The 140,304-nt window shown below is 41.8% G+C and overlaps 2 protein-coding genes across 5 annotated transcripts; one reads left to right on the plus strand and one right to left on the minus strand.

Moving 5' to 3' along the window:
• Positions 1–7,236: 7,236 nt before the first annotated feature.
• CNTRL (centriolin) lies at positions 7,237–64,739 on the plus strand. 4 transcript variants are annotated; one of them, XM_033138366.1, is made up of 43 exons: positions 7,237–7,528; positions 11,954–12,087; positions 13,686–13,816; positions 15,951–16,092; positions 17,515–17,701; positions 18,982–19,175; positions 21,682–21,801; positions 22,020–22,242; positions 23,384–23,493; positions 24,151–24,345; positions 31,226–31,379; positions 32,653–32,873; positions 34,405–34,581; positions 36,454–36,588; positions 36,972–37,114; positions 37,715–37,922; positions 38,715–38,894; positions 39,096–39,275; positions 39,775–39,891; positions 40,313–40,457; positions 41,190–41,329; positions 43,001–43,178; positions 43,766–44,052; positions 45,581–45,786; positions 46,526–46,718; positions 46,875–47,005; positions 47,874–48,014; positions 48,711–48,837; positions 50,348–50,512; positions 51,332–51,491; positions 52,343–52,458; positions 52,819–53,036; positions 54,185–54,342; positions 54,491–54,564; positions 55,026–55,214; positions 56,113–56,338; positions 56,705–56,910; positions 57,541–57,681; positions 59,603–59,878; positions 60,376–60,438; positions 60,607–60,816; positions 62,580–62,663; positions 64,423–64,739. In XM_033138366.1, exons 1-42 carry the CDS (start codon positions 7,351–7,353, stop codon positions 62,652–62,654), a joined length of 6,954 nt encoding a protein of 2,317 aa, XP_032994257.1. In that variant the 5' UTR covers positions 7,237–7,350; the 3' UTR covers positions 62,655–62,663; positions 64,423–64,739. The 4 variants fall into 4 exon arrangements, with proteins under 4 accessions (XP_032994257.1, XP_032994260.1, XP_032994259.1 ...); XM_033138369.1 differs by lacking the exon at positions 39,096–39,275; XM_033138368.1 differs by lacking the exon at positions 36,454–36,588.
• Positions 64,740–71,357: 6,618 nt separating this feature from the next.
• Positions 71,358–102,914, minus strand: RAB14 (RAB14, member RAS oncogene family). Its single transcript, XM_033138304.1, has 8 exons — positions 102,684–102,914; positions 81,964–82,022; positions 78,793–78,846; positions 77,800–77,977; positions 76,070–76,136; positions 74,057–74,144; positions 73,790–73,820; positions 71,358–72,308 (listed from the first exon to the last, which is right to left on the minus strand). Exons 2-8 carry the CDS (start codon positions 82,013–82,015, stop codon positions 72,131–72,133), a joined length of 648 nt encoding a protein of 215 aa, XP_032994195.1. The 5' UTR covers positions 82,016–82,022; positions 102,684–102,914; the 3' UTR covers positions 71,358–72,130.
• Between the last annotated feature and the right edge of the window lie 37,390 nt (positions 102,915–140,304).

Consider the following 140,304-nt stretch of genomic DNA (forward strand, 5'->3'; position numbering starts at 1 on the left):
TCTCCAAAGGTCAGATTCATGTGCCTTTCTATATATCAGTCAGAAAGGTTGCATAGGCAGTAAAACTTAGATTAGTCCCAAAAAGTGGTAAAAGTTCCTAAATAATTGGTATAATAACTCGAGAGTGGTTTGGGAGTCATGCAGTCTGAGCTTGGAGCAACCAACTCAGACTTCCTCACATGTTGACCTTCTCAGGTAGTGTGGGAGACAACAATAGGCCTGATTACCTCGTCCCCCCCAAGGTGAGGGGAAGTGGACATAGCTAAACCTGGCAGAACAGAATCGAAAATTCTTTCTAGTAGCACCTTAGAGACCAACTGAGTTTGTTCCTGGTATGAGCTTTCGTGTGCTCATACCAGGAACAAACTCAGTTGGTCTCTAAGGTGCTACTAGAAAGAATTTTCGATTTTGTTTTGACTATGGCAGACCAACACGGCTACCCACCTGTAACTGGCAGAACAGCTTACTCTATGGTATTAACCCCTTCATGCATTAATTAGACTTTTGCATGTTGGTTATACAAGGCTGGTTATCCCACAATATGAACCTGCCATGGTTTTGAGATCTTCAAAGAGGCCCTTCTCCCAGCCCCAGCACCCTCACAGGCATGCTTGGGAGGGCGAGCGCCTCCTTGGTGGCTGCTCCCAGACTTTGGAACACCTTTACTTGAAAAGTTGGATGGGCTCCCCGCTTGTTGTCATTCTGCTGGCAAGTGAATACTTTCCTGTTCCAACAGGCTTTTGGGAACTGACTGCTTTTGATGAAAGGACTGGGGGCAATGCTTTTTTATTGTCATTATTTTTATTGTTTTAATAGCTGTTATTCATGAATATAGTTTAATTCTATCAGTTTATTATTATTATTTTACAATTGTTTAGAAATACCTGCCCAACTTGACAGGCAATGTGTTCATTTGTCAAAACTACTAATTTTATGAAACAATGCATTTTGGGAAATGAAAAATTTTCTATTATGGAAAACCTTCATCCTACATCACTGATTATTTAAGTTACTTTGAACTCTTTGAAAAAGCAGCCTAAGACATCTGATAGCAGTCCTGTATTGGGAAATTTTAAATGTCTGGGTTTTTCCAAATTTTTTATATGTGCTGTAAGCAGACCAGAGTGGCTAGGGAAATCCAGCCAGATGGGCAGGGTATAAATAATAAAATTATTATTTTTATTTTCTATATTTTTAGTGGTTCTTATTTTAATGTGTACTCTGCCTTGAGTCTCCGTCAGGTAAAATAGATGTGGTGTTTTTGTGTTATATATACCGGTAATCAAATATATAGAGAGAGAGAGAGAGAGAGAGAGAACATGTTCTATACAACACGTTTCCCAAACAGAAAACTGCAAGCTGCCTTCAGAGGCTTCGCCCTGAAAACAACAGTGCCAGCCTATATACAAGCCTCCTCTGAGGTAACACCCATTGAGTTAAACGGGGCTTACTCCAAAGTAAGTGGATCCAACCTTGCAGCCTGAGTCTCATTTAACTGGGAATAAGCCCCATTTAACTCAACGGGACTCGCCTCTAGAGGGGGCTAGTTAGTTATAAGAGCCATAGTAAGAGGCGCGGAAACAGTAGGCGTGAACATTGACGATAAAAGGCGGGAAAACGCCCAACGACCTAACCCTGCTTGGACGAAGAACCTTAAAAAGAGACAGCGAGGGGGGCGGGGGCGTGGTCATTGCGGGCAGCCCCGCCCCCGTGCTCCAACTCCCCCCTCTCCTTTTCAAGCCATCAAAGATGGCGTCGCCGGGCTGTTAAAAGGATCCGCTTGTCAGCGTGAGGCAAATCCTCACCGGCGAGCGCTGAGCCGCTGCCTTCCTGTTTAATTTTCATCAAGTCTCAAAACTAGAGGGAAGAAGGAAAGGGGAAGACGGTCGAGAAGGCATATATTTAAAAGCGAGCCCGGGAGCGGCTTCCCCGCAAACCCTAGATGTCAGCCGTGACGGTGAGGCCCGGTCCGCGCCCTGAGGGGTTGCCATGGCGACGGGAGTAATCAAAGCGGCGGCCTCAGGGAACGCAGCGGGGAATTGGCCGTTGGGTGACTGCCGTTGAGTGGCTTCGTCCCTTCAGCACATCCAAGGGGGAAGGAGGAGTCAGGACGCCCATACTCTCTTTGGGGAGGTGTGTGGGGTGTCGGACCTCAGTGCCCCCACACAGGTTAAGGGGAAGGAGGAAGGATTAGTTTATTCTCTCTGCTCTCTCTCTTTCCAGAGATTTGATTATTTGACTATCTGTTGACTTTTAAGAAGTAAGTGGATGGGATGGTTTTTTTTTATGTGTTTCTCTTTCCTCGTGGTTTGAATGTATCTTAAGTGGGCTTTATTGTCTGTCTGGTTGTAAGTGGTTTAGGGTTGCCATGGGCAAGATCATTATAAATCGCCCTGTGCTCCTTAGTTAGTTAGTTAATCAATCAATAATAAACAACGGGCAACTTTGATAAATAATGAATAAATAATAATAATTTCTATCATGCAGACTTTCAGCATTAATTTATGTTTTAACAGGGTGAATGGTAGAGCAGTTTCACGGGGGGTGGGGCTGGAGGAAGAAAAGGAACAAAATAAGCTCTGGCCTTTACTCTTTAAGCAGAAAGAAGCTCCGGTTGTGTGCACTTGTCGCATATACAATGACAAGTATTACCACGAGTGTTAATTTGTTAAGGTTTTGTTTTAAATGTACCTGGTTTTAATTGTTTTATCTGTAAATTACCTTGAGGTGGTGATTTATAAGGTGATTAATAAATCAATAATAATTATAATAGTTACTACTGAGAAAATAGACCTGCTGAAAATAATGAGTATAACTTACTTAGATCTAGTTACAGGTAGGTAGCCCTGTTGGTCTGCTTTTACTTAGATCTGTCATTTTCAGTGGGTGTCCTCAGTGTAGAACTTAGCTGAATACAACCAAATCTTTTAAAATAAAACACACTACATGTTGCACATAAGTTCATGCTCCCAGGGTTGCAAACAGAATACAGTCGTACCTTGGAAGTCGAATAGAATTTCAAAACATTTGGAAACCAAAGCACAGCTTCCAATTGGCTGCAGGAAGCTTCTGCAGCCAATCTGAAGCTGCAGAAGCCCCATCGGATGTTTGGGTTCCAAAGAATGTTTGCAAACTGGAACACTCATGGGTCTGCAGCATTCGGGGGCCTAAATGTCCAAGTACCAAGGTGTTTGGGAGCCAAGGTATGACTGTAGTAAGAAAGAGAGAAGTACAATTTAAAAATAATGTTCATAATAAAAAAATAATCACATTACATGTTAGTGTTCTTATTTAAAAATAATTATAATTTCATTGCATATCAGTGCAATTTAAATACGATTATCCTATACCACTCTTTCTAGGTCCTGCTAAATAAATAAATAAATGATTATGATGATAAATAATAAATTATTATTATTATTATTATTATGACCTTCCTTTTTCAACAATCCTTTAAAGTAGAGATTTTTATTCCAGTCTGTCTGTCTTGGATTTGAAATTGTTTTTACTGTTGATTTATTATTGGTGTTTTTATTGTTACTTTCTTCAGGGTGTTTCACAGGAAGCTATTCATAAATGAAATGCAAATGTTGCAAATTAAAACAACAATTTCAAACAACAGCAGCCCTATTTTCTACCCATCCTTCTTGGTAATCCAGAAAAGATGAGGAGCCCCACCCACAGGGGAAAATGAACTAAAGCTCCCACTGAACTGAGTCAGGTTTACCTGAGTATAGTATAGCACAGTTAAGCATCTACAATGCAATCTACAGTGCATGTCTATTCAGGAGTAAGAACCATGGAGTGCAAGGAATTTATTGCTGATATGTGAGTATAGGATTGCAAGCCTTTCATGACAGACGTTTCATTGGTGAACAGACAGCATGCTAAGAGCTTGAGGCTGGTGTCTAGTTCCCAATTTCTTATGTAAAAAATTTAAATAGAGCAGCATGATTGAAAGAAGCAGTTCTTTTTAAGGATAGTAAATAAGCTGCCTCAATAAGGTACTTGTTCTGCACACCAATATAATCACAGGGCTACCCTATTTCATACATCACCATGACCAGAAGCAACAGCATTTTCTCTGTTAAAAGTGTTTTGCACAAGGGACTTTAATATTTGCGGTAATATTTCATTCATGCCACCCGTGAATGAAAAACTGGGGATTTCCTACCCCAAAATAAGTGAAAACATTCACTACAAGAGGGAAACTGCCCTGTATGAAGCACAATAGCATCATGTCCAGTCCAACACTTTTTTGATAAAAGATGCTGTCAAACATAGCACCCCTATGCTAATAATACACATATAAATGAATAAAGAACTGGAGATGTGCAGCCCCAAATAAGCTTTGGGCCACTCCAAATCCTACACACACAGTCCAAAAAAGCTTCCTCTAGGAAATGCCTTTGTATCACATCTAGCCCAATGCTTCTTGAAGAATGATTGGGATAAAGATGTAATAAAAAATCTGCCCTTCTTTCAAGTGCCATATTGTTGGGGGAGGCTGTTAATGCTTCCCAGCTTCTTCAACCTCTCTGCTTTGAGCGTTTCATGTCTTCAATATTTTGGAGACAATCTACTTCTAGGAGTGTGGGGGGGATTGTGATGTACAATATGGTGATTGTTGTTCAATGTCATATGGATATGAAAACAAAGTTCTGTCTGAAGTTACATTGGCTTGTTTTATAAAGCACCATCAAAAAGACAGCTCTTAGAAAAATAAGCTACTCTGTGTGATGTGTCTTTTAATGATGCTTTCAGTAAACAAGGATAAAGAGCAGTATCAAACTGGAGTAATTAACCACCAACTGCCATGTTAAATAGGTAGGAAAGAAAAAGTGAAGATGAAAGAAAGATAATATGTGGGCTGATTAAACAAATCAATGAAGCTGTTTGCAGGATATGTAGGATTATGAGTATTTAAATCTAGGTGAAATAAATTAGAACATGTATGACAAAAGGGGTTTTGTCAACCGAGCTCTACTCAGCAGGACTTTATTTTCAGCTGGAAGTTGCCAGAACACAGTTCTTACACCTCCCAGGTGAGCACCTTTGCCATTCTAAGAGAATAAGGGAGGTGTTCATTGTAAGTTCCAGCACCTCTTTTTCTAGAACAATAGCACTGTTGCTCAGAGTAAACCCATTGAAATTAATGCATCTAAGTTAATGGTGTCCATTTTTGTTAGTTATACAAGTGTTTAAGAAGCTAGTTAAAATAATAAATGTGCTATTCTTACCTTATAAAGAACCCATTGTTTCCAGTGTTGCAGAGAGATTAAAAGATAATTCAGTCCCTGCCTGCAGACTCGCAATCTAATAGACATGTATGAAAAGGAATGGGTAGGGGAAAGGAAAAGAAAGAAGCAAATTTAGGCACCAGTTCTTGATGTTCTTGTTCTCTCAGCATTAATACTATATTTCAGGCATGTCCCAACAGGTCAATCGGGATATACTGGTTGATCCCGGGGTTTTCCTGGTCCATCTATGGAGTTGGACGTCCCTGCTGTATCTGATCTGCAAAACTAAGCCTCCCTGCCTTTACATTCATGCAAATGGGAACCCTTTGGCAGAGACCAATTGGCTGTGCATACCCAGGGCAACTGGCTGTTGGAGCTGAGTGTTATTTCTGCCAGAGAGGACAGAAGAAAGCTCTGTGCCACTTCTCCTTCTGCAGCCAATGAATTGGGCCACGTTCATTTCCCTTTTGCCATGATGTACTTCCTAGGAGAGGGAACATGGGTGGCGCTGTGGTCTAAACCACTGAGCATCTTGGGCTTGCTGATCAGAAGGTTGGCAGTTCAAATCTGCACAACTGAGTGAACTCCTATTGCTCTATCCCAGCTTCTGCCAACCTAGCAGTTCGAAAAGCATACCAATGCAAGTACTGTAGATAAATAGGTACCTCTGCAGTGGGAAGGTAAACAGCATTTTTGTGCACTCTGGCTTCCGTCATGGTGTTCTGTTGCGCCAGAAGCGGTTTAGTCATGGTGGCCACATAACCCAGAAAGCAGACTGTGGACAAACGCTGGCTCCCTTGGTCTGAAGTGAGATGAGCGCCCACACCCCATAGTTGCATTTGACTAGACATAACCATCCAGAGGTCATTTACCTTTTGCCTTACCTGTTTCCTAGGAAACAAGAGGTACAGTCTTCCCTGGCCATTGGATCCCTGACTGGTGGCAGAGGTTAAAGTGTACTTTCCTTTCCTTCTGCAGACTCATAGCAGCAGAGAATGCTAGGGAGAAGTACCTGAGAATAGCAGTTTAATCAACAATGGCCTTAGTTTTAAGTTAGCTTAAAACTTAATATGACTGGTTGCTTTGTGTACAACAAGAGAAGAGCCTACAGCATGAGTCGTCAAAAGGTGCATGCTTTATATATCAAGTGAACTAAAATTAACATTGTGATCTGCTTTTTGCTACTGTCCAAATGAGATGGCAGATAGTTGTGCTTTACCAACAGTAGATGTTTGAACCACCTTTAGGTATTCTTGGGAAGACAATGTGTTATGGAACACAGGGTATTACATATAATACACACAGAGGGACACACATACTGGGCACAAACACTCTTAGGTGTAGACTTTTTAACTACTTCCACCCTACAATCCCAGTTTTAGTTGTTTGGTCTCTGGTGTGTGTGTGTGTGTTTAACATTTGTCATCTGTTTGCCTCCTATTTTGCTGAAACAGTTAAGGAGAAACAGGCCTGTTGTTTGCCATTCATGTTTATAATTGTAATAGGCAGGCAACTTACAATACTCTTCCTCAAGAAAGTAGTTGTAGGAATTTCTAAGGTGGTTTGCTTCTTCGGCTGGTTTTCTTATCCTACAACTCTAACAGAAACTGTTCATATCAACTAAAGTGTTTCTGCACTAGTGGGGTGGGGGTGGGGTGGGAAACCACAGCTTCCTGAAAGCAAACTGAGGACGTGGTAAGTAAGCAAAGATGGAAGGTATGAAATTCGAGTTAGCTCTGGCTGTCTAGGCAATTTGTACTGGGGGACGTGTGCACCGGTGGCTTTTCTTCTCATTATTTTTTGGTTGTTTATCCTTGTTTTTAAAGTTCATTTTTGTAAGTCACTTTGAGTTTCGCTTTCTTGAAAGAACAGTTAAAAAAAGGATGAAGAATGAGAGATGTAAAAGTTTCTTTAATGTTCATTTAACATAACCAATAATTAAGGTCTGTAGATTTACATTTGATCAGCTACATGAATATTTTTATGCCCTTGGAAAGGATTTGAAGAGGATCTTGTGTTTGTCTGCTTCTAGCTTTTCACCTAATACTATGCAGCATTCTGTGCAATAAGGAAAGGCCGGCCACAAAGAGCACCACTTAGAAAGAGACTGATGTCTTCATCTCGAACTTGGAGTCCAATGTCTACTGTGAGTTCAAGCAGCAGGTCACCATCTCCATTGAGCAGACGAGGGATTCCAGCTACTTATCTGACAAAGGGGAAAAGGCGTCAAGGAAATGCACCTGAAGAAAGTGATACAGGAATTCCCTCTGAATCTTCAGTTGGACAAGGTATAGTAGTTAATAATTAGCATTTTAAACTACACATTTTTGACATTTAGATCTAGACATATGCCTGGATTTTAATTTTTTTGGTGGGGGAATAATAGAATATGGCTTTTGAACTAGCTTTTATTTGCTTGTTTGTTGGATAGCTATATATAGAGCATGGTATTTCCAGGGCACCTCAACAAATTATAAAAAATAAAAATAGTAATACCAAGATACAATTTCATATAATAACAACACAGGAAAAAAGAGTTAAAGACAAGAAATAACACAATGCCTTGTTTCACCTGGCATGAAAATGACATCAACAGGAGGTACCAGGTGATGCTCCCTGAGAAGAGCATTCCAGAAACTAATATCTGTTTAGAGCATTTTGTAGATAATAAGAGCACAACATGTTCTCATGCAGGTGCAGCTGAGTGTGTTTAGAGGTGTCAGAGGGCCCACTGGAGAGTTCTTTTGTTCAGAACCGGAGGCCCTTCTCCATATGCCCCATCTGAAAGAAGGCCAGAGGTTGGTGACACAGGAGAGGAGCTTTTCAGTTGACCCAGCACACCTTGCCCAAGACTATGTTATGTTTTAATGTGGCAGCAAAAAGTTGTTGAAGTCAGCACCAGACAGGGCACACTAAGAAGAACATGGTTGGTGCAAGGACCCTGAGTAAGAGGCAGGGAAGGGAAGACTTCCTAGGGTGAGAGACAGGGAGAAGAAAGGAAAGAGGTGGGAGGGTCCACCACTTTCTGTGTGAGACAAGAGTTAAGAGCTACCTTTGAGAGAGGACTTTCTCTATTTTTGTTTTTGTTAGATTAGTTTCTTTTATCTTATTGTATTATTTGGAGCTCTGTCCCTACTCTCCACATTAATGGATGGTGGAGGAGTTAGCATAGTGTGTAGATTCCTCCCAATCAGCCTCTGCTTGTAGAGAGGAGCAATGCTGGGTGGTTGGACTTGCCGTGGTGGTGAACTTAGCTGCGCCCATGTGGGTGGTAAGCTGCAGGCAGCAGTTTTCCCACCAGCAATTATTCACAGAAAGCTTGAAAGGGGCCATTCTAGGCCAAAGACAAAGACTGGCAGCTTTGGAACATAGGATCTGGGTATGTTCATGTTGGGATAAGTGTTATGTCAGGGTATGTCTGCTTGGTTTTAGTTGGGAGTGAAATCTAAGCATTAGGCCAAAAGGTTTCATGGAAAAGTAAATTTTAAGAAGGCCTTTAAAGGAAGAGATGTTCAGGAAGAGAGTTCAGGAGAAGAAGTGAGGGAAAATGGAAGGAACCATAAAAAATAGAAAAAGAATTATTGAAAGATAATACCCTTCTTTGAAAAGACAATTGCTGAACTTTTAAAACAGGGATGGGGAACCTGTGGGCCTCCAGATGTTTTATCCTGCAGCTACTATCACCACTGACTTTTGACCATACTAGCTGGGGCTAATAGGAATTGGAGTCTAAAAAATCATAATATTAGGAGATATGAATGGCGTAATTTCATTAGAAATGGACAGAAGTAGGAAGAGAATGGAAGCAAAAGATGGGAAACTACCTAAGAATTTCTTCTCAATGATGAAGAACTGTAACTTGGTGGATGCTTGGAGAATAAGACACCCATTAGAAAAAGAATTTACCCATTTCTCAGAATCAAAACAATCAAATGCAAGAATTGACTATGTAATAACTTCAAATGAGATGATACCAAGAATAAAAAAAATTGAAATATTGCCAAAGACGCTATCGGACCATAATCCAATATATTGCGAAATAAAAGGAATTGAAGAAAAATCTTTTAGATGGAGACTGAATGAAAATCTGCTAGATGATCAAAAAATAGAAGAAGAAGCAAAGGAGAAATTAAAAGAATTTTTCGAATTAAATAGGAATAAGGGAACAAAAGAACATATCGTATGGGATACCAGCAAAGCAGTTATGAGGGGATTCTTCATACAGAAGAACAGTATATTAAGAAGCATCAAAGCAATCTATAAGGAACAAAAAGCTAAATTAATAGTAAACAATGTGGTATCGGACAGTATAGAAATATCTAAAGGGACAAGACAAGGATGCCCACTTTCACCATTGCTATTTATATCAGTCCTGGAAATTTTATTAAAAAGAGTAAGAGAATCAGACAAAATCAGAGGAATAACAATTGGAAAAAAGCAACACAAAGTAAAAGCATTCGCAGATGACCTAGTATTGACATTGGAAGACCCAGTAGAAAGTGCAAAAGCGGCATTACAAGAAATTGAAGAATTTGGCCAATTCGCAGGATTCAAATTAAATAAGAAAAAAACGAAAATATTGGTTAAAAATATGGACAATGACGAAATTAAAAAATTAGAAGAAATAACAGAAATAGAAGTAGCCAAAAAAGTCAAATATCTAGGAATATGGCTGACAAATAAGAACATTAATCTATTCCAAAATAATTATGATTCGGTATGGAACAAAATAAAGGAAGATCTGGAAATATGGGATAGACTAAAATTATCACTCTTAGGAAGAATCGCGACAATCAAAATGAGCGTGCTGCCGAGAATGACGTTTTTGTTTCAGACAATCCCCATACTCAAAGGCACAGCAATATTTAAAGATTGGCAAAGAAAAATCTCTAGATTTATTTGGCAAGGGAAAAAACCCAGAATTCGATTTAAATTATTGACGGACATTAAAGACAGAGGAGGGTTTGCATTACCAGATTTGAAATTGTATTATGAGGCAGCATGCCTCTGCTGGATAAAAGAGTGGATGATACTAAAAAATACGAACCTTTTAGACTTGGAGGGCCACGACAACAGATTCGGTTGGCACGCTTACTTATGGCAAGGTAAAACTAAAGTCCATAAAGGATTCGGAAACCATATATTCAGGAAAGCCCTTTATGAAGTGTGGGAAAGGTATAGGAATTTACTAGAAAGGAAAACTCCGTGGTGGTTTTCACCATTAGAAGCTATGTCTCTTAAAAAAACAAACATGAATGAGAAATGGCCAACATATGAAGTATTGCTTAAAAAAGATGGAGAAAAATGGAAAATTAGACCATATGAAGAAGTAAAAGAATATGCAAACGATTGGCTACACTATCATCAAATAAATGAAATGTTCAGAAATGATTTAAAGAAGAATGGTTTTGACGATGCTAAATCTAAATTTGAAAGGGAAATATTAAATAATAATTATAAAACACTATCAAAAATGTATAAGATATTGTTGGAGTGGGAATTAAAGGATGAGGAGGTAAAGTCGGTTATGGTAAGCTGGGCAAAAGATTTTGGCTACAATATTATGATGACGGATTGGGAAAAGCTGTGGCGAGAAGGGATGAAATTCACGGCATGTAATGCGTTAAAAGAAAACATATATAAAATGATATACAGATGGTATATAACCCCAGCAAAATTGGCAAAAATGCATAAAGGAGACAACAAATGCTGGAAATGTAAAGAAAGTGTGGGAACTTTCTATCATGCGTGGTGGGAGTATAAAAAAGTTAAAAATTATTGGAATGAAATATATAATGAAATGAAAAAAATATTAGGATATAATTTTGTCAAAAAGCCAGAATCTTTATTATTAGGCATCATTAATATAGGAATTAAAAAAGAAGATATAAAACTTTTTCAATATATGGCTACAGCAGCCAGAACATTAATGGCTCAAAAATGGAAACAGGACATATTACCAACGAAAGAGGAATGGATTTTGAAAATGGCAGATTATGCGGAGTTAGACAAAATGACAGGGAGAGTCAGAGAACAGCGAGATCAGAAATTTATTGAGGATTGGAAAAAATTTGCTAATTATCTGAGAAAAAATACACAAGTGAATACGTTAGTAGGATTACAGGAAGCTTTGTAGCAAAAAATGAATATTGTTGTATGATGAAATAACAGAGACAATATTAATTATGAAAATTAAAGCAATAATATTTGGAATAAATATAAAAACAAAGAAACGATATTGTGAAAACCAGAACGAAGGGTTGAGGGAAGTCCAGACCTTGAGAGGTCAAAATATAGAAATGTTTAATAGAAAAGAATTGTAAATATAATGTATGTTTGTAAATCCTGAATAAAAAGATTATGAATGGAATTGGAGTCTAATGATATCTGGAGGGCTACATGTTAGGCACTCCTATTGTAAAGAGACATGATAATGGAAAGCAAAGGGGACAAATGACAGCAAGTTTGATTGTAAATAAACATAGACCATTATGAGGTTCATGATGGAAGTGTCAGTACCCAAAGTTATTAGCTCAGTGATAGAAACAAGTCACTAATAGGTTTGCTTTGTCATACTACATATTTTAGAATATGCTAAAAGCACTTTCTAATGCAATCAGATATTTTGTCCTTTATGACAAAACTTTCAGTTGAATGTTTTTCTTTCTATTATTTTATTGTCACACACAGTAATACCTTATTGTTCATTTCAGATGACAACTGTATCAGTCCAGGTATCAGGTATATAACTGAGACTCTTATCAAGAAGCTGTCCAAACAGGAAAATTTGGCACGCGTAACTACTCTAAATCTTTCCCTTGCCAAAGATGGGGGAAAGAAGTTTAAGGTATAATTTTTATTATTATTTTTCCTCGCACCTTTTACCCTGATGGGACTTAGGGGAATGTCATACGTGTGTCTTTTCACCTAGAACAAAAAAATTGCTGCATATAGAGCTACCACTGCACATTCCAATTTGCCTACAAAAACTACCCATAGAGTCCTTGACTTTATATCATGCCTTTTAAAAGTATGCAGTCAAATTTTTTATACTATATATTGCTGGTACTCCCTGTTCCAATGACCTGCTTCTGGGGCTATTTACCAAGGCAAATTATCCAGACCAGAAGAAGTAAATTCCCTAGCTTAGAGGCTTTATCTAAAAGCAATAACCTTTCTATAGCCCAAGACCAGGCTCTCCAGAATTTATATTGAGTAGTCAGTGCAGAGCATTCATACAAATTGCAAATCACAGAGGCTGATGTTCTGCACATTTATTTCCTTCTGTGCCTGAAGAGAGTAGTGTAAACAAAAAGACTCCTAGTTAGTTCACTTGGCTGGATCCCATTCTGAGAGGGCAGGAGGCTCCCCAAATACATCCTGACACCATTTTAATAAACTAAATACAATAGCATATTTCACGTGTCATTGTAGACCAGGAGTTGCTAGTGTGCCATATATATGTGGGACTAAAACTCCCATCAGCCCCAGCCAGCATGGCCAGTGGTAAGGGATAATGGGAACTGGAGCCCAAGAACATCTGGAGGAGGTACCATGTTGGCTATCTCTGCAGTAAACCATAGTTAATACCTTGAATATTGTTTCCCACTAGCACATGGAGGAAACAAACCCGTGGCTTAGCATTATGTCCCTGATTAAAGGACCCCAGTCAGTAAATCAAGAACAAACCATGGCTCCAGTTCCTGATTTTGGGGGTAGTGAAACAAAGCATCGTCCCTGGTTTAGATGTAAAGCTACACCACCAATTTGTTTCCTTCCAGCATGTGTTGGAAAGAGCAAAATTGGCCAAGATCAGCACATTCACAGCAAACCATTGACTATAGTTTACCAGGAAGTGTGAATAAGACCATTGGAGGAAAAAACAAAACTTATTGTCCTGTCGAAGAGAATTAGGCACAGCTTAAAATAAGTTTAATTCAGTTGAGTTCATTTGCTTAAAATGATGGGTAACCAAATGGGTGTAGCCAAGGGGTTGTAGGGAAGGGAAGGTGCCCCCTCCCTAAATCAAATAAATAAAAATACTTAACTAACTAACCAATTGTATCACAGATAACTCAGTTCTGGCCCCCAACATAAAGTCTGCCCCCCCAAATAAAAACTGGCTACCCCCAAGGGTAAGCAGAAAACCTAGTAATGATGTATTTCTTTGCAATTTATTTTCTTTCTCAGTATCGGACAGAGATAATGCTGGGGTTTTTTTTTACAAACGTTTTACATCTCTGAATGCCTCTTGGGTGAAACTTTAAAAAACTGATTATTTTTGCCTGTTTCAGAATCAGTTGGCACAATTACACTCTATTATTAATCTCAGTTGATAGCATGATTTATTGTTTCTGTCAGCATGGTTCTGAAAAATAGAAGGTTACTGTTTTATATTACTGTCAACACTATTCTAGTAGTTTTATATCTTGTGTATATTTTCAGTACCTAGAAAATCTCGAGAAATGTTGTAAACTAGAGGTCCTCAATCTCAGTAACAATCTGATTGAGAAGATTGAAAAACTAGACAAACTTTTAAAGCTACGTGACCTCAATCTATCATTCAACAAAATATGGTAAGCAAGATTATAGCAAAATATTGTTTTAGTATGGCGCATTAGAAGATTCATTGTTGCAAAATGTTGCTACATTGGGATTGCGAACCATGAAACAAGAACAGCTTCCACCAAAGAGAGAACTAAAAATAGCACAGGCTGTAAGGAGTCTGTAGCTGTAGTGCTTTTGTTTTGGTGCTGGTACTTTTTTAGCATGCAAAGCAGCTTTCATAATTTGATGCAGAAGTTGTGTCAAGCTACTAAAATCTTTCATGATTGTAGAGGTAGAACATAGGAAACTGTCTTATGCTGAATGAATCCATTGGTTCATCCAGCTCAGAATTGTCTACGTTGTCTGGCAGCACTCTCCAGGATTTCAGGCAGGATTCCCCTAGCCCTGCCTAAAGATGTTAGGGATTGAATCTAGGACTTTCTGCAGCTTTATGACTGAGCTGTGGTCTTTCTTTCTATACCACATTTGTCGTGTTCCTGCTCACTCTGGCTATGCAAATCTGGCTTCATTCTTAGCCAGTAGTACAGTCATACCTTGGAAGTCGAACGGAATCCGTTCCAGAAGTCCATTCGACTTCCAAAACGTTAAAAAACCAAAGCGTAGCTTCCAATGTGTTATTGTGGGGTCCAAAGCCCCCATGGCCCCTAGGAATTGGCTCCTTTGGCGGACAGTGGACTAGGGGGACTAGGCTAGTCTCCTAAATGTTCCCCTGGTGCCTCCTTCCCAAAGTCCAGGAAACTTCTGCCCAGTTTAGGGAGGCACAATGCTCCGATGGGTCCAGGATCCCTTCTGTCACCTTCCCAAAGCCTGGGAATCTTCTGCTTGGCTTAGGAAGGGAGGTGCGCTGCTCACATACATGATGTTCTCCCCACAATTACTCTCTCAAGCTGGCACCTCTGGCCCTAATTGTTGCCCTACAGAAAATTTTGCTGCATGCCACTGCTATTGAAATATCAATTTGTAGATCAGAGAACAGAACATATATTTGCAGACCAGGTATTACCAAGTGTCTGTATTTAAAATGACATGCTGCAGTCCTAACCCCATTTACCTAGGTGTAAGCATATGAATATGATAGGACTTTGGATGACACAGATTTTTCACTGTCAGGCTGCAACACTTCAGAATAGATATGTCTAGGATTGCAGAGTTAGCTCTATGAAGTTAAGTTGCCTGAAACCTGAATACTATCATTTAACTATCTTTTTGGATCAGGCTGCCCATCAATTTCTACACACTACATTTGATGTAACTTCCTCACTTGGTGAAACAGCTTTTCTATGATGAAATATGGATTAGAGCAATCTGAGTTTTGTGGGGTTTTATTTTTTTTTAAAAAAACAAACCAAAAAACCCCCAAGGCATAATAACGCAGGCATGATAAACCTTTTCAAACAAAAGCAGAGAAGGGGGCACAAGCAATTTCCCTCCTACCATATGCTGATTAGAATTGTATAGTTTTTGAGTGTAAAATAGAACATTTCCAAACAGTCAATAATATTTACAATAATATTTTAATGAAGATTTGCTTAACATTCCTGAAAATACCCAGCAATATTGCAACAGTTTTCTGATTTCAGAAGTTGAATTTACTGGCATAGTATCTTGATAGATATCTTTTGTCCTCCCTAAATATATGTTTTATTCTATATTTATTTTAAAATGGCAAAATGAAAACAGTTATACAAACACCGAACCAGGTATCAAGCTGAAAAACTGCATGCAGTTTTGGAGGAACGCAATTTACAATGAAATAATCATTTATCAAACATTTATTGTAGTTGTATCTTATTCTTTCTTGTGCTTGCTGTAAATTTAATTCCTCAAAGCTTTTTGGCTTAGAGTCTCATTTTCTGCTTGTAGACTAAATGGAACATACGTTACAGATGCAGAGCACTAGGATCCCATGACTCCAAACCCAAAGGTTTAGGAAGAAATGGGAGAATATTCAACAGGTCCCCAGTGTTTATGGCTAAGCCTTTTAAAAAACTATGAAGCCAGATGTGAGCACATATGAGAGTTGTTCCTGGTTTTAGAAATCATGGTTTGAAAATGTTCCTTGTGTCCTAGGAGAAACTTAAAGGTATACAGATGTTGTTCATCTTACGATATATAACTTCAATATTTCTCTCTGTTCACCAGTAAAATAGAAGGTATTGAACATCTACAGAATTTACAGAAGCTAAACCTTGCTGGGAATGAGATTGAGCACATCCCAGCATGGGTAGGGAAGAAACTCAGGTCCTTGCGCATCCTGAATTTGAGAAAAAACAAAGTATCATCAGTAAGTGATTTCAACTTACAGCGATGCTTGCAGAACACACCTTGTTTTTGGATTTTAGTTGTTGTCTGCTTCTTTGTTTAAGCCTTTTCCTTAAGATAACACTTTTAGACATTTGAAAATAGCTGTCTCTGTAGAAGATTGATAATAACCATGTGTACCAGTTAGCTACATTTAATTATTATTTCTTTATTTTTAAAGAATGAGCCTTCCAAGCACCTGTGAATGCTTTCATCTGGTGACAAATCACAGAAATACATGATTTTAAAGGAGGATAAGATGAAGTAGGGTACATTTCTTATGTGATGAAATGTAAAGAGGACTAGAAAATGAGAGACAATCATATAGTTCCAGCAATTTTTCCATAAAGCCAGGAGCAAGTGTCAGTGTGAAGATTTCCCTCCAGAGATTCCCACTGTATGATGATTAGAATCATATGTTGACATATGCTAAGGCAGTAGCTAGCAAAACTATTTTCCAGGAGGCCTTTGGAGCTTTTCAGGAGTTCTTCAGTGAGAAGATTAGTAATGCTGGTGAGTGCCCCTGATAGGCACATTGCTCTCCAGTGGTACTCTCTCCAGCAATGTGCAGCTGGAGGAGAGTGTTCTCCATCCAAGTGGAGCAACAGTAAGGTTGTATAGGTCAGTTCCCTGTATGAGCTTAGTTACTGTCCTAGAATTTACCATAGAGTGCTTTGTGGAGCACTGAGATTCCATGACAGTCACATTAGAATGCCCCAGCAGACACAATATGCTAAAGGATCCCTGAAGATTTATTTTTAACCTATTGAACTGACGCCTTTTGTCTTCATTTAGCTCCGTGTATCACAGATGTTGGGATCCTTTGACCATCAGCCCCAGCAAGCATGGCCAGTGGCTAGGAATGATGGGAGTTGCAGTTCAGCAAAATCTCAAGGGTCAAAGGTTCCCCACACCTGATAGATTTTCTCCATTTTAACTAGGGCTGATTTTTGGATGTGCTTCATTGAATTGTTTAAGCTTAAGACCTTCACAAAAAAATTGCACCATTAGAAACAGCCCTTGGAGGCATTTTGTACAACACTCTGAACAATACTTGTGTTTAGGACTTGGATGAAAACTAGAGAAACAGTTTTGATTGGGGGGTGGCATATCTCTGCAAGGAAAGATTCACCCTAGTTGGGAACACATGTTTCAACATTCAAATGAAATCTCCTAACATTTTGACTCAGGAGTTCTGGTGTTTTTTTGTTTTTTGTTTTGCCTTTGTGTAATACTGTTAATGCCTTGTTACCACTGACACAGTATGATTTCACTGGTCTGGGTTCAGTTTTAACATAAATGACTTAATTTTTTATGTTAGATTATGTGTCTATAAGCAGAAAATGGAATATGTTTCATGCTTCAAAGAATATCTAATTCTTGTACCTCCCCTCCTTTCTTTCAGCTCCATGAGGTAGCTAAACTGAAGTCTCTTAAAGACTTGACTTCTCTGTTTCTGGCAGACAATCCTGTTGTAAACCTTCCTCATTATCGTCTGTATACCATATTCCATTTGAGGTCGCTGGAAGATCTTGAGGGGCAGCCAGTGACAAACCATGACAGAGAAGAAGCTCTTGAGAGGTTTAATTTAGGTAAATATGATAACCATAGGATCATAAAACAACATGTCTACTCAGAAGTAATTCCTGTTGAGATCTTACATGATGAAGGGCTGGAAAAATAAAGGAAAGCTCCCAGCTGAAAGCTGGGAGGGTCTTCCACTTTCTGTGTGAGACACGAATTAAGAGCTACCTGTGAGAGAGGACTCTGCATTTCTTTTTCTTTAGTTTATTTTTTTAACTGTGTTGTATTATGAGTACAGTAAAAATGTTTTAAATCTTGCCCAAAAAAGGAAAGCGAGAAAGCCATAATAAACATGAGTAACAATAATTACTTGGGAAGCCATGATTGGATGTGACTCTTTTTATTGTCTTCTTTGCACCACACATGGGTAATTTGTAAAGTGACCTAAGTTTCAAAATATATAGGCAGTAGATATAAAGAATAATTTTACTCTTGGAGTATCACATCTACGAAAAGCACAAGGCATGTTCAGGCATTCACCTGAGCATGTGAATCTGAATCTTTAAATGGAGGGGTGGATCTGAACACAAATCCTGCCTCCAACGTCCCTACCACGTGTGGCCCTGCCTCATGAGTCCCCAATGTTCTCTATGTTGAGCAGAGTCGGTTGTTATTCCACATTTACACACCATTCAGAAATAGGTTGGCTCTTCCACTTATTTCTATAGGCCAGGCTTCCTCAAACTCGGCCCTCCAGATGTTTTGAGACTACAATTCCCATCATCCCTGACCACTGGTCCTGCTAGCTAGGGATCATGGGAGTCGTAGGCCAAAAATATCTGGAAGGCCGAGTTTGAGGAAGCCTGCAATAGGCAGAACTTATGCAAATAAGCTTTGGAATCTTTGTCCTTGGCAGTTGGAAGGACAACTGCTCTTTTCTTACCTGTCTACTGTGTGGTGTTATGGCTTCAGAGGAGTTCCAGCTTCCCTGACTTTTTTAAAACAACAAGTGGTAGGTATCTTCTCACCTGAACCTAGATTAGATTGGATGTGAAGAGAACCTGCCAATGTGGCCAGAATTCCATTATTGCAGAAAGCATGTTGTCTCTTGATGGGTTAAAAAAAAAAAAAGAGACAGCCAAATATCACATGGAGCATAGCACACTTCTTTCTGTCTGTTATACTGTGAGACTTGGTGTTGATTTTATGCCCATCAAGTAATTTGCACCCTTTAACCACATGCATCTTTTGGAAAAGCCACTAGTATCTTTGCTTTCCTTTTCTGTCAGTGATCAGTAAATGTAGCAAATGGAGTGTATATGATTTGTTGATTTGCCTTCTTCTGCAGAAGAGATTGAAAATCTAGAAAAGGACTTGGAGAAAACTATGAAAGAGTTGGAGGACCTTAAAACGAAACACTCTGACCTGGGCGAACAACTTCAGCAACAAGATGACCTTAACAAATCATTAAAACAAAAAAATCTGGAACAGAAACAAAGCTGTCATGACCTGGAGAGTGAACTAGAGACAAAAAATGAGCTGGTAAAGCAACCTTGGTTCTTAAAATCCCAGTAGACTATTGAATTTCTGTTGAATATTTCTAGAAACTCTAATGGCATTGATTGATACTGTTTTGAGGAGGACACTAGGTTAACATTTACAGTGTGGTAGTAAAATTGACTCCAGTAGGACTACAGCAGTATATCAAGTCATGGGAATAATCTCATTATTTGGCTTTCTGGTTGGTTTATCTGACAATAGCCATCATTATATTATCATTATATTTGTGTGTGTTATGTTTAAAATTATCAGAAAGCTAAATGTTTTCTAGCCTTCTTAGTACACATTTTTTGTCCTCAGATAGATGGATTTAAATGTTTTCTGGTTGGCATTAAGCCATGTGTTCTGTTGTTGCTATAAATCCCATTGTATCTATGGTTTATTTCTAACATTCAATGTGTTTATGAACAGAGCCCCAACTTTTTTATTTCTGGATGTAAAATCCACAGGTGGTTTGGTGGATTTTGTATGCAGAAATGAAAAATTAGGATTGTATTTAAAAACCTTAATCGGCTAATTAAGCTTCGAGTTTCTTTATTAAATTATTATTTGCCATGTCTGCAATAATTGCTGGGAGTTAGGTCTTCCCTTTTAATTAAGATTCTTCAGAGCTGGGCTTAATGAAAACTGGCTTTGTAAGGTGTGTGTCTTTATGACCACTGGGGAGTTATAAATAGTTATCCCACTGAAATGAATGGGAGCTAGAATTTTTCAATGGATTGTATTCAGTGGATAACACACACATCCAATTGAATAAACGGAACAAACAGTTTAATCTTATTAGTATCTTGATCTGGTAACCTGTATTTTTCAGCACTGTCTTCTCTTGTCTTAGTTCTGGGTGATTTAGTTTGCCCCTCTTTTCCTTTAGCCTGTATCTTGGTTTGTTTGACCCATTTCCTTTATTGCTGACTGAGCCTTTATTCATCACTAAAGGTAGCCTCTGTGTGCATAAGCTTGACTACACTTTTTTTGGCTGCAACCCATAGTGCTTCTTTGCATGGTCCTGTTTCGAATTATTCAATAATGTGAAAGCTGTACTTGTTTTATAATTATTTGTTCACCAAAAAAACTTCCCTGTGTCAAATATTTTTCTAAATTAGAAGTTGTGCATGGTGTTGGATACTTTGATTTAGAAATCTAATTCTTTTCCTTCTTCCAATCTTTCCTGTTTCTACCCTTTTCTCTCCCCGTCCCTTCAGTTCTTCCTACTGCTACCTATTGGAACCTTGCTGCATGCTCTCCTTCAGGTATCCAACAATAAAACAGTCAAAAAAGAGAGAGCACCCACTTCTCTTCCAGATAAACAAAAATAATAGGGTAGTTTCAAATTGGGACTGCTTATGCTTCCATCAGTCTGTTTGGTTCTTCAAATATATTTGTGATTATAGGTAAAGGTACATACAGATTTAGGTGGATCCAATGCATTTATGATTCTTAAGCATTGTCTGTTTTCCATAGTTCAGGATTAGGCACAAATCAGTATATGAAACCAAGGTTTGCGTGAACTGTGATTAAGTGTTATAGTTGCACTTGAACAAGTCAAAGTTAAGGCAGTTTCTCCATCACTTAAGTTACAAAATACTAAGCAGGTCTCCCCGGCGGCTCTGGAGTATGCATGAACTCTGGGGCAGGATGAGCCATGGTTTGAATTTGTGCATTTTATTGTTAACCAGGCTTAGGCTACAAACCATGGTTTGTGCTTAGCATCAAGTATTCTATCTACAGTTGTATCCCAATACAAATGATATGCAAAAATTCACTGGAAAAATATGACCAAGATAGCATTTTTATTTTTGTTGCATTCTGCTAGCAATATATATATATATATATATATATATATATATATATATATATATATACACGCGCTAACAGAGTAAGGGCCTCATTCTATTCAGTTCAGAAAAATATGGAAATAATAAGGCTAGAGCAGTTGATGCCCTATTTTTATTTTAGTATCAGATTTGTCAATACAGTATTTGAAAACTACACTAAAGCAAATGACTGGTTAATTCTTTTTTTTATTTTGAGTGTACATGTATTTATTAGCATTGTGCATGACATACCATTTGCAGATACCTTAACGTGATTTTCATTAGATAGTAAATTGTTGTGATCCAGCAAATCTTGCATACAACCATTACCAGCCGCTCCATAGCAGACAAGCCACTCCATAGTGGATAATTTGAAAAGACTCAAGTGCATGCTGGGACTGGCTTGCTTTGTCATGGCCGGTGTGTTTGTGTGTGTGTGTGTGTGTGTGTGTGTGTGTGTTTTGTTTAATTATCTGTATAAATGCAACATCTAAAGCAAAATTCATTCTGTTATGCAAGTCTGACTAGTGTACCCTGTATTTTTACTATATAAAGATGTTTGTGTCGTGTCATTCATGCACGGATTATATAGTGACCCATGACACTGGCATTCCATTTAAATATCTTTGTTTATAAGACACAATTTGTTAACCTTTTGTTTGTTAATTTGTTAGCTAAAGCAGAAGACGGTGGAATTAACCCGAACCTGTCAGAAACAATATGAGCTGGAGCAAGAACTGGCTTTTTATAAGATTGATGCCAAGTTTGAACCATTGGGTTATTATCCAGTAGAGGTAATTATTTAAAAATAGTATTTTCAGTTTTAGAGAGCCTACTTGAAACCAAACTTGTGCTGCACATCTGAATCAAAGTACAAAATCAGAACTGACACTCTGTTCCCCTCCTCAACTCCAAACTGATGCTGAGGATGGTAGAGGAGCATATCTCCAGTTGCACTAAACTGCCAAGGCACTCCAGTCTGGCTGAATTTGTACTCTATGTCCTATTTCAGGATGTTGAACTTGATGATGTACCGGGTGAAAGTCCTTACATTGGGAAATCTAGATACAAAAGGAACATGTACGCTGTAGAAGGCTATATCCCTAGCAAGGCTCAGAAGATGCAGATGGGAAATCTGGAAGAAGCAGAAGAACAAAAGATTCAGAAGCTGAAACGGAATATTCTTCAGTCACTAGATGCACAACTAGAGGAAAAAGAGAGAAAGGTTAAAGGAGGTACCTCCAACCTCTCCTTTCCTTGCAAAGTTAAATGTAGAAAACCTATCACTGTGTGTGTATTGTCTTCCATCTGATGCTCTTGATTTAAATTTCTGACTCAACAGCATCTGAGTAGCAGTCTAGTGAGGCCAGGGCTGAGATGAAATTTGAAAACAGGACTTCCCAGTTCACACTCCTAGCCATTACAGTAGGTTGCAGTAGGCCAGAGGATTGGGTTTTACCAAAGCAGCTTCAGATCTCCTTCGAAGTGGAGCAGTTCAGCAGTTTTAGGCCCTGAACTTAATGGTCTAAAGAGGGGACCCACCTTTAGGTGGCCATATGTGTTACATCAGTGTTATGTTAAAGCAAAATCCAAACAAGTTTGCCAACCCTGATGAAAAGGAAATGTTCTGTGCATGTTCCACATTTTAAAGCCAAATCATATCACCATCATGACTACAGGAATAAAATGTGGCTTGCTTCTGCCATCCCAATTGTAAACACTTCTACTTGGGAATAAGAATCATTTGGTTGTGGAAAAGGATAACATGTTTGTCTAGTAACAATAAATAACTATGTGCAACCATGTACAAGTTTAGTCAGTTATCTCTTGATTATAAAACATTTTACAATATAATAAGAAAATGTGCTGCAGCAACCAGAAGCAGGCCAGGAACAGTACTGGGCCTGTTTGCCACTGTCATCATCATCTGCTATTCTCTGGGTGGTTATTTGGGGCCCCATATTTAGTCCCAAAACTCAGCTCTAGCCTGCACTATTATTCAGTCACTTGAATGCAACTCTATTCAAACTGGCTCACGATTAACCTTTTCCTAATACCTTCCTAATTTTTGACCTGCTAGTCCTCGTTCAGTAAATCTGTAAGCTTATGTACATAAAAGGATATGTATAATGCAATCCAAGCCTGCTCAGAAGCAAGCTCCATTGCCTTGAATCAAATTTATTTCCAAATCAGTATATATAGCACTATAGCCTAAAAGACTTGAAGCATCCACAAACTTTCCTGTGCACTTCCCTGGATTGTGACTGCTGCTTTCTACCCTTCTGGAGACATTCATCATAACTGTAACATATGTCCATGTTGGCACTGGATAGCTGCAATTGACATGTCTTTATCATTTGTTTTTCATTTTCCCAGCCCAAGAAAAATTAGCAGAATTGCTAGGTGAAGTAGCCAATGCAGAGCACCGTGTTTTAAAAGCAACAGAGGAGCTTAAACTAGTCCAAGATGTTGTGGCTCAGAAAAAGGTATGTATATAAGCCTATTCTCCCCTGCGAGGTTCTCCCCTGGAGCCTTCTGTACATATTTATAGGCACCAGGTGAAAACATTTCTCTGAAACTATGGCCTTTTAAATGTGTTTGTGGGAGAGGGGCTATTGATTCATTTTTGTTTTATTCTGTATGTTGTGTTCTCAGTTTGTATTTTTATGTTATATACACATTTATGCAATATACATATTTAATAGCCAACAACAATGTGGCAGTAAACTGAAACATTTGAAAAGACCTGTTTATTTTTCTGCGCATAATTGTCAAATTTCAAGCATTCCAATCTAATGCTTATGGGAAGGTGTTTGGGGGCAACACAATAAAGCTGCCTACCTTATTCCAACACTTGGCCATTATGTAGCACTAAGGAAAAGGCGGGTTTTCATAGATGATAACTACTTTTCCCTGTGAAATGCAGTGATAAATTAATAGACCTGTGGATGTTTACTTGAGATGCATTGGCTGCATTGGGACTAACTTCTACGTAAGCATGCATAGAATTGTGCCCACACTGCAGAATTCAAGTTCACAAGGAAAATCACTGAATCATATTTTTAAACCATACAGCTTTTGTAGTCTCTGAATCCCTTTTATCTCAAGCTTAGCAGGTGTGTTTTCTGTTTGTTCAAATCTAGATGTCAGAAGTGGAAAAGGATTGTCTTAGGCAAGAGCTAAGCAACAAGATACTTCTCCTAAATCAACTCCGAGAAGAAGCTCTAGAACTAGAGAAACAGATGGAAAGGCAGCGGGAAGACATGGCCAAAAAAGAGAAGGAGTTAGGAGACCTGCAGTGTTTTATAGATTCTCTAGATCCTGAAGACCCAAGACATGTAAGTTTTACACACACACATATACATGAATTCAGTATATGTAGTATTAATAGGAAATGCCAATTAAATTATTGAATAAATATCCAGTTAGCAGGAATCAAATTAGAATCTACCGTATTTTTCGCTCCATAGGACGCACCGGACCATAGGGCGCACCTCATTTTTAGAGGAGGAAACAAGAAAAAAAATATTTTTCTGGTTTTCCTCCTCTAAAAGCCCTGGTTTTGTTGTTGTTGTTGTTTTGAGGATCAGCTAAAAGTTTTGCAGCTGTTTTTGCAAAGGCAAAAGGCCTTTTTAAAAGGATCAGCTAAAGCTTTTGCAGCTTTTTTGCAAAGGGGAAAGCCCTGTGGGGTTTTTTTGGTTTTTTTTTAGGATCAGCTAAAGGTTTTGCAGCTTTTTTTGCAAAGGGAAAAGCCCTGGTTTGTTTTTTTAGGATCAGCTAAAAGTTTTGCAGCTGTTTTTGCAAAGGCAAAAGGCCTTTTTTTAGGATCAGCTAAAGGTTTTGCAGCTTTTTTTGCAAAGGGAAAAGCCCTGGGTGTTTTTTTTTAGGATCAGCTAAAGGTTTTGCAGCTTTTTTTGCAAAGGGGGGAAAGCAAAGCTCCTTTTGCAAAGGGGGAAAAGCAAAGAGGAAAAGCCCCATTTTTATGGGGTTTAACTCACATTTCTGAAAAAATCTTAAGGAAAGGGAGCCATTTCTACTGTTTGCAGACAGATAATCTAATCAGCCAGTCACATGTCCTGGGGAAACAAACAACCTCCCTCTGCAGCACATTTAACAAAGGAGGGCGGGGCTGAAAGGGAGCCGGGACTCTTATCTCTCTCCCGATCTCTTGCTGATCAGCTGCTGAGCGGGGTCCTTTCAACACTCCCTTTTCTCTTTGTAAAATAAAAAGCACAATCTGCTTTTGGCCCCATGGCAATTCAGCTCCAGGGACCACCATTCGCTCCATAAGACGCACAGGTATTTCCCCATACTTTTTAGGAGGAAAAAAGTGCGTCTTATGGAGCGAAAAATACGGTAGTTTTATTTGAGTCATAGAGTACACTGTGCCTATAGGATTGTAGGAAAGAGTTCTGCTAAATTTCAGTGGAGTATCTTTGCCCATTAAAATATATTTTTTCTAAAGAATTGTTTCAAAAAATATCTTAATAAATGTATATGGTGTTTAACATTTAACTAGCACATTGCTGAAACATGAGAAAAGTTCAGAGGTTCAGATGCAGTTTCCTAGGTTCTTTCCTTCATATAATGAAACAAGCTTCATTTATGAAAAGAAAATATATGCATTCATAGAGTGGTAAATATGTATTAGGACTGCATCTTAGGGTGATATTACTATTAATTTGATCGTGTTATGTTTTTATTTATTTTATATGGTACAGAAGATACATTTTGAGAAAACCATTGCTACCACAGTAAACAAGCAACTTGTCCCAATAAAATTACTGACTTTGGTCGTGCTATGTAATAAAGTTTAATTTGATTACTCTAAGAGATCATGCCATATTTTCCCATGAGTGTTGGGTGGATTCCTGCCATAGTCTGAACAATTTATGTATTAAATAAACATTTGCCCTATGTTATAAAAGGAATAAGAATTGTGTTTGACCTTTGCTGCTCTGTCCTAGCATGTTAATTTCTTAGCCAATGTTATTGTCCATACTCTGGTGTACCAAGAAACAATGTTAAGCCCAATGCCAGTTTTCCAACAGCCAGGGCAATTAATAACTTGATACTGGAACTCTGGGGTCCTAGTCACAATATTTCCAAGTAATAAATGGATTGGGAACAAGTTACTTCAAGGTCTGCTTCTTTCTGTATCTGGTATGGAGAGCCTCTGGCCCACTGGGCCTCTTTCATCCACACCCAAACAGTCTACCTGAGACATGCTTGCTTCTCCCATACTATTCTGCAGAAATCTAGCCATGCAGGAATACATCTCTTCCTACATGGTCAGTTTGTTTTATTTTTTTTGTGTGAGAGGGGTTTCCCTTTCTCTGTGCACAGCAAGCAAATGTAGAAAGAGATTTCCTGCCTAGTCAGCTTGCTATGTTTCATCTCTAGGCCAGTGTTTTTCAGCCACTGTTCTGCGGCACACTAGTGTGCCGCGAGATGTTGCCTGGTGTGCCGTGGGGAAAATTGAAAAATTCAAGAGAATTACTTTATATATAGTCAATATAGGCACAGAGTTAATTTTTTTAACATTTTCTAATGGTGGTGTGCCTCGTGATTTTTTCCATGAAACAAGTGTGCCTTTGCCCAAAAAAGGTTGAAAAACACTGCTCTAGGCATTGAGAAAGGAGATACTTTTTTCCCAGGCCTGCCTGCCTTCTCCAGAAGGAATGTTTGGGTGGCCCCAGGGACCCATTCTACATTGTTATTTTAAAAGCATGGCTGCAGTCTTTCAGATCATGTGACAGATAAAAAATACCATGTGAGAACATTCCAGATAATGGACTATGCATGCTCAAGATGGTCAAACAGCCATCCTCAGTCTGCATGGCAAACTACTCTTGAAACTGAGTATGGAGATTTGCTATTCCAAAAAAAGTCAAAATGTTCCACAAGGTTCACCTAATAGCTATTTGTATTCTAGCCATTATCCTTTTTAAATCATTGTGGTAAGCTGCATTATACTGAGGAAGTCCATTGTGCCATATAGCTCAATACTGTCTACATTGACTGGCAGCAGTTCTCCAGGGTTTCAGGCAGGGGCCATTCCCACCCCTACCTGAACATGCTGGTGATCCACCCTGGAAGCTTCTGCATTCAAAGCAGATGCTCAACCACTGAGCTATAGTCCTCCTCCTATTCAAGTGCTTATATTGCCCTCACATGACATTTCAATCCATATTCACAGACAAATATGATTCATTTGTGCCCTTGCCTTAAGAAGCAACCATGTGGCATGACCCTAAGCATGTTTACGTGAAGTAAGCCCACCAAGTTCAGTATTATCTTACTAAACACATTTTTGAGCTATTGCAGATGAGTTTGGGTTTTTTTGAAATAGTGTGCACAAAGTCTTGTTTCTCAGGAAAAGTTGATGCAGTCTGCTGCACATCCTAGGCTAAGTTCTAACCTCACATTGGTTAGAAATATTTTAGCAGGACAGAGAAACAAGGTGAAGTAACATGTATGTCCTTCTCTCTGCAAGGCAGCATGCAATGCAGACAAACCCTAAGAGAGAAAAAATTGTCATTCCTTCTAAAACAATGTGGATTGACTGGTTTCTTAATCTCAAGATGACTCATATTTTAAAGTTGCCTTTAACTATTTTGGGTGTGGACAGAATAAGGAATGCAAACTGAACCTACATTTATTGGTGTAACTATATAAGCTTCTTGGTATCACAAAACTCTTAATTAGTCAGACCAGACCATTCCATTGTCCCAAGAGAGCAGTTCTGTACAATTAAGGCTGCAATTCAGTGCACACTTTGGACTAGTTGCACCAAGCTTAGTTAGGCTTGCTCCTAGCTAAACATGCAAACAACTGGGCTACAAGAATCTGATACAAAGTTACCCCCATAAATATTACTTTCATTAAAAAATATATTCCTCTTATTAAACCAAACAATTTTATGTTGGCAATTTTTGCATATAGCAAACTATAAATGTTAAGAGATCTATATTTTGCAAAGAGAAAAAAAGTTTTGCAAAACAAAAAGTTAGAATAGCCTTTCATGCTTTCCAGTTATGTGGATATACTTGAAGTCTCATTCAAATCTGGCTTATTTTTGAAGCTCAAAGGCTTATTATAAAAAGAAATTGTGAAGTCAACAGTCCAAGACCTCAGCCTCTCCACTAATAACATTCTGTGTGTTTCAGGGAGGCTTTCTAAATGAAAGGAAACTGCTTTATTTAAGCTCAGCCTCTTGGAGAGCGGAGCTGCCTGTTACAAGCTGTAGAGTCGATTGGCTGCCTGCACTGCTTCCTGTGTTGTGATTTGAAGCAAACAGGACACAGCCCAGCTAGCTGAAACAAGTAGGGATTGGAGCGCGTGTTACCACTGTGCAGGCCTGACAAAGAACTCTCACAGCTCCTGGGGCTTAGTTCCCCCCCTTCAAACCACTTCCTAACCAAAGTGCAACTGTCAAACAGAAAAGTTTGATGTACGAGACTAGATAGAGATTAAGAGAAACTGTGTTTGAGTTGAGCTACTTTTTTTAGTACTGCTCGTCTTTCACAATGAATTCCAAATTATAAGTGGGGCTTTCAACACAGGATTTGAAAAGAAGAAAAGACAAAGCAAACGCTGTAAGTGCCTCCCTCTCCCCCTCCCTCAAAAGACCATTGAGGAATCTCAACAGCAGCATACAATTTTAGAAGATAACATTGCTAAGTTATAAATACTTTTAAAACAGGACAAACTTGGCTTGGCTTATTATGGATATTTGGACATTTGCCTCTTTTGTTATCTGCCCAGAAAATTAAATAAAGATTTGGTATGGGGATAGTCTTGATAAAGTGAAACTTTTGCTTCAGCCATTTTGCATTACCTCAGTATGTAGGAAAGCATGTTTTTTCCTGGGATTTTAACAAATAAGGTTTTTGTTTTAAATGTAATTGGTGGAGTTGTGCATTTATTTTAAAAGTCAGTACCATAGGATAGTTGGGATTGCATTTTTGTATTAACTGGTTTTTGTGTGGGCTAGTTCTGTACTCTTTATGCCAATTAGCACTCTGCTATTTTTGGTACATAAAAATATGTACTGTACCATGTTGGATGCATGTTGGATGCCTAAAACCATGAATGGAAGGAATCTGCCCTGTAAGATTTGACACTGTGTTTCTAAGCCAGGCAAACACTATCAAGCTTGCCATTGTAACAGTTTCATTCAACTGTGGTTAAGTATGGTACTTATGATAAATGGTACACATAGCTGTGTTCAGTTGACACTGGTTATAGCAGCTTGAATAAATGTGCTATTGACAAAATAAAATCTGGGTTGTAGATTATGGGGATAGAAGTATACAAATAATATTTTGGCATGAAACTGAAATTATTGGCTCATATTTTAATGCAGAAGATCTAGTATCCAATTTCTTTAGCACTCACTGGAGAGAGGCATATGAGGTTAGTCTGACTGGGTTGAGAAGGGTTTACAAAATGGTCTGTGTAGCTTAAGAGGAGAATGGCAGTTTATAAGCACTGGGCTGCAGCTACAGCACCCGTGGGTTGAGTTGTATCATTCTGTAAGGCAGAATACAAGTTACATTATACCCTGATGTCACCACACTGTACACTTCCCTATTTGGAGGTACAGAGACACATACCACAGTGACATTGGGAGTGGATGTTAGAATTACCCTATTTGCAGGAAAAAAACAGAGAATGCAGCATAGGATGTCACTTTCTGCCCCTTTTTTCTCTTTTATTCTTGGACATTCTTCTAGGGATCAGGAATCATATTAGCAGACAAGGTGATGGTAGTGGGGGGTAAGTTTTCTTCTTCAATTTTACAAGATGCTATGTGCACCATCTCCTAATAAGTACCATGCTTAATCTGAGGGCATGGTTGAATGAAGCTGTCACAATTGTATGTTTTGTTATTAGTGCTCAACTTTACAAGGAATGCATGAGTCTCATATTGTATTGGTTAGGCATTCAGTATATATCAGGCGTACTGAGTTGCCCTCAACATTGTAGGGGCTTGCCATGTGTGTAAAACATCATGCATGTGCCACACACCCCCAACCCATCCAGGCCGACTCAGCGTGCCACACACCCCTTCACCACATCCCTAGCAGAGGACGAGCCAGCACAAAGATGCTGCTCGCTGGCAATCTCCCACTCTGGCAATCTCCACCAGAGCACTTTCCTGGAAGGTGCCCTGGTGATCATCAAAGGGACGGGCCAGCACTTCCTGCTGGTGCATCCCTTTGAGGATCACAGTGGAATTTATTTATTTATTTATTGAGGGGGTGCTGCTTGAAAATTTTAGGGAGCCCTGCCCCCATGGCCCCTCTACAGATAGCACCAGTGGTATGTATAGAGGCAAGAGAGAGCAAGAGCACAGATTAATCAATTTTATGTAAGCTGCTAGCCACTTGAAGGATTTTGTTTTTTAAAACAGGCTGCAAAACTTAAAAATAAAAGTTCTTCCATGTAGAAATTCCAGGTGTGCAAAGCCAACTCAACTAATGCAGAAGGAAATAGTTTGGAGAAAGGTGTGAGAAATGATGGGGCCTACCAGCTTCACAAAAGTAGATCCCTGTGGGCTTCTCCCAGAAGGATATACTGCTTATAAATGATTTTTCAGCCATTCAACAAAATAAAATAAAAAATATAGATTTAATAAAATAAAATAAAAGATTTTTCAATCATTTTCAAACTTCCTGCAAAATGTTTGCTCCTAAGAATTTATATATGCTGTGGTCAGAATTGTAAGGAACTTGAATCCCATCTAGCTGAAAGCCCTGTGACTGAAGTAACATTGTCCATTTACATAATTAGGTTAATCATATAGGCAAAACACCATAGTTCAACGGTAGAGCACATGCTTTGCATGCAGGTCCCAGGTTTCATTCTTGGGCTGAAAAGACCCCATCAGGAACCCTGGAGAGCCCCAGCCAATCCTAAATTAACCAGTTGCCTGACTTGGCATTAAGACAGCTTCCATTGTTCTGTACTGTGAAATAGAGATGGGGAAACTTTGGCCTTCCAGATGTTGTTGAACTACCAACTCCCATCAGCCCCAATCAATATAGCTAGTGCTCAGAGATGATAGGAGTTGTAGTCCAGCATCATCAGGAAGTTCCCCATCCCTGCTGTAGAACATTTGTGGCAAGGGTGCAGGAGGATCAGGATTGTTTGGGGTGCTTTGTTTGTTTTTAAACTACTGCCCTGAGATGTCCATTTAACTTCCACTCACAGGCTCATATGAAGGCTCAGAAAGCAAGCAAAGAACAACAACTTGACATGATGAACAAGCATTACAAGCATCTTGAAAGTCGCCTGGATGACATGCTGTCTCGGATTGCAAAGGAAACTGAGGAAATTAGGGACCTGGAGCAACAGCTCACAGATGGTAAAAATAGAATTCAAAAACAGTCTTTAGCTCAGAGGCTTTGGGCTTTACCATAGTTTACATAGCATATACAGATTTTACATTCTACAGGCAACAGTTCTTAGATGTACATGTATAAGTGTTTGAGGACATATGCATGCTTTTAAGTACAGTGGTACCTCAGGTTAAGTATGCTTCAGGTTAAGTACGCTTCAGGTTAAGAACTCCGCTTAAGAACAGAAATCGTGCTTTGGCGGCGTAGCGGCAGCAGAAGGTCCCATTAGCTAAAGTGGTGCTTCAGGTTAAGTACAGACCTCCGGAACGAATTAAGTACTTAACCTGAGGTACCACTGTATTTGCTGTAGGAAGTGCTCATTTAATAAATGCAGCAACCATGTTTGTTCTTTGAAATGTGGAGCTATCCTTAATACGTGGCATGAGATTAAACTCCATCACTTTCGCTCTCCCTTCTGAGCATACCAGTACCAGCCAAATTCTGAAAGCCTCAAAGCAGCATTCTGCCTCTCCTAGCAGGAAACTCATAAATGGCCTAATTGATGGGCATCCAGGTATCTTTCCAACTCACTGAATAGGTTTGTGGGATTACTTTATTTGATGGATTCAAGTGAGGTCACCTGCTAGTGTAAGATACTACTCCTGTTGTTTAGTCAAGTAGAATTTGTTATCCTGAAGTTATTTCCCATTTGTAGTAGGAGAACTCTTGGTGGAAGTCTCTGGAGATTAGTTTCCTGAAGAACTCTTGTTGATTTTCTCTCATAGAGCAGTTAGGAAAGTGAGGAAAAGTGGCACTACCTATAGAAATGATGAGATCCTGGTCAAGAGAAATGGAACTTTATACCTAACTTAAAATTTGTGAACTTTTACTAGCTAAGTTTAAAGAAAAAATGTATGGTTTCGGGGGGGAAACATTGTCATTGCAATTCCTGGTTATCCAGTGCTGTATTTCTCCCTCCCTCCCCCACTTTATTTTAATGTTACTGTGCTGATCTAACAGAGTTAGAAGCACAGTAAAAATGTGCCTGGCTGCCAGTCTTATTGGACCAGATTTCTTCTTTAAAACATAAATGTTGGGTAAATGCAAATATGCTGTCACTTCAGATACTGAAATCAAAGGCTGTGTCTCCTATGGAAGTCTTATTTTGAGACGTGCTCAGTGTTGTCACCTTACCTTCAGATAATCAGGGATAGCTCTCATTACTTTTTGGTGTTCCCTTGCAAGCTGAAATACTTCTTTCTTCGTATTTCTTAACTCTTTCTCCTCTACCATTCACAGGTCAAATAGCAGCAAATGATGCACTGAAGAAAGACCTGGAAGGAATTATTATCGGGTTACAGGAATATCTAGAGAGTGTTAAGAGTCAGGCCAAACAAACCAGCGATGAATGCAAGGAGTTGCAGAGGGATAAAGAGGTGTTATTGCAAAGGCTGGAAGAACTCGAGGAGGAGAGAAACCAGCTGGAGATAGTTGCTATGGATGCAGAAAACATGAGAAAAGTAAGATGCAAGAACTGTTATACAGTATTCCAAAAATTCCCGATGCTTTTCCACACTGGCAAACATAATTTAGAAACCAGGGCAAAACAATGGGTGTTAAGATTGGGAGTAGCTTCTTTTTATTTATTTCAACAATTTATATACAGTGGTACCTCGGTTTACGAACTTAATCCATTCCGAAAGTCCGTTCTTAAATCAAAGCTGTTCTTAAACCGAGGCACAGTTTCCCTACTGAGGCCTCCCACCACCAGTACCCTTCCACCATTTGGCTTCCTTTCGTAGACCGAGGTAAAGTTCGCTAACCAGAACACCTACTTCCGGTTTGCCGAGTTCGTAAACTGAATAGTTCGTTAACAGGGCTGTTCTTAGACCGAGGTACCACTGTACTGCTTAACACCATAGTCTCTAAGAGGTGTATAGTGAAGTTACAAAACTGGTATAATGGAGATAAAATCAGTTAAAATTAACCGTAACCTCAGAAAAAAATGCCTACTGAATTAAAAAGGTCTTCACTAACCTCTGGAAGTTCAAGAGAAAGGGAGCCTGTTGGATCTCAGCCAGGTGGGAGTTCCACTGGGTTGGACCCACAATACTAAATTCCTCAAAGACCTCAGTGATTGGACAGGGATATATGTAATTCATCAGTCTTTAATGACCCAAGTTGTTATGGGTCTTCTAAATTAATACAGGAATGTTGAACTTGGCCTGGTAGCATATGGGCAGCCAATGCAAGCTTTTAAATACCAGAGTTTTGTGCTAGAGTAATGTTTTGCCACACTCATAAGGTTGGTGGGTGAGGGGTTGTGTCCCAGCAGAGGACATTCTCTTTGCTGGCTTTAGATTTGTGGAATCTCCTGACTGAAGTGCATCCAGCATCTTCACTTTACAGCTTTTGTCATGTGCTGAAGATCCACTTCTTTACCCTTGCCTTTGATGGCTGAAAAGTATTTATGACTACTCAAAAATGTGATTAAATGTGGTCATTTTTTTTTCTTTTAAAGTAAATTGGCTTTGTTTGTTTTAAACTGTATTAGTAGCTGGTGGGCAGCTCACAACCACCTGCCACCAATCATGGTATTGCAGTTTCCTGAAAAAGTGTGAAGCAAACTGCTGATGCTCTGTAGACCTTGGCATATTTGACCATCCTACTTGTCATCCTGGCAACACCAGGATGTTTTCTATCACTAGGGGGGAAGGAGCTGGTAGGGAAAGCTTGATCATCCTTCCCATCCCACTTTTCCTCTGCAAACATCCATTTTTCTGTCACATCACACACTGGGTTAATATGCAGAATTGGGAAACCCACATTTGCCAACAATTATGTACATCTTGCCCTATGGACTTTAAAATAGTATGTTGGGGAGGTGTTCCTTCAGTCCAGCAGCAGGGGGGCTTAGTTTCCTTTCCCCCACCCCTTGCCCCCATGGTAGATGTGTAGGGACACAGTCTCTGTTTAGCAGGGATACATGCTACAACCATGTTAATGGAGAACTGAGGAACTCAAAATCATAAAACACACTTTCGATTCCAGGAAATCGCAGACCTTGAGCAGGCACTTGAAGAGCAACGAGAGCTCAATGAAGCCCTGCATGAGACTCAAAGGGAACATATCACATATGAGGCTGAGCTGGAGGCTGAACTGAAAGCCCGAGACATTGAAGCTAATCAGCATGAGGAAGAACTGTGGAAGCTAAAACAACATGGTCAAGTAAGTGGGCATTCAGAGAGAAATAAGTCTCCTTTCCTTACACCTTTCATGTTTCTCCCAATCTATGTAGGTTCCAAACGTGACTTCTTTTTCTAAAACTTATCTGTAAAGAATCCAGGTTGGTAGTAGTCATAGTGAAATGGAAAGAGAGCTCAGGTAGGTGGGTGGCTGAGGGACATTTTGTCTGGTTTTCCTTGCTGCCGCAGTCCTGCCTGCTCTTCCAGTGGCTTAAACTGATTGGACTCTGGCTTTTTAACACAGTAGGGAAAGAAGACATAGCTCAGTTGGTTAAAGCACTGTGCTGATAATGCCAAGGTTGCAGGTTCAATCCCTGTATGGGACAGCTGCATATTTCTACATTGCAGGGGTTTGGACTAGGTGATCCTCAGGGTCCCCTCCAACTCTACAATTCTATGATTCTAAGACAGGGAGTTGAATTGCTGAAGCATTGTGATTGAGGAAGCTGGTGGACTTTGTCTTACTCAATGAACAGTTTCCTGCTGTGAGAACTCCTGTTAGGTCTGTGTTACCTTGTCACCCACCAATCAAAAAGCAGCTATTAGTATAGTCGGAAAGATGATGATGTTCTCAATCTTTCTCCCAATGAACCTTTTTAGTTCAGTGAGAGAGTTTTGAAGTTTTGACCCTCTTAAATGTGATTCAACTTGGTAGCAGAGGCTAATCTAGGCATGTCAAATGCATTGGCCCAAGGGAAGTGTACTAGGGTCATGGGCCTGGCCCAAGCAAAAATAGTAAAGGATCCACCCAACCCAACCCATATAACATCCTAAATTATTGATTAAGGTTCAGAACAGATTTATAGTACAGTGGTACCTCAGGTTAAGAACTTAATTCATTCTGGAGGTCCGTTCTTAACCTGAAACTGAAAGCACCACTTTAGCTAATGGGGCCTCCCGCTGCCGCCGCACCGCCACCACCCAATTTCTGTTCTCATCCTAAAGCAAAGTTCTTAACCCGAGGTACTATTTCTGGATTAGCAGAGTCTGTAACCTGAAGCATCTGTAACCTGAAGCATCTGTAACCCGAGGTACCACTGTACTGGGACAATCAAAACATGGTCATGGTTTGTACATTGCCCATGAATACATTTTGAAGTGTGAAAAACTCTTGTGGGCACAGCCCATCCCATACTGCAACTACACATGCACATGCATGCACACACTCGCCCCAGCAATTAGGCTTGAAAAAGTGTTTTTATACCCACTCCCCACCAAGATAGGTGGGGCATGATCTCCCTGGGGAGTGCAACTGGAGAGGGAAGGTTTACCCTCCTTTTCTAGGTACTATCTCAGAGAAGATCTCTCACACACTCCTGCATTTATGTTTGAAAGATTCTAGCTAGTAACAATTTTTTCAACTCTTATGGCGGGTGACAACTCCCCTGCCAACTGTGACCCCCTGCCTCTGAAATTGTTCCTTTGTTGTAATTAGATTTGAAAGAAGCCTTCTATTGGCTATAATGTGGCTTTTTCAAGCCTAATTACAGTGGGAAAAGGGATGGCAGTGATGGTCCTCAGGCACCCATGAAAACTTTGGTGGACCAAAGAATGCCCACAAGTGCTAGGTTGGCAACTCATACAATGTCCCATGGTTAATGGCATATTAGGATTGAGCAGCATGTTCATACTAGCATGCTACTCAAGCCTGATACCATTATGCATAAAGGAGGCCATTCATGACAATATGGCAAATGGAAATTGAGAAGTTTGCTTGTTTTATGGACTGTCGATATCTTCTTTAGAAGAACAAGCTGTTCTTGCAAAATACATATTCTATTCAAATGTTACCTAATTCATTTTTTTGTAGAGGAAAGTGAGAATTTTTTTCTTTTTTCTTTTTGGGATGGAGTAGCTGGAGCACTCTGCTCTCCAGGCTGAGCTTGGCAAAGAAAGGCAAGCTTTAGAAAATGCCTTGACAAAAGTGCAATTATCAGAAGAGAGAGAACAGGAAAATAATAAACTGCTTTCTCATCTCAAACAGCTACAGGTACAGTATTTTGTTCATATTTTTTGTTTTTCAGAGAGCATGTCTGGCAGTCTGATATATAACTTTCTTCAAAAGGCTCCAGCTGTTGAAAGTCAGTCATGCAGCCACCTTGTATATTCTTTTTTGTGTGTCTGTTAAAAATTAACAAGAGCTGTATCTTGGAAATCATCCAGAGTTAATAGGGGAAATTATCATGCTTTATGTATTGATTGTTTTCTGTAGGAACTAGTCATTTAGCTCCACAGGTCAGCTATGCTAGTGAAGAAATGCAGTGAAATAAGTATTATGTTTAGTCTTCTTACATTCTTATACAATCAATGCAAGAAGAAAACATTGAAAGCGTATAATGGTAAAAGTGACCTCTGAAATCTGTTTTGTTACAGAAAGATAATAACCTTTTGAAGCAGCAGCTTAAAGATACTCAAAATCAACTGAATCATGCAGTTGACAGCTTAATTCATCCTGAAGAATTCTTGGCTTGTGTGAGAGAACTCAAAGAAAATCTACAGACTGGGGCAGAATTCAGGTGAGCTAAATTCAGAGGTTTCATATCTTTATCAGAAGGGGAGATCTAGCTGCAAACACCTGGCTAGTTAATGCCTAGGCAGTTCCCAGCTGTGTATCTGTCAGTGTTTGAAGATAAGCATCACTCTTTCAGATGGAGGACACTGCAGAACACCTCTTTTTTGTATTTGTATGAAATGGCCTTCAGTCTCAAAGTAATATGTTGCTATCAAAATGGATGGCAAAGACTTGAAACTGGGAATCTCAGTCTTCACAAAACACCCAAAAACTGACAGACCCTTTTCTCACCTATTCTTCGCAACCCTTATCTCCCTCCCCCCCACTTTTTCCCCATCTTGAGTTTGCAGATGTGTGTTTGCTGTAGCTGGAAAATAACAGTCTGGGCATGGGAGTGTGAATGGAGTAAGAAGTATCTCTTACCTACCGACTTGCTACTTCTCTTCAAATTCTGCTCTGCCACTGCTTTTTAGAAGTTTTGGCAAAGACGTCCAACATTTAGTTTAGCCATAAGACACAGGTCTTCAGATGAGCATTGATGGTAAGCCTAGGTAGCAATTCTCCATAACGTATTTTCCTTTTTTTGTATAATTGATTATTTCAGGTGCCATAATGCAAAAGATATTTTAGGGAAAAGCCTTGCAGATCTACAGAAACAGTTTGGTAAGGTCCTTGCTCAATCTCAGCAAGAAAATGAGGCCATCCAGGCCAGAGAGAGAGAGCTTCAGAAGGCGATGACATCCCAGCAAGCTAAGTTGGAAGAGGCACAAGAAAAATACAGGCTGGCCTGTAACAAAGCTGCAGAAACCAAAGTAAGAGAACCACCTATTACCGAAAGGAGAGTGAAAGGAACTTCCAAGGAGATAGCCATGCTGGTCTGTTGCAACAAAGAGTCTTGTTGTATTTCAAAGACAGAGAGGTTTACTGTGGTATCAACTTTCATAAACTAGAATCTACTTCATCAGGTGTCCAAAAAAGCTTTCACTGTAAAATTCTTAAGGAAAGAATTGCCACAATTATTTTGACAGAAACCTTGTTTAATGGTCAAATACATGTCAATCCTTCATGAATAGACAGATTTGCATCTGTCTTCCTTCAATCCCTCCTCAAAATCAAACATTTCCCATAAAGCTTAATCCAGTACTTACCTTGAGTAGTAACTAAGACTGCAATTATTTGCCCTATTTCCTGGGAGTGAACCCCACTGAACTCAGTGAATTTTCTTTTGAGACATCTCCTATAGGATTGTGCATCCACCCCACTACCTTGTTTTTCTCTTCTTTGCCTTGCTGCTGAATTTAGATTATATTTCCTTGAGGGCATTTTTTTTGTTATGGAATCATGAGTGATCATGTGCATTGGTGACCCTGAATTATTATATTGGAAAACTTCAAATTGGTGATGATTTTATGTTGCCTTTTTCATGGTGTGTCTACTATTTGCAGTTTTGGAAAAGGGCCAAATGTACTTGTTTGTAAAGGAGGTAAAAGAGCAGAGGCTTTTGCAAAAGATTCCACATGCTGCTAACTTTATGCCCTAGGAAAGATTACAACTATCCTCAAGCTCTCATCATCTTCCCTTTGTTTCCTGCATTTCAACTTCAGATTAAATCTGAGAAGATACAGAATGAAGCCAGAGTACATCAACTAGAGAATGAAATCCAGCATCTAAGTGAAAAGCTGAAGAATATGGAAGAAATCCAGGGCCTAACAGATCAACAGCTGCAAGAAGCTGATGAGGAGAAAGAAAGAATTCTTGCCCAGCTAGAATATCTGGAGAATAGGGTAGGGCTACTCCTATTAAAAAGCCTGTGACTAGAAAGGCATGTCCCTCTGCACGACACTTAAAAAAATACTGCACTATTTGCTTATATTTTAATATGAATGCATCCTACCATAGAAGAAAGCAAGATATACATATATTTTTGTGTGTGTGTGTTGTTTGTTTTGTCACATCTGTTGAATAGCATTTTCCCGCTCTTTCAGAAAAAGGTGGAAGATGCCAAGGCACAAATGCAATTCATTGACATCGATAAAGAGCTACAGGAGTTAAAGAGAGCGATATCTACTTCAGATAAACAAGCAGCAGCAGATCTCTGTGCAGCCAAAGATCAGCTCAGGTCACTCCGTGGAACTGTATGCAAAATTAATCAGGAACGCAGTGAGGTACATAATTGGTAAAATTGTAAATCTGAATTGAAACTACTTCTCTTGCACCACATAGTGTGTTTCAGTCTCTGTTATTCATTCTTATCATTAAGATATACATTTATGCATGGAAGCAACTTTCTTGATTTCATTTAATAATAAAGTATCGTGCAATTGTTATTATTAACAGAGAAGGCTCTGCACCTGACTGTATTGAGAACCTAGAATAAGCATAGTGAAAGAGGAACAGAGCAGGGATGGAACCACTGCTCTTGTCAAAGTATTGATTACTTATAATCAATACTATCTTGTTTATTATATGTTTTGCTGCTATTTTATTGGGACAGTTTTGTGGTTTAATGTATGATTGTTATTGTAATGTTTCTTTTTTATTTTCTGTTATACTTCATGATTGTACAATTTTGTAAGTCGCTTGGAGATTCTTTATGTGACAGGCAACTACTAAATTTATTAGATTGCATCAAATAAGCTAAGTAAAACACCTTTTCTTCTGTAGGAACTTCGGGAAGCAGAGAAGTTCTGTATGCTGGCTACTCAAGCTTCTAAAGATCTTGCCAGAGCAGAATCAGAAATAGAACTGTTGCAGAAACTTGTGAAAGAAAAGGAGGAATGGGTAAGTTATCAGTCCCCTTATTGTACACATTGATAAGAAACACTAAATAGAGGCAAGAGTGAAAAATTCCTACATGAATATGAAAACTATGGGGCTTAGTGATGTGTCTCCCATTGAGTTCTAAAAATTCAAGTCCTGGTCAGATATATTGATTTCAAGGGACAGAAAATCTCAGTGGTATACAAATATTCAAATTGACTGACCCAGTAATGATTTAATCTGCCAGGAGAGAGAGAAGTCAGGACATGGCATGTGAGGCCAAGACTTGCTCATTTTAAACCCCTTTTCAGAAAATAGGTTCAAAATGGTCTGTAGAATCTTCATCTACATATTTTTTTACATTGTGCACTCTGATTTTGCTTTATTCCAATGTACACAAAGGCAAAACATGAGGAAATTTGACTAAGATTCTTTTTAATAGTTTCAGAGTGAAGTGGGAAAAGCTGATGCTGAGACTGCAGCTTCTGCTTTTCAGAAAGAGGAAATTGGTAAATTAAAGCAGCTCTTGAAATGCCAAAAAACAGAAATTGACCGACTGCACCATGTACTAGATCAAGTTCAGACGGGTAATGTTTTCCTTCCATTTTTCCCTGGAGCATGGTTCAGTTTTCAAACTAATTCAGATGTCTTCCCATCATTCTCTGTCCAGACATGTGTTGTTCCACCCATTGTCCAGGACCAGCATTTACTACTGCTTTGTAGACCTAGGCAGGCAGATGATGTTCCATCCTAGATTTTTTTTACTGCCTCTCTAGGTCAGAGCAGCTTTCTCATAATTTGTCTTCCAGTGGGGAGCGGGGGGTGGGGGTGGGTAAGTGTTGTCTCTCAGAGTCTTTTTTCTTTTTTCTTTTAAAGAAACAATTGGGGTCTACCCAAGTAAGTTATACTCAGAATAGATTCATTGAAATTGATGGATCTAAGCCATGCCCATTATTTTCAATGGATCTACTCTGCACAAGACCGGCATTGGATACAGCCCTTGTTTTTTCTTCCTTCTTAAGCTTATTTTCCCTGTTATTTTTTTGCCCAAGCATGGGGCTGCTGGAGACAGCGCATGTCAGCAAAAAGAAATTAGTGTACAAAAGGAAGTCATTTAAACTGCTGAGGTGCAGGTTTAAAAGCACTGCTTTGAGTGTCAACCTCCTTACCACTACCTCAACTATTGAGATTCCATCAAGCAGAGGAAGTATTTGTATAAATGGAATGCTGAGTCTGATTATTTTTTTGGGGGGGGGGGTTCTTTAATTAACTGTAGTCCTCACAAATATAGTGGGCTAAAAATCTAAATTCTTCTGCAGGCAATAGGAAAGAAATTGACAGCATATTGGATGAAATTGCTGCACTCAGGCATGCTATATCTCACCAGAATGATGCTATCACCAGCATAATGAATCCACTGCAACGGAGGGGCCATCTATATTATGTGCCATCATCGCAAGTATGAAAACTAGAGTGGCAAATGATGGAAAGGAATCAGATATGGAGATCTTTCCCCACCTGCTTTAGAAGCACTTAAATTAATTTAGAAAAATCATATTTGGAGAAAACTTGTAATTTTCCATTGATATAGTTGGGAAAGGTCATTTTATTCAAAGTCCTTTGCCTCAAGGAGAGCCCCTTAAAAACAGGAATTCTCCAAAGTTAACCATTGAAATATTTTGAGCCTTCTGAATCTGAGGTCTAAACTACACATTTATTTAACAAAATTTATATACTGCCTAGTTGTAAATAAAACCTCAAAGCAGTTTACGCTTTTCTTCAATATGACACTGCAGAGGCCAATTTGTACAGGAGGATCAGGTGGCCAGCCACTCTCCAAATTCTTGCTTTTTCCCTTCATCAGCCAATTCCCTCACCCCCTTGGATAGCAGGCATGTGGAAACATGCCACAACCTGGAGAAAGAAGAAAGGCTGCAACCTCTCAGGGCAGCTTCTGTTAGCTATTTGTGATTAAAATATATATACCTTACACAAATAGTTGAATATAAATCTTTACTTGTCAGGCTGGCAACATTTGAACAACAAGTATTATTTACAAAATCCTCCAGACAGTGTCTGTATGAAGTCCCCACACCTGTCACCTTCACAGTGAAGACAGAACTAACAGGATAACCAGCCAGCTGCCAGCTACTATCTCCTTTCTCCAATACCATCTATCCTTTGTGAAATACATTCCCAAAGAAATTACATTACAAATACTAACAGCTTGTTGAATAGCTTCAAGTGGAGGATTTTCCATAGCTAAATAGCTGCATTCATATGTTTGTCTCCTCTGCAAATAGTAGCAGCTCATTTTCATATTGATGTTTATTTAATTAAATACACATGGATAATCCCCTGTGGACCAGCAATGCTTAGACATGGACTGCCTTCGTTTTATTAGTAAAATTCTTCTGTTTTTGTGCAGTGCATTTCCAAACATGTTGCTCAAATCTCAGTCACGTTAGTTGCCACTTTTAATAGGCTTATATATTTATATAATCAGTGCTGTTGTTTATTTATACATGGATAGTTGTTGCATGCTTTTCTGTTTGTGTCCATGTATATTGATCAAGAAGCATATACGTTCAGGCAGCATAGTGTTGTCCTGGTGTTGGCTAGTCATTGTAAATACCACTTACTAGAACAAAATAACTTTTTGTGATTTGCAAAAAAGTCTAAAATACTCCCTTAAAATATCAATCCAAAATGGAAACAAGTGACATTAAAAAAATGAAAATATAAAATACAATCAGTATTTTTAAAGGACTTACATCTACTAAAATCATGTGTCAAAAATGCATGCCTGGGTATGTTTGCTGGAACAGAAATGTTTTTAGAAGATAGTTAGACATGTTTAGCTTGGTGGAAGAGCTAACTTTGTCATTGACCAAACTATTAACTATCTATTTAAGTTGCCCATAGGAGAGTATTTCTTTCCTTCTGCTAGTGCCTTTAGATTTTTTTGCACCTTGAAGAATGGCCCTTGTTCACCTGTCTTTGCCTTGAACTCTTCCAGTTCCTTATCAATGAGCACACAGATGGCAGCAGGGACTTTCTCCATTGAATATTTGCCTCGACACAAGTTGTTCATTATTCTTACTTTCACTTTCTTAAAAATGTTTTAAAGACATCCACTCCTGCATCTCAGAGTACCAAGGATTCTGGTGTTGGCCTGCAGTGTCCCATGTTGACCCCAATAAAAAAAGGGCAGAGCAAGAAGGAATGTTCCATGTCTCCTGCTGCCAAAGGGTGCTGGGTGCATGCGCCAGGCAGGAGTGACCTGCAAGACTCTCCTTCCAATGGAGGTAAGTCAGTTGGATTGTCTTCCAGTGTCTGGCAGTTGTTCTTGTGCTTTTGTTCATGGCTGTCTAGCAAGGAGCTGTTCTCTGTTGGTGTAGGAAAGTCACCAGATTGGCCTTTTCTCCTCTTGCTTGCTGAAGAGGCATGGAGGAAAGCTAAGATAGTTGTCTACTTAGAACCCCTTTCTGCCTTCCTACTTTGAAGCCTGGCATGGGCAGACCACCCTATTTTTGCAGCCATTCTTAACCCATATCCTGACTGCATAGGAGCAGCTCCATATATATTGCTCTTATGTATTGCTATTCTAGAGATTATTTGTTATTATATTTTATTTTTTGATACTTATGGCCTATTTAATAGCCGCCGCTGCCCGCCCCCACCAAATTTTCATCATGGCACATAAAAGCATTGCATAAAATTGCAATAAAATTAGGTAAACAACAAAAAATAACATCAAATATATAATCAACTTATTAATTTTATGTATCCTATCATTTTTATTGTGTTTCTGTCCCCATCTTATATTGAGGGCTTTTAAAATATGCTTTTAATCTCTTAACACGGATTATTTTTGCTGGAACCCAAAATTCAGGGATCCAAGAAAATGGAGAAGTGAAGATTCACAGTGCCTCATCCTTTGTGCCACCCCCTGGCTCCATCATTTACACTCTACTTCCAGATGTTGCTCCAGCCCCTCCAGCAACAGTGGTGTGTGGCCCACCTTCTCCTGTCTCTGCCAATGGAGGACCACTTGCTGCTACTGCAGTTATATATGGTTCATGTCCTGCTGGAGCTCAGCTTGTATATAGCCCCCTTCCTGCTAACTGTTCGTTGTCTTTTGGAACGCATCACTGCAACATACCTGAGCATCATAACTTGGTAAGATTCTTGGCTCATTTGAAATTAGAGTAAGTATTTTGCCTTCCCATTTTCTGCAATGGGATGGAATTAACTGTGTCAGCCCCAGAGCTGGTTTCTGGGATGTGATTGAGAAATGAAGATGTTTAGGATGTGGTGTTCTTATTCAATATTTTCCACTTCTCTGCTGGTATCTACACCAGTGGAGTTTCTGTAGGTGGGGGCCAGGAGGACTTCAGTGTCATCCTGTTGAGATACCTACATTTTCACTGGCAGAGCAGCACTTACACTAGTGGCTAGCAGTTCCTTGGGCCCCTTAGTCAGCAAACTGGTGAGGGTAAGATTTCTCCCTTAGCCAGGAGTTTATAATTTTTTTAAGACCAACTGATTTCAGCTTTATAAAGAAGACTCTTTCTCCTACTCAGTCTTTCAAACAAGGAAATATGTACAGCAGAGCTTTCCAAATTTCATGTTGGTGACACACTTTTTAGACATGCATCGTTTTGCAACACAGTAATTCAGTTTTACTAGCGAAGCGGAGATTCCAGCCCCAGGAGGAGCATTCACACAACACACCTACACACTGCAGCCGACACACTAACATGTCATGACACACAGTTTGAAAAGCTCTGATGTGTAGTAATGTACTTTGCACATATTGGGAGAGTAGTACCAGCTGACAACACATGTTGCCAGCAGTGCATCGTTTAGTGTAGAAGTAAATTGTGAGTATATTCTTAGAAATAAGTATTTACCATTGCTGTAGGTAATTCCAGGGAACTGAATCAATATAAAACTTCTCTTTGGAAGTCTTTATATATCCGTTTTGTTTTCTATATCTGCAATTGCCGTATTTTATGTAAAACACACTAAACCTCAAGAACAGGTACAAATGGTTACCTGCAGCACTTTTCTCCAGGCATTATTATTTCTATTTCATTTTCATGTAGTGAACACTATAATAATTGATGCTGAGATTCATATCTAAATATACAGTGCACAGAGCCATGGCCAACTGTGACTTCCCAGGTTGTCTCTGCCATGTGCTTCCACATCTTTTCAGACATGTATCTTCATTTCAAATCTTTCTCTGGTCTGATTCACACATAATGCTTAATGATAATTAATAAAACTTAGATGAAGCTGAGGCATCTGGCAGATGTTCACTTAAACTTTGGTTTCATACATCACAGAATAGTTAAAAGCACAAGCAAAAGCCTCTAGAGCAGTCTGATTTTTTGCAACTCACAGCTTTATAGCTTTTCATCAGGGACAGTCCTTTATAAACTTTGGTTAATAAGCAATCTTTAACCTTGGTTAATAAAACCATAGTTAAGCTGCTGGGCTGGGCTCACACACAACACTAAGCTGCAGTTTAATATACCATAGTTTAATAAACCATGGTTTAGCATTCTGTGTCAATCAGACCACTGTTCGATACACATAATGCAGTGAACATGCTGGAAGCATCATGTGAGCATCTGAAGCTCCCTTATATAATCAGCAAGAGTGACCGTCTCATTGCACTGTTTACATTCATCTGTTGCAGGAGAACGAAATCTCAAGGCTAAAAGACAGCGTAGAAAACTTAAAGTCTCAACCCAAAAGCAATTGTCCTAGATCCTCTCATCGCGAACATGATCAAGAGATGGATGAATTGCATCAGGGCATTCAAGATCTGTTGAATGAAAGAGAAGAGCTGGAGTACCAAGTAGCAGAGCTGCGTAGAATAGCCCAGAAACGGAATAAGCGAAAGTGAGGATGCTGTTTTAAATCTTTAACAAGTCCCCTAAGTATTTTTCCCTCTTTGCTCTCCACTCAACAGTGCCACAGAAGCCTGCTGTGTATGCGCTTTCAGCAGGAAGAATCTAAAAACTCCTTATAGGAAGCTGCTTTCTTCCAAATCAAATTGTCCAGTTCTGGTTCAGTATTGCTCACTTTGACTGGTGCTGACTTTCTGGGGTCTCAGGAAGAAGAAATCTCCCATCACCTGCATAGTGTTTTTTTCTTCTTGCAACTCAGCCCAACTCCTCCAGTGCAGTCTACAGTATATTGGGGGTGAATGTTGAATTGCCACCTGCTTACCATGACACAGTCCTATTTTGGTTAAAACAATAAGTCACCCGTCACCCGCCCAGTTGAACTTGGCTGCCCATCTTTTATTTTAGTTTGCCCACAGATTTCTTTCAATGTGAGATCCTTTACCCAGAGGGTAGTTGCTTACCCCCCCTTTTTTTTAGAGCTGTGGAGAAAGTAGTAGTATAGGGTTGTAGTGTTGGGGAAAACAGTGCTTGAGTTCCTGGGGGTCAGCCACTTTTTGTTACTGTTTTTTAGAAAGTTATATAGGGAGATCAGCTAAAATTGAGGGAAAGACAGGGAGTAGGACTTGTGGGTATTTGTTTGGGTCATCTTCCTTAAGAGAATCTAGAATTTTAAAAAGCTATTGATGGCTATTTAATTTCTGCATTAACTTCTTAACCCTCTTGTGTTTTAGAGACTTCATTGATGGGCACCTGAGTGGCCTGATTTCAGAACTGGAGTTAGAGAAATCTCTCCAGCACCATGAAAACATTGTGGATGAAATAGAATGCATAGGAAAGACTCTCCTGAAACGACAGGCAGAACTCAGGGAGGCCGACAGACTTCTTGCTGAAGCTGAAACTGAGCTTGAAAATACTCGGGGGAAAGTAAGGATTTTTATTACTTTGTTTCAGGAAGATGCAGGGAAACTTTGAATTACAAAGGAGATCTTATAACTCCCCACATCTCTACACTTTGGCTACAAGTAGAATAGTAGTATATGAAATAGGAGGGTTTTTTTCTAATGCTTTTTCTTTCTCTAGACCAAAGAAACTATTCAGAAATACAACAGTGCTAAGCAGCATTTATCTCGGATGGAGAAAGAAGCTGAAGAGCTTGAACGGCGGGCTCAGGTGATGGCTCTGAGGCTTGTAAATGCAGATCAGCAACTAAGGTAAATCAGAAATGTTAACATTGCATTATTTGGTCCTATATAGCAAGGGTGGTCATGTTGTGGTTTAGGAGGCACTTGTGGCTTCTGGGCAGATACACCACACATGACTGAAGAAAGATAGAAGCTACATACTTGTTTACGGTTTCACTGGATCCCCTCATTCACCACAGTGACTATGTAACAGCTACTCTCTGAAAGGGACTAAAGTGACAGGCAGACAAAGACACCCTGGTTTCTGGATCAGCTGGGAGCCTGTTACAAATGACATGATTGTTTTATTTTTTTTATAATGGAGCTGCTTTGGTAAGAGTCATCAATATTTCATTAATAGTGTTGGTTTATTTTCATAGTGTGCTTAGTCATTTTATTATATGCCTCATCTGGAGCCTATTTGAGCCAGCAGCCTATATACTAATAGCAAACTCGGCCTCAAAGTGTGGATCCTTATGTAGGACAAATAGAACAATTGTCTCATAACAGGGATATATTAGCAGGCTAAACCGGGGTGGGGGGTGGGGAAATATGCCCCCCCAACAGCCCAGTGAAAGTTGAGCATGCTCAATAGAGTTAATGGAAGTTGATGAGAAAGTTCTGGTTCTGCATGCATACATGTCCTCACCACATCATCTGTCTTCCAAGCTGGGGCCAAAGCAGCTAGGTAGGGTGTACTCACTTTAAAGTGATCAGTGTATTGTGGGTGTTGGCTGCATGAATATTCTGAAGTTTTGTTCTTTTGTCTTAGATTCTAGAACTTGGAACTTTGATGGCCCATTATTTAAAAATAAAACCCTATAAGAATTTGGACCTATCATTGCAATGCTACTCAAAAGCAATCAGCACTAGAAAGAGTTTTTTGAATGCATTTCAGATTGCTTCAGGCAGATGCAAAGGACCTAGAAGAGCACAAGATAGAACAAGAAGGGATTCTGAAGGAAATCAACAAAGTTATATCTGCAAAAGATTCTGAATTTCAATCCTTGAGCCAGAAGATTGAAATATTGACTGAAAGGCAAGTTAAATTGGTTTGGATTCAAACTCAAGTATGTGAAAGATCAATTGTTCTGGTTAATTAAGGCAGTCTATAAGAGTTTTTGTTTTTAATTCACTTCAAAAAATTCCACTTGCTACTTTATACTGCAACAAATGCTCATAATATGATACTCCAAAAAGAGCCACACATAAATACATTTGTCACTACCTCTGAAATATGTGTACATTTGGAACAGCCTCCACCTCTCTACAAGTCCGCACTGTTTAAACTTGGTGTTTTTTCTAGTCCTAGAAAGGGGGTGGCAGAAAGAGAAATAAAAGGGATGACCCTGCCCATTGGTGACATAAGCCACCCCAACAGTAAATGAGGCCATCCATAGAACACAGGATTCCCCATTCTTGAACTAGAGCTTTGTGAGCCTCACACCAGGCCCACCTATTTAGATATTCCTATCCTCTCTCCTCTATAAATTTATCAGCTGCTCTCAGTGGCTACCAGTACATCAGACCCTAGAAATTCTCTTCTGACAGCAACGTGCTTCAATGGACATGTGCCATCAGCGAGAGAGGCTGACTGGATGCTGAGATGAACTGAACCATTAGCAGTTCCATGTTGCTGACTCGCTCAGCAATTCAGATGATCAACACCGGACCACAGCGTATTTTCATTTCCTCAAATAATAATAATAATAATAATAATTCTAAACTTTTCTAGCCTTCAGAAGCTGCAGGCAGATATACAAGTTGCAGAAGGTAATGAAGATCACCACCTCCAAATTCTTAAAGAAGCAGAGAATATTCTTCGGAGCAAAAAGAGTGATCTAGTGAGGCTGAAGGATCAGGTGAGTAGAATTGGTGGTACAGCAAATCCTTCCTCACCCACACTTTGAAATGCAAGTGGCTCAAGATGCCAGGCCCAAGAGTAGCTTTCATGAGAAGGGCAGAAGACATTTTTACTGATAAAAGAGAATGAAATATATCAATCATATTAGCTCATTTATTGTTTTTTTTTTAAAATAAAACACCTACAATTACTAAGTACTGTAGAAACATTTAAAACATCACAGGCTTTGCTATCAGGTTTTCAACCTAAAGGCAAACACAAGATACGTTAGCGAGGAAAGTGAATGAAGGTCATTTGAAAGCAACCATAGTGAACAAATGTGTCTTATGGAGGTGCTCAAATGCAAGCATGAAGAGAGCTGGATGTGAGATGGAATAGGAAAAGGGAATAGAAGGGCATAACTAGAAAATTGGTATTTGCAGAGTGAACGAGGATCACATAGGAAAAGAAGATAGATGTACAATGAGGCCTTTGAAAACTCATATTTTAGTCAAGGGTGATCTCACAGAAAATCAGTAGAAAAGAAAAAGAGATACATCGACTAAATATAAATATGTTATAAAATGTACATGATATGGCCTGTTTGTTTGTTGCTTGCCAACAGCAGACTTCACACTCATAGGGCCCCTGCACCTTTTCCCCTTGCTGGAGCTCAGCATTTCTTAATTTTTTAAAATCTATGACCCCTGTTAGCTAACATAAAACAACCCCCTCCCTTCAAACCTAGCTCCTCTGATTGACTTTTCAAAGGGGTCAAAATGTTGTGACTATTAATTAGAAAGAAAATTCAGGGCTTAATAATGAAAAAAAAATCTTTTTAAAAAGTGCACTGTGCATGATGAACTGCTGTGCATAGTATATCATCTGGTGCAGTGCTTGCAAGATCATTCCAAACTACTGTGCAACTGTGATGGTATGCAGATCATATAATAAACTGCATGCAGTCTTCTTACCTTCTGAACCTAATACTTTGTATTTTAATATGCTTTGTTGTTTTTTACTAATAGTTTGTGTGTGTGAAAATCCTACCCTGAGGTGTTCATATGCCCCCTTGGGGGTATACCCCCCTGCTGAGAAACACTGCTTATAGGTGGTAGTGATTGTGGTGGTGGTGATGGTGATGATAATGATAATGATGATAAGTATTTATGTAGTACTTTAGGGTATTCCAAAAATATCAAAATAATCTATTAATAATCCTTATAACAATCCTATAGACCTACTGTTTTATCTTTTTATTGAAGTTAGGAAGAGAGCGGGGGGTGGGGTAGGGATTTACAGACAGAATAATGGACTGCCTGAGACTACCTTGTGAGTTCACAACCAGGAGTGAACTTCAAAACAAAATCCCCTTAGCCCAATCGCTCAGCCATCACATTCAATCAGCTCTTGAGAGTAGCAAGTGTCCTCTGCTCAAAGAATCCGAGAGGTCACATAGTGAGTGCATAGTCCCAAAGTGTGACAGATAAAGACCCACATTGTGTCCCCCCCCCTCCTCATTTTTGTAGACTGCAGCTCAACAGCAGGAGCTGCTAATTTTGGACAGACTGCTTGGTCAAAAAAATAAAGAGCTCCTCCTCCTCCAAGAGAGCATTGCCCAGAAAAATGCTGACCTAACAGAAGCTCTTGGGCATGGCGAAGCTGAAGTGGCTGAAAAACGGCGACAAATAAAGGTTTTCTAGTCTCTTGTTTATTTTGAAGCCAATTTTTCTTGGATACTGTTCCCTTTTGAAGGTTTATATTGAAACTATTCCATTGTCTTAATTTACAAAAATTGTGAATGAATGTCCAGTTGATAGTTACAACAATTTGAATTTTGTAAGTAAGATTATTAGGGGTTGTATCCAATGCTAGTTTTACTTGAGAGTAGACCCATTGAAATTACTATGCATAAATTAGTCATTTTTTTCTTTACAGTGGGTTTACTCCTGAGTAGAATTAGCATTGGCTATCACGCTAAGGTTGCCGTCCTGTTCACACTGACCTGGAAGTAAGTCCCATTGAACCTAATGGGTCTTGCATAGGACTGCACTAGGGGTGGAGGAGAAATTCAATTCTGATCTCACTTATGGGTGAACCTACCTAATTCACTGTTCCTAAAATGTTATGCAAACTGTAACACAGCCATTATTTGAAAGTGACACTTCTCCGAATTTTGCAATACAGTTCCCTGGCCTAATAGTTTATAAAACAATGCCTATACTAGGGCAAAGTGTACATAAAATATTACTGTCAGAGAAATAGCATTGCAAAAATGTGTATATCTGGGAAAATTACATACAAACATGTATATTAAGAGAAAGCCATTAGAATGCTGATAAATTTACATGAGGACTTTTTTAAAAATTGGAAAATAATTGTGGAATATGGAGAATAGAACTTAAGATTGGAAAATTGAGAGAAACCAAAATTGACAGATTCACCCATCCCTAAACTGTACTGTCTGTAGAAGCATACTTTTTAAGCATGGCAATTTTTGTTCTTTTGCTTAGGAAGTAAAGTCTTTTCTAGAGGATCTGAGTGTTCAGAAAGGAGAATTCAATGCCCAACTAAGTGAGAAAAGATCACAACTTTCTCTAGTAACTCAGGATATCCAAAAAGAGGAGGAGAAATTGCAAGACGTCCTGGGGCAAATAATGAAGCATAAGACAGGTTTGGCTTAAAATGATTCCTATTTTCTTCACAATATACCCATATTTGCAAAAACAACCAGGTGACAAGATTGTGGGTTGCTGTTCCAATGATTAAGCTAATTGCTTAAAAACAACTAAGAAGAGAGACCAAAAACAGTTGGCTTAAACATAGGTTTCTTGCTTCTTAGGTTATTTGATTGGGGATAGTTTAAAACCTTGAAATAAAGATGAATGTTGTTTTAAAGCTATTCCCAAGACTAGTTTTGCATGAGAATGCATGGGGTAGCACTGACACCATGTGAGGAATGTTGAGCTGACAGTTCTGCATGGTTAACAGAGCTACTTGAAGTCTCTTCTCCAGCAGCCCCTGGCTAGTTGCACATCTCTTAGTTTTTGACAGGGGACGTGGGACAAATCCCACCTTCAGACACCACACCTGCTGGAAGGCCACAAGTTTTTGCAGGATCTCTGTTCCTCTATATAAATATTGCAAATGAGGATCAAATCTGAACAGAATGTGATTTCATAGGTTGTGTAAATTCACAATGAAAAAACTATGCATAAAGCTCCCCTCTACCAATTCAGGGCTTAAGCCTCCAGAAGTTGTTGGGCTCCAGCTCTCCTCTCCCTTCAGCTACAGCCAGCATTGTGAAGTCAGGGTGATTGGAGTTGGATATCAGCAACTTCTGGAGGGTTGCAGATTCCCAGCCCCAGTTCCAGTAGCGGGATCTTTCCCAGCATTATTATCTGAGGTTTTGTATTGTTGATGTTTAAACTGGAGGTAGTAGAAACTGATCCTGGGGGGCTGTATATGATTCATTTGGCTTATTTGGAACTTAACTGGTTTTGTTTCTGCTGTCAAATTATTAGAACTCAGGCATGTTCTTGAAATGTTGTGCCTCAAAAATGGTGAACTAGAAGGCCTAAAACTCCAACAAAGCCAAAAAGTTAATGAATTGGAAAAAATGCAAGTTGCAGTCCTGGAGGTAAGTTCATTTTGCCATGATTCATACGAGAGAGAAAACATTTTACAGAGCAGCTTGCAGACATCTTTTATCTCAGCAAGATCTATGTTCACACATTAAATTTATAATTTCTATCCCATAGGTAGGCTATATAGAAATGACAAAGAAGTGTGGTTTCCCAAACTTACTCCTAGTATCAGTAGGGCTGTCAGAGTGTAGGCGTATAAAAACTTTCATAAGTATGTATTCTAAAACAAAGGGAGTGGAATAATAGTGTACATAAAGCTATGTCCTACTAGGCACAAGGCAAGCATGGCAAATGGGAGCACTGTGAAGTAAAATCCAATCTGCTCCACTGTTTCATTTGTGTTTAATTTCTAGAAGAAACTTGAATTGGAGACTCTCCAGCAAGCATCCCAGCAGCAGTGCAGGGAAGTGGAACGTCAAAGGCAACTTCTTGAAAGGGCTCAACAAGACACTGAGAGGCTTAGTTCCCAGCTCCATTCTCTGCAAAACTGTATCAAGGCATTGAACACTGAGAAGCAGAAGCTGGAAGAAAACTGTGAGAGTCTAGAGGAGAAATTGTCACAAACCAAAAGGTAAAGGGGAAATGTTGCTTAGAAAAAATATATTGTGGTATTATGAAGGAGATTCTCTTATTGGATAATTCATTGATTTTGTGGCCTGGTTTTTGTTCTCTGGGTTGGGTAAAGGAGGTGTCCACTAATGGGTTAAGTCTTTTTTTCCATCCAGCAATTTTGTAGACTATCCACTGCCTGCTGGCCACTCCCCAGTTTCCATTTGTGGCCTAGCCTGTAGGCAGAAATCTGATGGGGGGAAATGAAAACTTTTCACTTGAGAAAAATAAGTATAAAGAAGATAGATGGGAGCATGACACTTGGAAAGAATCTGGCACGAACATGCAAGCATCAGGTTAGGCTTGAAAAGCATGGATGGGAACTGTGGGAATAAGTGAGAGGTAGACCGGTGCTTCATTCACTCCAGAGAATGTACTACTTTTCTCTGATAAGCTGGAATGTGTGCATAGGAGGGCAAGAAGATCGAGGGTCTAGAAGCCAAGCCTTATGAGGAACGGTGGAAGGAGCTGGGTATGTTTAGCCTGGAAAAGAGACTGAGATCAGATATGATATCCATTTTCAAATATCTCAAGGGCTGTCACATGGAAGATGGAACAAGCTTGTTTTCTCCTACTCTAGAGGGTAGGACTCAAACCAATGGCTTCAAGTTACAAGAAAGGAGATTCCAACTAAACACCAGAAAAAAACTTTCTAACAGTAAGAGCTTTTTGACAGTGGAACAGTCTTCCTTGGGTCTCTCCTTTCTTGGAGGTTTTTAAGCAGAGGTTGGATGGCCATCTTTCATGGATGCTTTAGCTGTGACTCCTGCATTGTAGGAGGTTGGACTAGATGACCCTTGGGGTCCCTTCCAACTCTATGATTCTGTGTTTCATGGGGCCACTATTGTTTATTTAAATAAAAACATGCAGTAGCCAATCACCAGATTGCTATATACCAGGGACAGGGAACCTGTGTACTGGAAACTGTCAGTATAAACATTAGTAATATGCTCTAAAATAGCAATTATGGCTCAAAAGTCCTGGTCAACTTGAGATCTTTTTGGTGATGACCACTCTGTATTCCCATTTTAATGTTTGCAAGGAAATTTAATCTTGTCAAAAATATCAGCATGAACCCAGAATAAAAGTTTATTTTATCCCATTTTACAGAACCTTGGCTTCTGCCGAAGATAACAATAAAGCCACTCTCACCAGCATAGAGAAAATGGACTTAGAGATCCAAAAACGTCAGGTTGAGATTAACCAACTACAAAAGCACAAAATGCTTTTGAATGGCAACATTAGTGACTTACAGAAGCAAATTCATGGTAAATAATAGCTTTCCAGATTCCAACAAAATAGTCATCTTTTTTAAAATATATGCCTAATGTATGGAATTTTTTCCATATCCAGTATTTGCACCTTCCTAGATTATTGTATTTTCTTTCAACGAGCTGTAAAATGTATTTTCTGTAGAAAAAAAGGAGGAACTGAATATTTTGAAGACTGAACTGAATGATTCCAGGCAGCACCTTCAGCTATTGGAACAGGTTGGTTTGTAGCATTGGAATATAACGACAATAAGGCTACTACTGTATTGAGAGAGGAAGCCTTTATCAAAAATTAACAGCCCAATCCTCTCTGTGCTTAACTTGGGTTTATCTCCCATTATGTTGGAAGCTGCCCACAATGCCTTGGGAAACCCAGTCGTATGGGCGGGGCAAAAGTAATAAATAATAGGTGGTGGTGTTGTTCAGCTCAAAGGGATTCATCTTCTGAATAAACATACATGGGCTGAGAGAAGGCATCTACAAATATGCCATTTTGAGAGTTGTGACTAGTTTTTCACCTATGGTGTGAGCCTAGCTCATGCATGACATTATTGCTTGGCAGCAGTGGTGCATTTTGTAGGTACCTGAAGTCTCATGGCTGAAACATGTTGGGGTGCAACATTCATTTGCATGTGTTACCTTCTTTGTGTTTTCTGGATTTTCTTGCTATGAAATGACAGGATGTGAAAAATGCCACAAAGCAAAAAGAGGAGCTACTTCAAGAACAAGCAGCTCTTAAAGACACCATAACAGAATCTTCAAGAAAGTGCAGAGAATGCCAGGAAATACAGAATATGAAGGAGAAAGAGCTGCAGAAACTTTGCAGGGAAATAGAAGAGCAAGAACTACAACTGAGCAAACAAGAGATGGTATGTGTTGCTCTCTCTCATGAATGATCTGCTCAGCTTGTTTTCTTCATTTTAAAAGTATCCAAAGTGACTAGTTCTAGAATATAAGGATAACTCATCTTTAAGACAGCAGCTCTAAGTAAATCCATTTATAGAGTGGGAACTCAATTAGAGAACGTATATTCTCGGGGAGCATAAACTGCTGCCTTGTGCTTAATCTGAACTATAATCCATATTCTGAGTGGCAGCAGCTCTATGAGATCTACTGGTAAGTAGGAATCTTTCCCAGTCCTTTTGATTAGAGGGGCCAGAGATCAACCTGGCACCTTTTGCATATAAAGCATGCGTTCTTTCACTGAGCTGTGACCTTTCCCCAGTTACTTCCTAGATTTAAATATAGTAATCAAAGTGTTTTTGATTTGATTCCATACTGGAAGGAGCAGGCAAGAGGATCCCCTGGTCCTCTTGTTGTCTCTTGAATGCTTGCCTTTTGTTGGCCTTGTGCATTACCTATTGTACATTTTGTGAGCTGTTTTTTTACCCACTGTACCTCAACCCAAAAGAACTGTTTTGACCTCCCTCCCAGCAGAAGTCCACCCACATCCTCCATCTGGTTGTGATGCTCTGTGATGATGGCAAGAAAGAGCAATGTCTTTATCAAGTAGAGTCTTTATGGAGTGGTTGGGCAGGGGACATCCTTCCCTGACCCCAATTAACCCTGAGATACCGTATTAGAATTTAAAATACCTTGCATAAAATGTATCAAGCTCCACCTTGAAAAAGGGAAATTGTCATCTCAGAGCTTTTATATGGCTAAAGAGACAGAAAGAAGAGCAGCTGCCTGTGAAGGTCAATCCCCACCTCTGCACCCCACCCCTTGCAATTGAAGGTTCACTCTTGACGTGTTGTCCTTGGCCAGGTCCTTCATCACCTCAGGGAGGAAATACAACATGAAGAAAAGAAGCTGGAGAAATGCACAGCTGAACTGAAGGATCAGAAACAGCTGTTGGAACAAGGACTAGCAGAGCAGCATTGCCAGCTGGAACAAGCAATTGCTAAAGTTCAAGGAAAAGAAGAACAGATCCGGAAGCTTCAACAGGAGGAGTCCTGGTGCATAGCTCTTGAAGAAACAGTCAGCAAAACCCGTACGTTGAGATAAAGGCTGCAACAGCCACTGATGCATTTTTATAAATGTATTTTTTTGGTATATGAAGAAGTCCTAATATAAACTATGTGGTATTATGGCCTCATTGTGGATGTGGAACTGTCAGATTCAAATACACACTGAACTGTACAATCCCTGGATAGTCATAGTCTCAAAAGAACCTTGTGAGATAGGTTTAAATGCTTCTCTAACCTCTTTAGCAAAAGGGAAGGATGTATATGTAATAAATTAAAATTGCATATGCAGTATTTTAAAATTGCAAAAGTACTTCTTCACTATATAGAGAACTGAAATTTGGTACATGCTTTTCTGATGACATAGGCTGAATGAATCTTCTCGATTCCAGGACATCAGCTCTCTGAAAAAGAACTGAAGTTGCAAGAAAAAAATAGTGAGGTTTTATCCCTTCAAAGAGAGCTAGAACTCTCAAAAGCCAAGGAGACTGTGCTCCATGATCAGATTCAAACTGAGAGGGAAAAGGCTGAAAAGCAAATAGAAGGGCTGAAGGAAGCCATCAAGATGCAGAAGGCCCAACTCGAGAGAGCACTTCATGTACGTGGTTTTGTTTTTGTTGTAATAAAAAATGTGATAGTTAGTTGAACCTGATTCCCACTGAAATCAATGGGATTTGGCTGCTTCATTTCAATGAGATATAAATTCAACCAATTTAGGCTGCAATCTAAATCTCCTTTGCACCAGATTGAGGGAAGGGGGTGTATTGAGGGAGGTACCCCAGTGAGGGACTGAACAAGCCCAGGATTCACTAAATCCCAAGCTGGCCCCACTGTTGCTACGTAGTGCCATAGGCCTCCTTATGAAAAACTTGTAAGGTAGGTCAGTAATACTGTAATAATAGTATTTATTTATTTATTTATTTCTACCCCGCCCATCTGGCTAGGTTTCCTCAGCCACTCATTACTGTTGGGGAGGGGAGAGTACACCCAAAGCCATCTTCTGACTCCTTGGCAAGGTTAAATCTAAGCTGTTCACAGGTCACTCTATTAGCTGCTGCAATCACATGTGCATAATTTAATGTCATTTGCCATGAGTTGGGCCCTGTCAAAGCACTGTTACGTGGATGGTAATTACCATGCCAAATTTGTTTCACAGGAACATATCTATTCATCTGAAGGGAAACAAAATATAAAGCTGAACATGCCCACTCACCCATTTTTATTTTAGGAACAAAAACAGGAAAACCACTCTTTGCAGAAAGAAGTTGCCTCCATAGAGCAAGTGGCACAAGACAACCACCTGCGAGCAAAGCAGCTTATGAGGGACCTTGGCCAGATCCAAGTGGAGTACATGCAGCTCAAGTCACAGGTAGGACTTGGATCCAACAAATTGCCTCCCTATGATGTGCTACATCCTGGGGAAAGGGTGGGCAATTATCCCACCTTCCTTTGTATTTTTGACACTAAATACAAAAGAATAGGGATAATCAGTACAGTTGATGACCATTTCATGTGGGGGTTCTGTTCCTGGCCCTTGTGCATGTCAGCAGAGCGCATGTAAGTGCGCCCTGCACTGCCCACATTCCACCCTTTTAGTGACATGTTTTGTGACATTTTCAGTCACTTCTGGGTTTGGCACTGTGTGCACATGTGCAATCATGTCTTTTAGACATGCGTTAATCAGTCGTTGCCTGTATATATCTACAGTGCAGAAAAAGTGGATGGAGAGTTTTCCTCCCTCTTTCCCATAAACATTAAAACTCAGGATTATCCAATGAAATGCACATTCAGGTTGCCCAATAAGGGAAGACTTCACAAAATGCAGAATTAATTTATGGCATTTGTTGCCATAAGATGTGTTTATGATTACAGAATTAGATAGCTTTTTCCTGGAGGAGGTGAGGTCTATCAAAGGCTATCAGGCATGATAGCTAATTGCAGGCAGTACCCATCCATGTTCAGAGGCAGCAAATTGCTGAGAACAAACAACACAGGACATCTGTTTACTTTCATGCTCTGCTTGGGGATTTCCTATGGGAAGGAAGCAGGTTGCTGGACTAGATGGAATTTGATCCAGCTAAGATCATTTTGAATGCTTCCATGGGAACAGTTTCAAGGCAGGCTTGACTTCTAACACTAACTTTATAACTCAAGAGCAATGGCTTATTTTACACATACAGAGGTTTGGTTCCAAGGGTTCTGTGTACACACAAAAACATACATACTCAAACCCTTGGAGCCACCCCCTCATGAGCATCCCTAACCTTCCAAAGAGCTTTTAAATTCTCTCTTCCTTTACCGGAGAAGGCCCACTCAGCACACTGGCTCTGGGATGCTGTCGCAAGATCTTGCAAGGACATCAGAATGCCTGCAAGACCTTGTACAACCACCCCAAGGCTTCCAGAGCCAGCACGCTGAAAGGTCTTGCCTAGTAAGCAAGGCAGAGAGCTTAAAAGCTCTTCTTGCAATGAGATAACCTTGCATGCATTTAATTTGCACAATTTCAACCAGCTAGCCTCCAACCATGAAAGGTTAAAATAGTACAAGTTACATGTGCATAAGAAATTGTTGTAATGTAGCTACAAAATCGGTAGCTCCAAGCTGTGATTTCAGTAGGAGAATTAAGCCTGAGCTCAAATATTTTCTGTTGGCTTACACTCTGGTTGGATTATGTGCCATCTTTTATCATGCCCAAAGAAATCAAACTCCTTATAAGGAGGAAATAAATGGTCTTCACCAACAGTACAAGCTGGAATTGTGTACAGCAGTACGCCTTGCCTATATTTTTAATACTTAAAGGTGGTTGTATGGAAATGGCTAAGGTGGTCTTTGTAATATGATAAATTAGTTTTCATTTGGCCAATTTTGCGCCCACATGATTATAAAGCAAAGTTTTGACTACTATGTCATCCAGCCATTAACATAGGTTGTTAAGTTACTCAGCAGATTCCATACAATCACTTGTGGAGCTATTGCCACAAACACACAACCAAGCCAAGTCACATGGAGATGGCAGTTACAGGATGCAGCTGTTGCAGTTTTTGAGATAACGGAGGCCTGAAGAAAAACAAATTGCACCAGTGATGTTACCATTACCTTATTCTCACATAAACAGCAGTTCCCCCAATGCTAGCCAGATTAGGAGCCCCACCAGTGGCCCTATTCATTTCTGCAGCTGATCATAAAGGGCCTGCTGGGTGTCTGCATTGGGTCTGGTTTGCTAATTGGCTGTTAATCCTTAGCATCCTCTCTGAAATCCTGCTGTCTCACCCTTGTGTCCCATTGCTTAGATGAAGAGTCAGGAGAATTTAGAGAAACAACACAAAGAAATGAAAGGGACAGTGAAGTCACTTAAGCTGGAAGTGAAAGACAAAATGAGAACCGGTTTGAAGGATCTGAGTCAATCCCCTCCAAAGCCCTTGGGAGAACTGGAAACTACTTTTGAAATTAAAAGAAGACCTCAGAGTGACTTGGAAAGTCTGAAGGAAAATTATCCTTTCACAAATAATGAGGAAAGAATGCTGTGCTTTGATGAAAAGCTGGACCTTTCCAAAGTCCACATCACGGTAAACACAACCCTACTAAAATCAGTGTTAAAAAAAATCAGAGCTGCTTCAGACCATCAATTTTGTATGCAAGCAAGAATCATTCTTCCTGTATTGTGTGTCCTATGAATCTCAGTTTGAAGCAACCAACTCCTGCATCTTCCCCCCTGTGGTGCACCTACATTGGAAACACACAAATGCAGGAAGCTTTCCCCCACACTCAGGCTCCTTGATTTTGGTCTCTGCCACTTACAGTCCTAGTTTCTATTTCTTTAAAAATCAAAAACATGAGGTCTAAAACCTGTTTTTAAAAATAAATCCTGAACTCCTTCAGGTGCTGGAACTTGTAAGCAGGGTTCTGTATTTGAGCAGAGTGGCTGCAGCTGCATGGTGTTCATAGCCCTGCTAGTTTATGATGTCACTGTCCTATATTCATTATATGATGATTGCCAACCAGCAAATCCTACCTTAATCTTTTATCAGCCCACCTGTTTCAATCTGTTCTCTTTTCTCTGAAGGATGAACAATGGCGTGGAAAAGCACGGCGAGAACAGTTGCAGCACCATGAGGATCGGCTCAAGGTACCACAACAGTTCATGTACTAGGTTCCCAGTCTTTGAGTGGGGCAGGGGGCTAGTAATTCCAGTCATTGTGGGGGCCATAGTTTTCCTTGATAGTATGTACACCTTTGTTGATATAGCACAGAATTATCTAATAAACCAGTCAGTTAACTCAGTGTGTTCTTTAAGGCTCAGCTTCGTCAGTGCATGTCAAAGCAAGTGGAGGTGTTAATTAAAGGAAAACAGCAGACTGAGGGCACCCTCCATAGCCTGAAGAGGCAAGTTGATGCATTGGATGAACTAGTTAGCAGTACTTCAACAGACTCGCAGTTTCCTTCCTTGAACTCCTCAGGGTTAACTGACTCTCTGCATGAAGAGTCAATTCTCACAATGAACCAGGTAAGTTTTCCCATTGATTTGGATTTACTGCTTCTCTGTGTAGGAGAGAGCCTTTCTATTTTCATTTATTTAAAAGTATACCCTGCCTTTTGATCAAGTGATGATCAGTGGCTTACACCAGAAAAAAATAGCCCATTGCTCTTGTTCCTCTGCTTGTGGGAGGGTCCAGAGTGTCCTCCTTTCCCTCCTTTACCCCCCCCCCCCAGAACAGCTGTTGAAGCAGTTCTTTCTGGCTGGAGGCAACTAGTAGAAAACTTTCTCCCCATGTCTTGGGTTTGCTTGGATACTAGAAATTAATTATCTGTGGTCTGAATATGCATTGGCTTTTCACATGCATATTTTCTAAAAAATTTAGAGCTTAATTGTATGTCGGTTTTTAACAGGATTTTGTGATAGTTTTGTTAAAATGTGTCCCTCCATGCTTTAACCTGCTCGGTCTCAAAGTTTTAAAGCATAACCTATCTGATACTTCAACATTTCATCTCACTGAGGCTGTTTCTCCCAAACTACACCCACCTGTCCCCCATCTGATGGCTAGATAGACTGTGGAACTGATCCCTGCAGAAAGCAGTCTTGTCAGCCTTATGCTCAGGACTTGCAAAGTGCTTTCCAAATGCCCTGACAATCACCTGGGTGCTGGGAAAGCACTGCACAAGGGACATCCCAACCATCTTATCAAAGTTGCCCCATAAGGGGCTGATAAGGATCTGGCCCACTGAGCCAAATAGGCTTTTCACTCTTGATTCACTCAAAGCAGGGATGTGTGTCTTGAAAATTTAGCTGCTCCTCTTCTAGTTTAGTCCCTGTGTTGTTGTTGTTCAGTCGTTCAGTCGTGTCCGACTCTTCGTGACCCCATGGACCAGAGTACGCCAGGCACGCCTATCCTTCACTGCCTCTCGCAGTTTGGCCAAACTCATGTTAGTAGCTTCAAGAACACTGTCCAACCATCTCATCCTCTGTCGTCCCCTTCTCCTTGTGCCCTCCATCTTTCCCAACATCAGGGTCTTTTCTAGGGATTCTAGTTTAGTCCCTGCTTTCCCTCAAAGCAGATATGTTCTTTTTCTCCTATTTGTGTCTACTCAGTTTTTTGTTAAGCATTTCTTTAAATTCCTTAGTATCCTTTCTCTCCTATTTGTTTCTACTTAATCACTCTAGTTTGTGTTTTGCTTCTTTCCTTACCTCTTTGCTGTTGACACTTCTTGCCCTCTTTCCGTTTTGTGAGATTGCTGCAACCACCAAAGCTAAAATAAAATGCATGTTACAGTGGTTAAGAAAAAGCCTCCCTTGGAATAAACTGCCATGGATCTCTTTCAAGTCCTTTTAGTTGACACTCCTGTAACAGGCTTTCTCTGTGGAGCCAGTTGCCTAGACTATACCAAGTTTGCTTCTAGTTATATCCTTTTACTGAACCACCTTGTTGGCAGTTTATATTTTGTAAGGGTTTTGAAAAACTTCAGCAGAGAGTTTAACACTGGAGGAAGGGACTGGGAGATGTACTACTTGAGCAATGAATTTATTCACTCTGAATGTTCTGACCTGCTTATCTTGAATAAAAGTTTTGTGTATCCTTTCTCTTTATATTTTACCAAATATTTTAGCCTGCTGTAAGTCATACAATAATATAATCAAAATAATAATCATAGGGATTATGCTGCTACTATCCATATCCCAGAAGCAGGGGAAGTCAAGGGCTCTTGCAATGTGTTGTCTTCTCAGTATTTTGGGTTGTTTTTTTGCTCCTTGAATGGGGACATCTTTTCCAGTTTTCTAGATCTCCTTCCAGGACACCAACAGGTATTTCAACGCAATCTCCAGGTATTCATCAGTACAAGGCATAATCCCAGCAGGTAAGAGCGGTGGGGTGATAACAGTAGAATGTGCGGAATTGATCAATATTAAAATTTAGACTGAAATAGAAACACAATTTCTAGGGCAGTGTGACTAACTGTGGCCCTCCAAATGTTGGACTCCATCTCTCATCAGCCCCAGCCAGCATAGCCATTGGTCAGAGGTGATGGGAACTGAAGTCCAGCAACTCCTGGAGGGCCACAGGTTAGCCACCTCATTCAAGGAAGTATGTGGTTCTTATTTCGAAGTATGACAAAAAAAATGATTCTAGCATCTGTGTAATCAGCCTTCCTCCATGTAATGGGGGGGGGGGAGAGAGTTACAACTCACACCTATATCTTGCATCAAACACTAAGGCCATGCTCACGATTTAGGGCACTTATGCTTATAGTTTTTTAATTGCTGATGGCAGCCTTCCCCATCCCTGGTGCCCTTGATCTGTTTTGTACAACTCTGCTTAGCCCCAGGTTGGGGTAGGGTGACCTGTGGAGAGCAGTGCATGAGGTTCTTTTACATCTTCTATAGGGCATTCCAGAACCTTAAGTGGGATCCAAGCCTGTTCCCTGTTCTAGAGCAGGAAAAGCTCACAAAAGAAGGGGGAGGGGGAGACACCACTCCAAGGTCACATCTTGCCACAGGAAAATGAGAGGAAATAATTGCCCTCATCTGTTTCTACATAGCTCCTCCAGATTCGCAGTCTCCTACCTGTTCCTTCTTGCAAGCACATAGTTAAGTTTACACCCCCACTGAATGGTGAGCAGGACTCCTTAAAGTGTCCACGTCATGGAATTCTGCCCATGGTGTCCTGGCAGCAGTTTTGCCTTCAAGCAATGGCACATCAGCCCTGAATAAAGAGCACCTGGGTTGGATCAGGCGGAGGTGTCAGTGGAAGCAATACCAGGGAGCTGTCAGAGAACCTGAAGACATTTTCAGTCTCTCAGGGCTATCTTTCCCCCCTAGATTTTATCTTCAGCATTGTTGGCCAAGCCCACATACAGACCACAATTTAATTATAGCACCTCTACCCAGGATGAGGTCACACCAGCAGTTCCAAATGGAGTAAAGGTCTGCCTAAGCCTATAACAGTAATCTTGACAGAGTTTTACAGGGTGCATAATGTTGAATGAACCAACCTTACCAAAAGGTAAAGCATTTCTGGGTGGCATAATCCCCATTGCTCTCTAGTGGACCATTATCATCTCTTTAGACCTCATCTGTTTCTAGAGTGGCCTCCTTGCTATAGTGATCTTTACTTCTCCCTGATGCACATTGTGTTGGATTCATTATTTTTTTATAGTCATAAAGGCTATGTGGTGGGTTGCCTTGCTTTTCTAGTACATTGTGAGGGAAGCTGGGTAGCCCCTTCCACTGAAGAGCATCAGTTGGATTGAACCCTATCTTGTCACCTAGAGGGAGGTGCTCTCGCCAGCCTTCTGGACTGCCCTTCCTAGATGCAGAGAATAATTAATTCATGGTAAGCAGCTCCCCTTTTCCTAGCTCCGCTAGCAGTTAGGAAGGTAACAGCTTACTCAGAACCTGAGGCAACACAGCACCTCAGTTTACTTCCAGCCAGACTTCAGCATCACCTTTCATGCTTTATAAATGACTTCAGCTAAAAAGTTACCAGTAACTGGAAATCCTTTGTTAATCATCATGATCCAGTACTTTATAAGTAGAGGAAATTGGTATGATTGTAACCTTGCTTGCAGTAAGCATATTTTACAGTAATCACTGATTTTATTATTATTATTATTATAGGCAAGCAGTGAAATGCAGCTGTATTGGTGCAGCCCGTGCCAATAGCCTGGCTTTGAAGGCATCAGAAGACTACCTCATTGGTTTCCAAGTCCCTGTTAACATTCCTTAAGACTTTTTAGTTGTGAGCTCAGGTGTTTTTATTATGTATGCACACTTACTTGAATTTTTATTTCTATGAAGCACTTCTGCAATGCAAGTGTAGCATTTGCAGTATTGAAAGTTACAGCCATTGATGTCTGCATCCTTTTGTCTGTGGGGTAGGGGTGCATGGAATTATTTATATGTGGGTGAATGGGCATAGGCTTTTTTTAAGAATTTTTAGTGAAAATTTGTATTCTGTTGAATGATTTTTTTAAAAAAATAAATATTTCCCTCCCCCCCCAAAAAATGCACTTTACATTTTCTTCTGCTTTCTGTAAACCTAAGTATTTAGTGACTGCTTGTTCCACCAGGTTCCTGTGCATATCTAGGATGTTACAAGGCAGGGATGGGGAACCTCAGGCCAAAAGGCAAAGTACAGCCTTCCTAGGCTGCTTTATGTATCTAGTCCTTGGCTATATACCCTTTTGTGTCATGCATTCTTGTGTGTTTGTGTAGAAATATCCACCTATGCACAGCTGGAATGTTGCCTACTTTACAAATGCAATGGATGTGACTTTTTGAAACTAGCTCCACCCAGGTTGCCTGTGAGGGATCAAGGCCCTCTGAAAAATGTTGCCCACCTATTACAGAAGGGATTTGAATGTGTCCTAGATTTAAAGATATTGCAGCAATAACTGATTCCGTATTTCCACCAGAAGCAATTTACTCCCCACTATGAAGGAGGTATTAAAAGTATCCCCTTCATGGATCACTGCCTTGTCGTGGCGAAGGGGCTTGAATTACTCAGGGAAGCTATGAGCTATGCCGTGCAGGGCCACCCAAGATGGACAGGTCATAGTGGAGAGTTTGGACCAAACGTGATCCACCTGGAGGAGGAACTGGCAACCCACTCCAGTATCCCTGCCAAGAAAACTCCATGGACAAAGACAACAGGCATATAAAAGTTATGACGCTGGAAGATGAGCCCCTCAGGTCGGAAGGCGTCCAACATGCTACTGGGGAAGAGCGGAGGACAAGTACAAGTAGATCCAGAGCTGATGAAGCGGCTGGGCCAAAGCCGAAAGGACGCTCGGTTGCGGATATGCCTGGAAGCGAAAGGAAAGTCCAATGCTGTAAAGAAAAGTATTGCATAGGAACCTGGAATGTAAGAACCATGAACCTTGGTAAGCTGGATGTGGTCAAAAATGAGATGGCAAGAATAAACATTGACATCCTAGGCATCAGTGAACTAAAATGGACGGGAATGGGCGAATTCAGTTCAGATGACTATCATATCTACTACTGCGGGCAGGAATCCCGTAAAAGAAATGGAGTGGCTCTCATAGTCAACAAAAGAGTGGCGAAAGCTGTACTGGGATGCAATTTCAAAAATGATAGATTGATCTCGATACGAATCCAAGGCAGTCCTTTTAACATCACAGTAATCCAAGTTTATGCACCAACTTCCAGTGCTGAAGAAACTGAAATTGACCAATTCTATGAAGACTTACAACACCTTATAGAAATGACACCAAAGAAGGATGTTCTTCTCATTATAGGGGATTGGAATGCTAAAGTAGGGAGCCAAGAGATAAAAGGAACAACTGGCAAGTTTGGCCTTGGAGTTCAAAATGAAGCAGGGCAAAGGCTAATAGAGTTCTGTCAAGAAAACAAGCTGGTCATCACAAACACTCTTTTCCAACAACACAAGAGACGACTCTACACATGGACATCACCAGATGGGCAACATCGAAATCAGATTGATTATATTCTCTGCAGCCAAAGATGGAGAAGCTCTATACACTCAGCAAAAACAAGACCTGGAGCTGACTGTGGCTCTGATCATCAGCTTCTTATAGCAAAATTCCAGCTTAAACTGAAGAAAGTAGGAAAAACCACTGGGCCAGTAAGATACAATTTAAATCAAATTCCTTATGAATACACAGTTGAAGTGAAAAACAGGTTTAAGGACTTAGATTTGGTGGATAGAGTGCCTGAAGAACTGTGGATGGAGGCTCGTAACATTATACAGGAGGCAGCAACGAAAACCATCCCAATGAAAAAGAAATGCAAGAAAGCAAAGTGGCTGTCCAATGAGGCCTTAAAAATAGCGGGGGAGAGAAGGCAAGCAAAATGCGAGGGAGATAGTGAAAGATACAGGAAATTGAATGCAGATTTCCAAAGAATAGCAAGGAGAGACAAGAGGGCTTTTCTAAACGAACAATGCAAAGAAATAGAGGAAAATAACAGAATGGGAAAAACCAGAGATCTGTTCAAGAAAATTGGAGATATGAAAGGAACATTTCGTACAAAGATTACCACAATTAAGGACAAAAGTGGAAAGGACCTAACAGAAGCAGAAGACATCAAGAAGAGGTGGCAAGAATACACAGAGGAACTATACCAGAAAGATATAGAGGTCTCATACACCCCAGGTAGTGTGGTTGCTGACCTTGAGCCAGACATCCTGGAGAGTGAAGTCAAATGGGCCTTAGAAAGCCTTGCTAACAACAAGGCCAGTGGAAGTGATGATATTCCAGCTGAACTATTTAAAATCCTAAAAGATGATGCTGTTAAGGTGCTACACTCAATATGCCAACAAGTTTGGAAAACTCAGCAGTGGCCAGAGGATTGGAGAAGATCAGTTTACATCCCAATCCCAAAGAAGGGCAGTGCCAAAGAATGCTCTAACTACCGCACAATTGCACTCATTTCACACGCTAGCAAGGTTATGCTTAAAATTCTACAAGGCAGGCTTAAGCAGTACGTGGACCGAGAACTCCCAGAAGTGCAAGCTGGATTTCGAAGGGGCAGAGGAACCAGAGACCAAATTGCAAACATGCGCTGGATTATGGAGAAAGCTAGAGAGTTCCAGAAAAACATCTACTTCTGCTTCATTGACTACGCAAAAGCATTTGACTGTGTCGACCACAGCAAACTATGGCAAGTTCTTAAAGAAATGGGAGTGCCTGATCACCTCATCCGTCTCCTGAGAAATCTGTATGTGGGACAAGAAGCTACAGTTAGAACTGGATATGGAATAACTGATTGGTTCAAAATTGGGAAAGGAGTACGACAAGGCTGTATATTGTCCCCCTGCTTATTTAACTTATATGCAGAATTCATCATGCGAAAGGCTGGGCTGGATGAATCCCAAACCGGAATTAAGATTGCCGGAAAAAATATCAACAACCTCAGATATGCTGATGACACTACCTTGATGGCAGAAAGTGAGGAGGAACTAAAGAACCTTTTAATGAGGGTGAAAGAGGAAAGCGCAAAATATGGTCTGAAGCTCAACATCAAAAAAACTAAGATCATGGCCACTGGTCCCATCACCTCCTGGCAAATAGAAGGGGAAGAAATGGAGGCAGTGAGAGATTTCACTTTCTTGGGTTCCATGATCACTGCAGATGGTGACAGCAGTCACGAAATTAGAAGACGCCTGCTTCTTGGGAGAAAAGCAATGACAAACCTAGACAGCATCTTAAAAAGCAAAGACATCACCTTGCCGACAAAGGTCCGTATAGTTAAAGCTATGGTTTTCCCAGTAGTAATGTACGGAAGTGAGAGCTGGACCATCAAGAAGGCTGATCGCCAAAGAATTGATGCTTTTGAATTATGGTGCTGGAGGAGACTCTTGAGAGTCCCATGGACTGCAAGAAGATCAAACCTATCCATTCTCAAGGAAATCGGCCCTGAGTGCTCACTAGAAGGACAGATCCTGAAGTTGAGGCTCCAGTACTTTGGCCACCTCATGAGAAGAGAAGACTCCCTGGAAAAGACCCTGATGTTGGGAAAGATTGAGGGCACAAGGAGAAGGGGACGACAGAGGATGAGATGGTTGGACAGTATTCTCGAAGCTACTAACATGAGTTTGGCCAAACTGCGGGAGGCAGTGAAGGATAGGCGTGCCTGGCGTGCTCTGGTCCATGGGGTCACGAAGAGTCGGACACGACTGAACGACTGAACAACAACATTAAAAGTATGGGGGTTGTCTCCATCTACCTACTTAGAAGATGCAGTGTCATGGGACTTAACTTTTATGTACACTGGCTCTGTCTCACCTCACTTCGTTCCCTTCCTCACCCCCCCCCCCCCGAGCTTTTTCTCAGTTCACACACCTATGTTTTGTCTCAGCTCTTAATTCTGTTGCAGTTTACCTCAAATAGTACTTTACTCTAATTCCTGCTTAAACTCTTAAAAGAAAAATTAACTTTCTCCTCTATTTTTCTTTCTCTTTCCACTCCCATTCTGTGATCCAGGACTGCAGTGGATTCTGCCACAGCAAATGGCTGTTGTCCATTTGAGCTACTGTGCAAAACTAGCATAAACTTTATTAACATAGCAGAAGCTGAAGTTTGTTCACTAGGGGTCATTGGAAGTAACATGACTTTACTTAGGTTTACTAATTTCAATGGTGTCTACCCATTGAGTAAAAGGGTAGAATAGAAAACAACCCTTAGCTATTTTTTACTGGTCTGAATGTTGAGATCCACCACACACATACTTGAAACTTAAGCAATACTGCACTTACAAAAATGAAGGAGCCTTCACCTAACAATCATAAAGCATGTGCCTTTCAAGATCAGTTTTTCTTCCATCAAACTGATGATGGAAATTCACAATTCTTCAGTGATATTCTCCAATGAACTTTAATAATTAAGACTGACTAGATCCAAGAGTAGAACCAGAATGTTCAGAAGCAAAGCTCAAGAGGGAGAGCTGTACTTTCCACCATTCCAAATCTTGGGCTAGGTAATGCTGCATTGGGTGGAATCTTCAACACCATTCCACAAAGTTTAATGTGTGAGGATTGCCCGTCAAAATGGGAACTTGAATTTTTTTTAACAGTTTCCTCTATTTGGAGAGCCTACCTTTCAGCCAAGATTAATCCACATAAATGTACATTAGTATAAATGAAAGTGTTTTCTAGCAGCCCTTCTGGTTGTTGCCTGTTTATAGCAATAAGGTTTTAGGCTCTTCCCTATGGGAGGTTTACATTGTGGCCTAAAAGAGATCTGCAACTAGACGAGGACTGGTTGATGGTGAAGCAGCACTTCTGTTGGTCTTGACATTCTGTGCTTTAAGTGTTCTGCAAAAGGATTAAAAGTCTAAAGGCAAGCATGCTGATTGTGCTTCAGCACATAGGTATGTAGCAGCTCACCTAGAATGTGGGGGGGGGGGGGTTTGCTTTCACACTACCATTAATATCCACAGAGAGCAGGCTAGGGAGGATTAAGTTTGATACATTATAGTCATACCTCGTGTTATGTACGCTGCGGGATGCGTACGTTCGGTTTGTGCATGCGCATCAAATGACGTCGCGCACATGCATAGACGCAGCACTTCATGATACGGACGTCACGAGTTACGAATGGGGCTCCGGAACAGATCCCGTTTGTAACCAGAGGTACCACTGTAGAATAAAGCCACCTCTCACCTTCGGTGACAAATATTACACAGGTCTAGAACCTTCACACATGGAATAATAAAGTGAAATTACAACAACTGTGCTATAGTTGGTTCATATAAAAAGGGATGCTTGCTTCAGGTGACCCACAATCCACGCCCTCTTGAATGCACATCTTCAAAGAACGACTACTGTCATTTATCTAGATACAGGTACTTTATTTACAAATATTTAGATAATAGCATTGTTACAATAAATGAGTACAGCAGCCCAAATAAGTCCTGTCACAGAAACAAAGACCTACTGTAACTTATAATTTGGAGGATATAAAGGGGAGGGGGTATTGCACCACCAACAAGCTGCAGAAAGTGATTGCCTTTGCCCAAACTTAAAATTGTGTATCAACTGGTCATGGTCCCCGGGCAAAAACCCCACATGGTGCAATCCAAGCTGCATCTTTTGTAATACCCATCTATTTTAAGAATCTTAGGTTGGGGGAGGGAGAGAGAAACCTACCCAGAGCCAAACAAAAAGGAAACACACAAAGGGACAGTGTACACATTATCCAAACACTTAAATCATCTGCACATTCCAGTTTTGGCTTTTATTTAACATTGACTGTACAGTATGCTGGTTATCACCCTTTGCTTTTACATAGTTGAACATGGCCTTGCTTAGTGTCTTTACAGTGCAAAACAAAAACCTATATTTGAAGCATTGCAGTCAATATAGTGAAACATACTCATCTAGCCCAATCAAGCTTAACTCATTTGTTGCCCTCTTTTTCTTTTAAATAGCAGGTTGTTATGGAGAGTTACAGTACGAAGTTGAGATTGTTTACATATGTGGTGGCTCCAACCCAAGTAGACAGATCTGCATATACACAATTGCTCTGAATTAGTTCTCTCAAAGTTCTTTGCAACCACAGCATGGAGGAAGAACTGAGGAGGAGCAGAAATTAAGCCTATTTCAACTGTAGTGTCAAATGCCACGGTATGGTTCAAAATCCCTAGTGTGTAAAACGCTTGACAGTCCAGTTTGGAATAAATCTTTTCACAAAAATGTAAGGTGTCCAACAGCCCATCCTTCCTATACAATAAGGCAGGAAATGAAGCTGGATTAATGCAAAAAGTCTTCCCAAAGAGAGAGGAAAAGTATATTAGCACACCAGCAATTGCACAAGACCAGGAATATTAAACAAAAGCAGCAATAGGCTGACGACAGTGCCAAGATAGGACAGATACTATTACACTGGGATAGGTGTTCTTTTGCACTGTGTCAGGAACCAGCTTCCTAAGCACAACCTCCAAATGCCAACACCACGGAATCAAGCCAATGGTCAGTGAACTGCAGTTACTAAAGCTGGGGGTGATGTGGTCATTATTAGGTTGAACTGTACAGACCAATATATTACCTATTCTAGTGCCAGTAAATCAGTTGGTTATTTCATTAAGATCATATACACAGAATGTACTTTTTTAAAGTGTTAGCTCTGTTCCTTCAAAATTTATACATATTTACGTTCTGTTAACAAGGGCCACAAAAGGTAAAAATGGTAAGGAGAAGGAAGAGGTGGGTGGCATCAAGCTACAGAGCACAAGCACAAGATAGATACTTGCCATGTGGGAGGCCAAGATGATGAAGGCGAACACTCCTGCAATGAGTGCTCCCACGCTGCCGCCACCAACAAATGTATAATAGGGAATCCTTCCCACTAAAAAAGGAATCTTATGCAGGATCCCACTCTAATCATGTAGGTTGTTTCACAGCAAATCAACTTTTTTCTGTTACTAAAAAGGACAGATCCAGACCACTTGCAGACTGGGAGGAAAGGCTGAAGCTAGGAAAAGTTAGAATTTTACAAGAGACAAAGCCCTGCAGAAAGAGAAAGAATAATAATAAAAATCATGAGGTCCAACCATCAGTGCTCTGTTTTGTAAATCATATATTGGTGACACCTATTCACAAGGACTGGGGTGGGGGGAGACTTCTAGATTTACCATGCAGGGAGAGGGTATGACTCTACTTGCCTTTGATAACCTGATTACATCTAAGTTTCTCTTATTTATTTTTTAGCAGTTTAGTGCTGTGTTAAACTGTTGCCTCAGGAGTTTTAATTAAACCCAGTAAGATGGACAGAGGAAACTGAAGCAGCCAAAAGCACTGCTCCTAACAGAGGTGAAAGGTCAGAAACAGAGCTGAGAAGTGAGGTCACTAGCAGCCACAGCCTTCTCTCTGCGGCTGGGGTTCACTGGTTAGTCGGCCACCCTGTGGAGCTGAAGGCTTGTGTTGTACACCAGATTCTGCAGCGTTTAGATCCAGGCTCCCGTCTTGGATGTTCTGATAGATTTTCTTGGCAGCCTCTAGGAATGCATCCTCAACATTCTCTCCTCTGATAAAAGGAGAAGCAGCAATATTAACTTAGAATGTATAAAGAAAATCTGTTGTACAAAGGATTTCACATACCCACAATTCACTATCCAGAAGCAATGTAGCACAGAGCTGCTACCCTTGTTTCCATTCATATTTCATATGTATTAAGATTGCACAACCCATCTATTTTAGCCGCCGCCACTATGGAAACATCAACAGAACATCTTGCAATGACCATTTTTTTGTGCTTCAGATATTCCGCATCAGCAGCCCTAGTGTCTTAATAGCACACATCAGGATGGTGTGGATTCCTGCATGCCTTCCTGTCACATGTCCTAACTAACCCTGGACTACTCTTCTCACATATATATGGGGCAAGGAAAGAAGATGCAAGAGGATTTTCAGTTGGTACACCCCACTTCAGGTTAATGGAACCAGCTGAGGATGCCCTGCCTGAAGGACCCCAAACTCCTGTAGCCAGTGTTGCCTTTTGCATCTGTTCCATGGAGCACTTCAATTCCACCATGCACTACCTTGCTTTAGCGCAAGAATTTCTAGTTCACAAACCAGAAGAAATTCCTGAAAAGTTCATGATCCCAAACATCAAATAATTGATAAATTATGTTTAACTTGATGGAACAAATTGGAATGAAACTATGGCTCACACACTCCTTCCCTCTCCCTCCTCTGGCACAGCCACAGGGAGATTTGAAAGCTTCCTTTTTAAAAAAGTAAACAGCTTTAGCACAGCACCCAAACTCTAAACTGCAATTAAGATTAACTATTCCCTGTTTGAAACAAACATGGTTTGAAAATGGTTTGTGTCAATAAAGTGCAGTTAAAATAAAGCAGTTTGCTTGACACAAAGACAAACGACAGTTAAAAAACTGAAGCAAAAACTTCCACTCTTCCTCGAGGCCATGCCAAAAGAGGAATGTGTGAGCCCAAAGCTCATTCTAGCATTTCCCATCATGATGAACCGTGGTTTTTTGTGACATCTAAACACAGATGTTATATTATCTTTTTTGAATTGCTGTGGTGGGGAACAACAGGGTTGGGGCTAGGCCAGTGTGGACATTCTCAGTCACACCCCTGAACATGCCAGAATTGCTTCTTACTGTCAACAAGGAACAGAACTCAGATTCCTCTTGTTTCCCCAACACCAAAGCCACCTTATGGGGCTTAGCTAAGCTTCTATGGATTCACTATAATATATATTAGTACTCTAATGAGCAAAAGTCAGACATGTGACACTGATGAACACATGTGAGGAAGTAAACAGTTTATTAACAACTGAGTGAAGAATTACACTGGACAAAGGGGTAAGCAATGCCTAATGCTTTTCCAAGAAAAGAGCAAGTAGTGACAGCAAGATTGGGAAGGTACCAAGGGGGTATAATTGCTCAAGCTACAGAGACTAAAAAAGTACCCCTCAAAGTAGATTATGGATGAATCCACATAAGCAATTTCGGTTTCAAGGAATCAAGACTCAGTACTTACGTTTTAGCACTTGCTTCAAGAAACAGCAATCCTGTTTAGAAACAAAATACAACTTTAGCGTAGGCAGGAATAGCAAGTGCCCCATACCAAACCTCACAAGTAAGAGTCCCCAAAGAACTCCAGGGTCAGTAGTTTGCATAACTAGATCTGTAAGTGAGACAACTCAGGCCCTGAATTGCTGAGGTCTCCCCACTCCCCAAAACGGCTTCTGGGAGTTATCATAGCCTAGAATCCAACCTATACACCCACAGCACTGGCAATACCCACCATTCTCTTCAGCAAACTGTTTGGCTTCTTCATATGTCACATCCCTCTGCGCTTCCAGATCCGCTTTATTTCCTATGAGGATTATCACCTGCATCCAGAATAAGGCACAAAAAGATGGCTGATAAACTGGTGGTCCCTGTTGAAGGCAAGATGTCAACAGCTGCATGCTAGTCTTACTCCCTAGGCTCCAGCATCCTGCAGCTGCCACTTTAGTCCTCCTGTGACATGCCTGAGTAGACCTGGTAAAGATAATCCTTTTATGCAAGGCTATACAGATCAGGAAAACCAAAATCAAGTGCTGCCAGAACTTCAAGTGTGAATGTTAAGTGACACTTCAATTCCTTATTACTGCAGGGCCATTCAGCTTCAAGAAAGTGGTTATTATGCAATAAAATAGTCACACTAATGAGGAAGTGAGCCTGGCTAGCTAGAACTAACTACCGTGGAGAACAGAACCAAATCAGGGACAGATGTACTCAAATCACTTGATGCTACACAGGGTGGAAGGAAACCAACTTCAACTGCAGAGATAGGGTGGTATTTAGCCTCAAAACAATCTAGCCAAATACAAAAGGCAAGAATTAAGAGGAAATCAACTCAGCTTCCTGCGAGGTAAAAGTGGGTACCCTTCCACTGGGTTTGGATGACATCACTGCCTTCCCAAAACTGGGCCCTGTGAAACCCATCTAAGATTCCTAAGAACTGTCTAAGGAGCTAAAGCCATTTCAGAAGTGCACAGCCCTACCCACAATCTGGGGAAAGAGCTACGGCCACCTCATTAGAGTGTGACAGTTGGCTCCAGGGTGGATAAAAATCAATGATTATTTTTTTTAAATGGATTTTTCCAATTTAAATCGGATTTTTAAAAATGAGATTTTTAAAATAAAATGCTTTTGGAGTAAAAGTCTTTCTAAAGATAGATTTCTATTAAGTTACGTTATAGGCCAAAGGCTATTCATCAGGAAATAAGGATTTAAGTTTTTCATGTGTGCTAAAACTCAAGTCTGGTTTTTGTGTTGTTGTTTTTAAATTGTTTAACCACATCAGTTAACAAACATGGATACATATGCTGTAATGTTATTGTTTTAGTTAAATTGTTTAAATTGTTATTAATGATATGATTATTTTTCTCCTTCCAATAAAGTACAGCAGTAAACTTTTCCAAATATAAACACTTAACTTATTAAACCTCACAATTATTTCATAATTATCTGTCTATGTATTTCTAATAGTATAACCAGATCAGTAATTTTGATGTAACTGTAAAAACAACTCTGAAAATTTATTATTCCAAAAACAAATCCTTCATCTGGTTGCAAATATTATGGTTATACCAGCAAGAATGTGTATTTCTGTAAAAAAAAAAAAAATAAATCAAGTCTTACTGACTACAGTAGTGTTTTAAATCAATTTGATTTAAACCATATCCACCCTGGTTGGCTCTTTCCAACTATTTTCCTTCCCTTTTCTCCTTAATGACTCTTGCCATCACCTTCACATTGTACTCCTTCCGGCAGCGATTGTGTTTATTTATAATTTTTGAGAAATTATACTTCATAAGATGACAACAACAGCAGCTTATGCAACAGGGTGGCAATTTAGTCTTGTTTTCTGATTTCATGCTTTGGGGGAAGGCCTTTTAATCAAAGCCAAAACCTACGCTTTAACAATTTAATCACTGGTGACAAATTTAAAGCCAATTCAGTGTGGCTGAGCATTAATGGCACCCTTGTTTGATTTCAAACCAACCCCATTTTGATGCATTGCTGTAATGGGAAATAAAAAATAAGTTAAAAGGTGGCTTTTCCTTTTGGCAAGTACTGTAGTAGTTCAGGTGGTAACTTTGTGTCTTATCAACAAATTGCTACTTATCACACTCTCCAACATCTCCCAAAGGTATCAAAATAGGTCCTATTTGTTTGATTTTAAATGTAAACAACAAAAAGGCAGGTGTTCAAAGGGTGTTTGACAGCCCTACATTTAATGCAACCATTTTTAAACAGCCAAACTCACAGTATTTGGATTAGTTAGGTTCCTTGCATCTGTCAGCCAGCTGCTTAGATGGTTATACGTGCTTCTTCTGCAGAAGACAGAAAGGGCAAAACTAAGTACTTATAGGGTCACACCAGCATAATATGTCAGTTTATTTCCTATTACACTTTGAGGATGGTACTGGACATAACAGGAACATGTTACTTCCTTCCAATTTAGACAACTGAATTGAGCTGTTAACAGAGATTCCTGGTTGTTTTTCATTTCCCTGATTTTCAAGGGGAAATCTGTCAAGACAAAATGTTACAAAATGTCTCCTCTTAAAGAGCTATTGTCTGGAGGGTGGGATGGGGGAAAACACTGATCTTGTGCGTCTGGGAAACACACACATATGCCCAAGATGCAGAAAGGTGAAGTATTGTTTGCTAGGGTTTGCAATGATCTGAAAAACCATTCTCTGCTTTTGTAGAACTAACCAATGTGCCTCATTCCTGAGCTTGCTCTGTATCTTTTCCAAAATCAGAATAGTTAAACTTAGTTTAGAAACCTCTGGTTTCAATTCACCCTACTGTAAAGGCAGTAAAATATCAATCCCATGACTAGTCTCCATTATTTATTTATTTATTAGCCCAACACAGAGCTGACAAGTACTCCCAACTTCTTGCACTTAGCAACAGGCTTCATGTCCTATTTAAAATAGACTAAAATATGACTAAAATAGTCATATATTTTTCTGTGGGGCATTCGTCACTCAGTTCAGTTCCATGACACTATACAGGAAGCTAGATGCACAGAAGATAATGATGTATTCCCCAAAACAGATGCTCTTGATGAGCCAATGTGTCTCTGTCCCACTTAGGAGCAAGGAACCTTTGGCAAGCTACCAAAGCCCAGAAACTCAACAACCCCATATACTTGACTTTTAAGAATATTGCTCTTCCTTCTCCAGACTGTTGTTCCTGGGCCAGGCCAAAAAAAGAGAAGTGTTTACATAACATTAAGGGCTGAGAAAGGAGCAGCTGTTGAAGCAGCAACCTTGGCTAAAATTCCTCTTAAAATCAAGACAATGACTTGACACTTATATCATCCTGGAAAGATGTAATTAGGTTTTTGTTTTTCTAAAAAGTGACCATGCTTTGAAAACCTGTTTTGAGTCATGTGCCCCTTACAGAAACATCAGCAAACAAAAAACAAAAACAAAAACCACCTTGGTGCATTGTGTTGATAAAGTCAGTAGAAAAGACCATTCCTCCACCACCACCTTTCTCCTGTAGTACTAGAACTTGGGCTCACCTAAAGCAACAAACAGTAGATTCCGGACAGACAAGAGAATAAATACCCTACTTCATGCATAGCTAACCTCTGGAATTCACTTCCATAAAATGTAGTGACTGCTGCTAGTTTTGACATGAATTAGCTAAATTTATGGAAGCAGGTCTTTCACTGTTGAGATAGCACCTTCATGTCCAGAGGCGAAATTCCTGAGATTCTGGGGAATATTGCTTGGGCAATAATGACAGAGGGCCACTGTGTTCATGACCTGCCTGGGGGTTTCCCAGAGACATCTGACTGGCCATTTTTTGAGAGCAAAGATATTGATGAGAAGGAGCCCCCAACTGATCCAGGAGTGTCATTCTTATCCTGTTAAGAGCTAGGAAAATAGTGAGTTTAACCTCAGCAGCTGCTGTATGACTGCTGCAGGTAACATAAGAGTGTACTAAGGGTGTCTATAGCACAAGAAGGCCTCTTACCTAGTAATATCGTAGACCATAAGAGCGCCTGCTGCTCCTCTGTAGTAGCTCCGTGTGACAGCCCTGAATCTCTCCTGTCCTGCTGTATCCCAGATCTGCAGCTTAATTTTTTGGCCACTAACTTCAATTATTCTTGTACCAAACTCAACACCAATTGTATGGGGGCAATCTGCCATAACTGTTGCCAAAAAGGAGAGAGAGAGACAGAGAGAGAGTCAGGCGACCAGTACTTCCATTTAGAGCTCTCAATAGCAACACTGAGCATGAGCACGTAAAACTGAAAACCTGCTTGTTATCAACTTCATATTTAATCTCACCCATCCCAGCAAAAATAAAAAGGAAGGAAATCTAACTGCTATCAAAGTTCTGTACTTCATTAACAAAATTATTACTTTTTTTCTATATAACACTATCCCATCCCCAAGCTGTTCAGGTTCATTTTCTCATGAGGAATGAGAAACAGACAACTGTCCTGCCAAAAACCACACTAGCTCTTGACCTACATTATCTGTTTTGTTCTTAAAACAAATTTAAGGTATGCCTTATTTTTTTAAAAAAAAAATCCTGGTCAAAGATAGAAAGATAGCTGGACTTTAAGGGCTTTGGTAACTTACAGTCCAGTTAAAACCTACGCCTAAGCTGGGAAAAGTAATACTGGACCCAACTGCTGACCAGGCAGTCAATCTTAAGTAAACCGGCACAAGGCACATTAAGTGATTCAAGTTGCCTCAAGGGAATGTAGAAGCTTTGTCCAACCCCAGTTAAGATAGATACTGAAAATAGTGTCCAACTGTAATAGTGGCACATTAAACAATTTTGCTAAGTGTCTTTGCCTCAGCCATACTGGACTACTCTCACAAATAGAGCCAGGCAGATCAAAGACACAAGAAAAGCCCAAATCAACTTGTGCGTGCTGACAAGGAGGAGAGAGAAGAGGCATGCTGTGGGTTACCATCTAAAATCACTTGAAGGTCAATATGTGAAGAGACTTACATTTCTTTTCTGTAAACTGGTGGAGCAAGCAAGACTTTCCTACACCCATGTCCCCTACGGGGCAGGGCGGAGGGAGGGGGGAGAAAAGAAAGAAACAAGTCTTAGTAACAAGCCATGTACTATTATCACTGTGCTTGAAACTTAGTATCACAGAAGATGACTGTGCAATAATGTGTCATTCACACAGGGCCGGCCCAAAACATTTTGGCACCTGAGGCTCACCTAAACATGCATCCTCCCAACTGCCTTACTAGGACATTTTCCACACCGGTATAGCACATTTGTACAACACCAAGCACTCACCAGCCCTCAGCCAGCATGACCAATGTTCAGAGATGATACTGAACAGCCAGTGTGATATAGTGGCCAGAGTGATGGACTAGGTCCTCGGAGAGCAGAATTCAAACCCCCACTCAGCAATGAAGCTCAATGGGTGGCCTTAGGCCTGTCTCTCTCTCTTCTCTCCCTCTCCCCCTCCCCCCGCCTAAACCTACCTCACAGGATGGTTGTGAGGATTATATGAGGAAGAGGAGAATCCGTGTACACCACCTTGAGCTCATGGGATAAAAAGGTGAAGCATAAATGCAATAAATACTGTACTGAATGCACCATCGAAATCTAATGTGCACCCTAAACGTAATTTGGCAAAAAAACAACAGGTGTGCATTAGACTCAAGTAAGTATCACCCAGCCCTTTTGTTGTTCAGTCGTTCAGTTGTGTCCGACTCTTCGTGACCCCATGGACCAGAGCACGCCAGGCACGCCTATCCTTCACTGCCTCTCGCAGTTTGGCCAAACTCTGACCACCAAAACTATCTTGACTTACAGGGAGGGGGTGCCTCTCTTTTTACAACCCCCATCCTGTTACCCTTGTGACCCAGAGGCTCCTTCACCGCCTGGGCATGCTGAGGACTAGCCATGTGGCTGGCGCGCTCTCCCGCTGGCCACCTTACCTGCCCAGAAGCCCGCTTTCTCTTCCTCCTCCTCTGCTTCTCCATCACCAACCACAACGTGGACCCCTCAGGAAACCACACAGCAAAGTCGCCCTGCCCTGCCCAGCGGGATTCACTGCAGCCTCCTGCGCAACAGTGTCCACCTCTGCTTCCCTTGGACAGAGGAAGCTGCCAGGCTGACTTGGCTGATCCCGCAGCAGGGCCCTGGAGTGTGGCAGCGCAAAGCAGGAGAGCAGGCATGCACTGAGAAAACAGGCCCAATAGTGCCAGCTCGCCTTTCCCTTTCTCGCAGTGTGGAAGTGCTGGGCCCCGTCTGTGTAGAGGTGCTGAGGCAGGTGGGAACCAAGCTTTGGCTGACAAAAAGGGTATGGGGGGCTTTTCCCTCATGACGCTTTCAATGAAGGAGAGAGGGGTTTGCTTATTATCCCCCTTTGCCTTGCTTTAGGGTGCTCACTAGAAACTTCCCCAGGAGCTAAGGAAAACAGTAACGGTTATTTCCCATCCCCACACATAGATAACTCAGTGGGTTACACAGCCCACTTAACTGCGGAGAAAGTCCAAGACCTACTTCTGAGTAGGTAAATCAGGATCAGCATTGTGCCACTCTGCTGTCAGAGTTGAGTTGAAGAGGGAGAAACCTAGAGTCACACAGAGTGCTTACAACCAGGCAGGGAGCTGAACCTAGGCCTCTCCCAAGTCTAAGACTGGCTTGTTAAACATTAGTACAAGATCAGCTACTTTCAGAATAGCAGCGAGTAGTCCAACAACTAGTACACAGACACTTTAGTTCTCCCTAACTCAGAAGTAACCTAAGCCACGTCTAGCATGAGGAATGCACAAAATATCTAAGGCTTGGTGTAAACAGCACATAAGCCATGTTGCAAGTTTGGGGGCCAAAGACATATACAATGTCAACTCAACTATAAACTCTCCCCTGCTTTATACCACCATATTACTATTTGTAGGCCAGCGGGACATTGTGGGCCAAGCACTGAGCAAATCACAGCACAACAGCCGCAGCAACTAAATGAAGGGAAATGGCCTGGAGCAACCCTCTCAGTCTCCATGACTATCAAGCATGAAGTTTCACAGCTGCTTTTACAAGTGCAACAGGAATTCCTTGCCCAACAGTCCTGCTTCTGCAGGCTAAGCCCCTCAGAGCAGTTTAAAACAACCAACCACAGCAATGAACTTAGTATTGCTTGACTCTGTATCCTTGAAGGTGGCTGTCATTAACTGAAATACACATTTCATGGTTAACTGGTTGCCATTTAATTTCAGGGTCCAATTCAAGGTGCTCACATTGGTGTTTAAATGACTTAGGCCACAAACGCCTGAAAGACCAACCCCTTTCCTATAGATCCTCCTGGGTGTTAAGCTAGGCAGAGAGGGCCTTGTTGGTAGCTCTATCACCCTCAGAAATTGAGTGGTAGCCCAGGACAGGCTTTTTCTGTGGCTGCCCCTAAATTGAGGAATTCTCTCCAGGCAAAAGCACATCCAGCACCATCATGATACAACTTCTGCCATATGCTGGCAGGTGTCTTTATCCCGGCGTTTGACATCAGAGATATTTTTAGGACTTGTCCTATTATTCTAATTCCAAATTGTTTTAACAAATGTTAATATTTTATTTTTATATTGTTGTAACCCGCCCTGATGGTGAAGGATCAGTGCGAAATCAAATCAATAAAATCAATATATGTATTATCAGTTTCTTGTCTTGGAATCCAATGTGGGTTGGAAATTTTCTTCACAAATGCTTTGTTTTACAAGCATTGATCCCCCCCCCCCCAGTGCAGCTGAGACTTCGTTCTTCCTTCAATCAGCAAGACAGTGATACCAAGAGCATATCAACAATTCAAAACAATTTAAAAAGGAAATACAAAGGTAATAAAAATTTCAACAATCCAGTAAGTATTACAACAGATATTTCAAAGTAAAAAAATACAAAATTCACACAAGGAGGACAATTTTTAAAGCAACAAAAGAAGACTGAGCTGCTTCCATTTTTAAGAAAAGGTTGCAAGCTACAGTTTTCTTGTCTGTACTTCTAAACAGACATGGCAGTTCTTTTCATACTGCCTCCTTAGCTGCTCTTTTGGAAAGTAAGTACAGAGAGATTACTGGCCTATCAGTACACCAAAGCATGCTAACAGTAGTTCAACCTTCTAACAAAAACTTACCCACCAAGTAAAACAAATGATATGTTTATACTTACCAATAATGATGTACTTAAAGATATAGGAATAGTTGTAAGGTGCAGTTGCCATTGTGGCACTAGAAAAAAAAAAGAGAGGATGTTATCACACACTAAGACAGTGGTTCCCAATTGGCTAATTACTGAGGACCACTTTGAAGATTTTGATAACTCTATGGTAGTTACCTCTGCAAAGCAATGTTTTGAACAAAATGTGGGGTAGTCCCTAATAAGCAAAAAGGATTTTAGGTATACTAAAAAACAGACTAGGGCCAAGCGATGTCTGATTTTCATTATCATGATATATCAGCAGCCAAACATCACAATATTCCAAAATATCACAATGTCTGAAATTGGAGATCAGGAATGGGGATGAGAGAAGGAGAAGTCATGGGGATCGGGCGGTAGAGCTGGGCGATATCAGCTTTTCAACATCACGGTGTATCGCCAGCTTGCAGGAGCCAGCACCAGGCTGGGGGCTCCTGAAATGCTTGACTGAGGCAAGGGCAGCTGCACATTCCTCAGTCAAGCAGTTTAAAGATGCACACAGGGAGGAACAAGTTGTATCGATGCCTCACCAATACAGCTTGTTTCTCCCTCTCCGTAGTATGAGTGGGATGGCGGTTTCACTGCTCCTAAGCCCCTCTGCTAGCAGCGCCTGCTGGAGGAAGGAACTTTTGGCTCCCTCCAGTGGGTGCTGCTAGCAGAGGGACTCAGGAGCGGTAGCAGTTTCACCAGTGATATACCATTGAGTGAAGCTGACATCGCAGTCTGCTCCTCATACCGGTCCTGGGGAAGGCACAGCGACTTCTGCCACAGAGCCAGGCTCTGATGAAGGAGTCTGCAGTGGGGTGCCTGTTTGAGCCCCCTCTTAAAATTGTGCCTAGAACCACAGACTCCACAGATCCCCCACACTGCACCTCTGTGATCAGCATAGCTGTCAAGTTTCGGATTTGAAAATAAGGGATCAGGAGTCTCACCTATCCCGGGGACAGTCACATGTCAGTGGTGGGCGGAGCCAGAAGCAAAAGTAGGCGGAGCAGCAATGTAAACTCCAAGCGGGCTCGGGCTCGGAGCGGAGCAAAGAGGAGGGCAGCCAGCAAAAAGGAGGGCAGCCATGTGCTCCGAGCGATGGAGCCCCATCGTCTTCTTGTCTGATCCCATCAAAACAGGACAGGAAGCAGCAGCTGCTCAAAGGCAGCCAGGCTCCGCCCGCCAGCTAACCCTATTGGCCGGCTGAGGGGCTCAGCGGCAACGGATAGGGGCTGATGCAGGGGGAGGAATACACCCCCCTGTAAGCACGGGAAACAGCTCCCATTTGCTTTGAGGGCTGAGGCTTTTCTCTCCAAGTAGGCAAGGTCTTCCCACCCAGTCCCTGGCCAGCAGGGGAGGAGCTGCTTCCATTAAAAACGGGAAATTTAAGGGAAATAAAAAATAAGGGAGAGCAGCAGGAAACTGCTTAAAATAAGGGAGAATCCCGGGGAAAACGCGATACTTGACAGCACTGGTGATCAGCTGCCCTGTTTTCCCTCAGCATGAGGGAAGGCAGCTCAGATCAGCAGCATTATCGGCTGAGATCCCCATGCAATATGGGCAGTGCCTTGAAATCAGTTGCTCTGCTCTCCCTTGTGCAAGGAGCGATATATTGCTGCTGCGTATTGCCAGGTCAAAATCACTACTGTGGTGTGATTTCAAAACCGATTTTGGTCAATATATTGCAAAATCAATAGCGATAAAACAGACCATAAAATTTGTGATATTACCATGCAAAAAATGACAAAAAATTAGTTGGGGGGAGAGGCAAGGGATGTGGCCACGGACCCCTCGGATGTACTCCATGGACCACCAGGGGTCCCTGGACCCCTAATTGGGAACCACTGCACTAAGCCAGCACCACCAATTCCCAATTACAGTGGGCACTCAGGTTGTGAACATGATCTGTGTGGGAGGCACGTTGGCAACCCGCAGCACCGTGTCTGCGCATGTGCAGGTTGCAATACGGTGCTTCTGCGCAAAGCGTGGTTTAGCGTTTCTGTGCATGCGCTGAAACCCAGAAGTAACCCATTCTGGTACTTCTGGGTTTGGCGTGCTGCGCAACCCGAAAATGTGCAACCCAAAGCGTCTGTAACCCAAGGCATGACTGTATATGTTTAATAGTGCAGTAGACTTAAGGTAAAAAACCACAAAATCCCAAAGTAACCGAATCCAGTTCCACTCACATATGTTCCTAGATAAAGTTTCAAACACAGATTACAAGAGTTTGAACTTAAAAGTCATTTTTACTCCTAAAATGCTGTAATGTTTTTCTCTGATTTTCATACTCATAGCCTTCCATAAATGTTATCACAATTAGAGGGATGGGGAAATTTTGGTCATCCAGATGTCACTGGACAATAAAAGTCCCATCATTCCTGACCACTGTCAATGCAGTGTGGGGTTGATGGAAGACAAAGTCCAACAACATTTATAGCATCCCAGGTTCCCCATCCCTGCTCAAATCCAGCACAAATAATCCACAAGTGGTGGTGATGGGGAGCATATTAACTTCTTGCAAAACCCAAAGTTGCAAGGGACACTTGGGATCCACAGTTGTGAGGTAACCCCTTTGGGGGGAAAACACTAACAGTGCAACACTTCTTTATTCTGAACAGTTAAAGCTTCTGAACAATCAGTAACAGCCCCGGCAATACTATAGCACTCAATGCTTTGAAGGCCCCGGGCTGCACAGAAGGTAACAAGGAAAGGAGCAGTCACTCACCACAGCCTGCTATCATCTGCCTATCAGAGACAGGATGAACAGTCACTTCCAAGCTGGAATGATATTTTGCAGACAAAATGGTAGACATTTTCTCTGTTCCCACTACTGCATCTTTCATTTCCAAGAAGCAAACCTCAAGTCGACCACAGTGATGGCACAGACTTCCACCACCGTTCTTTCTGAACAAAAGGTGTTCTGCACTGTTCTGACCATTATTTTTAAAAGAGTTGATCCACAGCATAGATGCTGCACACTACATTTTACTCCAGTCTAGATTCTACTCTGCACATTTAGTATTTGGCCTATACAACAGTAGCAGCCTTGCAAATATTCCATAACATTTACTAGCTTGACCGTCTAAATATCTCTATGGTAGGCACTTATAAACTACGTGAGAGATCAACTTTTTCAAAAGCTTCTCACAGTTTTCAAATGAAGAATAATATTTTTATTTATTTATTTAATTTATACATACATACATACAGTGGTGCCTCACTAGACGAAAATAATTCGTACTGCGAGTATTTTCGTCTAGCGAAGCACCAATGCAAATCGTGGTTTTCGCTAGACGAAAAGAATTTTTTTTTTTCGTCTTGCGAGGCAGCCCCATTGACAAATTCGTCTTGCGGGGCAGCCTTCCGCTAGACGAATGCGTTCGTCTAGCGAGGCATTCGTCTAGCGGGGCACCACTGTACATACATACATACATACCCCGCCCATCTGGCTGGGTTTCCCCAGCCACTCTGGGTGGCTTCCAACAGAATATTAAAATATAATAGTCTATTAAACATTAAAAGCTTCCCTAAACAGGGCTGCCTTTAGGTGTCTTCTAAAAGTCTGGTAGTTGTTTTTCTCTTTGACATCTGGTGGAAGGGCGTTCCACAGGGCAGGTGCCACTACCGAGAAGGCCCTCTGCCTGGTTCCCTGTAACTTGGCTTCTCACAGCAAGGAAACTGCCAGAAGGCCCTCGGCAGTGGACCTCAGTGTCCAGGCAGAACGGTGAAAACCACTGCACATTCCTAAAAACACAGCCTCATTGCTAGAGAAACACAAGTTCAACCAGCCATCTCTATAGCCTTGATAGTGATTGAAGAGAAACACCAAACCGCATCCCACCTTCATGTGACTCACTAATAGCAACAGTTCATTTGCTAATAAGGAGATCTGCATACCTGAACATTGGTGTGAACAGAGGCAAACCCCGTAACTGCCATTTACTTTCCCCCACTACAAATCTGAGAAGGCAGATAGTGCATGCAGTTTGTGCTAATATTTAATATTTGTGCGTAAGTGTGGATCACCTGTTTCTCCAGGCTGCTTCTCTCCTGGGCCACTTAAAGCTCAGGAACTTGAGGTGCTCCACAGGGCTGCATCCTCCCTGTCCACAACTGCAGCAAACGCCATCAGATTTCCTTTGTTGCCTTAATTATCTTTGGCAATCATGTTTCCCTTGGTTAGCTAGTCATTGTTGCAAGCCTTCAAACTAAGTATTTATTGTGTGTTGCTTTGTGTCATCTTGGGAAGAAGAATATAAATTCTATTTTATAAAATACAAGGACTCAAATGGGTAGCATCCAACTAAGTTCTATGTACAGGAGACCTATTGAAATTAATGGACTTGAGTCAGTCTTCTTGATTAATTTGAAAGGGGCTACTCTAACAATGTATGCTAACACTAGACCCAATACAAATATTGAGGTTTTGGACCAAGAGTGCAAATCAAAGGCATACTTGAAACTACATTCTAATGAAATCTAAGGGATGTTCTTTAAACGCATGTGATTAGCACAGGATTATACAACATGTTACCTTATGCTAGCATTCCTTATTGATGTAGCATACGCAGAACTGGTAAAGATACCCAGCCTCTAGGCGCCTGCACCAAGTTTCCAACTGCCTAAGATTTCTTCCTAGGCCTCCTCCAACAATAATTCAGAGCACCACAAATATTTAACAAGCGTAAGCTTTCAATGGCCACTGACCTGGTCACCTGTATGAATACAGCATACCTCAGGTGACCATGTGGGGGTGCTACATCTAAGTTGGGTTTATTTACCTATTTATTTTGTAAAGCGCTTTGAAGTTTCATTGCAATCAAGCAGTATACAAGTATTATGAAATAAATACATACTTTAGGCCACAAATATACTTATTGTGTATTATTCTAAGCTTACTGTCTATCCACTGTGGAACTTAAAGGAGCAGAGTTCCCAGGCAGTCTCCCATCCAGGCACTGACCCAGAAGTACTAGGTTTCTGCAAGCTGGAACAAATTCCTTTATCTAGCCAGAGTAGGGGGGAGCGGAATCGAATACTTTCTATTTTTACAGATTTGCTTGCCAAATAAGAGGACATCCCATGTTGGGACAAGCAATGTGAGGAAAAGCAACTGCTAGAGATAATTTCCCCCCTTATGTTAAAAGTAAGCTATTGTCTACTTTCTTCACATCATCTACAAGACATCTCCAAGTTGTAGAAAAGCACTTTCCACCCACAGAGTTAAGTGGGAAGCTAAGATTCTCCACAGCTTTGATTCAAATTTATTAATTATGACACAAGCCAAATGCATGAATGCTTTTCCCCCCATGGTAATGCTTCCATTGTTTCATAGAATCATAGAATTGTAGAGCTGGAAGGTAACCTGAGGATCATCTAGTCCAATTCCCTGCAATGCAGGAATATGCAGCAATGTAGTAATATGCAGCTGTCCCTTACGGGGCAGGGATCGAACCTGCAACCGTGGTGCGATCAGCGCCACACTCTAACCAACTGAGCCATCCAAGCTATATTATGCCTGGATATGATGAAGCTAGAAAAATGCAACCTGTGCTGCCAGTAGAAGTAGTACGACTCATGCAACACGTTGGCGACTAATATACACACAATAACTACCAAAATAATTATACATTATTTATCAATCTTTTGAGAAAAATGCAAAGCCTTATGTAAAGCAACAGAGACTAGCGAACTACCCAACCTCAAATGAACTTAATAATGTCTGATTTCAATGAATTTTTCAAGTACTTATGGTGGATATGATGAAAGGCAACAGAACAGGCATGGGGCAAAGAATGGAGCAGCAGAGCTCAGGGGAACTGGGGAAGAAGCTCATGGGAAGGTCAAAGGGCAGAAGGATTGGGAGTGCAGTTCAGAAGGTCCCATGTTCAATCTCTGGCAGCATCTCCACTTGAAACCGGGGTTGCCAACCTGGTGCCCATGAAGACCTTCGCTGGGGGCTCCAGGCTTGGAGCCTTCATTTTAAAAAAAGGCACCTAACGGTCTTAGAAAGTTATAAAGCAAAATGTGCAGGCATCCTTCTAAGAAATTTCTGTGAAATGAGCCAGCCAGGCTGTTCCCGCCTGTCAGTGATTTTAGCCAGAGTGAAATTGGAGAAGGCTGGTGAAGGCCATGAATTATCCTGTCCAGGGACAGTGGAGTTTAAGTTTATAGTGCATCTTATCTCCCCATCTTCAATGTATACAAAAATCCTATCTCATAATGAGCAAGGAAATACTAGTCCCTAGAGAGCTCAAACATTGTTATTTTAAAGCTTACAGCATTTCCTCCACCAGATCCCTTGCAGAAGTTACCATATTCACCAACACCTTTATTTCAAAAAGCTACTTCAGCTTTGTTAACTTGCTCTTCCTCCAGCACACAATGTCATGAGAGCTTTTCCCACAGCGAACACACCCAGATACTGCAGACTTTCCAAATGCATCTACCTGCCAGGCCTCCTGGTAAAACAGTAGCAGTGCAGACCAGGAAGAGAACTCAGAAAACCTAAGAGGTGAACTGATGAAAGCATGGACTTTCATTCAAGACCGTGAAACTGAAAGCATGTTTGAGCATCAAGAGCATTTACCCAACTTTAGGACTTAATAAAGGCTGCACAAGTTAGTGACTAATTGCTATGAATATGACAAATGCAAAGTGTTTAGAATTAAGGCTAGGATAGGACAGCCAGATTCCAAACCTCTGGAAGAACAGATGTTTTCCAAGGTGCCTTTTGCCTAGAAAAAGTGCAAACCTTTCAATGCAAGTCTATCCTGCAATGCAATCTACCTATATATACTGCAAGGATTCATTCAGGTCTCCTGCTGCCTCTGTCTCTGAAAAGCCACCCACAGTTTGCAAATGCAGGCTGTATCCAGACAGTTTTCCAACATGGAAGGGATCCCAAGGGTCATCTAATCCAACCTCCTGCAATGCAGGAATTCTGCCCAGTTGCCCCTGGGTAGGCTTGAACCACCAACCTTCTGGTTAACAGCCAAACACAGGGCAGAAACTTTTTTTTTTTTTGCTTATGCTGCTCTAAAGCACCATGCCCATTGATACTATGGTCAACAATCTTTTACGCTGCATATGCTTCAATACATATGTTCAATAATAGTCATTAGCAGTTCCTTAACATGTTAAAAATAATTTTGAATATTTAGATACTTGCCATCTCAAAGCTGCCAAGTCAGGGATGAGGAACCTCAGGTCCAGGGGCCAGGAGTGTCTCCAACCCCATCGTTCTGCCTGGACACTGAGGTCCAGCACCGAGGGCCTTCTGGCAGTTCCCTCACTGCGAGAAGCTAAGTTACAGGGAACCAGGCAGACGGCGTTCTCAGTAGTGGCACCTGCCCTGTAGAACACCCTCCCATCTGATGTCAAACAAATAAACAACTATCTGAATAATAAAGACATCTAAAGACAGCCCTGTTTAGGGAAGCTTTTAATATTTGATGAATTACTGTATTTTAATATTTTGCTAGAAGTCGCCCAGTGTAGCTGGGGAAACCCAGCCAGATGGGTGGGGTATAAATAACAATGTTGTTGTTGTTGTTGTTGTTGTTGTTGTTGTTGTTGTTGTTGTTGTTAAATGCAGTCCTCTAGTCACTCCCTCCCAACCACACCCACTTTCCCAAGGCAACATCCCTCACTGTTCTCTGTTTGCTGCACTCTCCATGAGTATTTTTGCCTTGGTGGAGTGTGTCCTTGAACTCTGATCAGGCCTTTTACTTGCCTGAATGAAGAATAGAGAGGGTGTGACAATGTGAACTAGTCTTCTGTACAAAAGTAAAATTCACATTTGTTGCTCTGCCCACCTCTACCTCTGGCCCCACCCACCACTGGCCTCTGGAAAGTTGCCCAGTAGGGAATGTGGACCTTTGGCTGAAATGCATACAAAATATACTATGGTATACAATGTAAGTCAGTTTTTGTATAATGTTGAATTAACAAAGCATTGCCCCCGAGCTAGGATTACCATACTGAACACTAGGTTAAAGTTGTTTGAAAACAAGACCAAGTCTACTAAGTATTTAAACTGTAGTGGGTGCTTTGTATGCAAATATCTACACTCCACTCTTGGGCCAACTGAGCTACCCTTAAATATACAATCCCATTTTATGACAACATAAAATGCAAAACCTATTTTAGAACATAAGCAAATCTGCCACCTTAATAAGGCACTTCAGAGATTTAGGATCAGATAAGCCTGCTAAAGAATAAGTTGACACCAGGGATTAGATAATGACCAGCTATGTAGAGTGCCCAAGGGAGTTTGAGTGCCCAAGGGAGTTTAAGTGCTGTGCCACACACAAAAAAAGTATTTAGTTTAGCAGAAATTGTCCAATTTGCATATATCTATTTTACGCTACTGCTACTATTTCACAGGGAAGAACAAATAACAATGCTTTGTCATAAGCTCATCTCCCCTGTAGGGGAGTCAAAGGTAAAACTTGTACTGTACTACATTCTGTGTCCAACAGAATGCAAGAGTCCTCCCCTAGACCACTGGTAACCTTGTTCGGGCCCAGCTTTCTGACACTGATAGGATTGTCAAGCTAAGCACTTTTTAGAAAGAATCTTTTTTTAAAAAAAGGAAAACTGAGATGACATGGGTGCACAATTCTCCAGTACACTCAGCGCAGACTCCACACTGCAAAATTCCATTCCTCTTTTTTTGCATGCACTAATGACTGCTTCTCCACTTCTGCTGGGACTGGATGACTGATCCATTTCAGAACCATGTTTTGAAATCCAAGTGCATTTGCCAGCAATAAACATTCCAACATTTAGGCTACATTTCCTAGCATCTTCCTTGCCTAATCACCCTCCACATACCACTTTCTGCATTCTCTGAGGATCCCTTACAACTATTATTCCCCTATCCCTCCAACAGAATAAGAGACAGAGGCTGCCTAAGACAACCTGCTGAGTTTATGGCTGCTCTGGGAACTTCCTATCTCATGCTCTCAAACCATGGTGCTACATCAGCCAAGGGAAATAGGAACTCAGAACAAATTAATTGCAAAAGAATATCTACTTCACATTATGCTCCCATACACATCTCATCTTTTCCCAGCCCCTTCACATAGCATTCATTTTTAGAAATTAAGAGAGTAAAGTGCGGGTAAGTGAAGTAAAAAAGCTGACCAGAGCATCTCTAGTTTGCTACCCTTCCCCCTTCCCTACTTCTGGTTTCTAGATCCCCATGTTTTATTCAGTTTCTCTCTGCTGGAGAGCACTAGCTCCAAGTGAAACTCAGTTTGATACCTGCAGCAGAAACAATAGCTGTGTTCAAACCTGAAAACGGGATTTTGAATTAGACCTGAATGAATTCCATAGAGAGGAGTTCTTACAATCCTCATGTGAAGCAAAATTTTGTTCAGCTTAAAAAGCATTTAGAAATCCTTAAACAAAAAAGTGCTTTAAAAAAATACACTAAACTTGGGCTCTTATTTCTGAATCACTTTTGAGTCTACAAGTATTCTGCTAGTGTCCCAAACTCCCCCTGAATAGTTCAGTCATGTTTCTACAATTGCTCTTCCATATTCTACATCTCCAGGTCTATGCTTCACTTCAATGCTAGTGATTACATGCTAATAATACTTGGTTCATCCACTACCAAGAATAGCAGGAGCTGTAATTAGAGGAATGATGTCTGAATGATGTGGTGCACTTCTCAGCAATATTTAGTAGATCTGGGTGATGTATTGATATATTGCCTGAAACCGGTTTGAAGTTAAAATCACAAGAGCAATTTCAGAATTTCCAACCAAAGTTGGCAAAGTATCATGAATCCCTGGGCCCGCTTGCAGCCAGCATAGTGCACTTCAATCAGGGTGCATGATGCTCACCCAATCCCTCCAACCCTCCCTTTGCAGCCCAGCCTTGGGAGTGGGGCTTTCCTGCCACCCAGCCCCTTCGTTTATTTCTCTGGCTGTATGAGCGCTGGCAAGCTGCCTACTCCCTCCATTCCTTCTAATGCCATGCAGAATGGTGGCTTCTAGTAGCCACCACTTGTACAGCAAGATAATATTGTCAGGGCAAGCCACAGCTGGCGGCTTCACACTGCCATGGCATGTGGTGCCTCAGCTGATGCGCTCTGCCTGGGGCAGTACCACCCACCTGCCCTCACCAGGAAGATGCACACAGTGATGCTAATTATCTCCATGGCCCGCAACTACCTTCTTCCTCCCTGCCTCCTTTCCAACATCATAATATACCGCCCTATCACAAAGTTTAGCTGGCGATCTATTACAATGTTGGAAATTACAATTTCCTATTACAATGTTGCCCTGGTATTTAGTTTAAATGCTACACTAAACATGATTTTATGAGCAGCCAGTAGCACTTTTGACTTTTCTTTAGACAAATCCTCTCCCAATCTATACCATGAAATCAACAGCACCAACTGCCTGAGGAAGAACAGTGCTTATCAGGGCCTTCTGCTTTCATCCCTATGCTCATCACAGTCTTCACCAACCAGACACCATTCAGACATTTTGAACTACAACTCCCAACAGCTCCAGCCAGCACATACTAGGTGGGTTTGATAGAAGTTTAGCTCTAAACAGATGGCCAGTGCCAGGCTGGCTTATCAGCGCCAATCATCTATTCAGAAATAATTAAGGCCTCCATCAGAGCACCCGCCACCACCAGGTCTGAAACAGCATAAGCTACTTACAAGTTGTCAAAATGAAAGGGTAGTGTTTTTGCCAACACGGAAGCAATGATCAATATAGCCCTATATTCTACATAAGAGTGATGCCACATGCTAGTGGAGCACAGGACAATGGTATTTAGGGTTACCTCAATGTTGTGATTTTACCGTCTCTGCCGTGGTTTCCCCTCAAAGAAATGAAATTTAGTTATGTAGCACACTTGGGCAGCTAGTTTCAAGGCTCATGATGCCACAGAGACCATAGGGGCAGTATTAGAAACCGGGATAGGAAAGCTAGGTGTCATGTGATTCCTGAGACCTATGTTGTAGGCACGAAAAAAAATGTCTAGGCACCTTTTTATTTTATTTTTGCTGCTATGATACCAGACCAGGTGATTTGCTCAGCAGCGTGGCAGAGAGAGAGAGACAGAGAGAGACACAGAGAGATGCTGATCAAATCAGGTGGTCTGTGGCGTAGTGTGGAAATCAGTGAGGTGCAACAGGGAATTTTAGGCACAGAGTTCACCTCTGGAACTCTATGCCACAGGGCAGCACAAGACTAACGGAGCTTGGGCAGGCTACCAACCAATAAAGCTCACAACAGATGCTGAGCCAGAGCAGCACCCTTAATTCTGCCCCCCAAATGTTACTCTGTAGCCTCCCCACAGCTCGAATGGGAGGTTAGAGGGACCACTGAACAGGGGTTTAAGGAGCTATTTCAACCCATTTGCCCCCAACACTTTAACTCCTGCATAAATGTTAGATGGCCTTTGGCCAGATCCAGCCGTGATTTTCTTAGTTTTTTTATTGAAAGGGGCCAGCGAAAATGTAATTAATGTAAAGGAAACATAGGGAGCTGCCCAAGTTCATACCACTGATAAATCAATCCCAGTATCATCTGCATAGGCTGGCAGCAGCTCTCCAGGGTTTCAGGAAGGAGACCTTCCCTGCCCCCACCTGGAAATGCCACTGGGGATTGAACCTTGGACCTTTTGCATGCAAACAGATGCTCTGCTGCTGAACCAAAGCAGCAACGAGAACCTCTATGTATTCCAGATTCAGAGTGGGGACCCATTAACCCAGCAGCATGAGGGCCTGGAAAAGGAGCACCCCCCCTCTCTCTCTCTCTCACACACACACACACATCAATATCACATGATTGCAGGCTCAAAAGCAGCTACCACCCCAGTAGCTCCCCACAGAAATAAAGTCAGTTACCCAATAGAAAACTCTGATTGTGGAAAGAGGGGGAACATGGAGGATAATCTGTAATCTAAATTGGGGAGAGCTGTCAAAATGCAACCCATCACTCCTCAGCTATGATGTACTACAAGGATTAAATGCCACCCCTGCCCACCCCCCAACGTTCTCCTATAGAGACAGCAGTAGGGTGTGTATGCTAAGAAGACTCTTTTTGGGGTGGGGCAGGGGAGAAGAGAATACTGTGAACCAAAGCCTACTGACCATCTTTTCTGCCCCCATCCTGAAAGCATCTTGCAATAGCAATTAGACATGGAGGCAGGCTAGCTGGGAAAAGGCACTCCAGGCTGCCAACCTGATACCATTTACATGGGATTAAGCCGCACCATGTTTAACAGGACTTGGTTAATCCTAACCATGAGTAGGCATGGTTAGGATTAGAGCAGAGAAAAGACACTGTGACCCCACCCTTCCCTCTATTTCTCTATCTCCCCTCCCATCCTTTGCTATACCACCTGTATCCCTCTCTTACTGGAGAAGGGGGTGGGGTAGGGGTCCATCAAGGCTCCTTTTGGGGTAGGTAAGGGTACAAATTGTGTGGAAGAAGCCACCAGTCTTCACTCTCACCTAAACATGCCATCCCTTTCACACACACACCCATAAAAGAATTAACCACAACTGTGAGTGGAAGGAAGGGGAAACCCAGGCAAACTTCAACTGTCGCTAATGTTTCCATGGGGAGCACATTCATGTGAGCTACAGCAATAAGAGATCTATGAATAAGATAAATAAGCTCTCCCCCTCCCAGTATAACGTATTGCTGAATAAATTTAAAATTGTCCAAGGAGGGTGAAGGGAAAAGGGTGGGTGAAGATTTGTATATGTATATTCATTTTTTTTGGTATTAGCTATATGTATATGGATGTTAAGGTGGATTGTAAAGAGTGAAGAATGGAAATAAAATAAAATAAAATACAAAATAAAATAAAATAAAATAAAATAAAATAAAATAAAATTGTCCAAGGAGAATGCAGTATCTCCTTTGCTGCAGACTGTCAAGGAAAAAAGAATGAAGTAGCAGTGTTAGAAACTGAAAGCTAGGAGCTAAATGGCACCTTAAACCTAGGTTATGGGCACACCAATGGAATGTCTAGGTCAGTGTTTTTCAACCACTGTTCCGCGGCACACTAGTGTGCCGTGAGATGTTGCCTGGTGTGCCGTGGGAAAAATGGAAAAATTACTTTATATATAGTCAATATAGGCACAGAGTTAAATTTTTTAACATTTTCTAATGGTGGTGTGCCTCGTGATTTTTTTCATGAAACAAGTGTGCCTTTGCCCAAAAAAGGTTGAAAAACAGTGGTCTAGGTGTACTTTTTTATAACAAGAATACAAAGCTGAAAATTAATGAACTGCAGCTAAAATCTTATATTCATTTTTCACATGGTCTAGTCCTCATCTGAAGACTGCAAAAAAACAAAGCCATGCTTCCCCTGCTATGCCCCCTAATATTCTTAAGAGGGTCTCTTCCAGTCTTCAGAGTGGCTGGAAGTGGGGAGGCAGAAAAGGGTTCTCCTTTTTCTCCGAGTTTTGAATGCTGGAAGCAGGTACCAGCAATAATTTAAAATGGGATACCCTCTCATATACCAGTACATAATACTAGAATATACAACTGCTGGATCAATTACAGTGGTACCTTGGTTCTCAAACTTAATCCGTTCTGGAAGTCCGTTCCAAAACCAAGGCACGCTTTCCCATAGAAAGTAATGCAAAACGGATTAATCCGTTCCAGACTTTTAAAAACAACCCCTAAAACAGCAATTTAACATGAATTTTACTATCTAACGAGACCATTGATCCATAAAATGAAAGCAATAATCAATGTATTGTACTATAAAATAAATAAGGCAGTATTGCAGATGATAAAAATGAAAAATTTATTTTTTTCCTTACCTGCACTGATGATAATCATTGTTTGGATGGGGGCTTTTATTCATTTTGACAGTCACACAATCAATTAATCAGTAGCTGAACTGGGTTCCACACAGTCACAAAAACAAATTAACCGAAAAAGCCTCAAAAACTAAAATGCAAAATAAATAGTAAAAACAAAAGCACCCAACTTAATCTGTTCCGGAAGTCCAACTTCCGAAATGTTCGAAAACCAAGGCGCACTTCTGAGTGGTGCAGGCACCCTGGAAACAATAGCCAACAGCCGCATCGGATGTTCGACTTCCGGAAAACATTCGAAAACCAGAACACTTACTTCCGGGTTTTTGGTGTTTGGGAACCAAGGCGTTTGAGAACCAAGGTACCACTGTATAGCTATGATAAACCAACAACTTCAAAGTTTGCTCTTATGTCACCCTCAATTTCTACTCAGACATTCCTCCAAGAGCAAACCAGCTATTAAGCACAAGATCCTGTTCCATCACCTGATTTGAATTCATCAATTTTGCACTGAAGAGCATGTGCACTATACTACAGCGAAGTCAGTGTTTTATTACTACACATGACAGGCTGCTGTATTTATGAATGACACCAACTGAGGCCAGTCCGTATTGGGAGTATCATGTGACACTTGGTTTTGTTAACTTTTTGCAGCAGTCACTCACAAGACAAATAAACACCAACTCTGACGATTATCAGAATAACTTGGTAGAGGAAAAAGAATGTTCTGTTCCATACATACACCTTTTTGCTTCCGAGTTGCATTCATAAGCACTAAATCAGGAGCCCCCAAACTTGTTTTCCCCATGGACCACTTGAATATGGCTAAGGGTCTTGACAGACCATTTAATGATTTTTTATGTACATTGTAACAATTTTAATGTGTTGTGCTAGATGCTGTATAGTTTTCAATTGATTTTTTATTACTTTTTTCTTATATTGCATTTTATTGTATGACAACTGAAATTCCACAGAATTTAAATTGTAACACAAAAAATACAATATAAGAAATAATAGAAGCAATAAAAATAAAACTGAAAATCACTATGAACATTCACAGACCACCTGAATGAAGCTCATAAGCCACAATTTGGGAACATCTGCATTAATTAATCTTAGGGCAGCTATTCAGTTTCATACATAAGATTTACTTTTAAACATTAGTACAAAGCAATCCTAGATAGTGGTCATCCTTTAATTACCAACAGTAACAACATCCCTCTTCAGAGGAGCAACCCTCAGTTAATAGGCTAAATCAATACTTTTGTTTCCAGGTCAGTCATTAATAAATACTGCAAAACAAAGCAAATACTGACGGAATGTGTTAACAAAGGCCTCAAACATGTCCAATTTTTGATCCCAGTTAACACTACTGAAGATTCTTACCTGACCAAATAGGACTGAAACCCATTGAATTCAATGGGATTTTACTATGACCACAGCCTAACAATGTGCAAAAACTGTAGTCGTGACAGTTGGAATTACTGCACTGAGGAACATATCCATGACCTAAGGTATTTTTAACTATTACCTGGTAATGTAACCTTATGGCTGCTAATAAATACACAATGTCACTTTTTATTTTATTTTTGGCTACTTTAGATTGTCAGGATATAATTATTATTGCAACAGGAACAAGCTTAGGTTCCTGCACCTCCCCCTCCAGCACAGCTACAATGAATAATCTTGAAGCTTTCACTTCCATTTTATTTTAATTAAGCGCAGCTTAGCATTTGTCTCCCAAATGCAACCAGCTTAACTATGATTTATTTGTAACAAGCCAACATCAAAATGTTGTTTATGAAACTCACCTGTAGTTCCAACAAATCACAGTTAAGATTAACCACCGTTTAGAGTTTGGACTCTAAACTGTGGTTAATCAAAAATGGAAGAGAATGCTCCTCCCTGCAGCTGCAGCAAGAACGCACAAACCCTTTCACGGTTTACCATGAAATCCAAATGAAGTCATTAACTCCTGGAGAAGAGAACACAGACAGGTAAACTGTAGCCCTTCAAGACGTTGTGGGATTACAACTCCCATGATCTTTGACAAGTGGTTGAAAGGAGCTGTATACAGTATATTCTGAATATAAATGATACACACATCAGAGCTGTTGAAGGAATGTGAATTAAGATTCCCACAGCATGCAAGTATGTTTTGACTGACACACCTCAGGAAAGAATATTCATCTGTTGCATTCTGTTTGGCAGAAGATTCTGGCAACATGTGCACACATCACAGACATTGTTCTCTTTGAGACTGTAAAACCTGTGTCCATATTAAACCACTTTGGGAGAGGAGAGGATCATATGTTAGATGGAGGAGGAGATTCCTTTTGTAGAAACTAGCATGTTGGGAGAAAAGCTAGGTTAGAACCCTTCATCCTGACATGCTATTTTTCAATGGGAAGGGGAAAGGGGAGAGAAAATAAGTGCATGTGAAGGAGCATCCAGCATATGAACCTTCCACCTGTGTGATGGAAGTGGCGCAGGACAATACATAGTTTTACATTAAACTGCAGTTTAGGGTGTGGCCAATGTGTAACTTCAGAAATTTCAAGCAGCAAGTATTACTTGAAATAATGTTCCCCTGTAATCTTAAATCAACTTGCAGCTCTATTCTTATTCAAGTCCTACCTAGCTCAATGCAGCGTTCGAAACGCCCACTGCTCCAGGCGCATTTTGCGACAAGAGACTTTCATGAACACAAGCAGTTTCTGAGTTCTGGGCACTGTACTGCGCCTAAGATTTCAGATTAAAATTGCCACTGTTGCTCAGAAGTAAATCCCAACCAAGTTCAATGGGGCTTCCTCCCAAGTAAAACATTTAATTTGAAATATACTAGCCAGTTAGTTATGATGGTTTAAGTAGTGCATGTTAAAGTGTTATCTGCCTCATACTCTAACAGTGATGCTTAAAATCAAAACAAATTTTGGAGTGGCATCATTGAAGGACCCTTAAGTCTTAGGTTTGCGAACTGTACACTCAAAGTGGGTGTCTCTGCCATCAGTTGTATAGGCATTTAATATGTTTTAATTGTGGTGAAGGAAAGGGGGTATAGAGAGAAACCAGGGTTTGTCTGCAGAGTGGAAGGAAAGGAGGACCTTTTCTGCTTCCCCACTTCCAGCCATTCATTCATTTTCAGCTTTGTATTAGTTATACAAAAGTGTGCCTAGATATTCTGTTGTTGCACCCATAATCTAGGTTTAAGGTGCCATTTAGTTCCTAGCTTTCATATCTCAGTTCTTAACATTGGCTCAATGTAATTTATTACCAATTGTGCTTAAAAAAACAGTCTTAGATAAGAACTCTGTACAAAAGCATGGCCGTTGCATAAGTATGCCTGTGGTAACTGCACCACTGTCCTTTTAGAAAGTTTATGATCCAGTATAAATGTTATGAATCCAAAGCACATACCTCAGTACAGGAAAAAATATGAACTCTCTAGCACTCGCCAAGTTTGTACATAGTGCTAAGCCATGGTTAACTAAAGCCTTAGCTAACAACACAAGTTAACCATGAGTTGTCCCACAGATGATTGAACAAACCATGGCTTACCACTGCTCTTACCTCATGCCTTTAGCTAGGTGAGCATCTAGTGTGGAATGGGCAAAAGAAAATCCTGCTCTTCACACTTAACATTAGGTTTGTAAGCCAATAACAAATAAAAGCTTCAAATTGTAGTTAATTGGCAGACCACTGCTAAGACATGGTTTAATAAATCAGAGTTTAATAAACTATGGCTTAGTGTTGTGTGCAGTCAAGACGCTCATTACCAACTAAATTAAAATACATGCAGTCACTTCCATTTCTAAGCACAGACATCAAGATGGAGATACAAGCAACTGAGTCTGACAAGGTTTCCCCAAAATGCAGAGTTTAAGGCAGATCTCCCATAGAAATGCAGATACAGGGGGAAGCTATTCTCACACATACACACAGTCACACTCCAGGATAAACACACATCCAGGATGCACAGATGACAATTCTCATTTGTTTCTTTTTCATGTCCATTCAAGTTCCTGAAACTAATTCAAAGGATTTCACATAAGCATGATTTCTTAGAATCTGAGTTCAATGAGATTTCTTTTGAGTTTTTCAATAGAAAGCAGCCATTTCAGTGAAAGAAAGAAAAACTGCACGTAAGCAGGGTAAATGGGGATGCCTTAGCAACCATAAATCAAACTTTTTGGTGAGTTCCCTTTTACAAAGCTTTCTAAAAGACCCTGCTGATAGGGAGAAAATATATTCCAGGATTTCCCCATGCAACATTAAACTCTTTTTCTAACTATACAAAGCCATAAAGCAAAACTTTGCTCTCTCTAATATGAAAAGATAATAATTGCTTTTCTCTTCATTAGCAAAGGCTGACTGCCATGTCAATTTCAACTTAAAGTGTACATATTAAAGGCTTACTTACATTCACCCTGAATGCTCATAGGAAAAAGTGAGTGTATAAACAAGCACAGCCTATCCCTCATTAAGGATCTACTGTTTACATACAGTATGAGAGAGGGAGGAATGCACCCAGTTCATCCTACACATTAAGAAACAGAAGCCCTTAATCTGCCATTTCTCTTACTGAGGAAGTACTACTGCAGTTAGTTATATAGTAAGGATTGCACAACCTAAACTGTGAAAATTAGAGCACTAGTAAATGATGCACATACTGCCACTTGGTACCCTGTTAAGTTCAGATCCAAATTTAACAGTTCAATTCTATGTAAATCTATTCCAATTAAGTTCATTTGGGCTTACTCCCAGGTGAGTGGGTATAGGACTGCAGCCCAACTACACTATCTCAGACATTTTCTGTTTGTTATTCAAGCCACAGATAAAATGCACATTATCCACTGTGTTGTACGCCAGCATAATGCAACTAGCACATAATGAGCACTTTTACACAGCTCTAAATTGTGTGCATGTGTGCATGGACACACAGGGTGTCTAGATAACAAACAAGGGAAATTTGCACATGATGTTCCCCTACATAATAGATTCCCAGCGCATATAAATGTACAAATGTGCAAGTTAAAGGCACCCAAGCTTTTCTCATTATCACAGAAACTATCACCATGTATTAAAACACCATGCATGAAACACACACGCATACACACAGAATGCAATGTCTGCAATGCCTGTCTTATGCATTTGCATAACAGGCCTTTCCACAATGCCTTTTCAAGCAGACTGGTCATAAATGGTGATGTGCCTCAGACACACCCTGACACTTACAGGTGCATATAACAAAATTGCTATAGAAATAAGCACCTATCATTAATCTGCATACAAATCAGATACACATCTATTGGATTTTTGTCATATAGAGGTGGGCTGACCTCAAGACCCACATAAAGAGTTCAAATAAGAAAGTTTGCCATATATGGGTGAACAATCTTTTTTTCTGTCAACTGGTAAACCCAGAGCCAAAACAGGCCACAACAAAAAGAGAAGATTGGTGGGAGTACTCCTTTCTCTCTCTCTTTCTGCCACCCACTTGCCCTATATTTTTTCCTCCTTGTCACCTGCAATAAATTAGGCCTATATAAGCTACACACAAACATATTCCACCCTCTAGCAGGGTACCTGGGGCAAGCACCACAATCCCAAATAGTAGCAATATTCACTCTACAAGGCACTTATCAATGTTCGAGATGCAGGGCTCAACAACTTAGAATTTGTGTAGTGGAAGAGGCAAAAACCACACAGAGGAGCATCTAGAAGATTAAAGCCAGGAGTGGCCATGTTAGGCTGCAACCCTTACTTTTTTGCAAGGGGGTGTGGGGAGACAAGGCTCAGTGAGCCCAGTGGGATATGTATCTTCAATCCTTACAAAGGCTGATGTGGAGAAAATGGATACAGAGGAAGTCTTTCTCCGTCTCATAAAATACTAGAACTTAAATATTGGGACAGTCCAGACAGAGCGGAACAAAATCATTTCTTCACACAGCCCAGAGCTGAACTATGGAATTCTCACCTCAAGAGGTAGTGGTGGCCTCTTGAGTTGGCTTTAAAAGAGGATTAGGCACATTTCTGAAAGGTAGGATTATCAATGGCTATGTTCCTTCCCTACTAGTGGGAGCAAGTATGCATCTGAACACCAGTTGCTGGGGATGACTAGAGGGAATGAGGGCTGTTGCACTCGGACCCTGCTTGTAGGTTTCCTAGAAGCATCCCCTTAGCCCCTGTGAGAACGGGAGGCTGGGCTACATAGGCCTCCCTTGGCCTCATCCAGCAGGGTTCTTCCTCACATCCTCCCCCTGACACAGGCCCATCGAACTCAAGCTGGCAATTGAAACCAACGGTGCTGAAAGCCTCGCAGGATTATGGTGGGGCTTGCTCTGAACATGACCAAGTCCGGATCCAGCCCACCCTATCCGGAAAGGCAGCACCCGTGCAAGAGCAACACCCGAATAAACATGCACAGGGAGGCCCGGGGGCGGGGGCGGGGACGGGGCCGGGGGCCGGGGGCGACAAACGGGAAAGGATCGGGGTGGGAATCTTTCAATCCCACTGGACAGTAAAGGCCCCATCAAGTTAGAGAGAGGAAAAGGGAGGCAAACGTGAGCGGCGGTTTTGCGCGGGTGGAGGCCTCCCCCTTTCCTCTTGCTCTGGAGCAGGGTGTGGTGGGCCCACCTGCAAAACGGTGAGCAGGGAGGGGAGGCCTGGGCACCCGCAGGCCTCTAACACGCAATACAGCGGAGAAGGAGGAGGCCTAGCCGCCCTCAGGACTCACCTCAGACCCTTCCCTCAAAAGCCCCCCTGCCCCCCCCTTCATCACCACCCAGCTAAGAGAGGGAGGGGTCAAGTTGCTTGTGTGTGTCCCCCCATCCCGCCTCCGGTTGCCAGGCAACCCCGCGCGAGGCCTTGAAACCTGGCTAGGCCTCGACAAACCTACCTGGGTCCGAGGGACTGGTGACTGGGCAGCTTGGTTCCGGCTGTGGCGGCAGCAACAAGGGAGGTCTCCTCCCCTTCTCGTTCCGGGTTCGAGACTCGGTCTGGAGCCGGCCCCACCACCGCCTTACGCGTGCCCTGGGTATTGTGGGTGGGGAGGTGGGGGCTTGTGTTTGCGCGCGCGCAGCGAGCTCCTCTCCTTTCTTTCTTTTCCCCCACCCCACTCGTCCGTCGCTGCTGTTACTGCCACTTGCCACCGCCCCTCCTCTCCTTTCAATCCGCTCGCATTAACACACTCTATCCAAGATGGCGGCCACCCCTTACACGGGGTTTCCCCGCCCACTACTGACGGAGGGGGGCGGGAGGAGGGGAGGGGGGCGGTGGGAAGAAGAGCCGCAACGTCCTGTCGCAAAAAAACCGACCACACACACACACACACAGAGGAACAAAATCGCCTCAGTCAAGCAGGGGAGGGGAGAATACAGGCGGAAAGAATACAGGCGAGCGACTGATGCCAACCCAGAAAATAAAAATGAGAGGGGTTATTAACAAACAAACAAACAAAAAGAGTTCCGTTGACAGTGATAACTAGGGAAGGGACCAATCATCGAAGTAGCCGGGGGAGAAGAGGCGGAGCGGGAAAAGGGCAATGCTAGGGGTGTGGTGTTTTTTTGGGAGAAAGAAAGATTGACCTTCGGGGAGGCGCGACGGGTGCGCGTGCGCACAGCCAAGTGCCTGCGCGCATGCCAAAAAAATAATAATGATAGGAGAGTCTCGGTGTTTCCTTTGGGAGGATTTTTTCTTTCATTGTTTCGGAGCATGCGCTCTTGCGAACGACGCGGGAAGTAGCCGGGCGCGTCTTAGACCCCGTTTTTAAAGAGCTAAATCGGCTCGTCAGCGAAGGATGACCAACAGTCTCCGCTTTAGAGCTCGTTGGCTCCTCTCGCTGGTCAAGGCCTCATCCGGACCCCTCAGCCTCCGCAAACACACAAGCCCCAAAATCATCTTCCTGGACTGTGGGGGGGGAGCCCCTCCCCCATAAGAGTTGCGTGTGTGTTGTTTGCACTACTTACGCACGAACGTTGACACATTTCCACTCACGCGCTGGACTTGGAGGCCCAGTAGGCAGATAATTCAACGGGTGAAGCTTTTTCCTGTGTTATAAGAATTTACGAGGGGGGGGGCGATGCCAGGGCATGTCTAGTTTTACTATTTTAGCCATGAACAGAGAGGGGTAACTGGACTGGAGATGAGGCCCAATTCACCAGTTCCCAGAATCCTCCTCTTCGACGCCATGATCCACTGGCACGGCTTTCAAACATCTTCCTCTTCATTCCATTTGCAAATCACCCCTCAGGAATTTATCACCTACCACCCCTCAGATCACCTATCACCCCCCAGATCACCTATCACCCCTCAGGAAGGAAATTCTCCTTTCAATCGGTCACAGGCAGCAACGATTCACAACTTCCACAGCCCAGCAGGGCTGTCAATCTGCTCCTTTGATGAGCTAGCAGCTATTGTCTCACATAGGAAGGAGGGGAGAGAAACTCATCTCAATGACAGCTGTCAGACTCAAAAACCATAATATTATTGTAAATATCCCTTGCCCTGCTGAGTGATACTGGAGTTATATTTTGTTCTCTTAATTGCTTTATTGATACACTGATGCTCTATTTGAAACAATGTATAACGCTACAAAATTTCCCCTTCCGAGTGTAACCAATGTTTATGTCAGACCTCCCTTTCTGAATCTTTTCTATTTAGCTGATACTGTAACCTTAATGCTATAACCCCAATACGTTAGAATTGTTTTGCTATATTTGACAGATGTTTTAAGAGTGTAATTTTTATAACCATGTTAGATTTCTCTTCTGTAATAAGGGAATTATATTGTTTGAAACCTACCACTCCCATACCACGGTGACACCTAGTCTGTCTGCTTAGATAGGACACAATTACACATGGACAGTAATGTTATTCATTAATGAAGAAAAAACATCCTGAACATGAATTTCACACCCACCCATATTGTAAGCCATTGCCGGGAAAGGTGTGAGAATTCCAGACAGTCTCTAATCGCTCCACCATCTCAAAGGTCCACTTCAGAAAAGAAGATAAGGGGGAAAATATTTGACATCCCTCCACATCAAAAGAACACCCATATAGCACCTATTATTTCCATGAACTATCCAATTTCCGTGTAAGACCCTTGTTTTTCACGCCTTCCAGCCACCATTGGATTGTATGGGAATAGGAGGGTATAAATATTAAGGGTTCCCATTCATCGGGGCCCTTTCCTTTTTCTTAGAAGGCAGGGACCCTACAGCTGTAGTTTTTTCTGTGTCTCAATAAAGGATCAGTATTGTTTTGCCTGATCAACATTGTTGGTCTCTGTCATTTTTCCCGACCGGAGCTTTGAACCTAGAATCAACTATTGAGTCTCCGTATCGCCACAGACTTCCATATGAAGCAGTGGCATTTCAGGTAATTCTTATAACACCTGAGTGCCAGCTTTACAAGTTGAATTTCGGCCTTTAGGATTAGCAAGCTCCTAGCACCTTAATATTTCTTGGTCCCGCTTTAGGTAAACGTTAAACCGCACATGCGTTTTCAACCAGAGGTTATTTCACCATTAATTGATAATAATTTTATAAAGAAACGAAAATAGGACTATAAAGCAGTATATCAAAACAAAGTATAAGATCAAAAGGTGACCCGACGCAATAAAACAATTGCAGAAATGCTTGTAACAACTCCAGGAACACAGTTTCAATCACAGCAATGCTGTAGCAATTACAAAATCACATATTCAGTGAGCAGGAGTTCATTGCAGGGAAACAAATCAGATTATAGTACAGGCATCATGTGCAGACAACCCCACCCTCACTGGTCTGCACATCAACCTAAGAATGCAGCTTTTTTAAAAAAAATCGATTTTTTTTATTGAAAGTTTTAAACAGAGAATACAATAAAAGCCAAACTAATCTAAATTAAAATAAAGCAGACAGAAAAGATAGAATAAGAGAAATATGATAAAGAAGAAGTAGAAATTAATACAAAGCCCTCTTATCAAGAATGGTGAGCCCTCACAGCCCCCACTAAGGAGCTTCCCCCTTTTCTCCCCAGCCTCCCACCTTCAGAGATCCTCTCTACCCTGTCCCTCACGCAGGGCCCTTTATCTTCCTTCCATTACCTTCTTGTGTGTATCTTCATTAATCCAAAATAGGAAACATCAAAAAAGAAAACAAAAATATAGGGGTAGCAGAAGAAAACAAGAATTAGAAGTCATAGAAGAAAAAGAGATAAGAAGTAAGAAGGGCTTCCAATTCTCCATCTACCAATTATGTATATAAAGATTATTCAAAGTACAGTGGTACCTCTAACAGTCCGGTTTAAGAATGATTTAGTTTACAAACTCCACAAAACCAGAAATAGTGTCCCGGTTTGAGAATTTTACCTCGGTCTAAGAACAGAATCCAAACAGTGGAAGGGCACCAGCAGCAGGAGGCCTCATTAGGGAAAGCACGCCTCTGTTTAAGAACGGTTTTGGTTTAAGAATGGACTTCTGGAACGGATTAAGTTTGTAAACCAAGGTACCACTGTATTCAAAATATACACTCCAGGATAACATCTAGCTGTGTTCCAATATAATATCCAGCTATTTCTCAATCTGCTCGGCAGTGTTTTCCCAGTCTTCAGTCCCAGTCATCACAAGTTTGTTCTTTTTTTTCCACCCCCAAAAGTCCGAAAGGAGCCTGTTAACTAGTGCTTTTTCATCTTTGTTTTCTGGGTGCTAATTAACTGGCAGATAGAAATTCCATTTCATACTTGCTTCCAGTCTCAAAAATAATTAAAAGAAGGAGGTTTTGCTGACCTGATGCCTTGAATTAAGGGCTATTATGTGGTGCATGGACCCAATAAAAGGTCTATGAATATTCCTCCATCCCCCCCCCCAAAAAAAAGTCCACATAGAAGGTTATCTCTCAAAGTGAAGTGATTTGACCTAGCCACTCATTGACCTGCTAATTTTCTATGTGCAAGGGAGAAGGGAGTGCCACAAATTTCTCTTAACGTATTGTTGGGGTTTCAGGCTATATATACCAGTAGCTGGATACTGAAGAAGCATGGAAACCAAAAAACTCAAATCATATTAAAAATAATTTGGAGTTTGTTACCAGCAAGGTGATGGCGTCCTCTAAATCCAACTGCCAGGAATTCAACTATATATAAACTGACCTGGCTGGAGCCGGGGGTGACAGAGAGGGAGAGAGACAGAGGAAGCTGCTTTACATTGAGTAGGACCATTGACCCATCTAGTTCAGTATTGTTTACACTGGTAGAAGCTCCTCAGGGTTGGAATAGAATCCTGAAGTTCCCTTCCAAAAGAGTATGTTGTGGTGATGGACCAATCATCCTGATAAAAAAAATCCTGAAGAATTACGGTACAACTCTATCTAACTCAAACAAGTAAATTAGAACAAAGCATTCCCAAGTCTCAAAAATAGTCACCAGCAAAGGGCAAACACAATTCATATTTATTTTATAACATATAGCAAATGTTTATTGAATACATAAATTGTTCGGACTGTAGCAGGAATCCACCCAGTACTCATGGGAAAATGGGGCGTGATCTCTTAGAGGAATCAAATGAAACTTGTAACACATGGCATGATAAAAGTCTGTAGTTTTATCAGGACAATTTTTGTTGTTGTTTTACTGTTGTAACAATTGTTTTCTCAAAATTTATCTTCTGTTCCATGAAAATAAATAAAAACAGTATTTTAAAAGATGGGGGTGGGGTGGGAATAGTGACCAGCAGTGAGTTATCAGAGACAGATTCCAGAAAACAATGGGCACAATCAGGACCGGTGCTAGGGCTTCTTGCGCCCTAGGCGAGACCACCTTCTGCGCCCCCCCCCCGCCAAAGCCTGCTTTAGCGGGAGGTGAGGGGTGATGGAGAGTCAAGCAGTAGTTTCTCCGCTGTAGCAGAGAAGCTGCTGCTCGCCTGTCCCGCCGCCCGCCCCCGCCAAAGCCTGCTTTAGCGGGAGCCGGGGGTGGAGGAGAGGCAAGCAGCAGTTTCTCCGCTGTAGCAGAAAAGCTGCTGCTCGCCCATCCCGCCCCCTGCCAAAGCCTGCTTTAGCGGGAGCCGGGGGTGGGGTGTAGGGGGCAAGCAGCACCTCTCTGCTACAGCGGAGAAGCTGCTGCTAGCCCGTCCTGCCCGTCCCACCCAAGCCTGGCCAGCGCCCCCTCCATTTTGGTGCCCTAGGCAATTGCCTAGTTCGCCTTAATGGATGCGCCGGCCCTGGGCACAATTGCAATAATCTTCTTGACTTAGCAGTAAAGCAATTCAATTATGTTAGACTAAATAACCTCCTTACCAGCACTTGTTTTGATGGTAATGTGCATTACGTTAGATACAGTACTTCAAAATGTGGCACACAAGCCCTGCTGTGTTTGTGGGCCCTCTTGCTGATTCTGCTAGGTGTGGGCCAGGGTGTCTGCCTCAAAATCCTTTCCCTCTACAGCTAAACAAAGATCTAAACCTGGGCCTTCCTCCTTTCTTCATCAACCCATTCCAACTCCAACACACTATCTGCTGCACCACACAGAAACACTCACAAAAATCAGCTCCTAAATCAGCTCACGAAGGAGCAACACAACGTAACGTGTTGGCAGATATAATAGAACATCATCAGGGAATCACAAGCTGGTAGGAAGAGCCTGTGGGGTGATTAAGATGTGAGCCACATGTGCCCAAACATCATATGAGAAAAAGAGGCGATTGTGTGATCACCATCAGTTGTATTGTGGTTGATTGATTCCGGCAAAAAAAGAAAAAGAAAATACCTCTGTCACTGCTAGAGGGCAGCCATGCACCACAGCAAAAAGGCTGGAGAAGAAACTGTATCAGCTTTGACAGAGTGAAAAATAAAATAAAGGCTGGGGTTTAGGGAAGCCAATAGGTTCAACTGGCAAGTTTTAGAATTAAACACATACATATGCCAAGCTAAACAAAAAATGTGCAGCAGCAAAAGTTGCAGCCTTTGGTCACTGTGGCACATGGCAAGCACATTATGGGATTACATTTCAATCACTGGGCCAGTTTCTAAATAAGCAGAAGCAAAAGCAGGCCCGTAGCTGGAGACAGGGATGCTTAATGAAACGAAGAATAATCGCAGAACAGAAGTGCAGGCCACTAAATATGTTTACAACCTATTGTTGAAAAATGAAGTTCTTTTATTAATGTAAAATTGAAAGTACAACAAGAAAAAAACACAATCAAAATTACAAAACATAGCAATGCAGAGTTGTATTTCTCCAGTGCTTTTTTTCTGGGGTGGACGCAGGGGTACGCATACCCCTGAACATTTTGTGAATATAAGGATGGCCTCATTGAGGGGCAGTATTTCAATATGAGTAAGAAAATGAGAGTACCCCTAAACATTTTTAAAGGAAAAAAAAGGCACTGTATTTCCCAATAAAGAGAGAACCTATAATGTAGAAAAGTAAGAGCAGGAGGGAAAAAATACATCATGAAAGCCAAACTTAGGTTGAGGAAAAGAGTTTTGTATATCTGAATTTGTATATCTGACAAAGACAACAGGCATATAAAAGATATGACGCTGGAAGATGAGCCCCTCAGGTCGGAAGGCGTCCAACTTGCTACTGGGGAAGAGCGGAGGACAAGTACAAGTAGATCCAGAGCTGATGAAGCGGCTGGGCCAAAGCCGAAAGGACGCTCAGTTGCGGATATGCCTGGAAGCGAAAGGAAAGTCCAATGCTGTAAAGAAAAGTATTGCATAGGAACCTGGAATGTAAGAACCATGAACCTTGGTAAGCTGGATGTGGTAAAAAATGAGATGGCAAGAATAAACATTGACATCCTAGGCATCAGTGAACTAAAATGGACAGGAATGGGCGAATTCAGTTCGGATGACTATCATATCTACTACTGTGGGCAGGAATCCCGTAAAAGAAATGGAGTGGCCCTCATAGTCAACAAAAGAGTGGCGAAAGCTGTACTGGGATGCAACTTCAAAAATGATAGAATGATCTCGATACGAATCCAAGGCAGTCCTTTTAACATCACAGTAATCCAAGTTTATGCACCAACTACCAGTGCTGAAGAAACCGAAATTGACCAATTCTATGAAGACTTACAACACCTTATAGAAATGACACCAAAGAAGGATGTTCTTCTCATTATAGGGGATTGGAATGCTAAAGTAGGGAGTCAAGAGATAAAAGGAACAACTGGCAAGTTTGGCCTTGGAGTTCAAAATGAAGCAGGGCAAAGGCTAATAGAGTTCTGTCAAGAGAACAAGCTGGTCATCACAAACACTCTTTTCCAACAACACAAGAGACGACTCTACACATGGACATCACCAGATGGGCAACATCGAAATCAGATTGATTATATTCTCTGCAGCCAAAGATGGAGAAGCTCTATACACTCAGCAAAAACAAGACCTGGAGCTGACTGTGGCTCAGATCATCAGCTTCTTATAGCAAAATTCCAGCTTAAACTGAAGAAAGTAGGAAAAACCACTGGGCCAGTAAGATTCAATCTAAATCAAATTCCTTATGAATACACAGTTGAAGTGCAGAACAGGTTCAAGGATTTAGATTTGGTGGATAGAGTACCTGAAGAACTGTGGATGGAGGCTCGTAACATTATACAGGAGACAGCAACGAAAACCATCCCAATGAAAAAGAAATGCAAGAAAGCAAAGTGGCTGACCAATGAGGCCTTACAAATAGCGGGGGAGAGAAGACAAGCAAAATGTGAAGGAGATCGTGAAAGATACAGGAAATTGAATGCAGATTTCCAAAGAATAGCAAGGAGAGACAAGAGGGCCTTTCTAAACGAGCAATGCAAAGAAATAGAGGAAAATAACAGAATGGGAAAAACCAGAGATTTATTCAAGAAAATTGGAGATATGAAAGGAACATTTCGTACAAAGATTACCACAATTAAGGACAAAAGTGGAAAGGACCTAACAGAAGCAGAAGACATCAAGAAGAGGTGGCAAGAATACACAGAGGAATTATACCAGAAAGATATGGAGGTCTCATACACCCCAGAAAATGTGGTTGCTGACCTTGAGCCAGACATCCTGGAGAGTGAAGTCAAATGGGCCTTAGAAAGCCTTGCTAACAACAAGGCCAGTGGAAGTGATGATATTCCAGCTGAACTATTTAAAATTTTAAAAGAGGATGCTGTTAAGGTGCTGCACTCAATATGCCAGCAAGTTTGGAAAACTCAGCAGTGGCCAGAGGATTGGAGAAGATCAGTCTACATCCCAATCCCAAAGAAGGGCAGTGCCAAAGAATGCTCCAACTACCGCACAATTGCACTCATTTCACACGCTAGCAAGGTTATGCTTAAAATTCTACAAGGCAGGCTTAAGCAGTATGTGGACCGAGAACTCCCAGAAGTGCAAGCTGGATTTCGAAGGGGTAGAGGAACCAGAGACCAAATTGCAAACATGCGCTGGATTATGGAGAAAGCCAGAGAGTTCCAGAAAAACATCTACTTCTGCTTCATTGATTATGCAAAAGCATTTGACTGTGTCGACCACAGCAAACTATGGCAAGTTCTTAAAGAAATGGGAGTGCCGGATCACCTCATTTGCCTCCTGAGAAATCTCTATGTGGGACAAGAAGCTACAGTTAGAACTGGATATGGAACAACTGATTGGTTCAAAATTGGGAAAGGAGTACGACAAGGCTGTATATTGTCTCCCTGCTTATTTAACTTATATGCAGAATACATCATGCGAAAGGCTGGACTGGATGAATCCCCAACCGGAATTAAGATTGCCGGAAAAAATATCAACAACCTCAGATATGCTGATGATACTACCTTGATGGCAGAAAGTGAGGAAGAATTGAAGAACCTTTTAATGAGGGTGAAAGAAGAGAGCGCAAAATATGGTCTGAAGCTCAACATCAAAAAAACTAAGATCATGGCCACTGGTCCCATCACCTCCTGGCAAATAGAAGGGGAAGAAATGGAGGCAGTGAGAGATTTCACTTTCTTGGGTTCCATGATCACTGCAGATGGTGACAGCAGTCACGAAATCAGAAGACGCCTGCTTCTTGGGAGAAAAGCAATGACAAACCTAGACAGCATCTTAAAAAGCAAAGACATCACCTTGCCGACCAAAGTCCGTATAGTTAAAGCTATGGTTTTCCCAGTAGTAATGTACGGAAGTGAGAGCTGGACCATAAAGAAGGCTGATCGCCGTAGAATTGATGCTTTTGAATTATGGTGCTGGAGGAGACTCTTGAGAGTCCCGTGGACTGCAAGAAGATCAAACCTATCCATTCTCAAAGAAATCAGCCCTGAGTACTCACTAGAAGGACAGATCCTGAAGTTGAGGCTCCAGTACTTTGGCCACCTCATGAGAAGAGAAGAATCCCTAGAAAAGACCCTGATGTTGGGAAAGATGGAGGGCACAAGGAGAAGGGGACGACAGAGGATGAGATGGTTGGACAGTGTTCTTGAAGCTACTAACATGAGTTTGGCCAAACTGCGAGAGGCAGTGAAGGATAGGCGTGCCTGGCGTACTCTGGTCCATGGGGTCACGAAGAGTCGGACACGACTGAACGACTGAACAACAACAACATATCTGAATTTGGCACACGAAGAAATGAAATCCCACCGAACTCAGCCCTGCTGAGTTCAGTAGGATTTAATGTCTGGTAGGTTCCTGGTTTTCTTCACAGTTTCTGTTGTTGTTTCCTGCCTTTTTCCCTGACAGGGACTCAAGGCAGTTTACAGCTAAATTTTTATTTAATTCCTTTTATCTGTTGAAGGTGTTCTACATGATCCCTTCCCTCACACATTTTTTTTCCCTTTACAACAATCCTGTGAGGTAGGTTAAGCTGAGAGGTTGTAATTGGCTCAAGGCGGCAGATGTACCATATATATGAGTTTGGATTTGATATCCCGCTTTATCACTACCCGAAGGAGTCTCAAAGCGGCTAACATTCTCCTTTCCCTTCCTCCCCCACAACAAACACTCTGTGAGGTGAGTGGGGCTGAGAGACTTCAGAGAAGTGTGACTAGCCCAAGGTCACCCAACAGCTGCATGTGGAGGAGCGGAGACGCAAACCCGGTTCACCAGATTACGAGTCTGCCGCTCTTAACCACTACACCACACTGGCATGTTTATGACATCTATGTGTGTGGCAAGATCAAACATGGTGTAGAATAGAATGCCCCTGTTTCCATCGGAGAACAGTTGGAGGGTACGCAACTGCTGGAGATCTTGAACAGGAGAGTGCTCATCCTCTGCTGACTGGCATGCTGAGAGCAGCCTGCTGGACTGGATGGGCCATTGGCCTTATCCAGCAGGGCTCTTCTTAAGCTCTTACAATGCAGAAAAGTTTTTATTGCTTTTAATTTTGCCAAGGTGAAACAAAGACAGCTTTCAAAGGTATTCTGTCTTGATAAGAACATATCCTTTGTCTCAAAAAGCTTTGGACTGATGCAGCCGCTATTGTGTTTCCTTAGGGCATGGCTTCAGCCTTTAGTATATCAGTTTTTATTTTTATGAGACACATACACACCTTCAAAAGACTAGGAGGAGGAGGAGGAAGGCTGAGCCTTTTGCAAACACAGCACAGTGGAAAATATCTCCGCTAGGCTGAGCAGGATTAAATCCTGAACAGATTTAAAGGGTGTAACAGAAAAGGCCCAGTGGAATGGTTCCATGCAACCAGATCCAATGCATATTTTCTTGGAAGTAAGTCCCACACTTCAGTTCGCATTTCTGCAGCAATTTGCAAGTTTCTTCTTAAAAATTTGTATCATAATTAACTAGCATTTTTGTGTAAACACATTTTTATATGCACTTTTGACTAATATACATCTTTCTGCAAACATTTTCTCCTAATACAATGCATATTTATATGCTATTTTCACTAATATATGCATTCCTATGCAATTTTCTCTTGATGTGTCTCTTTATATGTACCCTTTTGCATTGCAAAATCTGGGAAAATGCAGTTTGAAGGACAGCCATATCAGTTCACACATTGATTTGAGAAGTATAAATCAGGTAGTTTCTCATTAAAATGCAAACAAAATCAAATTCCCCCTCCATCTGGATACAGAGGAGAGGTGGGAGGCACCAGTTGGGGAACCCCAAGGGAACCCCCAGGGGAAGAAGGCTCAGAGCCAGGGGATTGGTGATGGGATGACAATGGCTATTGTAATTCCAGGACTGTCCCTGGAAGATAGTCCCCAGTGCATATGAGCCACCAGTGAGTGCCTGAGGCAACTATGAGGAAGTGGTATATGTGATGAAAGAGCTAGACACGTGGCAAATTATTTTAAACTCACAGAAAATGTTAGGCCCTCATCAAACCACTTCCCTCTCCTTCAATTGCTGCTGATGGGTTTCTTAGGGCTTTCAACTCCACTACATATTTATTTATATATATATATATATATATATATATATATATATATATATATATACATACATACCCCAGCCACTCTGGGTGGCTTCCAACAGAATATTAAATGCAATAATATATTAAACATTAAAAGCTTCCCTGAACAGGGCTGCCTTCAGATGTCTTCTAAAAGTCTGGTAGTTGTTTTTCTCTTTGACATCTGGTGGGAGGGCGTTCCACAGGGCGGGTGCCACTACCGAGAAGGCCCTCTGCCTGGTTCCCTGTAACTTGGCTTCTCGTGGCGAGGGAACCGCCAGAAGGCCCTCAGCACTGGACATAAGTCCTTTAGTTTCTAGAAACGTTGACCTGTTGCTGATCTTTGTTTCTGCTTGTTTCCTTGCTTGAGATGTGACTCTAATCTTCCCACCTGTCCCCAATGTCTTGTTTGTTTGTTTGTTTGTTTGTTTTACTAACCCTGACAATTACCACCGGAGGAGGGAACCCCCATTGCTTTAATAGGATGCACAAGTGAGTTTCAACAATACTAACAAATTCAAACCCAGGCCTGTTATGGCATCGTCATGTTTTTAGCTGTTTGTGGCAATAGACTATGCTGTTGATTTAAATTGTTGCTTAGGCTTGAATCAGCATAGTAGTTTCCCATCCTAGAACTTGACTCTGCTTCATTGGAGGTTTTTAAGCAGTGGTTGGATGGCCATCAGTCATGGATGCTTTGGTTGTGATTCTTGCATTTGCAAAGGTTTGGACTAGATGACCTTAGAGGTCTCTTCTAATGCTGCATTCTATGAATAGTGCACTAGAAAGAAGAAACAATATTTCAAAGGACTTGGGTGTGTTGTTATTCACTCACTAACAAAGCCCTCTCCCATTTTCCTAGAGTTTACTTGGGTTTAAACTATACTTAAAGCCTGAATTTTCTATCTAAGTCAGTTCAGAGCCCTATCAGGAACCCCTCCTAGCTCCTCTGTGATTTGAAGGACCACTCCTCACTTTGCTGGCTCACAGACCAAAGAATAGGTGAGAGACTGTTGCCTTCCTGGCATAGGATTCTGAAGAGGGGAGCTTAACTCTTGGAGAAGGCACAGATATCTCAAATCACTGTCTTGATGTTCCACTGGCTCCAAGATCACACACGTGGTTTACATACTTATGTATGTGTTTGCCTTGTAAATTTATGGACATTTAACTTATATATTTGAGCCCTTAAATTCCTAGTGTATATACTGAATGATTATTTGATGCCTGCATATTTGCAACCTGGCTGTCAGAAGCAGCACCTGTATATTCTGTCTCTTTTCATTTCTGTGTGATAAACCAAACTTTTTCCTAAGGTATACATGTGCTTTTAATTGATGGATAGCCTGGCTCTACACAAAGGATTGTACCCTTCTTGGAACTATACATTGAGTTCCCATGTTAAGTGGATATATACCTCATAACATATCTCCCCCCCCCAATATCTAATAAACACATACTTATTACATATATATCACATCTTTTCTCCAGTGAACTTACAGTGGCACACAGGGTTCTCCACATTCCCATTTTATCCTCACAACAACCCTGTGAGGAAGGTTAGATTATGATTGGTATAAGCTTACCCAATGAGCTTTATAGCAGAGTAGTGATATGAACCTTGGTCCCCAAGGTGCTGGTACAACCACTATGACACACTATCCCTCTGTCTTTAGAGGAGAGGGGAGGATAATGCTTCATGCATCTGATAAAGTGTTTTCTTCCAGTCCACTAAAACTTAAGACATAATATATCTGTTTGTATTAAAGATGCAAGAAACTTCTCTGTTCTTTTTGCAGTTCCAGATTAACTAACATTCACGCATGGACCAGATCTGGACCAGCTTAGCTGCAGCAAACTTTGTGTGATGAGGATTCTTGAGATCATAAATATATTTAATACATAGTAATGAGAAGACTGATCGCTGAATAATTGATGCTTTTGAATTATGGCGCTGGAGGAGACTCTTGAGAGTCCCATGGACTGCAAAAAGATCAAACTTATCCATCCTTAAAGAAATCAGCCCTGAGTGCTCACTGGAAGGAGAGATCCTGAAGTTGAGGCTCCAGTACTTTGGCCACCTCATGAGAAGAGAAGACTCCCTGGAAGAAAGATGGAGGGCACTAGGAGAAGGGGACAACAGAGGATGAGATGGTTGGACAGTGTTCTCGAAGCAACTAGCATGAGTTTGGCCAAACTGCGGGAGGCAGTGAAAGATAGGCGTGCCTAGTGTGCTCTGGTCCATGGGGTCACGAAGGGTCGGACACAACTGAACAACTGAACAATAACAATGAGATGCTGTCCTCACAGTTCATGTCCCAGAACTCAAATCATGTGGTTCAGTATCCAAAATATTCCCAATGGTTAAAAAAAAAAAAAAAAAACACATTTGCTGCCAACATAGTGGGTTGTACATCACACTTAAATTAAACTATGGTTCAAAGGTATATGCCCGGCATTCTAGGAATTATGAAAGTGGCAGTTTTATTTTCAACCCGCTTCCAGTTATGGCCGACTCCTATACATAAGCATACCAAAGCATATTTTAGACATTTATTTTGTCCTGCTTGGCAAAATCACATGGAAGGGTTGCCAACTATTTTGTCTAGCACAGCGCCTCTCCCTTTAACAGCCAGAGCTTTTCCTGGGGAAGCTGCAGTGGGAGACCTTGCACCAGCTGGCTTTCTGCCCTCTGCTGCTAGCCACTCTGTCCCATGTCCTGCAGTCTGGAAAAAAAGATTGTGCCGCAAGATAGTGAACTGTGCCAACACCACATCCAATTTGTCTCAAAGCTGTCTGCAGGAGATTCCTCACCCCCAAGAAAACAGATGTTTGCATAACTATTCTGAGAGAGGTGCATCTATCAGATCCTGGGGGGAAATAGTAATAAAACACAAATAATAAATAAAAATTTCTTGCCTTTAATAAGGTAGCACATTTCACTCAGAAGTACACCCAGCTGAGCTGGTGGTACTTATTCTCCCTAGGAAGTGGGCATAGGAAGTTGCATTCTTACTTGGAAGGAAGCTTCACCCAATTAACTCAGTTGAGGACACACCAGATGCTGAGTGCCAGGTGCCATGTACCCCCCCCCCTTTTGTACATGCATGATGCTGGTTTGGCTACATAAGGAACCACCTCTGGAGAACTCAGTTTGCTGTTAGTATAAATAGGGATGCTAAATGGAACCTCCACAGTCAGTGGCTATCTACCTTTGTACCGGACACTTGGACAAAAGAAAAAAGGAGGAACACAGAAAGCTTCCCTACTGAGAAACACCAGTGATCCCATCATGCTCTACCGGTGACTGGCAGCAGCTTTTCAAGGGTGGCTGGTTTCCAGCCCAAGGCCAAGGATTGAACCCAAGACCGGCTTCTGCATGCAAAGCACACGTGACATGCTCTGCCCCTCTAAGCCACCCCCGAGGGCCAAAATCATTGAAACTGAGTAGGAGGGTATCCAAGGGGTCATAGAGGCTAGTCTGAGTTCCGGAGCGGGCGGGGAAAGGGAGACGCTTTGCTGGACCAGACGGCTCTGATTCGCAGGGTTCTCTCGTCGACACGTTTCTCTCTCCCCCCCCCCCCCGCATGACCCTTCCGAAAGATCAGCTACCGGACGCTCGGGACCAGCTCTCTGCAACACCAAAATGCTCCACCCCTAGGCGCTTCTGAGTGGCCTGTGGGTCTTCAATGCGGTGGGCGGGGCGCACAGAGGCGGAGGAGGCGGAAAATGCCCTGCCCCTCCCAGCCCAGCCCAGCGCTCCCTCCCTCCCTCGCTTGCTCGCTCCCTCTTTTCTTCTTCTCTTCTTCCTCTCAGCTCAGCTCAGTTCGGACCGGCCCACTCGTATTTTACTTCGGTGGGTTGGAATCAGCTTGAGCTCCTTTTTGCTTTTCCATTGCAACCCCAGGTAAGACCCCTGAGCTGGCCGCTTGGAAGGGAGAGAGGGAGGGAGAGAGGGGGCGGAGAGGAGCGCAACAGATCTGGGTTTGGGTGTTTTCCCCCCCCCTCCTTTCCCCTCCTCCGGGCGATCTGACGTGTCGGTCCCTCCCCTCCCGGTCTGGGAGATGCTCTCTTGATGGGGTGGGAATTATGTGGGTTGGGGGCGAGATCTTGCTACTTTGGGGGGGGGGGCTTGGGTTCAGGTTCGAGCTGGATCTGCAACTTGGAAGAAATCATCAAGGCTTCGACCAAAGAGCCCTTTAAAAGCGAACAGATTTATTGCGGCATAGAAGTTTTCGCGGACTCTCACGGGCCATGAGAACTAGAAGCTTAGGGAGTCGGTGTGTGCTAGGCAGGGAAGAGCTGGAGGGCGGGGTGTGTGCGCGCTGTACGCTTCGGGGGGGGGGTTGATACGTGGATTGGGATGGTCGTTGCAGGATTCCCAGTTTAGCACTCTCTTGATCTGGGCTACTGTCTCTCACACACACACAGCTGGACCACCTGCCCCGTCACCGCAGGCAGCTCCTTAGCTTATCTGCAGCACTTGTTGAGGTTTCTGTGAAACAATCTGGGGCTGTCAAAAGGGTGGTGGAAGAAGGCTAGGAAGAAGAGCGGCCAATCAAATAGCTCCCTCTGGGGTTTGAGCCCGTAGGATACAAATTGCTCTTTGCTGTTGCGTGGAGAGATCCTTGGTCTTCCGTGGGGACTCAGAATTGCACCAAAACTTTTTCTTTTTAATCTCTTTTCTCTTCCTTTCTCCTCCTTCCTGTTTCTTTTTATCTCCCTCACACAAGACTTCGCCACAAGAAGGAAGGAAGGTCTATAGTAAAGTTATTATTTCTTTCACCTCATACGAGAACCAGGGGCTGTTCAATGAAGCACTGGGGACTTTTAAGTTTAGAGACGAGGCGAAATGATAGAAGTTTATAAAATGATGCGTGGCGTGGAGAACGTAGACACAGAAAAAGTTTTCCTCCAGCTCTCGTAGCACTCTCAGCAATGAAGCTGAATTCAGGGCGGATAAAAGGAAGTCCTCCTTCACAAAGCACATAGTTAAACTATGGAACTCACTGCCACTGGATGAAGTGATGGCCACCAACATGGATAGCTTTAAAAGAAGTAGAAGAGCGGTTCCCAAATTGTTCCCCCATCACTTAAAAATCACTTTCCAGTAGCACCTTAGAGACCAACTGAGTTTGTTCTTGGTATGAGCTTTCGTGTGCATGCACACGAAAGCTCATACCAAGAACAAACTCAGTTGGTCTCTAAGGTGCTACTGGAAAGAATTTTCTATTTTGTTTCGACTATGGCAGACCAACACGGCTACCCACCTGTAACTTAAGAATCACTGAGGGTCTTGGTGGACCACTTAATGATTTTTCTGCCCGTTGTAGCAGTTGCAATGTGTTGGGCTAGATGTCGAATTATCTTCTTCTATTTCCTTCACACTGCTACTTTTCTGCATTTTTTGAAATTCCAATTGTAATACAATAAAATTAAAATGCAAGAAATAGAAGAAGCAGTAAAAAATTACATGTAAAAGTTGGTATGAATAAGTAATGCAGTGGGTGTTCCATCTCCTGCAAATCCAGAATCATGTTGGGGGGTTCCTGAACAAACCTTGCAGACGAGTTTGGGAACCCTTAGAATAGATAGATGCATGGAGGATAAGGTTATTGATGGCTACTAGCCACCATGGCTAGGTTCTGCCTCCACTGTTGGGAGGCAGTCAGCTTCTAAATGCCAGTTGCTAGGAACTGCAGGTGGGGAGAGTGCTATTGCATTCAGGTCCTGCTTGCGGGCTTCCCAGAATAATAATAATAATAATAATAATAATAATAATAATAATAATAATAATTTATTATTTGTACCCCGCCCATCTGGCTGGGTCTCCCCAGCCACTCTGGGCAGCTTCCACCAAACATTAAAATACATTTAAAATATCACAGTTTAAAAACTTCCCTAAACAGGGCTGCCTTCAGGAATTTTCTGAATGTCAGGTAGTTTATTCCCTTGACTTCTGATGGGAGGGCGTTCCACAGGGCGGGCGCCACTACCGAGAAGGCCCTCTGCCTGGTTCCCTGTAGTTTTGCTTCTCGCAGTGAGGGAACCGACAGAAGGCCCTCGGCGCTGGATCTCAGTGTCCGGGCTGAATGATGGGGCTGGAGAAACATCTGGTTGGCCACTGTGAGAACAGGATGATGGACTACATGGACCAGTAGCCATATCCAGCTGTGCTCTTAAGTTCCACCTTCAATGTTGGAGGCAGTATACTTCTGATTACCACTTGCAGGGATCCACAGGAGGGGAGAGTGCTGTTGCACTCAGGTTGCCTCTGTGAGAACAGGATGCTGGACTAGATGAGCCACTGTCCTGGTGTGGCAGGTCTTTCTTGTGTTCTTTCCTACCCTTCCTACTATACTACCCTTTTTTTTAAGACAAGAAAGAGGGAAGAGGGAGGGAGAAGGAACTGGATGTCCAGATTCAAAGACAGATGTCCTCTATCCAAGTTCCTTAATTTTTATTTACTCACCTTGAAAATAATCTGGTTGAAAGGCAGATAACCCCCCCCCCACACACACACACATTCAATAAGAAAATAAATACTTGTGTAGAAGAATACATTCTGATACAGCTGTCACAGTTAAAGAAAGCTTAGCTGAGTCATTATTATTATTATTATTATTATTATTATTATTATTAATTCCTGCCCAGGACGGGTTACAACAATTAAAGCACAATTTTAAAAAACAGTTTAAAACAACTTACAATCACATAAATAAGGCAGGTCCTAAAAATATGCAGCTTGGGTGTCAAAAGCCAGAGTAAAGAGCTTAGTTTTAGTCAATGATTTGACTGTATGAATTTGCATGGCCAAAAAAAAAGTACTCATTCTTTTTTAAAAAGAGGGAAAAAACATTTTTTCAAGAACTAGTTCTTTAAAAACAAAATCACACTTTCCTTATTTTTAGAAGGTGTAATGCACAAGTTTTGCTTGGGGATGAAAAAGTGTCTTAGGTCTGAAAAGACCGGAGAACTAGATGTATGGGCATTTGTGGGGTCATCATCTTAACAGCTCAGTTTGTACTGAATTGTATTAATATTTTGTTTATTATTATTATTTACCTTTCTATGCTGTTGTGTTTTTGATACTACGGGGTTGTCATGTTTGTCAGCGTCTTGATGTTTTCATTGTGAGCCACTTTGAGCTCATAGTTGTTGTTGGAAAAGCAGGGTGCAGATATTACATTAAACAAATCATCCAAATTTGGTACAACAATGCTGTGCTGTGCAGTGCTGACATGACCCATGCACTCTAGCCACAGCCTTGCCCTATGTTATATAGGTATAATAATGGAAAAGTCTGACTGCATTGACATGCTGGCAGGGTCATTTGATAAATGGAGGAGGGATCACATTTTTTGTATGAAAGAACACCTGAGTTTGAAATGTCATTAACTCCAGTTGTTGTTTTGCTACTGCTTTGTTTTTTAACTACACCCCCCCATTACAGCTTTACCCCTCCCCCCAAAAATCCTGGATGCTTGAACTGTTTTGTACAGTCGTAACAAAATAGAAAATTCTTTCCAGTAGCACCTTAGAGACCAACTGAGTTTGTTCTTGGTATGAGCTTTTGTGTGCATTTCGTGTGTATCTGAAGAAGTGTGCATGCACACGAAAGCTCATACCAAGAACAAACTCAGTTGGTCTCTAAGGTGCTACTGGAAAGAATTTTCTATTTTGTTTCAACTATGGCAGACCAACACGGCTACCCACCTGTAACTGTTTTGTACAGGGCAGTGATCACTTTTCCAGCACGGGAGACGAGCATAAAAGCCTCAAAAGCAAACCAAGAAGTTCCTTCTCTAGAGTGTAGAAGACAATGGGTGCTTCACCCTAGCTAGCCTGATCTGCTTTCTTAAATGTCACTCATTGTTGCGACTTAATTCATCAGCTGCAAACACTGTTGAGATAGTAGCTACAGTGGAGGTTGGTCCATTCAGGCAAATGAGGCAGTGCTCTACCAACCTTGGTCCGCTCTCAGCTGCCCCCCCCCCCACTCACCTGCCCTCCTTCCTGAAAAGAACCAGTCCAGGGAGCGGCATTGGCTGTCAGCTTCCTCTTCCGCCGCCACCACTTCCTCCCCATTTGCAAAGCTCAATAGGAAAGAGGATGGGGACAAAGCTAAGATGAGTTGACTCTGCCTGTGATTGGCTTTGGCACTGCCTAATGTTTGGGCTTCCAGCCTTCTGACCCACCAGTCACAATGGGCACCAGCCATCACTGAGTAACTGGCTAATTTTGTGCAAAAGAATATTCAGTGGAAAGTAGTGCATTGGAGTGAATGGGGCAGTGCTGCCCAACCAACCTCAGGGCAACCCCCCACATACCTGCCTTCTTACTTATATCCAGTGCAGAGAGTGGCCTGGCTGCCAGATCCTCCTCCTTAGGCTCAGTGTTGCCCCTTGTAGAACTCTTCAGGGAGGAAGAGGAATGCTCTGCTTGCCATTTGCTCTGGCTCTGCCTATCATTGGCCTCTCTGCTGTCTACCCAGTGGGCACCAGACACCACTGGTAATAACACCAATCGGGAGTTTGGGAGGGGGCTCGAGCTAATTCTCCCATTCCCCACTCAACAACAGGTCAGCACAATTGCTGATTTATCTGAAGGAGCCCCCTACATGTAGCCCTCACTATACTACACGAACACACTGGTGGAAATGGGCCAGCCATGTTTTATTCAGCTTCTGATCGGAGAAAAGCAGGGAGCCAGCAACTGGTGGCCATGACAGCTGCAGTATCGCCCGCCTCTTATTCTGTACAGTTGTCCCGGCCCAAAGTGCAGCAGGAGTTTTGCGTTTGAAATCCGTTTGCAAGTCCAGTCCTGAGGTCTGCTGCACAAGTGAATCATTTGAATCATGATGGCTCCTGGAGTGGAGTAGCACTGCATCCACATCAACAGACTCCCCCTCTGCATGCACAAAGGCAAAAAACGAAAACAATCTTGTAAGAAAGCAACAAGGAACGCCATGGTCCATGGCTCAAATAGATACAGAATACTAACTATAAATTAGAAGCTACTGTAGAAATCACCAGTGTTCCCACGGGGACAGTGTGTGCCCATAAAGCCTCGGAATCCCCACTGCCTCTTTGATGTGAAGTACTTTCCCTTTTCTCCCTCCAAAGGTACATAGAGTGGCAGGAGGAAGTTGGAAGAATGACTCTCTTTCCCACTTCCTCTTTCCACTCTATGCGGTTCTGAAGGCTTTGTTATGTCTGCTGGATCCAACTTTTATGCATGTCCCATGCAATAGCAGAACATGTGCGCACACACTTTTCCTCTTGTCTGTCTGTCACCAGGGCTGGGGTGCAAGAAAGAGGTGGCCGGTGGAGGGGAGGGAGTGCTCACAGCAGTTGCTCAAAAATCAAATTGTGCCCATAGACTAAATTGATTGGTGGCCCTTGAGTGACATCCGCTGCTGCAGATGCTCAGAAGCTATCACATACAGCAGGCATGTCCAACCAGTAGATCGTGATCTACCAGTAGATCCCTGGCTGATCCTGGTAGATCACGGGACCCTTATCAATTGTGGGATTAAATAAAGTTTATCCAAAGTTAACAAATAAAAGCTACAGGTAGGTAGCCGTGTTGGTCTGCCATAGTCAAAACAAAATAAAATAAAAAAATTCCTTCCAGTAGCACCTTAGAGACCAACTAAGTTTGCTCTTGGTGTGAGCTTTCATGTGCATGCACACTTCTTCAGATACCCTTGGGATGAGCTTTGAACTCTGGGCAATCCTACCCCCCAAAAAAGCTCAACAACTCTGGGAAATCCACCCACCCCACACATGCTCCTCCTCCCTCCAATGACAATGGGTAGATCACTGCCAGTTTTTTTTTTATATTGGGAGTAGATCCCAGTCTCTTGGGAGTTGGACGTGCCTGACATACAGGAATGTGATTCTAGTCCTTGTGATCACGTACATTTGAGTGTTTGGGCTTAAACTGCTTTGTGAATTTAGTGAAGAGAAACATGTTCCATAGGATGTGTAGACGTGTGTGTGTGTGTGTGTGTGTGTGTGTGTAATTACACCAGGTATCCAGCTTCTCTCATTACACCAATGACTTTTCATTTGGGGGAGGGGATTGGATTGAGACCCAAAAGATCATACAGTCCAACCCCCTTTTATTCAAATATATGAAAACATCATCAATAGGAACCCATTCAGTCTTCTCTTAAATGTTTGCAGGGCTAGTTCCCCTGGCAGCCCTCCAAAATTTCAGGAGACTTTTCTTTCTAGCTGCTGCTACAGCAGCAGCAGCAGCAGCTATGAGTCCTATCCAGCCAAATTCCCAAGAAGAGGAAGGAGAGAGTGAATGAGTCATTGCTGCTTCTAACTCGCGCACCCACCCACATCAAGGCTTATTATAGAAGGGGGTTAATGATCACTGGCAGCCTGAAATCACCAGCCACTGTTAATGGGAGAAACAGGAAAACACAAGCCTACAGAAATCAAAACTTCCCTCTTAGAAAAGAACATGAAGATTATACAGCTGTTAAATTCCAATAGTTTGGGAGTGTGCTATCATCTCAGGCAGAGGATTTTGCTACCTGGAACGTCAAGGTTTAGCACAGCTGGGCATCTGCCAAGGGCCCACTCATCAGCCTGGGAGCCCGTGGACAAGAGCCCCCTGGACTTCCTACAATGAGGAGGCAGACTCTTTCCCAAGTTCCCTCCAATATCTGGAGCTGACTCTCATATGGTTCACACATAATACTAAATCATAGTTAAAACTGAGAGTTTTGCCCTCCTCTGAGCCTGAAGAGAAGGTGGAAGCTGACACCCAGTGCCACTCCCTACACTGGTTGCAAGCAAGAAGGGCAGTGTGGGGTCAGACATTTGGTGGGGCAGTGCCCCGTTTGCCCCAGTGGACCAACCTCCATTGAGTGACAGCCAGCCTCACCCCTTTTAACAGCTGGATTCTGAACACAACTGCACCATATCTCAAGGGCGGTGGGCACAGACATAGGGAGGAAATGATGTTCTGTGGGAGGCAGGACCCAAAAGCCCTTTGGAAGTGTTTACGCTGGAAGTAATTGCAGTGTGCAGATGCTAGAGCCATCACCATAGGGATGGGATGAGGTGCAATTACTCCAGGCAGGGTGGGGGTGGGGAGAGAGAAACAGGATCAAACAGTAAGCCTGGTAGCTGTTCCATTATTCCAAGCTCTGAGATGCATCAAGACTGCATGCTTGGTTACAGGAAGGGGATGGAATATTTCTCCATATGAGGGGCGGGGGGAGGGAAACATATCAGAGTTACTTTGAGAATATTTTGTGGTTTACAAGATTAAAGAGTGAGGTTGCTGTCAGGCTGGCTGTTCCATTCCTCTCATATTTTTGGGCAGCCTATAATATGACCTAGTGTGTTCATCTTTGAAACCCCAGGGCTACAGCCTCTCATTGTGTCAGGGCACATTTCTGGGTTGCCAAGGTAACAGCAGTGATTCCCCACCCCCCAAAACAAACAAATAAATAAATGTTTAGAGGTACTCTCATTTTGACTCAAAAAAAAAATATCACAATTTTATAGTTCAAATTGGGGAAAATTAAATACAGTAAATAGACAAAAGTACAAAGATTCACAAAATGTTTAGGGGTATGCGTTCCCCTGCATCCCCCCAGGAAAACTGTGAGAAGCGAAGTTACAGAGAAGCAGGCAGAGGGCCTTCTCGGTAGTCGCACCCGCCCTGTGGAATGCCCTCCCATCAGATGTCAAAGAAATAAACAACTACCGTATATGACATTTAGAAGACATCTGAAGGCAGCCCTTTTTAGGGAAGTTTTTAATGACTGATGTTTTAATGTATTTTTAATCTCTTGTTGGAAGCTGCCCAGAGTGGCTGGGGAAACCCAGCCAGATGGGCGGGGTAGAAATAATAGATAATAATAATAATAATAATAATAATAATAATAGTAATAGTAATACTGGAGCATTAGTGGTATAAATGGATTTCAGCAGGAAGTTATGGGACATGCACCGATTGGAAAAGAAGCAGTATGTCTGCACCCAAAACATTTGCCAAGCAGAAACAGTGGAGTGATTTTTTTTTAACTGCCCCAATATGATCAAGTACCCAGCACATCATGAATGTACAATCAAAATGATGTCTCGAGGGACCCTTGCTCTATTAATCATATGGATTTCAGTCAAAATATTAATGACAATATGCATTCTTTGTAAGCACTTGTATTACAAAATATTACCGTAATTGGATAACCTTTTTAGTCAATTAAGGCTGCATATTGGACTTGACAGGATTTATTTCTTCATATACATGAAGCAGGTGTCGCTGTGGGTTAAACCACAAGAGCCTAGGGCTTGCTGATCAGAAGGTTGGTGGTTCGAATCCCCGCGGCGGGGTGAGCTCCCATTGCTCGGTCCCTGCTCCTGCCCACCTAGCAGTTCGAAAGCACATCAAAGTGCGATTAGATAAATAGTTACTGCTCTGGCAGGAAGGTAAATGGCATTTTTGTGCGCTGCTCTGGTTTGCCAGAAGTGGCTTAGTCATGCTGGCCACATGACCCAGAAGCTGTACGTCGGCTCCCTCGGCCAATAAAGCGAGATGAGCACTGCAACCCCAGAGTCGGACATGACTGGACCTAATGCTCAGGGGTCCCTTTACCTTTACCTAGACATGTGCAGGATTAAGCTACAAGGATAAAGTTCTGTGCACTCTTAGTTAAACCTTATTGAAAACATACATATTTTTGAGTAAGCATGCCTAACACCACCCTATCAATGTTTCTTTCTGGAAGCAAACCCCAAAGAACACAGTAGGACTTAACCTCTGAGTAAACATGCACAGGATTGCATTGTCAAGTGAATTTATAAATCTACGCAGCTGCATTGTCATATCTACTCAAAAAGATAGATTGAGTGTCAAGCAAAGTATGTTTCCAGTTTTAATCTAGGACTCTAAACACACACACACACACACACAGAGAGAGAGAGAGAGAGAGAGAGAGAGAGAGAGAGAGAGAGAGAGAGACTCTTCTGCATTATCAAATGTTTTGGGGAAGCTGATCTAGAGGAATAGAAATCTGCAGGGCTGCAGTTGTATTTGTATTTTTCTTTGCTGGAGGTTTTTTTTCTCTCTGCTCCGCTGTCTTTGCTTTGCCTCCTCTTCTTGGTTTGCCATCAGCTGACCAGAGGGCGGAACAGCTGATGGGGAGATGAATGGCAAATCCTTGTTTCCTACTGGTTTTATGACCAATTCTGGCTGTCTGCCAAAAGCTGGTAAAAATAGCCCAGAAGCACTTGAATGCCAGGAACACAAAGGGAGTTACTTGAATGTACTTTTAGATTAGGACTATAATCTTGGGATTTTTTCTTTTACCTTTAAGCACGTTAATGAAAGCTGCCTTTGGGATCCAGTCTGTACACTCGCAAAATGAGTCTCTGTGCAATATAAATCATTGGGGTTGTTTCCATGCTAGTCATATTCAGAGCAGATCTGCTGAAAATAATGGATATTACTACAGTATTAGAATTCATAGGAATTCCTATTAGATCCATTAATTTAAGTGAGTATTCTCTGAGTAGGACTTAATTGGTCTTCTGGTGGGATAGGTAAAGGGTAAAGGGACCCCTGACCATTAGGTCCAGTTGTGTCCGACTCGGGGATTGAGGCGCTCATCTCGCTTTCCTGGCCGAGGGAGCCGGCGTACAGCTTCCGGGTCATGTGGCCAGCATGACAAAGGCGCTTCTGGCGAACCAGAGCAGCGCACGGAAACGCCGTTTACCTTCCTGCCAGAGTGGTACCTATTTATCTACTTGCACTTTGATGTGCTTTCGAACTGCTAGGTGGGCAGGAGCTGGGACCAGGGATGGTGGGATGGTGATGGGCAAATTCAAACGGGGGAGTGGCCCTCCAGTCCTCTGTGCCTGGCCCTCAGAATACTTCCCAGGCCACGCTCTGCCCCAAGTGTTTTTGCTTAGATGGAATATCTCCTTGATCTCCGATAATGCTTCCTGCTTGTCTGGATGGAGGAGAGAGAGGAGGGGTGAAAGTATGTGCTGAAACTCACCTGTTGTACAAAGGTGAAATTTGCATTTGTTGCTCTGACCACTTTTGCCTCTGGCTGTACCCACCCACCACTGTGACCCCTGGAAGGTTGCCCAGAAGGGAATGTGGCCCTTGGGCTAAGGAAATAAAAGGTTCTCCACTGCTACACTACCGGAATGTGACCTGATCTAAGAGAGAGAGAGACAGAGAGACACACAGAGAGAGAGATGAAAGAAAGAAAGAAAGAAAGAAAGAAAGAAAGAAAGAAAGAAAGAAAGAAAGAAAGAGACTATATATACATATTAGTAATAGAAGCCCAAATGCATGTTTGGGTTAGAGATGTGTCTCAGCTCTGAAAACATTGAAGACTACTGTTAGTAAATACTGTAATGTAGAAATCTGCAAGAGAAAAGAAATCAAACTTAAAATGTAGCCACTTAAAACTTTATTTAAAATGTTTCCTAGGGAGTGTTATTTTTTAAAAAAAAGTTATGGGGATGACTTGTGTCAAAGACGCCAAGGTAGGACGCAAGACCTACTTTAAATAAGCTGCTTGGAATGTTAACTTGCTTTTTTATTTTTTGGGATGTTATGAATCAATCTTAACTTTTGCTAACCATGGACTCTCCAACTTCCACTCCCAACTTCGCCCCCTTTCTATGCAGTTGTACTTTGTCTCCCTTCCCTGGTCATCTAAATTTCTCTTTCCCCCCCCCCCTTGCAATTTTCAAAACCTACTTATATGCATGATTGAACACTTTGTCCTTGGGCATGCCTGGGGAGAGGGAGGGAATTTCTTATTCAAAGAAAGAAGGTGGGGGTGGGGAGATGTATCCTGGTACCATTCTGGGCCCCAGGCAAGAGATCTGTGGTGGTCCCCTCTCTTCTCTGCCCCATACATAAACACATAGCGTGACTGCTGCAGGACTGGGCTAGCTGGGGCTGACCCTCCGCCCCTGCACCCTACCCCTCTGGGTTTTTGTGTTGTGCAAGGGAGCAGCAACATTTTAATTTTATTTGTAAATACATGTATTTGCTCCACATCCTCCAATGTGTCCAGGCCCAAAACCAGGATGCACATCTTCCAGGCCACACGTCCAGGTGAGTCAGATGACCTGCATGAGATCACAGCCTTGGAAGAAGCACTTTTCTCAGGTCAAGATCATGGCACCCAAAATAGCCGCTGTGCACTCATGTGGGGGGGAAAATGGGGTGCCCTGGTTTTCCCGGGACAGATGTTTCCCAGGGGTATGTTACTGCTATTCATAAAGAATAGCAGAGCAGTTTACAACAATTATTAAAGCCATATAGTAAAAACCGTATAAAAAATTGCAATCCGAAAGCAGATAACTATTATGGAAATATGTGCTCTTAATGTCCTGCACAAAGAGTTTTTAATCAGGCATTTAAAAGTTGAAACCAAAGGTGCCTGCCGAATCTCTGTTACAGGTAGGTAGCCGTGTTGGTCTGCCATAGTCAAAACAAAACAAAACAAAAAAAATTCCTTCCAATAGCACCTTAGAGACCAACTAAGTTTGTTCTTGGTATGAGCTTTTGTGTGCATGCACACTTCTTCAGACTTGTTCCAGTGTATCTGAAGAAGTCAACAGTGTGATGCAGCAGCTAAAAAAGCCAATGCAATTCTGGGCTGCATCAATAGGAGTATAGCATCTAGATCAAGGGCGGTAATAGTACCACTATATTCTGCTCTGGTCAGACCTCACCTGGAATACTGTGTCCAGTTCTGGGCACCACAGTTCAAGAAGGATACTGACAAGCTGGAACGTGTCCAGAAGAGGGCAACCAAAATGGTCAAAGGCCTGGAAACAATGCCTTATGAGGAACGGCTTAGGGAGCTGGGTATGTTTAGCCTGGAGAAGAGAAGGTTGAGTGGTGATATGATAGCCATGTTCAAATATATAAAAGGATGTCATATAGAGGAGGGTGAAAGGTTGTTTTCTGCTGCTCCAGAGAAGCGGACACGGGGCAATGAATTCAAACTACAAGAAAGAAGATTCCACCTAAACATTAGGAAGAACTTCCTGACAGTGAGAGCTGTTCGGCAGTGGAATTTGCTGCCAAGGAGTGTGATGGAGTCTCCTTCTTTGGAGGTCTTTAAGCGGAGGCTTGACAGCCATCTGTCAGGAATGCTTTGATGGTGTTTCCTGCTTGGCAGGGGGTTGGACTGGATGGCCCTTGTGGTCTCTTCCAACTCTATGATTCTATGATTCTAAGTGTGCATGCACACGAAAGCTCGTACCAAGAACAAACTTAGTTGGTCTCTAAGGTGCTACTGGAAGGATTTTTTTAAATTTTTTGTTTTGTGCTGAATCTCTGTTGGCAGAATTCTGCTCCAGGTGGTGCTTCCAAACATGTTGACTATTGGAGCCAACCCTGCTGAATAATAGGCATTATCCTACCATTATTATTATTATTATTAGGTTTATATTCTGCCCTTCATCCGGAAGGAGCCCAGTACAGTAATAATAATAATAATAATAATAATAATAATAATAATAATAATAATAAAAATAATAATAGTGTTAAAACAGTTACCAGTAACAATATTCTCTCAGCCAGTTATTTCAGGGTTGTCAGGACCAGTGTCTTTCAGCCATCAAATGCCTAGGTAAACAGGAGTGTTTTAAAAGTCCATAATGAGGAGGACAGATGCACCTCACCAGGGAGGGTATTCCACAAATGGAGAGCCACCACTGAGAAGACCCTGGCACAGGTAAATAAATTCCCAGTAATACTGACCAAAGGCAGGGATGTGGTAAGGATGGGAAATGAGATAAGGAAGTGATATCTGTCCTGCCTGAGCTTGTTGGAACTGGGCTGGAAATTTTGACTAGAGGGGAAAACTCAGGCATGCTAAACCTGTTTGTGTGTCCCGTAAATCAAATTTCAGTTGAAATGTGTTTGCCTCAGGCTTGCAAGATGGTATGCAAGATCAAGGCTGCATTCTTCCTAAGCACAACTGCAACCTAATTTTGAATCAGGCTTACACAGACATTTAGTCTTCTGAATCGATACCAGCTTAATGTTTAAGTGAATATGCATAGGATTTCGGAGCCTTAAAAGGATGCAAGCCCTAACCAGGCGCTACTGTACATCTTATTTTTTTTAAAAAATGATTCAGCGGCGCATAGAGAATCTGTGCATCAACTCGTATCAAGAACACACCACTTGAAGATAAGTGACTCAGCAATTGCGTAGCCCCTATTGGAGCCCTCCTCATGGATGAGAGAAGACAGAACCAGCTGCAAAAATGATCTCAACATAATTTATGGAATTCCCTTCCCACGGAGGTGCACTGAGCATCTTCATTGTGTAACTTCCGTTGCATGCTGAAGAAACATCTCTTTACCCTGGCATTTGACAACTGAGATATGTTTTAACAACCCACCATGTTCTTCTAATTGTAAATTGTTCTAACTGATTTTGTATTGATGTTTTATGTTTTGGTAACCTGCCCTGGGGCCTTATGGTGAAGGGCAAGTGAGTAACAACAACAACAACAACAACAACAACAACAACAACAACAACAACAACAACAACAACAACGGCTTGCCACCACTGTGCTTCTAGTTACCATTTAGAGAGCAGTATATGGCAAACGGCTATACAGTTCTTCGTGGTATTTGAGCTCATGATCCCCTATGTGAAATTGGCAATTCTTCTTCCCATTTCACACACGGAGAGCTAGAGGCTGGATACCAGCTTGTTTTAACAGCATACAATGAATCTATAGCTAAAGTAGGGGTTGAATGCAACACAAATACCTAGTCTTTGCCTTCCTAACTCAATTGCCCCTTATTTTATATGTATTTTTAAAGCAGAGAAGGTAACCACAGCTGATAAAAGTAAGATTTCAATCTTGATCTCGCTTGCGCAGATGGCATGTTCTCCACACTTAATCTCTCTCACACCCACACACCACTCAGCGGTGTCTCCTTTCTAGACTCCCGAGTATGTCATCAGTGCAAAAAGCTGCTTGACTCAAGGCAAGAGACTTGCATCAGAGTCACCTCTTTGGAGTTGGAAATCCCCTGGGTTGTTTTTGTGAATACGTAAGTTAGGAATTGCAGGTGTGCCCATTTCGCTGAGTGCATATAAGCACTTAGGAATTAGGAGCACATTTTGCTCATTCATTCATATGTGCTTTAAGGGCTAAAACCTTGATTTCTGTCTGCTGGGCATAGAAACATAGGAAGCTGCCTTATACCGAGTCTGACCATTAGTCCATCTAGCTCAGTACTGTCTATAGCAGGGGTCCCCAAACTAAGGCTCGGGGGCCAGATGCGGCCCAATCGCCTTCGAAATGCGGCCCGCGGACGGTCCGGGAATCAACGTGTTTTTACATGAGTAGAATGTGTCCTTTTATTTAAAATGCATCTCTGGGTTATTTGTGGGGCCTGCCTGGTGTTTTTACATGAGTAGAACGTGTGCTTTTATTTAAAATGCATCTCTGGGTTATTTGTAGGGCATAGAAATTCATTCATATATTTTTTTTCAAAATATATAGTAGTCTGGCCCCCCACAAAGTCTGAAGGACAGTGGACCGGCCCCCTGTTGAAAAAGTTTGCTGACCCCTGGTGACTAGCTCTCCAGGGTTTCAGGCAGGGGACATTTCCAGTTGTACCTGGAGATGCTGGAAATCAAACCGGGGGGGGGGGGTGTCTTCAGTAAGGCCAGTAATGGGAGACCCATTTCCATTGAAAGATCACTTGTTTGCATCTCCTGTGGCAGTGGAGGCTGTTCATTTTAGGCAAGTGGTGCTCTGCCCCAACAACCTTAGTCTGCCCCAAGCCAGACCCTGCCTCATGCAGGATTCATTCACTGTTTCCAACATGGCAATGATGATTTGCTTGTAGGGAGTTTCAGCTTCTACCAAGTGGCCCTGATAATAATAGTCAAGATCATACAGAAGAAAGAAGGGGAGGGAATTAGACCACTCTCTTGACCATCTTTGGGCTTCATCTTGTAGTTTGCCAATTGTTGGGGGTGACTGCAGTCACTTCCCCTGAGGCTCAGCTTAACTGGAAATAGAGTTATAAGCCAGGGAGGCGTGGCTTGGATCTGTGTCGCAACCTCCCTTGGCCATCCTGAGTGCAGGCAGTGGAAGGGAAACTTCTTCTTCCTCTTCCTCTTCTTCCTCTTCTTCTTCTCCTTCTTCAAGAACCTGTGAGTTGATACTGGAGGCAGGGAGGTTTCTTGTGGCTTAACAGCTTCCCAGTGCAAGGGGTGGGGCAAATAACCTAGTGCAGCAGGTGGAAGAAGACAAATCAAAGGAATACAAAGGTTTAGCAAGTAAGGGCTAAATAGAAAATTTAGAAACAAGAATTGCTTTTTTGGATCTATCACCCAGTCCCCAATCTTGCTAGGTTGATGCCTTTGGGTACAAGATTGATGCCCATCCCCAGGGATTTGTCCCCAGCTTCTACTTCACCAAGGTATACTGTCCCTGTATGTGGAGGTTTCACCACTTTTCCTAAGGGTCTTAGGTCCACGGTTTGTTTGTTTTTGTTTTTAAAGTCATGACATCTCAGCTCATGGCCATCTGGCGGATTCCATAAATTAATAGTGTTGAAAAGGGGGAAGAATTAACCTGTCATTTTTTGTTTCTCTCAGTTTCTCCTTTGTCCAGTCTTCAGTTTGGTTCTCCACGTTGCCACATCAGTTGTGCGTGTTTGTTTTTAAAGTCCTCATGAAAAACCCCCAGCATTTTAGTGTAATTTTTTCCTAATGTGTACACACACACACACACACACACACACCCCAAGCAATTTCCCATAATATAAGGCATTTTTGTTTGTTGCTTTCCATAATATATTCATTTGGATACACACCTTCCTGTAATATTTACATTTTTCCTAAACATTTGGCTGGAGAATTGCATTGCATAATTCAGATAAGTGTACGTTCTGAATGAAAGGTGTGTTTTGGTTCTGTAGGTCAAGCTGCTGTGTTCCTAACAGCAGGCCAGGCAGGTTTTTTTCTGGTCACTGGGCACCCCTAAGATCCTATTACTGTCATATAAGAACATAAGAAATGCCAATTGGATAAACAGATCCATCATCCTGTTCTCACAGTAGCCAGCCAGATGCCTGTGCGAAGCAGCCTGCAAGCAGGACCTGAGCACAAGAGCAGCCCTCTCCCCTCCTGTGGTTTCCAGCCACTGGTATTTGGAAGCATGCTGGTTCCAACCATGGAGGCACATCAAATTCCAGAAAAGTTCTACAAAAATAAATATGTGTCCTCTCCTTTGAAATAAAAGAAACATTTAGTTAAAACTGTGAGCCCATACACTTCTTAGCCATTTGTAGCTCAAACTAACCAGCTTCCCAGCCAGGGTGTCTGAATGATTTACTCACTCGTCATAATCAGCCCAGCAAGTGGCTATGTTTTGTTGCAAACTTCCCTATGTGCCGATCTCTGCAAGAATGGTGAGATATAAAAACTCTGAAATAAATATTTACAAGGTTTGATGAAACCAACTTGTTTCTGCCCAGGCTTAGTATGAACTTGTGACACAGCAGTGGCTGGTTTTCAGGGGAGAAGACTAAGCATTAGGAGGTCACCATTGCCAGTGGGTCTTCTCCAGTGGTGCAGCCCCAAAGGGGAAGCACCAAAGTTTTTCCTTCAGAGTGTGATGATGAGGATTAGGGCACCCCTGCAAGGGTGAATGCTTCTGGATGGGCTTGGCTTCTAGGTGAGAGACTGGAGCAGTTGGGGAGAGTAAAGGAGTTAACTTGGTTTCTAAGTGAGAAGTGGAATTCTGGGGAGCTGCATCTGTGCCAAGAGTGTGTATGAGATAACCTTTTCAACATTTCAGGCAGGGAGTCTCTTCCATTCCTACCTGGAGATGCCAGGAATTGAACTTGGGACCTTTTGCATCCTTAGCAGATGCCCTAACACTGAGCTTCAAGTCTCCCCCAAATTGAAATCAATGGGCTTGAGCATTCCTGTTTCTGCATTGAGTCAGGCTGACAAGGGTGCAAAGGATGAAAAATTATTCAAAATAATCTGATCCAGTTGTGTAGGGTGCATGGAAATTACATTAAATTGCTGTCCTGTTGCATTGCTTTAAGGGCAAACAGACATCTTTGAAGGATTCAGAATCGAATCCACAAGAGACCAAGCCTTATCCTCACTTCTCAGATAAAATTAGAGCTATGGAAGAAGGAGTGAGAGAGGAGAGAGACTAGAAACCCAGAGGGCTGTGAAAAGTCCATACCAAAACTGAAAATTCCGTGCCAAGGGATCCCATATTCCACCTCAGTAGAAGTGGAATTCTATGACCTACAGAAATCATGCATGTCTAGTCATAGAAAGTGAGGAATTGTTCCTTGGAGAACCATAGCCTCGCTTTCTGCTCATAGATTTTCTCAGACATTACCACAACACATTTATTTGCATGTGCCTTATGGACCAGAAACTTGATTTCTCTCTGTGTGCGGCTGTTTGCTGCAGGAACCTTTCTCAAAGGAGAAAACAACTGGCAATAACAAAAGTTTCTGTATGTTTGATTGCTTCTTCATTCATTCATGTATGCCTTAAGGGCTAAAAGCTTAACTTCTGTCTGCTGTGCTTGGGAAGCTGCCTTACACTGAGTCAGACTATTCGTCCACCTACCTCAGGATTGTCTACTACACTGACTGGCAGAGGCTCTTAGCTATAGCCTTTCCCCATCTGTTAAATCAGTTAAAGGAACAGGGTGGCCAGAAGTTGGCAGTTCAAAAGACTTATGCATGTTTCCTTCTGGTTGCTCCTTTCCTGAGAATTCTTAATCACTGCGTGCCAACCCTGAGTAGCCTGCATTCCCCAGTCTTGCTTGGAAATAACACACTGGCCTGGAGGTGGTTGGAGAGAGTGACTGTAGTTCCTGATCATCTTATACCGCCATCCTGCCAAGTTTGACACAGCTGACCAACCAAGTTTGTGAGGAATGACCTGGCATTGCAAATAGGCAGACATGGTCATCAACACCGTGCTTTGCAGGCTTGCCTCATCTCAGGACTGAGGAAACAGTTCAGATTCCTATCTGCCAGGGCTCAGTTAGGTTTTAAGTGCTGGCCAGTTAGGTGCTTGGGTGATATTTTACCAGCTCCACATTTATGTGCAGATCATGCAATATTTTGGAGATGACAGGGCATTTTCTAAACCACTGTTCTCTGAACTCCTGATAGCTGAGCTACATAAACACACACACACTGAATTAAAATGGGGGAGGGGGGGCTCACTTGTACACCAGGTGGGGGGGGAGGTTTGCTTCTAGACTGTCTTTAGAGAAAATAACCTGCCCTCAAAGGAGCCCACTCTTTGTTTTGTCTCCTTGAGTCACTGTGATGGACTTGCCACTTGAAGCATTGGTGCATGCAGAGATGCAACAGAGAGCTTCCTCCGCAACAGAATAATTCTGCTAAGTCCCTGCATTGGAACTAGTTGAATTATTTACTCATGCCCAGAATTAATCTGCTCTGAGTAGAGGCTGACTGGAAGGAAGGAGGTACAAAACAGAGACTCATAGACCCAACTGCAAAAGTCCTGAATGATTCAGACGCATCTCAGCCCTGGAAACTTCAGGAGTCTTTGCAAAGCTGTCACAGAGGAGGAGAGTGCAGTAAAACCACTTGCCCATATTAGGAACTTGTGAGTGAGGCTTTAGGAAACTATCTGAGAGAGGGTGCATTTTAAACACACATGCTTAGTAAGTGTTTCCACCAAACTGGGAGAGCGGGGGAAGGAGTATTCCAGTGCTGGATAGACAACATTGAGAATGGGTTGGCAGCATAAATGCTAACTCTAAGGGGCCCATGTGTCCCCCCCCCCCCAATAAAATATTTTGGGGCGAGTTGTGGAGGAGGCTGAGCACAGAGCTGAGAGTGGCACAGTACAGCTTCAGTGGCTGGCAGCTCCTCCTCCTGCCACAGAGGGAAAGGAGCAGCCCTGGGTAAGAGGAGGAGGTTGAGCACCAGAGAGAAGAAGCCTCCAGCCATTGAAGCTGGGCTGCTGCCCTCTGACTCCTCCCAGCACCCCTGCATCATATGCATGTCATGTACAGGTGAAACTCGAAAAATTAGAATATCGTGGAAAAGTCCATTTATGTAAGCAATTGTTTTCATTAGCTACTGGAGTTTAATATATGAGATAGACTCATGACATGCAAAGTGAGATATGTCAAGCCTTTGCTTGTTATAATTGTGATGATTGTGGCGTACAGCTAATGAAAACCCAAAAGTTGAAATTGTTAATTTGGGGTTCTCATCAGCTGTACGCCATAAGCATCACAATTATAACAAATAAAGGCTTGACATATCTCACTTTGCATGTCATGAGTCTATCTCATATATTAGTTTCACCTTTTAAGTTGAATTACTGAAAGAAGTGAACCTTTCCACGGATATTCTAATTTTTCGAGTTTCACCTGTATGCATCATCACGGGTGGGGGCAATATTCTGCTCAAGCTGGCACATCTGGTTGATATATGTTTCTGATTTGAAAAGGATTCTCCTTGTTGCAGAATGTCAGAGCTCAGAGAAAAAGAGGGATATTTATTATTGGTGAATACTGTGACTCTGTGGATTGATTACGGCCAATTCCCACCATCTCTCTCTCTCTCTCTCTCTCTCTTTTGGAATCTAGATCCAACAGAATCTCCCATTTTGTGCGTCTAAGCCTTTCCTACATTGTGTGCCGTCACAATTTGCAACCAAAACCCTCATTCTGAAACAACACTGGACTCCCTCTTTGTATAACATTCCTAAAAGCTGCAAATCTGTTTAGATTTGCAACAGCTCATCAGTTCTCTGTGTGCATACTTTCTCTCTGTGGGATTTGCCTGTCCATCCTATCCCGTTTTTGTTTTAATTTAAGTTTCTGACCCATGTGACTCGGGAGTAAAAAAACTTAACAAAATCTGAATAGTAGGGCTGAAGCGCTAACTCCTTCCCTACTGACTCTCTCAGGTATGAAGATAAACAGTGAGGCCCTCTTGGTCAAAACAAAACAAAAAACTTTTCCTTCCAGTAGCACCTTAGAGACCAACTAAGTTTGGTATGAGCTTTTGTGTGCATGTTCTGCTGCCCTCAGAAAAGGGCATTCACTGTGGCAGCCCCTAAACTCTGGCACCCCTTTCCCACAGAGGTCCACCTGGTACCTCGTTACATAATTTTTCTTCGTTGGTGCACCTCCTTACCCTCATCTTTGATACCAGAAATGTATCATAACCTTTGGAGCCACCCTGTTCTTAGGATTGTAAATTGTTTTAACTGATTTCAGTGTTGTATTTTTAAATTGTCGTAACCCTTTCTGGGACTGCACAGAGAAGAGTGTGGCTACTTTTAAAAATAACAACAACAATAATATTCCATGTAGACTAGCAGTTACAGGGGAATTGGTGCTCTTGAGCAACAAACCCTTAAAAAAAATCCAGACTTTTTGCATTGAGGAAAGCGATGAGAAAATGCACTGGAATGTGTGGTATAACAATTGCTTGATCTGATGTTGTCTATGCTCCCTGCAAGCAAATCAGAATGAATGGTGAGGAAACAGCCAGAGTTATCTAACCTTCCTGCAAATGTTGCACAATAAATAAATAAATCAGGACGACTGCTCGGTAAACAGATCATCTTTAAGTGACTCTAGGAACTGTGACCATACTTTCCCTCCTTCCGCTACCCAAATTGATTGTAATTTCGCCAGGATGCTGGGCAGGCATGTGAGTTTCCAGATAACATTGCAGGTGGAGGAACGAGACCATAGCTGCCAGTTCCCCATTCCGGTCTGTATAGCTGACTTTGAACTTTGTGCTTAATTGACAAGTTTGATTCCTTTCTCAATTTGTTCAGAGGGTGGATTTACTCTGTGGTTGGCTGACTCAGTGAGCTCCTAGCTGTGACTGTGGTTTTAGGGTGTGTCCCTCGGACAGCTTTTGCTGTTGTACTAGGATGTTTGCTTAGACTCTAAAACAGGGGTCAGCAAACTTTTTCAGCAAGGGGCTGGTCCACTGTCTCTCAGACCTTGGGGGGGAGCTGGACTATATTTTTTGGAGGGGGGGGGAATTGAATTAATTCCTATGCCCCACAAATAACCCAGAGATGCATTTTAAATAAAAGGATACATTCTACTCATGTAAAAACACGCTGATTCCTGGACCGTCCGCGGGCCGGATTTAGAAGGCAATTGGGCCAGATCTGGGCCCCGGGTCTTAGTTTGCCTACCCATGCTCTAAACCAAGGCTCACCAAACTTACCTGGCCTCAGGCCGGTTCCTCCAGCGCCGATCGCGCGGTGGGCTGGAGGGCGGGGGACCGCGCACCCACATGCTATTTCTGGCACACTTTCAGGTTGACGGAGCACCGGAAATAGCTTGTACATGTAGGCCTCTGCAGACCTGGAAGTGTGCCGGAAATTACTCTTGCGCATGCGCACAAGCTATTTCCGACGCTCCGACGCCCCAAAAGTGGGCAGCTGCGCCGGTAAGAGCAGGCAGCAGCAGCGGGTGGCAGGCAGTGCTGTGGGCTGGAAAACTGAGTCTCTCGGGCCGCATGCGGCCCGTGGGCCTTAGTTTGGGGAAGCCTGCTCTAAACCCTTTAAACCAGAGGGCACTACGTCTGGGGCTATTTAGTGTTATTGTACTGGGTTTTGGGCTGCTGTTGTTTTGTTTTGTTTTGTTTTGTGAAGTGGGGGGGGAGAACACAGGTGTATAAAATGATGCAGTGCACAGAGAAAGTGGCTAGAGAAAAAGTTTCTGTCCCCCTCTTGTAACATTAAACTTAGGGGCATCTAATGTAGCTGAATGTTGGAAGATTCAGCTTCCAACAACCCAAAGATGGGCTTTAAAAGAGGATTGGACAGATTCGTGGAGGAGGCTAAAGCTACTCTCCACAATGGCTATGTTGTGTCCCCACTGTCAGAGTCAATGGTCCACCCAATACCAGTCAGTGGAAATCACAAGTGGGCAAAATGCTCTTGCACTCAGGTCCTGCTTGTGGATGCTTCCCATTGGGGCATCTGGTTGGTCATTGGGAGAGCCAGTTGCTGGACTAGATGGGCCACTGGCCTCACCTAACAGCAAGACTATTCTGAAGTTTTTCATTCTACATTCTTATCACAATAGGTTTTTATTCTGAAAAGTGTTTGATACTGCAGTGAACAAAACT

Source organism: Lacerta agilis, chromosome Z (genome assembly GCF_009819535.1).
Source record: "Lacerta agilis isolate rLacAgi1 chromosome Z, rLacAgi1.pri, whole genome shotgun sequence".
Classification (NCBI taxonomy): Eukaryota; Metazoa; Chordata; class Lepidosauria; order Squamata; family Lacertidae; genus Lacerta; species Lacerta agilis.

Bases quoted from the DNA above. Each gene is read 5' to 3' on its own strand.
- RAB14 (XM_033138304.1), bottom strand. From the start codon at position 82,015: ATGGCAACTGCACCTTACAACTATTCCTATATCTTTAAGTACATCATT. The intron at 76,137-77,799 runs GTAAGAGGCCTT...TGTCTTCTGCAG, and splicing joins ATGGTCTACGATATTACTAG to AAGAAGCACGTATAACCATC. The intron at 74,145-76,069 runs GTGAGTTTGGCT...TTCTGGATGCAG, and splicing joins ACCTAACTAATCCAAATACT to GTGATAATCCTCATAGGAAA.
- CNTRL (XM_033138366.1), top strand. From the start codon at position 7,351: ATGTCTTCATCTCGAACTTGGAGTCCAATGTCTACTGTGAGTTCAAGC. The intron at 34,582-36,453 runs GTAAGTGGGCAT...GGGATGGAGTAG, and splicing joins AGCTAAAACAACATGGTCAA to CTGGAGCACTCTGCTCTCCA. The intron at 46,719-46,874 runs GTAAGGATTTTT...TTCTTTCTCTAG, and splicing joins TTGAAAATACTCGGGGGAAA to ACCAAAGAAACTATTCAGAA.